The 110413-nt window shown below is 63.2% G+C and overlaps 2 protein-coding genes across 23 annotated transcripts in view; one reads left to right on the top strand and one right to left on the bottom strand.

The window, feature by feature from the left end:
• Positions 1-3695: 3695 nt before the first annotated feature.
• Positions 3696-90033, top strand: Kdm4b (lysine demethylase 4B). Of its 7 annotated transcripts, XM_063229166.1 has the most exons (24): positions 3697-3843; positions 22513-22566; positions 31303-31468; positions 34189-34364; positions 34566-34680; positions 37386-37579; positions 56041-56090; positions 59705-59808; positions 62687-62824; positions 71841-72037; positions 77106-77207; positions 77483-77673; positions 81124-81488; positions 81577-81697; positions 82718-82899; positions 83558-83780; positions 84185-84261; positions 84341-84396; positions 84473-84581; positions 86484-86669; positions 86757-86921; positions 87027-87146; positions 88027-88119; positions 88345-90033. In XM_063229166.1, the coding sequence occupies exons 3-24, from the start codon at positions 31328-31330 to the stop codon at positions 88540-88542; spliced, it is 3303 nt and encodes a 1100-aa protein (XP_063085236.1). In that variant the 5' UTR covers positions 3697-3843; positions 22513-22566; positions 31303-31327; the 3' UTR covers positions 88543-90033. The 7 variants fall into 7 exon arrangements, with proteins under 7 accessions (XP_063085234.1, XP_063085239.1, XP_063085240.1 ...); XM_063229164.1 differs by having other exon boundaries at positions 3696-3843; positions 86484-86921; XM_063229168.1 differs by lacking the exon at positions 77106-77207.
• A 15083-nt stretch (positions 90034-105116) lies between these two features.
• Ptprs (protein tyrosine phosphatase receptor type S) overlaps positions 105117-110413 on the bottom strand; it is a 64359-nt gene continuing 59062 nt past the window's right edge. For all 16 annotated transcript variants that reach the window (XM_063229145.1, XM_063229154.1, XM_063229146.1 and 13 more), the window contains 8 exons: positions 109429-109583; positions 109033-109318; positions 108551-108729; positions 107904-108030; positions 107696-107821; positions 106962-107116; positions 106707-106842; positions 105117-106195 (listed from right to left, as the gene is read on the bottom strand). In XM_063229145.1, coding sequence (XP_063085215.1) covers positions 106127-106195; positions 106707-106842; positions 106962-107116; positions 107696-107821; positions 107904-108030; positions 108551-108729; positions 109033-109318; positions 109429-109583 — 1233 coding nt within the window. In that variant the 3' untranslated portion in view covers positions 105117-106126. The remainder of the gene's footprint in view (positions 106196-106706; positions 106843-106961; positions 107117-107695; positions 107822-107903; positions 108031-108550; positions 108730-109032; positions 109319-109428; positions 109584-110413) is intronic.

Here is a 110413-nt window from a genome sequence, read left to right as displayed (position 1 = left end):
GTGATACCGTTGAGGTTTTATTTGTTTTTGTGTCAGGATTCGAACCCGCGACCTGACTGCGGAGCCGTGCTGTGCCGCCCAGCCAGCACCTCAGCAGCACTGGGGGTTTCCGTTTGTCTCTTGAGACCGTTCCTGGCTGTGTAGTTCAGGCTGGCATTGAACTCACCACGCAGCCCAGGCAGGCCTCAGACTCAAGCCAAGCCTCCTGCCTCAGCCTCCTGAGCGCCTAGTGTTTCCAAGTCGGGCCTTTTACCGCACAGTTGATTGACTTATTGACGGTATTCACAGGATTGTGCGGCCAACGCCACTAATTCAGAAGGTTTTGTTACATCAGAGAGCGACTCTGTCCCCGTGACCCAGCCCCGCCGACCCCCTCTGCACCCCTAGCACCTTACAGGCCCACTTCCTGTGTCCGAATTGTCCTGTCCTGGGTGTTTCCTGTCCGCAGAGCCCAGGCTGTGTGTCCCGGGTCTGAGGGTGCTCCCACAGCGGGCAGCTGCCTCACTGGCTGAGCGAGCTCTGAATGTTCGGGTTCAGTCTCTCGTACTGAAAAATATGGGTGGGTTGAACACATTTTTGTTCTCCCTGCTTGGCTTTTTTTTTAATGATACAAAACTGCCTCTGCTTGGCTGGAAGCAGTGGCCCACGCCTGCCATCCCAGCATTCAGGAGGCTGAGGCAGGAGGATTGCGGCAGCTCCGGGCCAGCCTGCCCTGCAAGGACACTGTCTCAGAAAATAAAAATGACACATCTTTGCTGCTCTCCCTCACCCTTGGTTATAAAATGACGCATGACCACTTTAGAAACTGAAGAAAAAGAGTCCTTTTGCTGTGCGTTTCTTTAAGGGGCTGGTCGTGCACTTCTGTATATTTACTTTGGAACCCGGGAGTGGCTGGTACATGGTATAAGTGCAAAACAGCTCAGTGTTTTGTAGTGAGGCAAACGGGTACACGGAGGTAAGCGGCTAAGGTGCAGAGGTGGGCTGTGTGTGTCTCTGTATAGATGTCTCAAATTTAAGAAGCAAATTTGGGTGGTGCCGTATATTCCCTTTCGTGCCTGGTTTTCATCTGAGTTCATTTCGTCTATAAAGTAGTCCATGTGTTTAGGACCTTGGCAAACAGATGTGGACTTTGGTTTAGTGCATGTGTGGGGCATGCGTGCCTACAAAACAGTGGCGTGAGACGGACGGTTAGGTTTCAGGTTTTAGAAACCTTGTCAGGGTGCAGTAGCTATTAAGGAGGCTGAGGCAGGAGGGTCCCAAGTTCAAAGCCAGCCTGGGTAGTTTATCACGGAGGCCAAGACTGTCTCAAAGAGGGCTGGATCATAGCTCAGTGGTAAAATGCCCCTGAGTTCAATTACTAGTCCTAGAAAAAAACTTTTTTTTCTAAGCATATGAGAATATCTCTCCATTCTAAAGTTCATCTTTTTCAGTCATGCACAATAAACAGCGTCTTTCAGTCCCAGCCCTCCTGTTTCTCTTTTCTTTCTTTCTTTTTTTTCTTGTTAAGGTCATTTTTTTTTTCTTACTGAAGTTTTTCTAAGTTCCCCAGCTGGGCTCAAATTGGGATCCTCCTGCCTCAGCCTCCCAGACTGCTGCGATGACCGGTGGGCACCAATGTATCAGGCCACCCATCTCTAGTTTCCCTGCACCAAGTCATACGGCGAAGGAGCCTTCGCCAAGCAGAGTGCTTCCCGCTGCCACCTTCCTTTGGGGACAGAAAGTTGAAGAGCAGCTGTAACTCGACTGGCCCTGGGACCCTGGAACCCTCGACATCTGTGGTCAGAGCTGGAGGGTCCCCAACACAGTGCCTGGCCCCAGCCTGTGATGACATTTGTACCTTGTGCCTGTCTGCAGAGTTCTTGTGTCCCTCTCAGAATCCTGCTTTGCATATGGCACCTTTTAAACAGTGATTCATTTTTTTCTAACATGTTATTAACATTTTCGACAGAGAAAAGGTGTAAGGATTGTTAGGCAAGCCTCAAATATGCCCAGCATTTAGATTCCGCGATTGTTAATGTTTTCCACATAATTGGATTTAAAAAGTGTCGCCAAGCAAAATAAAGGAAAATTGACTGTTTAGGTCCCCTGCTTAAGAAAAACAAAATTTCAGAGTCTGCAAAGTGCAGACATCTGGAATTCACTGATTTACAGGATAAACGTGGATGTAGACCAAAAAAAGGCTTGTGTGTGGAAAAATCTCTTTTGATAGCATTTATCTCTGGTGGTGCCAGGGATGGAACCCAGGGCCTCTGCACTGAGCTGCATCCCCAACCACCACCCCTACCCCGGTTTTTTTTTTTTTTTTTTGAGCCAGGCTTTTGGGGTCTCACTAAGTTATTCAGGCTAGTCTTGGACTTGGAATCCTCCTGCCTCAGCCTCCTGCGAATCTGATATGACAGGTGTACCCGCTGGGCGGTAGGGCCATTATCCAATCTCTTTTCTAGCTTTCCCCCAGGTTAAGGAGTTCTTGGAGGGCATTTTCTATTTCCTATTTAAAAGATGAAATTTAAATTCCTCGAGGAATACTTGAATAGGGTCCCCCAAGGATTTTGAACGCCCAGAAGGGCTTCACATCCCCCTCTGACTCATCTTCTCTCCTCTCCCCAGGGACCCAATTGTCTCAGTCAGGGGGTTGCTATTTTTGAGGCATTTGCACACAAATGGATTTCTGGAAACCCCAGAGTATGCTGTGTGTGTCTCCTAATGCGTCTTACTGAGTGCAGAATTTCGCAGTATCCCAGCGCACTGCCCTGGTATGGCAGCCCGTGCAGGTGGACGGGTGGCGCAAATGCTGGAGAGAGAAAGCTTCGTTGGCCGCAGCGAAGACTCACTCTCTTATTAGAAAATGCCCAAGACCTGCAGTCGGGACTGGGACTCGAGTTCCCCAATTTGCAAAGTGCCCAGCTGCCTCAGGAAGCAGCACCCAGGACAGTTTTCAAGGGAGAGAGAGCTAAGCCCTAAGGAAACGCCTTATTCTCCGACGCCTTAGTCCCTTTGCAGAGGTCTCCGGATCTGCCTGGAGGGTTCTAGGCGCCTCTTGCTTGATCTTGCATTTCTCCAGTTCTTCATTCTCCTTTGCAAAATGGGCTTGCTTTGGGGTGCGCTGTTTCCTGCTAGCTCAGCATGTTGCAAATTTGGGAAATCCCTCCTCACCCCCAACTCCACGTCCAAATTCCGATCATGGGTCTCGAACTCCTAGTCCCCGAGTCCAGAGCCAGAGGGGTTGATGTTGTGCTGGTTCTCACGTACTCAGCAGCCGCCTGATAACCAGGGCGGGGCCTGGACAGAGCAGACATTGATTGGCACCTATTCTAGCCAGTCGGCGCCTCGGGCCAGTCCCGCACGCTAACACTCGCTTCCCTCAGTGCGATCGTTGGGCGGTCCTGGAGTCACTCCTGTCAATCTGTGGCTCTGACGCTGTCGGGTTGGTCACTACTTTTCTACCTGGCGTGCATTCCCACCAATGAGAGTAGAGCCGGTCAGCGGGCACGTGAGTGAGCCCGGCGTGTCCCCTGACGGATGGCCAATGAGGGCACGAAATCGGGTCTTGTACTCGCCCAATCGGGGTGCGGTGGGCGGGCCGTGCGGTGTTGATGGGCCCGGCTGAGGGGAGGGGCGGAGCTGTCAGCCGCAACCAATAGGTGTGCGGGCGTGGGCTCAGCAGCCAATGGCAGCCGGGGCGGAGCAGGAGCGCCCCCTCATAAGCCCCTCCCCGAGGCGCTCGCGGAGGGCTCGGCAGCCAGCGACCGAGCGGGGTCCGGCCCGAGCTGGGCCTGGGGTGCGACGCCGAGGGTGGGGAGCGCGCGCCGCTGCTCCGGGACCCGGCCGCGCGCGCCGCCTCAGGTGAGCCCACGGGGGAGCCGGCCGGCCCGTCGGCCGCGGGCGGAGGAGCGCGGGCCCCGTCGCCCAAGCCGCCCCCGCGCCGCGGCTCGGGGCTGCGGGCGCGCCCGGGACTCGAGGCCCAGGCCTCGGGCGCGGCCTGCTCGGGGCCCGGGGCCCTGGCGCTTTGTCCCGTCCGGCGACGCGGGCGGTTGGGGGCGTTAACCGGCCAGCCCGGAGTGGGGGTGGCGCCCGCTGGGGGCCGCGGGCCGCGGCGGGGCGGGGGGCCCGGCGGCCGGACAAAGGCGGGGCGCGCCCAGGGCGGGGGCGGGGCGGGCGCCCCTTCGCGGGCCGGGGGCGCACAAAGATGACAGCGTGGGTGGCCGGCCGGGCCTTTCTGCTTTATGATGCAGAACAAGCCTGGTCGCAATTTAAAAAAAAATAATAATAAAAGAATGAAAGAAAAAAAATATTTAAAAAGACCCCCAGAGCCTTGGTAATCCTTGCCTGAGTCTCTGAGCCTCTGAGCGTTGGAGAGGCAGAGGGCACCTCGCCACACACCAGCCACAGCGTGTCACCCCGTGGTGCCCCCGAAATGCCCATCGCTGCCGCCCCCCCCCCCCCCCCGCCGTCAGCCTGCCGTCCGAGCTTCCACACTGCTCCCCCCGCCCGTGTCCCCCGGCACCCCTCAATGCAGCATGCAATTTAGGTGTTTGGTTTTTTTTAATTTTAAAAATTCCTTGCCATGCACGCGCAGCCTGGCGATGCGCCCCCACCTCCGTGTCCCTCCCACTTGCAACCCGGTCGCCATCTCGGAGGCAGCCCCTCGGCCGGCCGCCGCCGTGGAGAGGATGCACATGGTCCGCCGGCCCGGACGTCCCCGTGACGGCCGCGCGGATGCGCTGTGACGTGCGCTGCGGGTGGCAGGGCTGCCCCGGCGCTGGAGGCTGCTCGGTGGGCGCGACGACCTCAGGCGGAGTGAGGGTCCGCGTGTCAGTCGCAGGCCGGGGCAGGCGGGCCTTCGGAGGGCTGTTTCCGCGGAGGAGTGGGGACCGCGTTTCAGTGGGTCCCATCTGTCGGGCTGGGGGAGGAGGCTTTTGTTGTAAGAATCGAGCTGCACCTGGGGAACTGTTTCCCCGAGTTGTGAAACTCGTGGCAAGGTGGCCGCTCAGTGGAGCCCCGCCGTCCTGCGAAAGGTCAGGCCCCTCCATGCTGGTCCTCTGCCAAAGCCATTGATTTTGGCACGTCGCTTTGGATGCCAGCGCTGTCTTAGGGTCTGAGGAGGCTGAGTCGCCAAGGCTGTGGTGTGGTGCCCAGCTCTGTGTCCCAACAGCCAGGTACCCGAGTGTCCCTGAGCTGCAGAGAGGTCCTACAAGCAGCACCTGTCCTGCGAAGGGCTCATTAGATGACTCCTCTGGGCTTTTATGGCAGCCCTGCCAGAGTTAATGACTCCCCTAACTCTCAAATAATAGCAGCCTTGAGGACCGTGGAGAGGACGCGTGGGCAGTCTCTCCTCCCAGCCCACGGAGTGGTGGGCAGCCCCCGCCCCGCCCCGCCCCCCAAGGACAGAGCGGAAACCGCTAGAGTCAACTTTGCGTGCTCTTCCCTCTTCCCGGAGCCAGGGCTTCTGAGGCCCGAGGGATCCTCCTGGTGCCTCCCCGGGTGCAGGGACGCAGGGAGGGTCAGAGCGTCCTGGCAGATGGAGGTCAGGGCCAGGGAGGCCCTGAGCAGCGGAGGCTGGGTTGCACAGACGTGTTCATCGAGCTGTGCACCACGCGCTAGGCGCTGTGCGTGTGTGTATGCGCAGGCACACGTGTATGTTCATGCATGTGCGCGCACGCGTGAGTGTGCAGGTGCTGGGACCTGGAGCCTGTGCAACTTAGGTGATTTTTCAGGCTTTGGGGCGGAGCCTGAAAGTGTGGATCTGTCTCTCACCTACTCTCCTGCTTCCCCGGCCTCTGTGTACCTCGAGATCCTGCCCATCTGGGCTTCGGCTCCTCCTCTGCAGCTCTCTGTGCCCCCCCACATTCTGTGCCCTGCCCCTCCCCCAGCAGGGGCCCTGGGATCCCAGCCCGGGGAGTCCAGCTGTCCTCTGTGCCATCTGACACCTGGCAGGATTCACCTGGCCCGTGGAGGTTGGGTTTCCAGCCCTGGGCAGGTTGGGAGGAGCCTCTGTTCCAGGGCTTGGCTTTTAGTGGGGTGGGGGTAAGGGAGGACCCTGTAGTGTGGTCACGGTTGCAATGGTGGAATAGCTTAGGGAGGGGGCACGGGAGGTAACCCGGTTGGCTGAGGACTCAAGTGTGGGCCTGAGGCTCTTCCTGGGGTCAGGAAATGTGGCTGGCACTCAGGGTTGTGTGACCTTGGACTGGTCCCCTACTCCTGAGCATAGGGGCATCTGGCCCTTGCAGGCACTTGAGCGGGAGGGGTGGACAGAGGCCTGTGCTGGTCACAACGTGACAGATGGCTGCCCGCACACCAGTCATACCCGGCTCCTGGCCCGGTGCCAGAGCCTGGCCACACGGCTGCCCGCAGGGCCCGAAGCCCCGTCCTACCCTGGGGCCTCACTTTGGGCTGAGGATGCTGGGCCGAGAAGGGGCTGAGAGAAGGGGCTGACGGGAGCCTGCTCTGGGCCCTGACACTCTTGATGATGTTAGTCCCTGGGTGTCTGTGCCCCCAGGTCGGGAACCTGAGAGATCTGGGCTCAGGTGCCTGCCAGGCAGGTCTGTCACCTGTCTGCCTTTTCTGCTTCCGTGACCTGAGCTGCACCTTGGGAGCCCTGGGCTTCCACAGATGGCCGTGAGTTTTGTGGGGGCTGAGAGCCCTAAGCTGTGAGCCGATGTCTCCATATCCGCCCTGTGCCCAACCTGGCCTGGTGTGCTCTGTGGGGCATCCTGGGCACCACAGGGTGCTGAGGGCCCCCCAGCCACCTGCTCCAAGCCAGCAGCAACCCCAGTCCTGACAGCCACACAAGTCCCCAGATGTGGCCCAGTGCACCCTGGGAGAAAGGTGGTCCCTCAGAGACCTGGGAGGAGACCCCTAGCTTTGCCACTGTCCCCCTCGCCCGCGCCCTGTGGCAGTGAGCGGCTCCCACAGCTGCTTCTTGTCTGTCCCTCTGCCCTGCCCAGCCCCGAGGGGGTGCTGCCTGCCGCCCACCTGCCACGCTGCTTGGGGTGTCTCCGGGTTGCCCTCGGCCTCTGGGCTCCCACTTGGGCTTCAGTGGCCACCCAGGGGTGACACTTCCACACCCTCCCCACCCGTACCCATCTGCCAACCCGATGGACAGTGCCTCCTTTTAAATCGGCTTCGAGTGGCTGCTGATGGCAGTGTCTGTGGGCCCAGGGGACGCAGGTATGCTGGCTGTGGTAGTCTGAGTCACCCGAATTCAGATGCACTGGTTCGGGTGTGGCCATCTGAACTGAGGCTGGGTGCAGCTCAGTGGAGCCCACCGTCCTGGCACGTGCACCCCACCTGCGCCCCAGTACTGCTTTGGTGAATGGCAGCAGTTTTCGGACCACTGCATTTGAGTTTGTCCATGCTTGGCATGGCTGGTTTTGGGGACCCTTGTGCTGGGGGGTGTCCCAATCACTAGGGGGGCCACTTGCACCCCTGTTCTCCGAAGGGATCTGAAAAGATGGTCTTCCCTGGGAGGTAGGGAGCACGTGAAAAAGCTCTACCTTCATCTCTTGTTTTCCTGCAACCTAAATAGAGTCTGTGAAAAGTTCAGAGAAGCATAGAAGAGCAAAAGCATTCTGGCCAGAGGGAACAGTGTGTGCAAAGGTCCCGAGGCAGGGAAATGTTTGTACCTGAACACATGACAGGCAGGGGAGCCGAAGTAGTAGGGAAGCAAGTAAGGATGCCGCAAGGCAAATCACTTTCCCTACCAGTTCATTTCTGCCCCCGGACCTTTGCACTTGCTGTTCCAACAGCCACGGAGCTTTTCCTTCCCCATCGCAACCCAAGGGGCTCCTTGTCAGCTAGGTCTCTGCTCAGCGAGCCCTTCCCTTCCAGGGAACTGGCTCCCTGCCTGCAGCCACCCTCCCACTCTCCCTCTCCCCCATCCCGCTTTTTCTTTTTTTGCCAGAAATCAGTGTGAATCTCTTTGTATGTTTGTGGTCCCTTTTGGGAGCAGGGGCTTTTCCTGGGCAACACCAGAAAGTAAGTATCTGCATCTCAGGAGGCCTGAGTCTGTCCTGTCACCCCCCCAGGCCATTGTAGCAGGGAAGTCACCGCAGGTGGTGGCCACAGGAATGCCACGGCCGGGTTCCAGGAAAACTTTATGTGCACCTGGAGAGTGCAGTGCAGAAAGACTGAGTTTTTACATCCCAAAATACTTTTCTTCTTCTTTTGATATTTTTTCCTGCCCTCCCATTAAAAGCTGTCCAAGCCATTTCTAGGTCCCAGGGCACGGCAGGACGCTCCTGAGGTTTGCCAGCGCGGGGCCACAGAGCGGCCCATGTGGTTGCAGCGAGCCCTTTGGGTTTTGTTGATCTCTTTGAGGCTGTGTGCCTGTGTGCTCTACACGGCTTTGAGCTTGCTCAGGCCGGGCCGGAAGTCAGGGTCCTCCTGCCTCAGCCTCCCAGTGCTGAGGTCGCAGGCGTGCGCCATGCCACACCTGAAGCTGCCCGGTGGCCGTGTGGGGGCTGCACACAGGGCAGCTCTTGGTACCCAGTTAGTGCTCAGCTAATGTCCAGTTAGCCTTCCTCTCTCCCAGTGCTCAGAGCATTGAGAGGCCGGCGCTAGAATTCTGAAAAACAGGTCGAGGGTCTTTGGGGGGAACATAGCAAAACGTGATGGGCTGAGACACAGGAGGGAAAAAAAACCGCAGGGGCGCGAGGTCACGGCTTGGGTTTGGGGGCCGGACACTCGCTACCCCCTTTCGTTGGAGAGTCCCCAAGCGTCAGAAGAGGCTGGGGCCCCGCCCTGGAGCTGTCCGTGGCCAGCGGAGCTGGTGGGCTCGCAGTTGTTCTGTGCGGGTCCCAGCCTGGCTTCTCCTTTTTGGAGACAGGGTGTCACTCCATGCTGGGCTCAAACTCGAGACCTCCCTGCCTCCTCTCCCCTCCTGAGGGCCGGGGTGACAGGCGTCCTCCCACAAGGGAGCGAGCCAGTGCCGTCCTGCTGGGAGGGAGGTGGCTTTTGCCATTACCAGGCAGGACAGCGGAGGTGGCTTTGACGGGCATGAGCACAGCTTTGGGGGTGGCATGGCCAGCTGCGCTCAGGGGATCGCGGATAGGGAGGTGCGGTGGCGTTTATCTGTGACCCCGGCACTCTCAGAGGCTGAGGCAGGAGGATCCCAGCTCCAGCCCAGCTTGAGCACCGTATCCACAGGGTGCGACTGTCTTGGAATTAAAGGGGCTGGAGATGTGGCTCTGTGAGAGGCTGTGGGTCGCCTCTCCAGTATGGCCCAGAACCACAAACCGAAAGGTCGGCTTACTGGAGGGTCACCCTTACCTTCCTGCCCTGCAGCAAGCCACGCCCACCCAGGAGGCCCCGCCCACCCCACTGCCCCGCCCACCCCGCTGCCCCGCCCCAGGGAGCGGACTTGGGGAAAAGCGATTCTGTCAGCCGAGCTGGCAGTGCCTTCTGGATCCAGGCTGGCTCTGTGCGAGCCCTGAGTTGCAGGGGCCGCCACGCGCATCGGGGCGCCCGAGGACGCACCAGCGGCCCCCTTCTCAGCCCCGCCCCCGCCCCCCAGCCGGTCCAGCGGTCCAGCAGGAGCGCCCCCCCCCCACGTCCCGCGGCTGCTGTCCAGTGCGGTGCTGAGTCCTGCCAATGCATACCTTGGGGTTCCAGCTGCGCGCTTCTCCTGTCCATTACATGCTGCTGCTTGCACCCCAAGAAGAGCAGGGAGCTGGCAAGGCTCGGACACCTTGTAGAGGGGCCAGCAGCCACCTTCACTGCCCCGGCCGCCAGCTGTAATCTGTTTATCTAAGTCGTTAAATTGCCCAGTTGGGGCTTGAATTTGCAATCGTCCTGCCTCAGCCTCCCAGAATGCTGGCATGACAGATTTCTTAATAAACCAGATACCAACGAGTGGCCTCCTTTAGCCGACAAATGGGCCCTGTGCCTGCCCAGTGCAGGTCACCCGGCCCTGGGGAGGGAGGAGACCCTCTGACTATGACGTCGCCACAGACAGTGCCCTGGTCGCCAGGCGCCTGTGCAGAGAGGCCCGTTTGTGCTGCATCCTCTGAGAGCCTTTGCCATGCTCACAGTCATGGGGACGGTGCTCAGACTGCTGTCTTCCTGGCCAGGGGCTGGTGGCAGCTGGGCGATCAGGGCTCACACAGTGTCCTTGGGAAGACGAGGGGATACCAGATCTAGGACAGCGGCCCAGAGTGGTGGTCAGGGAGGCTTCCCTGGGGACTGTGCCTCGCAGTGACACACTGGTGGGCAGAGGGAGGGGGCTGGCCACTTGGATTGGGCCTGGGAGCCCAAGGGCTGCCAGGTATCCTGTGCATGGGTGACTTGAGGGCCACTCTGAGCAGGTACTGAGGGCCTCAGGGGCCTGGAGCCGGCTGGGGGCCGCTGTCCTGCAGAGGGCTTGCTGTGCCACCCGACATGAATTCTCTCCACCAGCCCCTCTTAAAGTGAGCCTACCTTATCTTTTTTTTTTTTCCCCCTGGTCCTGGACATTGAACCCCGGGCCTTTTGCTCAGCCCTTTTTATTCTGAGTCAGTCTTGCTGAATTGCCGAGGCTGAGCTTGAGTTTGTGAGCCTCCTGCCTCAGCCTTCCAGAGTGGCGAGGTTATAGGCATGTACCATGCACCCAGGTTTTAAAATGTGTTTTTGGTAGAGATATAGCTCATGTACCATACAATCCATCTTCGTGGTTTTCAGTGTGTCCTCAGAGTTTTGTGCTGTTTTTGTTTGTTTGTTTGGTACTGGGAACTGAACGCAGGACCTTACTCCTGCCAGGCAGGTGCTGCTGAGCTGTATCCCTGGCCCTGTTGTTTTGTTTTTTGAGAAAGTCTCAATATGTAGCTCAGGCTGGTTCGCTATGTAGTTCAGGTGACCCTCCTGCCTCAGCCTCCCGAATTCTGGAATGACAGGCATGGGCACCATGCCCAGCAGTAGAACTGTTACCTCTGTCAAATTCCAGAATATTCTCATCACTGAAAAAAGCAACACTGTCCCCAGGGCACTCGGTCCCTCCCGTGGCCCTGGCACTATAACCTGCTTCCGGTCTGCCATTCATTTGCCCAGCATAAGGGCTTCACGGGCCACCCACACAGTAGGCTGGTCAGTGCTGCAGTCCTGTTTGCGGCTGAGTAATACTCCATTACGCGAGCCCTCTCCTCCATCCCCCCCCCTTCCCTGGAATTGTCGTGGAGTTCCAGAATGCAGGCCGAGGGCCCAGCTGGCCCCGGAGTGGGCGGAGAGCCGCGTGGAACCCTGTGTGGGGCATCTGGGCTTCGGGTGCAGTGCCCTTGGTCACCTGCAGGGGGCGCTCAAACCCGCGTTGCGCACCAGCCTCTGGGCTCCTGTAACTAGGGCTGTTTCATGGTCCGGCTCCGGCCTGAGGGGGACAGGGCCCCCACGGGCGTGTCCCTCACCCAGCCGTGGCCAGCAGGATTTTGGTGTCCCCACATTTCCTGCTCCCGTGTCCACCAGGAGCAGGGCTGGAACGGCTGCCCTGCCCCTCCCGACACTTGCTGGCTCACCTGCTGGCCTGGACGGGCCGAGGTCCAGGTGTGCACTGCTGCTCCTCCGTGCGCGGGGCTGGGCCCTGCCCCGAGGGTGTGTGGCCGCCCTTGGTGCAGCCGCGGGTCTGAGAGCAGCACCCCATCCAGGGGCCACCTGGCAGTGGGTTGGGGCTCCTTCCTGCTGGAGTCCTGGGGGGACAGTGGGGCGCGTGGGGAGAGGTGACGGCTGGCTCCTCTCGGTGGCTTGTGCCGGCCTGGCAGGCGTCAGCCGGGTGTTCATCCACAGCACTGCAAAAATAAAAATAAACTCGGCGTGTGACGGGGCGCCTGCCCGCCCTACCGCACAGGTGTGGAGCCGCCCGCGGGGAGCAGGGCCAGGCCGCGGAGCTCTGAGCGACCAGGGCGCCCCGAGAGGCCGGGGAGGAGGGGGCCGCGTGCAAAGCCCTGGGGTGGGGCCTGGGGGCGAGTTCCAGATGAGCCGTGGCCAGAGGAGGCTCCTGTCCCCTGGGAGCCAGGGCAGTAGCTCCAAGAAAGGGTTGGACAGCGGGCCCATCTGGAGGTGGACGGACACGGTGCACGGGGGACGACGCCCAAGCTGCTGTCCGCCCCTGGGCTGCAGATGAGGTCACCTCCACCAGACCCAGCTCAGGACCCAGCCTGGGGGACTCAGGGACCCCCAGACTCAGGCCTGGAGCCTCGGGGTGCAGCTTGAGGCAGGCTGGGGTACAGGGTGGGATACGGGGCTTGGGGCTTGGGACGGGCAAGGAGCTCGGCCCGGACTTGACACTAAGTGCTGCATCTTTGACCCTTGTTAATGGTGGTGAGGTGGGGCCAGGGGTCTTCTGGGTGTACAGTGTCTCTGTTGGGTGCTGAGGGGGGAACCCAGGGCCTCACACACCCTAGGCCGGTACACTGCCATGCAGCATCCCTGGCCATTTTTTTTTTTTTTTGTCTTTTTCTTTTTTATCAGTACCGGGGATTGAACTCACGACCACACACTTGCAAGGCAGGCGCTTATGCCGCTGAGCTAAATCCCCAGCCCCGCACCCCTGGCCATTTTTACTGTGTATTTATTTATTTATTGGAGATAGGTCTCACCATGTAGTTCAGGCTGGCCCTGAACTCCGTGTAGCCTCGAACTTGTGGGGATCCTCCTGCCTCAGCCTCCTAGCTCACAGGTTGGTAGGTTGTGTGCCTCCGTGGGGTCTCTTTAAGGTCTACGAAGCTCCTGACCAGCCAAGCTGGCCTCTGTGGCTAGTGCCTCAGGGAGGCTGTGAGGATCTGAGGTGGAGCAGGGGGCAGGCTGGGGCGAGGGGAGAGGGCCCTTGCCAGCCGGCCTGGAGTCACGTCCCTTTGTCACCTGAGCCAGCAGAGTCAGGACCCTGTACACCCGCACTGCCCTCACCTGGCGCCTCTGCTGGCGTCACGGGCAGCAGCCTGGCCCGCAGTTTTGTAGACTTTTAATTTTTCGGGGTCTCGGGCTCCCCTTCAGCTACAGAAGCAGGGCAGAGGAGGAGGGAGGGAGGGACGGGCGGGGAGGAGGGCTGCCACGCACCTGCCACGCCACCTGTGATCAGTGTGGGCTACACATGGGCTGACGGAGATCTCCAGGCTGAGGGGAGCCGAAAGCCCCAGCATTCTGACCCCCGTTTCTCCCGGTGAACTCCTTTGGAGGGGTGTTCTGCCCTGAGCTCCATCCCCAGCCCTGATTCATTTTATCTTGAGGCAGGATCTCACTCAGCCTCCGAATGGTTGAGGCTGGTTGTCAGCTTAGGACCCTCCTGCCTCAGCCTCCCAGAGAGCCGGGAGACTGGCGGTGGCCCTGCCCCAGCCGCGTCTGTTGTCGCCTCACCAGTGCCAGCTGTGCCACTGGCAGGTGCTCGTGAGCCGTGGGTAGCAGTGCCCAGTCCAGTGGCTGCAGTGGCCCCCGGTACCGAACTGAGCTTCTGGGAGCCTCGGGCACAAGAGGCCACACCACCTGGGCTGCACAGTATGTGCTGCTATTCTCACAGTGCCATGCTCCCTGGAGCATGGCCCTGTCCCCTGGTGGCACATAACTCCGTGGAGTCATGCATTGTGTGGCCCTCTGAACCTGGCTTCTTTCACCGAGCCGTGCACTCAAGTTCTGTTCATACCGTAGTGGGCATCAGAGCCTTGTTCCCTTTTCATGGCTGAGTAATATTCCACAGACCAGATTCCTCATGCTGTGTGACCATCCATTCTATTGTTGAACACTTCTTGACTCCTGTAAAGATGCACTTATATGGACATGTGTGTCCATTTGTTATAGGGAGATAGGAGGGAAATGGCTGGATCTAATGGAAACTCCATGTTTTATCTATTTATTTATTGTTTAGTGGCAGGACTTGAACTCATGGCCTTGTGCTTGCCAGGCAGGCGCTGTGCTGCTGTGCTATATAACTCCATGTTTCATATTTTAGGAAGCTACCAGACTTTTCTCAGGTGGCGGTACCAGAGTACAATCCTGATGGGAAAGCCCCCCCAGCCTTTTTTTTGAGACGTGGTCTCACTGTGTTCAGGCTGGCCTTGAACTCACTATGCAGCTTCGGCTGGCCTCAGCCTTGAGGCGATCCTCCTGCCTCAGCCTCCTGAGTGCTGGGGTGACAGGCATTGCCCCCAGGCCGGGCCTCGTACCCGCTGGCTGTGTGCACGCTGGGGGCCCAGCTGCTCTCGTGGGGCTGTCTCGGGCGTGTCAAAGCCTTGTGCCCTCCCTGCCCCGAGCACCGCCGTGCGCGCTGCAGGGTCCTTGTGCTTTCTCGCCTGCGTGTTTTTCTGGGATCCCGGCTCGCGGCAGGGTTATTTTGGATGTGTTGCTGCAGACAAGGTTTTCAGGTTTGCCGCTGGCAGGCTCCCTTCCCCCAGGCTTCTGGCTGTGTGACCTTCTTAGGGCCCTGGCCCTGCCCCAGCCTGTGCGGAGAGCTGTGGGTGTAGAGGCCTGGGCCCGTGTGTGGGGTGACTGAGCCCCAGTCCTCCGCAGTCTCCAGCCCGACCCACCGAAGCACTGGGGGTGAGGCAGGGGGTGTCCCCCCCAATCTGGGCCTGGGTCACAGGGCCCCAGGGAAGGGCGAGCCCCCAGATTACAGGGCAGGGTGTGTGCATGTTACAGATAAACACGAAGCTGATTCTGCTAATGATTATAGCTTTAAGCAGTTAATTACCAGCATCAAAGAGCCCTAAAGCGTACAAAGGCTGGGCTGTCTGTGCCGAGGTTGCCTCTGGCGCCCGGGGGATGCTGGGCTCCCTCCACCCATCCCATGGCAGTCCCCTCTGCACCCCATCTGCTGCTCCCCCCCTCAGCACCTAGGGAGGTGCAGTGGCCGCCAGGCCCTGTTGTCCCCGTGGGGCAGTGGGGTGGCCCGGCCCCTCCCAGGTTCCCTGGCTCCACACCCGGGCTCTGCGCTCTGCTCTGTGATTTTATTTCCTGTCTATTTTTGAGGCAGGGTCTCGCTGTGCAGCTCAGGCTGGGCCTGAACTCAGGACCCTCCTTGCCTCGGCCTCCCCGTCCTGGGATGACAGGTGTGCGCCGCCATCTGTCCTCTCTGTACTTCTGAACTGCCGAGGCTGTTACGGTAAACTTGGGTTACGTTCAATTCGGGTTTGCCAGGAGCAGGGATTCCCTGGGTGAGCTGTCGGGTCGGCAGGTGGGCATGGACGGGAGCTGCCCTGGTCCTGTTACAGACTGGGTTCGCCAGGAGAGGTCAGTGCAGGAGACGGGGTGGCTGGAGGCCCGGAAGAGGACCACACAGCCACATTCCTCCGTGGGGAGGACAGCGGCCCGTCGGTGTCCTGCACAGACACTGTCTCCTTGTGAGGCGGCCCCCTTCCGGGAAAGCCCTCTGCAGGCAGGACCAGCCTGGTTCAGTTTTATCTTTCCAAGTCCCAGACAGGGTCCCCTAAACCACCAAATCCTCCAGGCAGGCTGGCCTCAGATGTGCAGCCCTCCTGCCTCAGCCTCTCCGGCCCCGGGTTGCAGGTGTCACCACTGCGCCCGACTGCCGTTTCGTTCCTGTCCTTCCCTTGGTGGGAAACACATCGCACGGGGCGGGGTGCGCTGGGTGACGGAGCCTCCTCGCCTGCACCAGCTGCTCGGCACCTTTAATCGGTATTACCTGAGCCACCAGCAACCTAATTGCCGACTGTCGTTTTGCCTCCCTTTCTATCCAGTCTGTGATGTTCCCTTTGCACCGTGTTATACTCCCTAAGTGCCCGCACCTGCAGTCCTGCCAGAGGGCCCTGGGTCACGGCCGGCCGGACACATGGACGACCTGGATCCCGCCCTGGATCTTAGTGGTCACTCACAGCCAGGGTCACGAGCCATGACCCGAGACGTGTGTGTCCAGGCGGTCTGAGAGGCAGACGGGAGCCCTGCGGAGTCCTGCAAGGGCCGGGCAGCACCTTCCTGTGCAGGGCTGGGCAGCCCCGGGCCGGGGCTCTGAGGACCCTGAGCTCGGCCTGTAGACGGGAGAGAGAGCCGGGGAGGGAGCCCGGCCTCAGCTGGGACCTGCGGACAGCCGGGCCTCGGGAACATGATCGCTGTCCCCACGCGAGGGGCCTCAGGGCCGCGTCACCTGGTGGCCCTGCTCTGTAAGACGCCCTTGAGTAGTGGGGTTCCCAGGCCACCCCCTGGGGGTGTTCCTCTCAGACAATATCTTTATTCTATTTTATTTTATTCCACTTTATTTCTTCTTTCTTCTTCTTCTTCTTCTTCTTTTTTTTTTTTGTCCTCTTGAGACAGGGTCTCACTCTGCAGTTCAGGCTGGCCTTAAACTCACTGGCAGCCCGGGCCGGCCTCAAACCTCATCTCGACCCTCCTAAAGGAGTCTCAGCCTCCTGGGCATGTGCTACCGTGCCCGGCCTGGCACGTGCCATTTAAAGACCATTAGGCAGGAGGCAAGGTGCTCACTGCGGCCCGCGGGGGTCCGTGTTTCTGGGCCTCCCCGTGGGTGGAGCTGGAGGACAGGTGTGTGCAGCCGGGCACACACACACACACACACACACACACGCACACACGCATGCAACACGTTAGTGTGTCTGCGTACGCCTGTATAAGCATCTCTCTCCCTGTTTATCACGCACTTTTCTCCATGCAGCTGTCTGTCTAGCCGTCTGCTTCTCTGGGTTTCTATCCATCTGTCTACCATGCACCCACCCACCACCACCCCCGTGCCCGCGCACCCCCCTCACCCCCCACCTCTGCACCTACTCCCCTGCCGCCCCCGGTGTCCTGTTCCAGCCCAGCCCCGGGGCCCTCGCTGCCCCCCTTCGAGGCACTCAGAGCCCCCCTTGCCCTCCTGGGAGCAGCCTTCAGGGCCGTCGCTGTCGCAGACACACAGCGTGTCTGGGGTCTCTGGGCTGGGTCTTTCTGTCCTGAAACCAGGTCGGGGTGTTTGTTCCTGTTTGTGTTTTTATTGGGGCACCCCAGCGGCCCTTACTGATTTCCTGTATGGATTCACTACCCATTTGTTGCTGGGTTTAGACTGTGGCATCAGGGTGCGTGGCCAGCAGTGCCCCCAAGCTTGCCTGCCTGCATCCTGCCATCGCCAGGCCTGCCGACCTGTCCTCAGGCCCCCGAGAGCTTCCGGGAGCAGAGAGCCTCTACACCCGGGCTTCTCGGGGCCCGCAGGGCGCCTGTGCCCGTGTCCCGCAGGGTGGTGACCCTCATGGCCAGAGTGCCTGGGCTGTCTCCCTCTGGGCCCTGTGCTCCCCCGCCCCGCCAGCAGGGTGCACTCTTCCAGCCGCAGGCACTCACGGGCCTGAGCAGGTGGGCAGGGGGGGTGGTGCTGCTGGGGGAGTGGGCCGAGCCGAGCGCCAAGGCCATCCTGGGACCCCGCTGCACTGACCTCCCGGGATCTGACCACTCTCTGGGTCTAGAGGGTCGCGCCCTTGGCGAGAGCCTTGCAGGTGATTTGCTGTCAGTCGGGTGCCTTTGGGCTGTGTGAGTCCATTTCCCGTACCCTGCCTTCCCAGTGCAGTCCCGCGAGGGGCCGGGCCTTGCCTCGGCTCTGGCCTTGACTGACCCGTGCTGCTGTGGCTGAGCCCTGGCTGGGTGAGGTGTGGAGAGCCGGGTCCTGGGCTGCAGGCCCTGGGATCACATGGGGCCCTGCCCCGACTGATCGCCCAAAACCTCCTTGCAGAGCCCGCCCGCACGCACGGGAATCCTGGGCCACTGAGGCAGAGGTGTCCTGGCTTCTTCCTGGAGCTTGGCAGCCTCCTGCCCCAGACCCCCAGGTTTGTTAGGGAGCGGGGGAGGTGGGGACCTGCCCCTTCCCACTGCCCCAGGCTCTGCGGTGCCCTGAAGGTGCTGGGTCCCGTTCCGGACGTCCCTCCTCCTCCTGCCGATGCCTGTCCCCCCGAGTCCCTTGCTCCTCCCGGGACCCAGCACCCCTCATGGGCACCTCCTGACTGCCGTGGCCTCGTGGATTTCCCACGGGCTGCAGCGCATGCGCACGTCTTGTGTGTGTCCCCAGGACATGGCTGCTGGGCCCGGCGTGGCCCTGTGGTGGGTGTCCATGCCCTGGGTGGGTGGCCGTGTCCTGGGTGGACGGGCCCTGGGTGGCCGTGTCCTGGGTGGCCGTGTCCTGGGTGGACGGGCCCTGGGTGGCCGTGTCCTGGGTGGCCGTGTCCTGGGTGGACGGGCCCTGGGTGGCCGTGTCCTGGGTGGCCGTGTCCTGGGTGGACAGGCCCTGGGTGGACGGGCCCTGGGTGGACGTGTCGTCAAGGCTGAGATCTGAGTTGTGGATTCTCTCAGAGCCTTTCTCGGGGTCGTGGACACTCGGGTCCTCGCCGTCCCCACACCAGTGCCCTGGCGTCGCCGTCCGTCCAGCCCCTGCCCGCAGCCCCATCTCCGTCCCGCTGCAGGCTCCTCTGTGCGGGTGGGGCTGCCTAGCTGTCCCTGGAGGCAGCCGGGTCACTGTGACCCTGTGACTGTGCGCCCCGCAGCTGCAGGTCTGGAAGCAGATTTCATCCAGGAGGGCAGCGCGTGTGGGAGGGCAGGCGGGCAGAGCGTGTTCTCAGCGTGAAGCCCAGCGCGGCAGGGTGGCTGCGAGGTGTCTGGAGGGCCAGCCTGTCTCTGTCCATGCAGGCCGCTCCTGTCCGTGTGTCCTGCTGTTCCCAGAGACTGGCCCAGCTGTGCCTTGACACCTCCTCCCTGAAGCCCGCGGCCCAGGCCTGCTCCGTGCTTTGCTGTGGGACACAAGTCCCCCCACCCGGCCTCGCAGCGCGTCCCCTGGCAGGGCGATCTCTGCCCACTCCACGTCTTGTGCCGTTTGCTTTGCCCTCCGCTGATGGTGTCAGGGTGGAGCAGCTGGCCACCTCCTGCTGGAGCCAGGACCTGGGCGAGGGCAGGACAGGAGGCAGAGCCATCAGGCAGGCCTGCCCCCCCCTCCGGGCTCCGTCGTCTGCGCGACCCCCCTCTGGTCACTGCTTGTCCTCCATCCAGGACACTCTCCTCTCCCAGCTGACCCCGAGGCCCCCCCGTCGGCGTGTGTGGCCTGGTTTCTGCTCCTTTGTGCCCTCGCTGTGATGTTGGCCTCCTTTCCTGTGCTCCTTGGCCGCTCGCCTGTCAGGACTGGCCGTCAGCCCCGCCTGCGTTTCCCTTGAGCGCCAAGCCGCGAGGCTTCTCCCGGGTCCTGGATTCTGACCCTCGGCCACACGCAGGCCAAGCGCGGCTTCCCCGTCCCTGGCTGTTCCCGTTGTCTCCGCTTCCCTGGTCGCTGAGCCCGCCCAGCCCTTTCTGTCCTGGGCCAAGGCCTCTCCAAGCTGCTCCCCCCAGGCTGGGCTTGGACTTGTGGGCCCTTAGGCTGGCACCTCCTGATGCCGGGTGGCAGGGCTGTGTCACTGCCTCTGGCTCGCTCTGGGGCTTTCTTCCGTGTCCCTCCTGCATGCCCTGCTGTCCCCTGACCCCACTGCCTGGACTCCTGTGTGTGTCCCCGCCCCACCCCTGAGGTGACCAACTGCCCCGGGACCTGGCGTCTGGTGGTGGAGGTGGCACGTAGACCCCTGATCCGGAGTCAGTGACGCTGTAGGCGTCACGCTCCAGGACCTGTCACCAGCACCGTGAGGCCGTGCTGAGGCATGTGGACTTTGGCAGCCTTGGAGATGCTGTGCTCTTGCCCGAAGGGTGACACCGTGTTGGGTCTCAGACCTTCCTGGGCTGTGAGTGGTCTTCCCAATGCACGAGGCACATGGCGTCCCCTGTGGGAGGGACCCTTGCTCCCGAGGGCCAGGGTTTGGGTGGGGTCAGGGAATGGGTGGCTTCTGAAGGTGAGTTCTGGTAGTGACCCTGCAGTGGGGACCTTTCCTGGTGACCCTGTCCTGCAACCAGCCTCCCCAGCCCCAGGGTGGGCCGTGGGCAGCCGCCCCAGGGTCAGTCCTGGCAGCCCCAGGCCAGGAGCACCTCTGCTCCCTCAGGATGGGGTGAGGGCCCGGGCTCCCCTGATGCCACCCATGAGCAGGAGTCCCTGAACCTCTGTGCAGTGGCAGGGCCGGCCCCTTGCCAGTCCCAGGCCACCCGCTGTCCCCGTGCAGAGGGGCAGGGCGAGCGGGTGTGGGCAGGAGCCTGGCATCTGTGGAGGGCGAGGCTGCATCTCTCGGGGCCTGGCTTGTCCCCGGCAGGCCCTGGCGGGGTGACCCTGGCTCCGCGGCTCCTCCGTGGTGCCCCAGATTCCTGGTCAGCGGGCCAGCAGAGCACAGGATGACGCTTTTCCGATCGCTGTACCCCTCTCTGAGCCGTGGTCTCAGATGCTGGGAGACACTGTCCAGCCGCGTCTACACCGCCGCCCACTTCCGGGCGCTGCTCATCTTCCCTGGAGCCTCTGCCGCGACGCGGTGTTGACTCACCAGATCCACACTTCACTCTCACATCCTCCTCTGTCCCAGCCCCATGCTGCGCGCCGGGGACACAGCTGTCACCGCCCCGCAGCGTCCTCTGGGCCGTGACTCTGTCAGGCTCACTGTGCTTGTGGTGACCTGCATGGTTTTGGTTTTCACCTGCTGTATCCCGGGGATGGAACTGGGTGCTTTCACTGAGCTGCATCGCCATCACTTTTTTTTTTTTTTTTTTTTTTGTCTTTTCTCTTTTTATCGGTACCAAGGATCGAACTCACGACTGCCTGCGCAAGGCAGGTGCATATGCCGCTGAGCTAAATCCCCAGCCTCCCCCATCACTTTTTAAAGTTTTATTTATTTAGAGACACAGTTGCCGACCTGGGGTCCTCCTGCCTCAGCCTCTCCAGTGCTGGGATGACAGGTGTGGGCCTGTATGCCCAGCTAACCTTGACAGGTTGATTTTTTTTTTCTGTTTTGCTTTTATTTATTTACTTTATTTTTTGGAGACAGGGTCTTGCTATGTAGCCCAGGCTGGCCTTGAACTCATGACAGTTCTGCCTCAGCCTCCCCAGTGCTGGGATGACAGGGCTATACCACTACACCCAGCTCAAACCTGTTCAGGTCTACCCTGGACCACAGTCCAAGTGGACTGTGGGCTGTCCCCCGATTGGGGTTCACCGAGGTGAGGTATGGGGAGGAGGATAGGGCGGTCGTCATGCCCTGTGCAGGGCAGGTGCTCTCCCTGTGACCAGGGTGGTCCCTGGCTGGAGTGGTGTTGGTCAGGTTTTCCCCCATGAGGTGACGGCATCCCTGCGTTCTGCACATGCACAGCCCCTGCAGAGGGGCTGCCTGGTGCCCTCTCCCAGGCGCTCTCGCCTTGTGCAGGGGGTCATGGTGCCCTCTGGGTGGGGTAGACGGCGTCCATGCCGCTGAGACCTCAGCTCCTGGCTGCTTTTCTCGCAGGCCCCGTGCTGCTGGGGGGAGTGGCCGAGGAGAGGGCACCAGAAGCAGCACAGGCGGATGCTCCCGCAGCCCCTTCCTCCAGCTCAGAGTGGGCAGCGCAGGGGCTCAGCCTCGCTCAGCCTCCCCTTAACCCGCGCAGGGGGACCTGGGAGTCACTGGGCCCCGAGTTACCCAAACTTTATTTTTTGGTGCCGAGGGTGGAATCCAGGCTCTTTATGCTGAGCAACATTTCTAGCCGTTTTACTTTTTATTTTGGATCAGCGTCTCACCGAGCTGCCCAAGCTGGCCTTAAATGTTTGATCTTCCTGCCTCAGCCTCCTTAGTAGCTGGGACTGGTGCAGGGATCTGGTCTGCAGCTCCCTGCAGGGAGGAGGGCGGGGCCGCAGGGAAGGGGCGGGGCCGCGGGGAGGAGGGCGGGACCGCAGGGAAGGGGCGGGGCCGCAGGGAGGAGGGCGGGGCCACAGGTCCTGGGTTGGACGAGTGGGGGTGGGGGGACTCGCTGCTGCTTAATGTTTACCTACCTCAAGGGATTTCAGGGCACCACGGGCTGTGTCTGGTGGTCGCCTGGCCGCAGGGCACGAGGGCTTTGCAGTGCGCAGCCGGAGGGTACAAGGAGCCCTCTGTGGGGCGCTGGGCAGTCACCCCAGCCCGGAACAGGGGACGCAGGCTGTGCTTTTATTCCAGTCTGCCTCCAGCTGGGGTCCTGGTGCCTTTTAAAAGAGGGTGAAATCAAGGGCTGGGCCCTGCGCAGCAATTTTGAAAAACTCGGATTAAGATAGGAAACAGCAGGGGCTGGGGACTTAGCTCGCGGCATAAGCACCTGCCTTGCAAGTGTGTGGTCGTGAGTTCGATCCCCGGAACCGATAAAACAGAAAAAAAAAAAATAAAGATACAAAACAGCAGAAGATACTGCCTGCTCTAAGGCAAGACCCTGCCTCAGAGTTACAAAATAAAGCAATAAAAGACTGGGGCAGGGCGCAGTGAAGGCCTCAGCCTGCGTGCTGATACACCGCGTCATTTCAAACCCGCCACGCATCCGGCCGCAGGGTCAGGCCTCTGCTCCCAGCACCCGGGAGGATGAGGCAGGAGGGTCCGCGTCCGAGGCAATGTAGGGAGACCCTGTCCCGAAAACAAAAGAGCAGAAGGGAAGAGAAGGCTCGCGGGCTGGGCGGTGTCCTCTGTGGGGCTGCCCCTGAGGGCACCGGACCTCGCCAGCATCTAACCATGGCTTTGCCCCTCCTAGGAGCCGCCACCGCGGGAGCAGGGCAGCAGCAGCCTCTGCCACTGGAGCTGCGAGGTGAGTGACGTGCTGGCCCTTCCCGTCCCGTCCCGGATGCCTGTCTCTCCCATGGCAGCCGGGGTCCCTCTGCACCCCGAGACCTCGGGTGGCACCGTGGGTGTTAAGACACACTGACACGCACATGTGTATCATGAGCCTTGGGCTCCTGGGACACCCGTCCTCCAGATTGCAGGGTATTTTTTTTTTAAAGAAAAATGATGTGGCTGGGCATGGGATTACACCTGTCATCCCAGCGCTTGGGAGGCTGAGGCAGGAGAATCGCTGTGAGTTCAAGACCAGCCTGGGTTACAAAGTGAGCACAAGGCCAGCCTGAACTGCACAGAGACCCTGTCTCAAAAAGATAAAATAGAGGGGGCTGGGGATTTAGCTCAGCGGCATAAGCGCCTGCCTTGAAAGCAGGCAGTTGTGAGTTCGATCCCTGGTACCGGTAAAAACGAAAAAAGCCAAAAAAAAAAAAAAAGATAAAATAGAAAAATTGACACATGAAGATTTTCAGCATACCATGTCAGTTTTGTTGACCACTTTTTTTTTTTTTAATTGGTACCAGGGATCGAACACATAACCATGCGCTTTCTTTTTTTGTTGTTTTTTTTTTGGTCTTTTTCCTTTTTATTGGTACTGGGGATCAAACTCACGACCGCCTGCTTGCAAGGCAGGTACTTATGCCACTGAGCTAAATCCCCAGCCCCACCATGTCAGTTTTTAAAGTTATTTTTATTTTTCTCCAGGGCTAGGGATGGAGCTGAGGGCCTTCCCTGAGCTATGTCCCCAGTGCTTTTATTATTTTGTATTTTGAGGCTTTTGTAATTTTGTAATTTTTGCTAAATCACTGAGTTGCCCAGGTGGGGTCAAACCTGGCATCCTCCTGCCTCAGCCTCTAGGACGTGGGGTCCCGGGTGTGCACTACCACACCTGCTGCGGTGTGGTCTTTAAGCTGGGCTAATGTAGGAACAGTGCCTGTGCAGTCATGATGACGATGATTGTGTTGAGCCCCAGGGGCTGAATCCAGGTCCACTGTACCACCGAGCGACATCCCCAGGCTTTTGAGCAAGGGTCTCCCTCAATTGCACAGGTTGGGCTGGGACTTGTGGCCCCGCTCCATGCTGGACGGGGTCCTGTGGTCCTGTCCTCCCAGGGTCCATGGCTGCACAGTGTGGGTGGCATCTGGGGGCCTGAGGAGTCACATGGGCCGGGCACTGTGGCCCCCAGCATAGGCCCCCCCAGCACTGCATGGCATGGTCATGGAGTGGTCACGACTTGGGGCCTTGGTGACCCGGGTGGCTCAGCGTGGCACGGGAGCTCCGAGTCCCCTTGAAGGGGAAAAGAAAAGGGACCAGCTCCAGGCAGTGGCTGCAGCAGCCATTTTTGTCAATAAAGCTTTATTGGCACACGGCCACGCCCTCTCATTTCCATGTGCTCTCTGTGACTTCCCCACCATGGCGGGGCCCTTGTGACCTGGCTCGGCCTGCAGAAGCCTCTGCCCCTGGGCCGCTGGGCCCTGCTGACCGTGCCCCCTGGCAGTTGTCTCCCTGGAGCCTTCAGGGGAGCCGGGCAGTGGGTTCCTGGGGGCTGCGCTGGGGACACAGGAGCCTGACACCTGTGTGTGAGCCCGTGAGCGCCTCCCTCCCCGGCACAGACAGAAGGAAAAGCAGCCAGTGCGGGGCCCACGTGTCCTGCCTGTGTGATTAACTCTAGCGGTCCCTGTCCCTGAGCAATGGGTGTCACTGCCCGGCTTCCCCTTGCCGCTCCCAGCCTGTAATTCGAGGAAAGCGAGCTGGCCAGCGATGTCTGGGATGGACCTGGGAGTGGGGACAGGCAGGGCACTGGCGCCTTGACGGGACTCGGCATCCCGGGGACAGTGTCCTGGGTCAGCGGGGGTGCTGGGTGGGTTCCTGGCATGGGTGGCGCCCGCCCTCCGGAGCGCGTTGCTCAGGGGCTCGGGCCCTGACCCGTACCTGCCGTCATCTCCATCTGCTTCTGGATGGTGCCATCGCCCCAGTGGGAAGCCCCACCCCCGTGTGAGCGGTCACCCGTCCCCTCCCAGCCCCGGCCCCCAAGGCCACCTCCTGTCTCTGGAGTGACCTGTGCTGGGCGCTTCCTGCCCAAGGAGCCCCCACCGTGCGTCTTCTGTCTGTGTCTCACTGAGCACGGTGTCCTCCAGGCCCTTTTGTGCCGTGGCGGGTGTCACGGCTGTGTCCCCTCCTCTGTGCATGGCTGGCCCGCCCATGTTGGCTGCTGTGCCCCTGTCTACCTGGGCCAGGTTGGGGGTTGTGGGTCCCTCCGCCCTCTGTGAGGGGAGGGGACTGGGTGGCCGTGAGTGTTTCCACACAGCCTCCTGTGCACATGCTGTATCTGAGTCCCCGGGGCCGAGTTTAGTCCTTTGCTGCCCCCAGCAGCCTGGGGGTCGCCTCTGAGCTTGGAAAGGCACCTGCACCCTCTTTCAGACCTGCAGCATCACCCCCGGCTGTGAGCCAGGCAGGTCCTTTCAGGTTGCACCCGAGCCAGGGGTGGCTTCTCCTGTCCTGTCCTCTGGCTGCCGCGCACTCACGGGATTGCTCAGCGGTGGCCGTCTCTTCCTCCTGCAGGGAGGCCCGGGCCTCCCTGCTCCCCAGGACCTGCGCTCTGTGGCTGTGCCCACCCGTTGGTCACCGTCAGGCTGCCAGCAGGTGCCCCTGCCTGCAGGCTCCCTGGGCCCTGAGCACAGCAATGCTGGGTAGAGGGACCCAGGGCAGAGACGACTCTGGGGGATTGGACACCGTCTCCTGCGCTCTCCTGACAAGGGCGTCCTTTCGTTTTATTTGGTTTTTTGTTTCTTTTTGAGATGGGCTCACTACAGAGTCTGGGCTGGCCTCGAACTCAGGGTGACCCTTCTACCTGGGACCTCTGCATGCCGGGAAGATAGCTGTGTGCTCCTGTCCCACAGCCTTGTTTTGAGAGAGTCTTGCTGTGTAGCCCAGGCTGGCCTTGACCCCGGCAGTCCTCCTGCCTCAGCCTCCTGGGTTGGGGATTGTGCATCATGCCCAGCTGCCAGTGGCTTCTTCCAGTGGCTTGAGGGCCCTGCAGTGGACCGGGTGTAGGCGAGGCTGGGAGCCTGGGTGCATGGGGGGATCCCTGGGGGACACACTACCCCACAGGCTCACTGCTCTCTAAGCAGAGGAGAGGGGCCTACAGGCCTCCGCCTGAGCCCCGCCTGGCGTCTGAGAGCCGTGCTGTCCCCGTGGTCTTCTGGGCCACGCAGCTCTTACTGGAGTTGGTGAGGGCCTTCAGCCCCCCTTCCCTGGGGGCCCTGAGGCTGCCCGTGGGAGCCCCGGCTTGGCCCAGCAGGTGCGGCTGCTGTAGATCGGGCGGCCCCAGTGCAGTCCCAGTCTCGGCAGTCAGGTGGGGGTGCCGGTGTGGATGGTGTTGGGGGACTGACCCCGCCCGTCAGCTGGCAGCCGCGGGCTCCACCATGGTGGGTGCTGGAGGGATGGGGGCACCGGCAGTTACTTCTCTGCAGCGCCCGCCAGTGTGGCTGTGACAGCCGGACAGGGCTGCCCAGCCAGGCCCATTCCCCGGTGGCACAGATGCTAGGGCGGGTCACCAAGTGGACTGGCGCCCCTGCCTCCCGGGTTCCACCTGTCACTGTGTGGGGACAAGGGGCCATTGTGGGGCTGGCTGGGTCCAAGGTGGCACTGGCGGCCAAGTGTGTCGGGCCTGGGGGTCCCTGGGCAAGCGTCCAGGTCAGACCGCAGGCCCGGGTGCTCAGGGGGGAGCAGGGTGGGCTGCGTCCCCGGCCTTTCCCACTTCTAGGCCGCACCCTGCCGGCTCCATCTGAAGCCAGGCTCCTGGGGCTTCTCTGCCCCCTCTGCAGGGGCTGGGCCTGGGGGCCGGGAAGGGTTACTGGGTGCTCTGTGGGCAGCGCACTGAGACGGAGGCGTGGAGTCTTTGGGCAGCAGGGACTGTGACAAACACAGGTTGTCACTGGCAGCCAGGCCTCCCGGGACAGGGACCTGGGGCAGGTGAGCTGGGAGAGACACCGGGTGCCCGGGGATCCCAGGGATGGGCACGTCGAAGTTGGTGGGCCCCAGGACGGCACCGCCCACTGCTGTGTCATCAGTGTCCTGGGGACACACTGGTGCTTGTGTGGAGGCCTCCCTGTGGGGACTCTGTTGAGCTTTGGGGCACTTGCACCCTCAGAGCCTGGGAGCCTCCGGGGTCCCCGCCCTGGCTGCAGCTCTGATGGGCAGAGGCCAGGCGCTGGCCCGGAGGGCTGTCCCGGCTGTCACTCAGGGCTCACTTGCTGGTGGCTCTTGAGGTCCTGCTGCCCCTTCCTGTCCTGCTCCTGGGGACTTGGCCCAGGCCTCGCTTTAGGGGCACAGAACCCGCAGTCCCGGGTTCTGAGGGCGGGCGTTCTGCGGGAGTGCGGGACAGGACAGTTCCCAGCAATGGCAGGGCCAGTGCAGGGGCCACACTGTCTCCGAATGTCACTGAAGACGCCCAGGAGAGGAGCCACCTTGGGACAGCAGCCTGGAGCCGTCCCTGGTGGGCAGTGACCGGGACCCCGGGAGCGGGTGCCCTCCCAGGCTGGCCTGAGGGGTCACCTCTGCCACGTCCTGGGTGGGGGAGACGCCCCGGTGGGGCAGGGACTGCGGGCCCTGGGTGCTGTTCTCACAGTGTGGGGACCCCTGGGAAAGCCCTGTCCTTTTACAGTTTTCCAAATCAGTCAAGCTCCGAGGTGAGTCACAGGCCCCTCGGTGGTGGTTAGATTGCAGAGATGGCTGTGCTTAGGCCGGAGGGGAGGGGCCCAGAGGGTGCAGTTAGGGTGCGCTTCACCCCTGCCTGCAAAGATAAAACCAAGAGAAGCAGGCAGGAGCAGCAGCCCCGAGTGCCCGCCACTGCCCTGCCGGCGCCCTGGGCTCTGACTGAGTCTCGGCCTCAGGCCACAGCAGGTGCCCGGGTCCTCGCCCTGGACTCCCAGCAGCAGGGACGCCAGTGTCCCGGGAGCCTCTGCCACCCTGGGCCCTCCCCGTGGCCCCGCCTTGCTGGCTCTGGGGGTCCGGCAGGGCGCTGTCAGGTCCACTTGGGGAGGATCCGTGTCTGGTGTGATCATCTCCTGGAAGCCACGTGCCCTGGCTGGTGGCCCTGCGTTGCTGCAGCCTCTGTTCCCGTCCTCCGGGCTCCTGTGACCCTGGCCCCCTCTCTCGGGGATGCTGGGCACCGCAGTGTGCAGTGTGGCTTTGGTCTGTGTCCGCCTTGGGGCTGTGGGGAGGGAGCCCCGGCTGTGCACGCTGGGCATGCACTCTCCACTGCGAGGCACGTGGCTCGGTGTCCACGCTTAGGATGGCGCTTCCCTGAAGGACACCATTCGGCCTCCACAGGGTTTTGTTTTGTTGATTTTTTACAATACTAGGCATTAAACCCAGGGCCTCCGTGCTGAGCACCAGCCCAGACCTTTTTATTTATTTTGAGACAGGGTCCCACTAAGGCCCCAAGTTGCCCAGGCTGAGGTTGAACTTGGGATCCTCCTGCCTCAGCCTCCCAGAGTGCTGGGATGAGTGGCGGCCGCGCCACCACGCCTGTTTGTGTGTGCTGTTCTTGTCCGCCCTCCTGTTCTCCGGCCTGTGCTCGGCTTGTGGTGTGAGGGAGGCCATCTTGCTGTCGGAGCCCCGATGGAAGCCTGGCGGGGAGAACCCGCGTGCCTCCTCCACCCCCACTCCTGGGGGCCCTGTCCTTCCTGTCCCCGGCCTCGGGGTTTCTCTGCAGGGGCTGGAGTGGGCTGAAAGCATAGGGCCCCGGCCTGGGGCCGCTGGGAAGGGCAGGGCAGGAGGTCCTGGCCAGTGTAAGTCCAGCCCCTGCCCGCCTCCCACGGAAGCAGGTTCTGTGTCTTGTGTCACGCAGGCCGGGTCTCCTGGTGCCAGCATCTCCTGGTGACTCCGAGCAGCCCTGCCTGGCCCCTCCCGTGGCCTCGATGACCCTGACGCTTCCCAGTGTTGTCCGAGTCCCCTCTACCAGGCCATGCTGCGCGAGTGCCCTGGACCTGGGGCTTCCTGCCCAACCTCGTCCCCCGCTGCCCAGCTGCCCACCCTGGGCCTCCCACTCGAGACGGTGCCCCTGTCGGGTCCCCTCAGCCTCTGGAAGTGCCCTCGCCCTGGTGCCCAGCCCGGAGGTCCCTGTGCTCCCCAGGGTGGGGTTAGGGTTAGGAATTGGCTTGGGGGGATCCTGGTGCCCGGGCGCAGTCCGGCCTGCTTCCCGCCTTGGAGGTGGAGCGTATAGTGCACATCTATCCAAGGCTGCCGGCGAGACCGTCCCCAGAACCCCAAAGTAAAGCTGGAGGACGCCGCGCCCGCGTCAGAGCACTGGTCCTGGCAGGGGAGTGTCAGTGGGCACCGAAGGAGGTCACATGCCCGCCCAGAAGCACTGCCCACCTCTCCCAGAGGAGCAGCTGTCACATCTGGAGGGTCCATTGGGGCGGGGCCGGGGCGGGCCTTGGTGAGCCGCCAGCTGTGCTGACGCATTTCCGTGTGCCTGGTGCCCTTTCTCTGGGACGAATTGAATTCAGCCGGAGCCATTTGCAGCAGCACTGGCCGTGCTCACAGCGCTGCACCCCGCTGCACCCCATCTGCAGGGCCGGGGCTCCTCCTCCTCCAGGTCCTCGCCAAGACCTGTCACTGTCACCCTTTCTGAGTTTGGCAAATCGTCCAGGCTGATCTTGGACTGGCAATCCTCCTGCCTCAGCCTCCTGAGCTCCTGGGTTGGCAGGTGCGCCCTGCTGCACCCAGCTTCCTGTGGCCCTGCTGTGGGGTCCCCTGACTCGGGGATCCTGGGTGCAGTGTCCACACCTTATGGCCTGTCCGTGTCCACCGTGGAGCAGCACTGTTGAAGATCTTGGCTGGCTCTGTGTTGGGCTGTCTTGCTCCCCATTGCTTCGGGGCCCCCTTTTCTGTGGGGGGCACCCAGGTTCCCGGTGGAGTCTTTACAAAGCTCTCTGTCCCCCATTTTGATGAAGCAGAGGTTGGGTGCAGTCAGATTCCGGTATAAACCCTGTACACGTATGGTTTTCCCCCGGGCGCCCTTTATTTTTTTACGTTGAGGCAGGGAAGTCCCTTCAGATAAACCAGGGCAAAGCCCAGCCGTGCCTGCTGTCCTGGTCTCGGGCGCCAGCCTTCTCCAGGGTGTGGTCGGGTGTGAGGTGTCACCGGGGCAGGTGCCCCGTGTCCTAGGACGGTCAGGCCCCATCTGCCAGGTGCGGTTGCTAGACCGCGTAGCTCGCGGTGGCACTGATGTCCCTGTCGCGAGGCCCCAGCTCCCCAAGATCTCCCAGAAGTGGTGTCAGCGGGGAGGCCCTGTGTTGGGGGGCAGGGCAGGCCCGTGGGGACGGGTTCACCGGCCTGGAGGCTGCAGAGGTGCAGGGGTGGGGGGTCAGGGTGCAGACCTGCGTCCCCGTGAGGGCTGCTGGGAGGGGGCAGCTGAGCCTGCTCCTGGAGGTGCGATCCTGACAGCCCCCCTGGTGCACTGCTGGCCCCAGTGCACGTGTGGCCTGGCACCGCGGCGTCTCTGGCAGCTCGAGGTCTCAGCACACAGAGCCAGGGTCGCAGTGTAACGTGGGTACAGCTGTCCCCACAGGTAGCTGCTCACCGGAGCTGGCCAGCGGGACCCTCAGGGTGGGGCCTTGGCCATCGTCCCCAGTGGCCAAGGGTGCTGTGTGCACAGAGGGCAGGTGGTTAGGGTGGGGTGTCTGCACCTGGGCTTCCTGTGCCGCGTGCATGGGATTCCTGGGTGCATGCTGCCCTCTAGTGCTGCCGCGGGGAGCTGCAGCTGGCGAGGGTGCCCGGGCCAGGCGGGGCCCTGCCTCTCCCTGGTCACCCTGGCTGCAGGGCAGGGTGTGTTGCCGGCTTCTCTGTGTTCCCAGGTCTGTGTGCTCCGGGCTCCTCGCTCCTCAGCCCCTCTGGGCGGTGCTGGGGCCTTCCCACACACATTGGCAGCGTTTCATGGCCAAGGCAGGTCCTTCCCCAGACAGTGGCCCAAACCCTCCTGGGTCGGGCGAGACTGCCAGGGCCAGGAGCCCCCAGCCTGTGCTTCTTGATGAGACCTCCGCCTCGCGCCAGGGGGCCTGGGTGGTCAGAGACAGTGACACAAGCGTGTGCATAGCCGGGGAACCACAGTCTCTGATGGCAGGGACTGTGCCCTTCAGCTGGGCCTCCCCTGTGCCTGCTGTCCGAGGCCCTGCTCTGAGCCTGGGCACTGCTGGGCACTGCCTCCCCACCCCGGGACCTTTGCACGGAAAGGATCCATGCTCCGCACCGAGCTACACTGAGGGCCTGGCAGAGTGGGCTGCCCAGGCCGGGCTCCAGCTTGCAGTCTTCCTGCCTCAGCGTCCCAGAGTGCTGGGATGCGTGTGCACTCAGTGCCCCGCGACCCTCTCATACCAGCCTCTCACTCCAAGGGCCCTGCCAGGGCTGTGGGTGGACTGATTCGAAGCTCACACCAGGCAAGGACGCGTCCCTGATGGTGACAGCTCTGATTTCTGGGGCTGCCTTTGAAGTGAGCGTGCCGCTTCCTGTATTGCCCTGGCTTTCAAAAGTAGGACGCCTCTGCTTTCAATTAGCCGGCGGCGTCCTGCCCGGCGTGCAGCGTGTGGCCGGCTCGCAGTCCCCTCGACTTGCCCTGGCTGCGGGCCGGCGCCCATGTCCACGGCCCTGGTCTTCAGTGCTTGGCGGGGGCAGCACCCGGAGCTCACCCCTCTTCCCTCCGCAGGTGTGGAGTCCAGGCAGCCACAGCCATGGGGTCTGAGGACCACGGGGCCCAGAACCCCAGTTGCAAAATCATGACTTTTCGCCCAACTATGGAAGAATTTAAGGACTTCAATAAGTATGTGGCCTACATCGAATCGCAGGGAGCCCACCGCGCAGGCCTGGCCAAGGTGGGTGTCACCCTGCTCCGCCCGCCCGCAGCTCCCTGGCTCCTGGCTCCCACAGCCTGCACCCGGGCGTCCTCAGGGCCTGCGGGTGGGGGCAGAGCCAGGCCAGCCAGGGCCCCGAGCTGCGTCCCCCAGGGCAGCCCTCCTGGGGAGTCCCGTCCCACCCCCGCAGGCCTGAGGCTCTGTGGGGCTTTTCCGGGACTGTGTGTGCACACACGTGTGTGAGCCTGGGAATGTGGGCAGCCGCGCCTGCGTCCCACAGGCCCCACAGCCTCAAGGCACAAGCTCAGCGGTTTGCTCCCTGTGTGACCCCCCTTCCCCTAGATGCCTGTCCCCCATTTCTGCCCAAGTTGGCAGGTCCCCTCTGCGGCTGTGCATTGGCATTGGGCACAAATGCACCCAGGGTGCCAGTAAAGCTTTACTCCCGGATGCTGCAGTGGCAGGTGTGGGTCACCATTCCTTGCTCCAAGATAACTGTTTAAAGGCGAGGAGAGCACCCACACCTGGGGGCTGCACCCCAGGCCTGGCCCACCGCACCCCTCCCCCACCTGCCAGCCTCTGCCCGTCAGGCCTGCCCTGGGCCAGGGCGTCCCCCTGGCTGCCGTGAGTTGCCACGCCCCTGCCCCGTCCCCTCTCCGGGCCTTTGTCTTCTCTGTCTGTGGCCTTTGTCCCCCGCCACAGCGCTATGGTGACCCCGCACCTACAGCTGCCCGTCCTCCCGAGGCACCTTCCAGTGTCCTGGCCTCCCTGGTCCGATCACCTCCTGGCAGCTGTCTCATTCTGGCCAGGCCACACCTCCTGGCCCAGCTGTGTGGTCCCTGCTGACCCCCACATCCTTGGCCTTGGTGTCCCCTGCGCCCCTGCCCAGCCTTGTGCCCTGCGGAGCCTGCTTCCTGATGGCCGGCTTCTTCGGGGTGTCTTCTCCTTGTCCTCCCCAGGGGCATCCCTGGAGCTGCCTTCCCCTTGGGGTCTCCCTTGGATGTGGGGAGCCAGGCAGGGCGGGGCAGGGTCTCCAGCTGCAGCCCCGGCACTGTGGAGGGACACTGGCCCCCACGTGTGGCAAGCCTCGTCACATGGCAGGCGGGACAGGTGGGCAGCGGGACCATCTGCTCTGGCCCCAGGCACCTCTGCTCCTGCAGGCGCGGCCCTGGCTCCCGGGTGCTGGCCTCTCTAGAGAGCGAGTGTGGTGCCTCTGGCCATGCACATGCCGTGGGACACTGCTGTGTCCTGTGCACGCGCTCCTGCCGTGGACTTGGCGGTGGCACATGTGTCCTGTGGGGTCAGCTGCTTCCGGTGTCCTCCGTGTTGCCGGGACTCTGTCCGGCCGCTGCAGCCTGGCCACGTCCATGCCCCCCCCCCCCCCGTGGCTGTGCACGTGGCCTGTCTGTTTTGGCCTTGTGGATGCCCCACCCCTATCCACGAGCTCTGCAGAGGGGACAGAGTGTGGCGTCAGATCCCGGGCTTCTCTGGGGTGCAGTGTTTGTCCTGCACCCCTGGAACCCTTGTGGCCTCTGTCGGGCGTCAGCTCTAGAGCTGACCAGACACCGAGTGAGTCAGGAGAGGCCTGGTCATTTCCGTGGCTGTGACAGCAGTGCCTGAGCCGAGGGGACAGCGAATGGGCAGGGCCACGCTCTTTCTGCTGGCAGGTCTCCCGGGGCTGCCCAGGCTGCAGTCTTCCTGCCTCAGCCTCCTGGCTGCTGGGAAGCCCGCACCCCCTGTGGCCCTGGCTCCAGGCTTGCAAGAGGGCTAGCGGAGAGGTCCTTGAGAACAGCCGCCCGGGACCCGTGACAGCGCCCACACTATGGGTGCCCAGCTGTGTCCCTGGCCTCCACCTGCTGCAGGTCAGGCTCCGCCCATGTGCAGGCCTGAGTGACCCCGGATGTCGCTGGCAGCCCTGGGAGCCGGGCTCGCTGGGCCAGGCGCCCTGCAGTGGCGGCCGGCTGCTTGGGCGGGTGAAGCCACACTCAGCCCTCTGTCATCAGCTCGGTTGCCAGGGAAACGCAGGCTCTGCTGTGTGGCAGGCGTGGGAGCAGGAAGCGGCTCCAGCTGCGCCCGGAGCTGGCCACGCACTCGGGGTCTCCACCGCCTCCCACCCTCCGTGCCCAGCACAGACTTGGGCCACTGAGCTTGGGCTGGGCCAGGCGTCTGGCCCCGTCTCCCCCGTGCCTGCAGGTGTCCCCGCCCAGGACCAGGCCTGAGCGCCCCCAGGGGTGGCCTGTGGCAGGGTGTGCTTGGGCCTCGAGTGGCCCGGAAGGATTGGGGGTGGCTGTGCCATCCTCCACCTCCCGCCGCGCTCTCCACGTGTCCTGGCGCTGCACCTGGGCTGTCACAGGCCACTGCCATGCCACGCAGCGTCCTGTCCCCCTCCCCGCGGTGCCGGGGCCTGCTGTCCTCAGCTCCGCACCGGGGCCCTGCTCTGCCACTCACTGGCTGGGCGCAGGCAGCGGTGTGCCGCTGTGAGCAGGCCGGTGCCCACGGCCGCCTCTGGTCCAGGTGAAGTCAGCGCCCTCGCTGCGGCCTTGGCCAGGCCTGCCTCCTGCGCCGCTGTCCCCTGCCCCTCCTGTCCTGGTGGGGCCCGGGGGCTCCTGGCAGTGCTCCTGCGGGCCCTGACACGGGCTCCGAGGGACGGGCACCCGGCGGTCCTGTGTCCCTCGCCTGGGTCTGGGCACACAGTGACCCCCCTCCCCGTGCCGGAGCCCCCTCCAACGCCCCCTGTCCTGCAGATCATCCCCCCAAAGGAGTGGAAGCCCCGGCAGACGTACGATGACATCGACGACGTGGTCATCCCGGCCCCCATCCAGCAGGTGGTGACCGGCCAGTCGGGGCTCTTCACGCAGTACAACATCCAGAAGAAGGCGATGACCGTGGGCGAGTACCGGCGGCTGGCCAACAGCGAGAAGTGCGTCCCCGCCCGTCCCCTGCCCCTCGCGGGGTCAGTGGGTGGCCTAAAACAGGGTGCTGGCCCCGTCCCCCGAGTTTCCTCGTTCCCTTCGCTGCCCACCGCTGCTGGGACTCCGGCCCCGGGTGGCCGCCAGGGGCGCCAGCGGCTCGGCCTCCCCAGGCACCTCCTCCGTCCCGAGCCGCGTGGGTCTGTCCCCAGGTACTGCACCCCGCGGCACCAGGACTTCGACGACCTGGAGCGCAAGTACTGGAAGAACCTCACCTTCGTGTCCCCCATCTACGGGGCCGACATCAGCGGCTCCCTGTACGACGACGTGAGTCGGGCCTGGCGGTGGAGGGCGCCCGGTGGGGTCAGAGGCCGAGGGGGCCGGGCCGGCCTCCCAGTGCTGGCCGTGGGGCTCCCGCGCTGCCCCGTCGTCACACCCCGTCCACAGTGGCGAGAGGCCCGCAGGTCCTGTGTGTGTCGTCCCGTCTGTGCCCTCTCCCTGTGCGTCCGTCCATCCCAGGGGGCACGAGCGGCCCCTGCTCGGGTGGTGACAGCGCTGGTGTCCCCGTGCCCTCCCGAGAGGCCCCGTTAGGTCGGGTGCAGGCGGGGCTGTCGGTGTGAGGTCAGGGGCTCTCGGCGGGTCCCCTGCTGGACCTTGGAATGGTTTCTCCCAGTCTCCATCCCGCCGGTCGTCTTGCTATTTTCTTGACGGTGACCCCCTCCCCTATTTTGATTTTTTTCCTGTCTGTTGTTTTGAGATAGTCTTTCCATGTGTTCAGACTGGCCTTGACCTCTGGTCTGGAGCCTGCCGTGACCCTCCTGCCTCAGCCTCTGGGTGCTGCGTTACAGGCTGGGCCGCCGCGCCCGCTGCCATTTGCCCTGATGGAGTCCGACTTTCGCTTGTTTCCTTTCATTGCTGTACTTTCCATGTCACCACTAAGTATCCACCCACAACTCAAAGTCGTGGTGTGGCTGGGCACAGTGTGCAGGCTGGTAATCCAGCTGAGGCGGGAGGGCGGGAGGGCGCTGCAAAATCAAGGCCAGCCTGAACCGTTAAAAAGTAAAAGACCAAACCAATCAAAGCCATGGAGAGCTGCTCCTGCTTCCTTCTGAGCATGTTGCCATCTTGCTTCTGGCTGTAAGCACCGAGTCTGTTTCCTCCTCCTCCTCTCCCCTCCCCTCCCCTCCCTCTCCCTCCCCTCCCCTCTCCCTCTCCCTCTCCCTCCCCTCCCCTCCCCTCCCCTCTCCCTCTCCCTCTCCCTCCCCTCTCCCCTCCCCTCCCTTCCCCTCCCCTCCCTTCCCCTCCCCCCCTCTTCCTGATATTGGGAACTGACCACAGGGCCTTGGCATTGAGCTCCACCCACAGCCTACTTTTGGTTTTTATTTGCAGACAAGGTCTCACTAGATTGCCTGGGCTGGGCTTGAACTTGGAATCCTCTGGCCTCAGCCTCCTGAGTGCCGAGTGCTGGGTGGCAGGTTAACATTTCACGTTGTGTAAGGTGGCGCCCACATCTGCTCTTCTGCGTGGGGACAGCAGTTGTTTGGCACCACTGGTTGAAAAGACTTCGTTCCCCACTGAGAGGCTTTGATGCCAGGTGGGCTCCCACATCACTGTGGGCTTCTTTTCTTCAAAAAAACAGACCTAGGACCGGTGTACAGCTCAGCAGCACAAGCACCTGCCTGGCAAGCATGAGGTCGTGAGTTCGGTCCCTGGTACAAAAAATAAATCAATAAAAATAAATGTAAACCTGGCCCGGTGTTTGGGAGGCTGAGCCAGGAGGATCCCTTCGAGCTCAAGGCCAGCCTAAACTACACAGTGAAATTGTCTCAAAAAAGACAAAAAATAAAAAACGTCACGGCCTGCACAGCCGCGTGGCCCCTCCGTCGGACACCACGGTGCCTTTCTCAGCTCCTGCCGCAGCCGCCCTGGGCCTCCCTCCCAGCCCTGGGCCTGCAGGTGCCTGTCCTGCAGGGGGGCACCAAGCACCTGGGTGGCCGTGCACCGCGCCAGCCCTGAGCAGGACTTCAGGCCGCCCTGCACCGCTAGCTGCCCGGGCTCCTGACCGGCACCCGGGGGCGTCCAGGCGGCTCTGAGGTGGCCTGCCCTGCCTCCTGCTGTCTGGCCAGTTCCCTGCCCCGGGCCCTTTGGCACTCCTGTGTTGTTGGTTAGTTGCTTTTGAGGCAGGGCCTGCGCTGGAGTCTGGGCTGCCCTCGCCTCACCAAGGAGCCCGCTGGCCCTGGGGCTGCCGCAGTCTCCCTGCTCAGCCTGTCCAGTGCCGGGGTGACAGGCATGCGCCCCGGCCTGGCTGCTTTTGTGTCTAGTCCGTGTTCAGGCGGGCCGCGCTCATGACTTCGAGTGAGGGCCCTGGTGTCCAGGTCCTTTATCAGATGTCCTGCTGTGGGCCATCTTCCCAGCCCGGGCCTCGTCACCGCGTCCCTGAGGGCCCTTACTGTTTGCAAATAAAACGTGAAACCCAGAGCCCCGGCCCTGGAGACCTCCAGCCACGGCAGCCTGTGCGGTGTGAAGCACCCTGGGCCCTGTGCCGCCTCCCAGCTCCCCGGCCGGCGTCTGCTGTCCGGGCTCCCTGTGGCTTCTCGTGCTGTGCAGCCCAGAGAGACGCCTTGCCTTCCTCATGTGGTAGATCAGCGCCCTGGGTCAGCCCCAGCTCAGGTGCCCTCTGTGCCCACGACATCCTCTGCCCCTGCTGCGGGCGGAGGGGTGGACCCAGCAGGGTGGTCCTAGCTGTAGCTGGGGGTGGCCTCTTTCTGACGTCCCTTTCTGACCTTGGCTGGGTCCTACTCGCGGGGACTGGTTTCCCCCCTCGTGAGTGGCCCGGGACCCAGCGCAAGCTTTGTGGTGATTGTGGACCCCGAGGACCAGCCCTGGTGGCTTCGTGCTCTGCCGCAGGCAGGCTCGGGCTGGCACACGGGTCCCGGCCCTCGGATGCCCGGTGCAGACCCGGAACTCGGGGTGATGGCCGGACCTCCCGTGCTCGCCCGGGCGGCCGAGCTGACCCGTGGCCCCGCCCGCAGGACGTGTCGCAGTGGAACATCGGCAGCCTGCGGACCATCCTGGACATGGTGGAGCGGGAGTGCGGCACCATCATCGAGGGCGTGAACACGCCCTACCTGTACTTTGGCATGTGGAAGACCACGTTTGCCTGGCACACGGAGGACATGGACCTCTACAGCATCAACTACCTGCACTTCGGGGAGCCCAAGTCCTGGTGAGTGGCGGCCCCACGGGCGGCCTGGCGCATGTCCCTCTGGCCTGGCCAGCGGCCGCGCAGCAGCCTCCCTGGGCAGGACTGTGCCCCTGCACATGCCCACAGTGGCTGTCGCATGCGGGCAGGGCGGGTCACAGCAGAGCTGGTGGGTCAGGCCCCGGGGCTGGGCTGTCCCCCACACGGCGGGGAACCCGCTGCCCTCACAGCCTCTCACCCTCCCAGGGCGTCCGGGGACACCCGGCCCAGTGGGCAGATGACCCCTCGGGCTGTCACTTAGCCAGCTGCAGAGTCCTGCCACGGAGGTGACATTTGCACAGGTCCTGGGAGGTCGATGGGGACATGATGGCTTTGGTTCTTGCTGTCCGGCTGCAGGCCCGGGCTGAGCCAGGACGTTGTTTCTTGGAGTCCTGTTGTTGTTCCCGGTCCCTTCAGCGGGTCTGGTCTGCATTTGGGGGCCCAAAAGCGCCATGTGTGTGGGGGGGTGTCTCCAGGGCGGTGGCCCTGGCCAGTCCTTCGTGGGGAGGCCTGGCTGGGGGGCCTGGAGTCCACAACGGCTCCCGCTGCCCTTCCGCTCCCCTGCTCCCTGGAGGCAGGAGCAGACCTGCCCAGCGCGGGGAGAGTGGCCATGGCAGCCCTGGGGCCCCGAGTGTCGCTGTGGGGCGAGGTGGTGGTCGCGGCTGGGTGCCAGCACCCAGGGCACGGCCCACAGGAGGCCGCGTGCCCGGCCGAGCTTGTGCTGTGGGGCAGACGCCGCGCTGCCTGCTGTGACTGCCCTGCTGCCGAGGGCCACCAGGTGGCGCTCCTGCCCTTCCGCAGCGCTCCCCGCTCACGCTGCTGGCCGAGCCTGGGCTCTCTGCCGAGCCCTGGTCTTGCTTGCATCTTGGGAGAAAAACTAAGTCTTCTCCTTGAAGGACCCAAAATGCAAAGCCGGAGAGAAACGTGCCACCGCCAGCGTGTGTCAGGACCCCTGCGTGACCTTGCCTCCCCTGTGTCGCGTCAGGGACCTGGGGCCAAGTGCGAGTCCTTGGGGACAGTGACCTGATGGGCGTGTGGGCTCTCGGGCAGGGCCCTGGCCACCCACCGCTCTCACCCGCCTGCATGTTGCTGTGCCTGGCGCCGACGCCCAGCCTTCCCCCTACCTGCACCTTCTGTAGTGGTGCAGGAAGAGCGCTGGGGACCCTGAGCACACCCCAGCTGCTGCTGGGAGACCGCGGTGGGCGATGAGCCTGGCCCTGTCCCAGCCCTGCAGGAGGGGGCTTCCCGCGGTGCTGCCTCCAGCCCAGGCTGCCTCCCGCCCCGGTGTCCCCCCAGGCTGTGGGCTGTGGAGAGCAGGCCCTCAGGAACATGGTGACCCACATCTGTTCTGATGTCCTTAGGGCCGTCCTGCACGCCGGTGGCCTGGACGCCTGTCCCCAGCCTGGGGTTTGAAGCCCCCTCCTCTCTCTCCTGAGCCCGGCTGCCAGCTGGGGCTGCCTGGCAGATGGGATGGCACAGCTGTGCCTGTGCCCGCCATGTGCCTGATTAGAGCCTCCTCTAACATTGGCATCGCTTGATTGTGCTGCTTACGAACGTTTTGGTGGCCCGTGCTACATGGGTTTGCAGGGTCGATGAGGCCTTGCTGACTGCTGCTTTGGTGGGGAGACCTGTGTGTCGTGGCAGCGGGACAGCCAGGCGGCCTCCTGCTTGTTTCTGTACCGAGGAGCAGCTCTCACATCTCCCCTGGGGCCCTACCGTTTGGGGTCACCACCCTGCTTCCTCTGGGGCCCTGGCCAGGGCCGTGCTGGTGGCACAAACGCAGGGCAAAGTGTCCGTCCGGTGTGTGGTGCAGCAGGGGTGGACCCCGTGGCCCGGCTGCTCCCAGTCACCTGTCACCGGGCCTCTGAGGCCCAGCCTCATCCAGTGACCAGGCCCCGGCTGGGCCTCTGCCAGCCAGGTGGACTTCATGGCTCTGAGCCCGGCACCTTGGTGGTGGCGGCCCCATGTGGGCCCCGGCAGGACCTGGGCAGCTCCCCCGCCGCTGCCTGGCTGGCCGGGCTCCCGGGGAGAGGACTGAGGCGGCAGCCTCAGCCTGGTGACGTTGGGGATGCAAGTGGCAGCCAGCCCCTCTGTGCCGCCCTGGTCAGCCCATCACGGAGAGGCAGGAGAAGGCGGCGTTTCCCAAGGTGAGGCTGCGGAAAGTGGGGTGTTGTCGATGTCCGCTCCCGGCCGGCAGGAAGGACACACGACAAAGTCTGGTAGTGGACAACCTTTTCTTTTTATTTTCCTTCTCCGTACAGCCTGCCCTGGGATCGCTCCCAGCCGAAGCCTCCTCTGGTCCGCTCCCCGCGGCTCCTTTTGTGCTTCAGTCTGCCCCAAAGCCTCTACCGGTCCGCTCCCCGCGGCTCCTTCCGGGCTTCGCTCCGAAGCCTCTACCGGTCCGCTCTCCGCGGCTCCTTCTGGGCTTCTACTTCCGGGCTTCTACCTGGCTTCTTCTTCCGCCCAGGGGTGGCACCGGTATATATACGGGTACAGTGTCCAATCATGTTAAAGTAAGCAAGGCAAGCTGATTGGCTAACATCATCAGTTGCCAGGCAGACTATATTGTTGAGCGGGTTGTTTACGCGGTAAGCAGGAAACTAACATATTCGATGGGAGGGGTAATCTACCTCAGGCTTTGCTCTTTACCACAGGCCGCACGTCCGCTGCGCAAGGCGAGCTATCACAGACGCGGCTCCCAACATCTCCCCCTATTTTATTTTTTATGAATGTGCGCATCGTAGCCCTTTCTGGACTGGGTGCAGAGGCTTATGCCCTATGCGTAGGCCCACCGTAGGTCCTTGGCTTAGACCCTGGTCGGCCGTCCCATGGTCTGCCAAGGCCCTGAGGCCCTCGTCCTTTTTCTAGGGCCAGGCACAAACTGGACGGAACCTGGATGCACACAAGCTTGCACTCATTTCCTCTCCGTAAAGAAATCCCCTCGGAGAGAAATTTAGACCTGGGCAGCATCTAACAGTCCAGCGGCTTACGTGCAGGATGGGGTAGGGCCTGGCTTAGGTCGAGTCGTGCTGGGGAGGCACGCTCTTACCCGTCATTGACTCACCTACCCTGCTGTGTATTGTCACCTTATGGAGGAGAATGAGGGATGCCCGCCATATCTAGACTCGGTCGTGGGCCAATTGAGCAAGCCATGCATATGCCTGAGGATCTTCTTGTCCATTTCGGGCTACCGCTATTTCTATTCATCTTGTTGGTTGGTCTGTGATGGATCTCCGGTAGGGCAGGTCTGATCTTCAGTCGAGGGCTTTGTCGCCCGTGTCAGTCTCTCCGGTACCCACAGTGGTTCTCGTCCCGATTCCTGTGGGAAAACACAAGCCGCGCCTCGGTTCCAGCTGACCACTGGATCCGGGCCCATCCATTGTCCTGTCAGGACATCTTTCCACTTCACCCACCCTTTATGGTTGGGGGAAGGGTTGCAGTGCTCCACGGCTGGGGAGCAATTATCATTATTTAAATTTAAAAAATTGTGTGTGAATAGTGCCATGGATAATCGTGCCTTTGGGGCCAGGCCTTGGCCTACTCCCCCTTTTTGTTTTTGTAAAATTTCTTTGAGGCTTCTATGAGCCCTCTCAATGATTCCTTGACCTTGGGGATTATATGGGATACCATGTTTTAATTGAACCTCCATCATTTTGCAGAACTCATTGAAGGCTTTGCCTATATAGGCTGGTCCATTATCAGTTTTTAATATTTTTGGTTTGCCCCATGCGGCCCAAGCCGCCAGGCAATGATTGATCACATTAGACACTTTTTCACCTGTTTCTGCTGTTGCGAATATGACGTGAGAACAGGTGTCTGTGGAAACATGAACATATTTAAGAGTCCCAAACTCCTGTATATGTGTGATGTCCATCTGCCAAACATCACCAGGGATCAAACCTCGAGGGTTTACTCCCATCGGTATGGCAGGTTTGTATGTGGCACAGGAGTCACATAGTCGCACGATATCTCGTGCATCTGCTCTGGAAACATGGAAATGGTTTGCTAGTGTCCTGGCATTAACATGAAATTTATCATGGAAGGCACGGGCTCGCTCGATTGGTGTTAGTAAGGTAAAAATCCATAACGGGCGAGTGGCAGTGTCAGCAGCCGCATTCCCCTGTGCCATGGGCCCCGGCAGGGATGTATGTGCTCTTATGTGGGTGGTGAAGACCTTATGGTGTCTGTTCTGAAGCAATGTCTGGATAGACAGGAACAGTCCAGCCACTGTGGAAGTGGATCTAATTAAACTGGCAGTCTCAAGCACTTGCATAGCATTGACCACATACCTAGAATCGGAGACAATGTTAATGGCTTCTGAGAACCGTTCAAGAATCATTTTAACGATCTGCAGTTCTACCACCTGAGGCTGATCTGGTTTAAATTGTATGGTAACCGGGGGCTTGCCTAGGATCACATAGGCGCCTATCCCCGTCTTGGAGCCATCTGTGTATATTGTAGTTGCTAGGACTAATGGCTCAGAGGCAGTAACCTTTGGAAAAATTATAGGGTGCTGAGTGACAAATGACAAGATAGGGTCTTTAGGGTATTGATTGTTTATATCCCCATGGAAAACACATCTCAGAATGGCCCAGGTATCTATGCAGGCAGCCAGGGTCTTGATCTGGCTGGCGGTATAGGGTACTCGGATGGCTTGTGGTCCTGAGCCAAAATGTTGGACAGCTCTATCATGCGCTTCAAGGGCCAATGAAGCGACTGCCTCCGGGTAATGCTCTATGACTTTTGCAGGTGAGACCTTAGGGTGTATCCACAGTAGTGGTCCTTTCTGCCAAATCACCGCTGTAGGCTGTAGACTAGTCTGTAGCAAACAGACATCAAAGGGTCGCCCTGGTTCAATTCTGTGTAAGGTAGCCCCACCTAAGGCTTTTTCCACTCTCTGTAAGGCAGCTCTTGCCTCAGGAGTGAGCCTCCTGTGGGAGGCTATATCTGGGTCTCCCTTCAGAAGGTCGAACAGGGGTTTGAGATCTGAATTTGGTATATGTAAATATGGCCTAATCCAATTAATGTCTCCCAATAGCTTTTGCATGTCATTTAGGGTCCTAACGCCATCCATCCTAATGGTGACCTTCTGTATAAGTCTGGAGGCGACACTGAGGTCCACACCTGCTGACCCAGGGGTGGCCCTTGTTGAAGGCTGCCACCCTGAGCTGTCCTGTCTCTGGGGCGGGGGCCCGCCTGTGAAGGGGGCCCCCTCTGGCCGTTTTTTGGCTCTCTAGCATCTTGTCCACAAATACGGTTGCCCTGAGCATCAAAGACCGACCTACACTCCTCAGCTTTGTGTGATCCCTTTTTGCATCGCCCACAAACATATGGTTCTTCATTCCTAGGGCGAGGCCTAGCATCTGCATTGTTTGGGCAATGACGTTTAATGTGTCCTGGCTCCCCGCAGGCAAAACACCCTTTAGCCTTACATTCCCCTTCTAACCCGCGAGGTCCCCTCTGCTGTACAGCCGCGGCCAGGAGAGCAGCCACTCCCGAGTTGGAGAGCGGCCCCCCTATCTCTCTGCATATCCTAATCCAGGCGTTGAGGTCCTTGTTCTTATGAGGAGCTATCGCTGCCTTGCACTCCTTTGTACATTGCTCAAAAATCAGCTGTCTTACCAGCGGTTGAGCCACTCCCGGATCAGGAAATATCTTATCGGCAGCATCTTGCATTCGGGCCACAAAGTCAACAAATGGCTCTGTGGTACCCTGAATTATTTTTGAAAGACACAAGGAGGCTGTTCCGGCACCACTTACCTGTTTCCAGGCGCGGAGCCCTATGGCATTGATTTGTTCATAGACAGCGCCGGGGAACTGGGTCTGGTCATCAGCGTGCCGACCTTCTCCCATAAGCATTTCCTTGTTCCACCCCCGGTTTCCCCGATTGGCGTTTCTCTCAGCCTGCTCTGCAGAGAACTCTGCGTACCAGGCTCGCCAATCCAGGTAACTGCCCGAGGGCAGACACGCCTTTGCCAGCTGAATCCAGTCCGCGGGGGTGAGGGGCCCAGAAGACAGGTTCTCCAGCATGGCAATGGTGTAAGGCGCAGTCGGCCCAAAGGTTGTAACTGCATTTTTAAGTTCTCTAATCTGCTTTATCTCAAAAGGCTCCCATACATTGCGTCCCTGGCCCATAGCTACTTGTACAGGAAATATCCCGTAGGGGCCACTATCTATCCCAGGTGGATGTACCTCATGAGACAAGCGTCCCCCCTGCCAAAGCCGCCTGTAAAAATACCGACCCGCCGGCGGCGGAGCATAAGACAGCGGCCGTGATTGGGCGGAAAATGGGGGCCCGTGCATCACTTCCTGTTCTGGCGAAAGGGGAGAGAGCTCCCAGGCGGCCGCCTCGTGGCGAGGGATCGCCTCCGGAAACGGCCCCACGGAAGGCTTCGCCTCCCTCTCGCGCCGGGGAGCGCTCAGGAGCTCTCTACTCCTCCGCAGACCAGGTTGAGCAGAGCGCAATTCGCGGCGCAACGCTGGAAAAGAACCCTGCGACTCCTTATCGAGCGACTTAGGCTCCTGACAGCTGGTCTCTTTGGCCTCCTTGCCATTCAACTTTCCCTCGTCCTCGGAGTCAGACGACTCCGAGGCTAGAGCCCCATCCTCCTCCTTAGCATCCTTGTTCCCCTTGACGGGCCCCTCTCGGGAGCTCCCTGACTGGGCCTGCTCAGATACCCTGCGTACTTTTGTAAGCTCTTGAGAGCTTTCTCCACAACCACCCTCGCTCTTAGTGTTGCTACCTAGCATGTTTCCCATCTTTTAATATGTTACTCACCGCGTGAGGCCCAAGGAATCCGCCACTTACGCGTGAGCCTGAGGGGAGTCTAAAAGCCCTGTAGGTGCGCGCCACCCAGAGCCCAGGCTTATCCCCAACTCACCTGTCTCGCAGCTCTGTACTGGAGCGTTGTCCACTTTCACGTCTCGGGGGTGATCAGTCCCCGTGCGGGCCTCCAAATGTTGATGTCGCTCCCGGCCGGCAGGAAGGACACACGACAAAGTCTGGCAGTGGACAACCTTTTCTTTTTATTTTCCTTCTCCGTACAGCCTGCCCTGGGTTCTCCCAGCTGAAGCCTCCTCTGGTCCGCTCCCCGCGGCTCCTTTTGTGCTTCAGTCTGCCCCAAAGCCTCTACCGGTCCGCTCTCCGCGGCTCCTTTTGGGCTTTTACTTCTGGGCTTCTACCTGGCTTCTTCTTCCGCCCAGGGGTGGCACCGGTATATATACGGGTACAGTGTCCAATCATGTTAAAGTAAGCAAGGCAAGCTGATTGGCTAACATCATCAGTTGCCAGGCAGACTATATTGTTGAGCGGGTTGTTTACGCGGTAAGCAGGAAACTAACATATTCGATGGGAGGGGTAATCTACCTCAGGCTTTGCTCTTTACCACAGGCCGCACGTCCGCCGCGCAAGGCGAGCTATCACAGACGCGGCTCCCAACAGGGTGTCACTCTGGGGACCTGGCGGGCCCTGAGAGCCGTGATGGGCAGCCCCAGCCTGTCCCCTAACATGGCCACAGGAGGAAGGGACAGCCTCTGGGCCCTGCCCCAGTCCTCTTACCCCGCTAAGGGCAGCAACCACGGCTCCGAGCTGTCTGGATGCCCGTGAGATACCCAGGCATCGCACGGGCATCCAGCAACCCCCGAGGACCTGGGTTCTGTGCCTGGCATGCCCACAGCTGTGTGCCAGAGGTTTCTGGCCTTGTGGCAGCCCGAGTGCACCTGGGCTGAGGCCCCGGCAGGGGCATGCTTGGTGCAGCTCGGTGCAGGGGCTGGCACTGGCCTGGGCTTGGCGCCACGGCCAGGGGGCCTGGGCACAGGGCATGTATGGAGGGACAGCTGTGTTGTGCCTGGCCCGTCCCCTCCCAGCCCTCCTCCCAAGCCCTTGGCCTGGCTGTTGTCACCGCCGCTCTGTCGTCCCTGATGCCCAGGCCCGGGCCGCCTGCCCGTCAGTATCGGGTGTGACTCTCAGGCCAAAGCCTCCACACGTTCACCGATCAGCCCTGCAGCCAGAGGGCCGCCCGCGCTCCGGTCAGGGCATGGGGCCCGCTGCACAGTGAGGGCTCCTGTGTTGCCGGCAGCAGCCCTCTGGTGATGCCAGGCAATCGCAAAGGATGTGGAGCACACGGGTCTGAGTCACCGCCGCCCCCTTAGGCTGCCACCACCACCTCGCCTCCCTGGGGCGGCCGTAATGGCCCAGCTCTGCCCCCAGGCTGTGCTCGGCTGTCCCAGGACAGGACGGGTCCCTGGAGGAGAGCACCCCGGGTCAGGGCAGCCAGGAAGCCAGTGTCTCAGGGTCCCCAAACCTCCCGTCCCTTCTGCGGCTGTGCTGCGTGTCCCCGGGGCCGCAGGGATGGTCATGGTTGGCATTTGTCAGGGGCAGCAGAATGGGTCTGACATCGTATTGGTGCCAAAAAGCAGAACCGTGTCCATCTGCTGTCCCCGAGCCGCTGTGCTGGTCAGGGCGATGGCGCCCCGGGCGGCAGAGCAGAGGTGGGCGGATTTGGGGCTGGGGGTATCTGGGGACAGAGCTGGGCTGTGGCCGGGCCAGGGGACACCCCGAAGGCCAGAGTGTGCCGAAGGCCTGGTGCCCCCTCCGGGTTTGTTTTCTGGCTGGCGGGCACTGCTCTTGGCATGTTGCTCATCAGCCCTGACGCAGCTTAGCTGCCAGCCTGGAAGACGGCACACAGCGTCCCGCACGTGTCCCTGCTGTGAGACATCTTCCTAGAGGATGCTGCGGCCCAGCAGTGGGCCGAGGTGGGGGTGTTGTTCACGGCAGCCCCGAGGCGGTCAGACGCCCTCTCTCTGCCCGGCCCGGCCAGCGCCGGTCCGGTCTGTCGGGCTGTCTGGGCCTGGACCACTTCCTGCTCTCTGCTTCCTGTGACCTTGGCAGCCTGGCGGCGCCGGCCAGCCCTGGGGAGGAGGACAGCTCCCCTGGTCAGGTCTCCCTGGTCACGTCCTGTCCCACGCATGGCCTCGAGTGGCCCACTGAGGTGTCTGCCTCGGGTCTCTGCCTGACGTCACTGTCCCTCTTCCATGCCAGCTCTTCAGAGTGAAACATGCCGAGTCCTGCCTGTCCGGCTGTGGGACCTTGTGGGGGACAGGTGTGTGGGGAGCGCCCGCCTGCACCTCCACCGCACCTGCTGCTCCCGCCTACCTAGGCCTGCAGCCTGGAGGGGCGGGCAGGGCCTCGCTCAGCCTCGGGACAAGGACGTGCGTCCACCGGGCAGAGGTGGCCTCCCCTGAACAAGTAGGCAAGGAAGGACTCACACACACGGTGTGTGACGCCCAGGCGGAGGCTGCAGCTGGCGGTTCTGGGGGCCATGGAGGAGGTGGTGGGGGTGTGGGGACCCAGGCTGACAGCAGACCTGCCCCTCGAGGTGTTCTGAGGTCACTGGGTGCTGGTGTCCAGGTGGGAAGAGGAGGCTCCAGGGCCCATCCCTTTCAGTCACGAGGCTGCACCTTGCAGCTAGGGATGCTGGGAAATAGGGTTGGGCGTGGGCCCAGTGGGCAGTGGGGGGCAGGCACCCCCTGGTCAGGCTGGGTGGGCTCCAGGTTGTAGGGGGAGGCCTGCAGCCCCGTAAGCAGTGGGGGACTCGGCCACCGTCTGGAGGAGGAGGTGGCATGTCCGGCAGCTGGACTGTCCCCATCCCATTGCCAAGCCCAGGAGCCCCAATTCAGGCAGGGAAACTGAGGTCCTGCTGGGGAAGGGGCTCAGGCCACACTCAGGTCAGGACCAGAGAGTCCCTGGGGGGTGCTGGGCTGGAACAGGGCACTGGGCGCTCAGGACCCTGCCTCCTCTCATGCCCCGGCCCGGAATATTCCATGGAAAGTGGGCACTTCAGCGGGCCACACTGGCTCACGGGGCTGTGGCTCTGCAGGGTTTCTGTTGAGGGGAGGCAGGTGCCAACGCGCCTGTGTCCTGCATCCAGAGGGGCGCCTGCTGGGCGGGGAGCTGGCATCCGGCAGGGGGACAGAGATCCTGCTGCAAGCACCCCAGCTGGGTGGCCTTCCGCCCGCAGGTGCGGGTGTCTGTGCTGCCGTGGGGTGCGTGGGTATGTCAGCCCTCCCCTCCCAGGCTGGACCCTGACCACAGGGCATTTGGCCACTGTGCGCCTGGGAGGCCCAGGCTGGCGGGCAGGGCTGGCTTCCAGGTCAAACGTCTCTTGCACGAGCACAGCCCCCAGGAGGGAGGCTGCTGCCGCCTGGCGCCAGGATCCCTCTCTGTCACCTCCGCGTCCGGGCGGGCACAGAACATGCAGTCTCCCTCCCCAGCAGCAGGGGCTGAGCCCTCGGCCTTCCGCGGCTGCAGCTGTGACAGGACACTAACGGCTCTGCAGCTCCCTGCCGGGCCTGGCCGCTGCACCTTAGCCTGGCGGCCCCTTCCAGTGTGACCTGAGGAGGGCCCGGGCCCTTGCTGGAGCCCTGCGACGCAGGTCTGTGGTCAGACAGGTCGTGTGACCCGCGCCCTCCAGCCAGCACAAGCTGGGGCCACCCCAGGGCCTTGGCAGCCCCAGGTTGGTGAGGCTGCACAGGCGCCATGCGTGGGTGGGCGTGTGACAGAGACGGCTCAGCCCTGAAGTGCTGCCCTCTCCGGGCTGCCCCTGCTGTGTGGCTGTCTGCACTGTGGCCCCACAGAGGACCGGGGACTCCGGGGCTGCGCCTCCACTGCCTCCTGGTCCCATGTGCAGGGCTGGGCACCTGTCACTTGGCTGGTCACCCTCAGCCCCGGGGCTGAGCCTGGCCGGAGCCTCCCCACCCCAGAGCTAAGGCCCCTAACCCCGGCCCCGGGCTCCGTCGGGCGTCCGTATCTGTGTGACTAGGAGTACGTGGGGTGGGGTCCCGGCTCAGGGGCAGAGAAGGCTCCTGGGGAGCTGGTGTCTTCTGGCCTGCAGCGCAGCCATGGGTGTGGGCGAGGCCTGGAGCGCCTGCCCCAAGGCCTGGGGGTGATGGTGAGCCACACCCCTGCCCCCCAGGCGGAGCCCGCTGCCGGGAGGGTGCTCATCCAGCTGCCCTGGGCGTCACCCCTCTGCCCAGGGTGCCCAGCTGTCACGAGAGCAGGAAGGGGCCGTCAAGCATGGTGCGCAGGGGCTCCACAGCTTTGGTCTCCTCGTAGTGAAAGTGACCCCTGAGGGGGACAGGGGGAGCGGGCTGGGGGCACAGCCCTGCAGGCAGCTCCGGGCAGCCTGGCCTCCCTTGCTGCGGGTGCCCGGGCCCCTTGTCTCAGGCTCCCCAGGTCGTCACGTCCTGGCCCCCCACGCCTGGGTGGTCCGTCCCCGTGGTCCGTGGCTCGGTTTGCCCCGCGTCCCTGTGGATGGCCCCAGCTGTGGGTCCCCCTTCCCACGGGCCCGAGTGCCCACTGATCTCTGCGGTTCCCTGAAGATGTTGTTATTTGGAGATCACTGCTAGTGTGAGAGAGCAAATTCCGTCTCCTGTCTTCCAGGACTGATCCTTAGCGATAGAGCCACCCTCGGGAGGAGGCCCTTTCCCGGGAAGGCCCCCAGGCCGCCGGTGCTGCCTCCATCGCGGACGCTGGACCTGCTGAGTGGGAGGCCGCGGCTTCGGGCCGTGAGGACAGGTGCCCTGCGGGTGGGGGCTCTGGGCCTGGCCAGCCCTGCCTGTCCCCCTCCCCTCCCTGCCTTGACGCGGGGCCCCCAGTGTCCACCCTGTGAGGGGGCCACCCTGTGCGCACCATGCCGCCCTGCCACTGCTTCTCCTGGGGCGCCACTGTCACAACACAGGGTCCCTGGGGTCTGCCGCTGGGACATGGGGCCAGCCAGGGCGCCCGCTGTCCCTGGCCCCAGGTCCTCAGCGCCCCGGGAGTGGGACTGCCGCCTCGCCCCGCTTGGCTGAGGAGTTTACACCAAGTGGCCCGGGGGTTTCCAGGTATTTTTACAGGCTTGTGAGCCCGGGGAGTAAATGCAGCGCCCCAGCCTGCTCTCCTGCATTGACTGTTGTATTTAGAACTGTCACGCTGTGTGGCACTGGCAGCCTGTGACCCCAGCCCTCTGGGAGGCTGAGGCAGGAGGAGCTCAACTTTGAGCTCAGTGAGACCATGTCTCAAAAAAAAAAAAAAAAAAAAAAAAAACAGCAAAAGGCCGGTGCGTGGCTCGGTGGGACACCCCGGGTCCCGCCCCAGTGTGGCAGGCAAGAGGCTCTGGCTCTTCTTTCCCCCCAAATCCATTTTATTGAAATGTAAAAAGAAAGAAAAAATTGCAACAAAGTTTCCAAGTGTGTCAATCAGGGTAAGGATGGTGCATACATTGCACATTGTTACCCCCAAATCAATCAGGAGAACACAGGACACCTACATTCTACAGTGTTGCAAACAACACTGGCACAAATTCTTGCATCATACACATATATGTGTTTTCTTTCAGCTTGTCACACTAATGAAACAGTGTGATGTTTGCATACGTGGGTCTGATTTATTTCACTAATGAGTATGTTCTCAAAGTGCACCCGTTCACCTGTAGAAGTGTCCTGTTTATCCTTCTTTATGGCTGAGTAGTACTCCACTGTATAGAAATACATCTTTTTAAAAAAAATTTTTTTTTTTTTGGTGTTTTATGAGGTGAAGTCTCACTATGCAGTTCAGGCTGATCTTGAGCTCACTTTGTAGCCCAGGCTGGTCTCAAACTCGCAATGATCCTCCTGCCTCAGCCTCCTGAGTGCTGGGATGACAGGTGTGAGCCACCACACTCGGCTTACCACATCTTTTTTATCCATCCCTCAGTCGATGGGCATCTAGGTTGTTTCCCAGATCTGGCTATTATAAACTGTGCTGCTGTAAACGTGAGTGCACGTATATGATCGTGGTGTGATGTTTTCAGTTCTTTTGGGAAGACACCCAGAAGGGAACCGCTGGTGGAATGGGACTGCAATCCTAGCTAGTTTCCTGAGGCGTCTCCACTCTGATCCCCACAGGGCTGCCCCAGCCTGCACTCCCAGCAGCACGGCGAAGGCTCCTTCCCCCGCAGCCCCGCCAGCGTTTGCTCCTGGCCGATTTCTTGCTAACAGCCATTCCTTTCGGGGCGAGATGGAATCTCACTGTTTGAATTTGCATCTCTCGAGTGACCGGTGCTGCTGGACATTTTTTCCATTTATTTGCTGTTTGTGTTTCTTCGTCTGAGAAGCGCGTGCTCGTGTCAGATGCCCGTCTTTGGATTGGGTCTCTAAACCTGCGAGGACGGGTATTTCTGAGATCTTTCTGTGTTCCCGACAGTGATCCTGGCCTGAGGCCCAGAGGCGGACATTTCCTCCCCGCTGTGGGCCGTCTCTGCACTCTGCTGCTTCTCTTGCTGTGCAAAAGCTTTCCAGGAGGTGGACCCCGGGGGTGATTCCTGGGACGGTTCCATGCAATCGGGGTTTTGTTCGTAAGGTCTTTGCCTACACCAGCGTCTTCAAGAGTTTTACCTGTCTGGCTTCCAGCGTGCTTATTGTTTCTGTTTTAATATTAAGATCTTTGTTTCTTTTTTTTTGGTACCGGGCACCGAACTCCCCAACCTTGTGCCCACTAGGCAAGCACTTGAGCTCCTGAGCTAAATCCCTGCGTCCCTGAATCCCTGGCCAGTTTGAAGATCTCTGTCCACTCTGACTTGAGCTCAGTACATGGTGAATGGTGCGGGCCCAGTTTTATCTTGGGCACTCGCAGAGCCAGGTTTTCCAGCGCCGTGATTACAGAGGCCACTTCTCCTCCAGTGAGCGTGTTTGACGCCTGGGTCACAGATAAGGCGGCTGAGTGTGTCTACAGTTGTTTCTGCCTCTTCTGGTCTGTTCCATTGGTCTTCGGGTCTGGTTTTTTTGCCAGTGCCACAGCATGTGTGTGTGTGCCCACGTGTGGCCCGAGGGATTGAACCCAGAGCTTTGTGCATGCTCGGCAAGCGCCCTGCACTGAGCTGCGCCCCAGCCTCACCACGCTGTGTTTATCACAGTAGCTTTGTAGTATAATTTGAAGTCGGGGACTGGATGCCCAGAGGGAGCTGACAGGGAGCTCAGCGCTGTCCTGTGTGCGCTCCTGCTCGGCAGCTGGTGCACAGTCGGGCCCGGCCCCGAGCTGCAGGGATGGCAGGCCTGGGCCCTCCCCAAGGCTCGGCTCCGACCCCAGTCCTGATGGGGCCTGTGTCACCCTGCGGATGCCCAGCGGACATGAGGCCCGGCTCCCGGGGCCTGCAGACCCGTGTCCTGGTCCTTGGGGCCTTTCCACGCCTGCGGCTGGGGCGCAGCCCGGCTTGGAGATGGGCCTCCAGGGCCTCTGCAGACGCTGGGCAGCGAGCTGGAACTGCCTTGTCCTGGGCTTTGTGTCTGAGGGCTGCCGCCACCTGCCTGCCACGCAGGCCCCATGGCCTCCTGTGCTGGGGGTGGGTGGCCTCCTGCCAGGGCTGCCGCTGGGCATGGGGGCCCGGCACCCCCCAGGGACACGTGTGGCTCTGCCTCCGCCCTCCTCATTCCTCACACTGCCCCCCGAGCCGCCCTGCCCGCCTTAGCTCCATGGGCACCGCGAAACGAGCTCTGTCCCCTCCAGCAGGCCCAGGCCGCTGCCATTTCCAGCAGGGCTGCACGCACAGGCTGCTCCTCGCACCCGAACTTACAGAGGGGACGAGGCCGTGGTGCTGTCACCACCGCCGCCTGATCACTGCAGCCGGGGCCACAGCTGCGGTCAGCGCGTGGCGTGGGTGGGGCCTGTGGACGTGGTTCCCATCCCGGTGACCGAGACGGTCCCCACAGGGGCCGAGGGGGCACAGGAGGATGGGCAGCTGGGCCTTCAGAGCCCAGACATGACCCCCAGAGCCTCACAGCCTTGGAGCGGGAGGGTGCGGGTCAGCCGTGGCCCCGTCACCGTGGCAGGGCCCCCCGGGGTGACGTCCTCCGTGTCCCCTTCCCAAGCGCTCACCCTGCAGCAGGGCTCAGCGCCTCTGGCTGGCCCGTCTGTCCCTGGGAGGCAGCGCTGCCCTGCCACAGCAGAGCCCAGCTCGGGGCGCAGCAGCCCGGAGGGCCCGGCGGCCACTGGGCAGAGCCTCTTGGAGGCCGTGGGGTGGCGGCGCCGGGAGCCCCGCCCATCGCTGCCCTGCGGTGACTGCCGGCTCCCGAGCAGGGCCCTGCACCCCGCGCTCGGGGCTCCTCTCCCTGACATACTCATTTAATTGTTAACTTGGGAGGCATTTGCTTACTTATTTTCATTGTTCTTGATAATAATTCTAAGCCATTAGAGGAGAAAATTATATTCAGAAGTACTGTTTCACAGTTTATTTGTTTGATGATTTAGAGCAGTAGAAAATAGCAGATTCGCTGGCTTTTATAGTCTGATAATTATTCGCATCCATCAAGCCATTCCAGGGGAATAAACAAAACACCGAGAAATTACACTATTAATAGCATCCTGTGCGGCGGCCAGAAGACACTGGCTCCCTGGGCCAGCGCGGGCAGCGTGTGGCGGCGCCCTGGGGAAGGCCGCTGCTGGGCGCCCGGGCTCCTGACACCGCGGCCCAGGGCCAGGCTCCTGCTGAGTTGCCCAGGCTGGCCTGGGCCGTGCAGTCCTCCTGCCTCAGCCTCCTGAGTGCCGGAACACCGTGTGTGTGCCATTGAACGAGGGGAGCCCGGTCCTTCCTCGTGTCCCTGCTGCCCTCGCAGGCCTGTCCCCTCCTGGACGCAAGTCGGGCCGTGGCCCGGCCAGGATCCTGGCCTCGGCGGATACGGCCCAGCCCCTGCTTTTGTGCCCTGGGCGGGTCTGAGGGTTGTGAGCGGTGCCCTGGTGGGGGGCAGTGATTGGAGGGGTGACATTTCCAGCTCCAGATGCTTCTGAGTACGGGCACAGAGAGCTGGGCCGCCCGCCCGCCCTCCCCAGGCCACCCTGTCATCCCCGACTCGGCATCCCTGCCTCCCAAGGCTTTTCTAACTTGTGTCTTTGTGCTGCTGGGATCGAGCCCAGGCCTGCGCCCTGGCTACCCTGGCCGTGTTCCTTATCTCCTCAGTGAGGTCTTGCTCGGTCCCGGCACTGCCCAGGCCAGGGCTGACCTCGCTCCAGCTCGTGAGTCCCCTGTGCCTCTGGCTTTGTCAATGTTCTGGGCTGCGTTTGCTTTCTCACCACTTGCTGATCCACGCACCTCACGCCCCGGCTCACAGGTCCAGGCCCGCCTGAGTTCCAGGGCCTCCCAGCCGGCACGTGCACCTGACACCGCAGCCTGGTTTTGTTTCCTCCTGGCACCCTCGTGCTGGCAGACGACCAGGCGTCACCCCTCGGGATGCTCTGCTCAGTCCCCAGCTCCCAGCATCCTGCCCGGGGTCACCTGCTGCGGTTGCCAGGGAGACGAGTGCATCCGGCCCTTGGGCTCTGGGGTGCTGGCTCTAGGCAGGCTAAGTGAACGCACTGGCCACGACTCAGGATCTCCACCGCCCTCCCTGGCCCCACAGTGCCTCGTCCCAGGGCTCCCTGCAGCCCTGCCCTCCCCTGTCAGCCTGAGGGCTCGTCTCCTGTGGGCGTGGGGGGCCCACGGGGACCCCTGGGCTGTGCACGAGGATGGGGAACTTTCAGGAGCTTCTAAATATGGACAGCCTGCAGTAGCCACAGGTCATTACCGCTGCTCTGGAGGTGCAGGGAGCTGGGGGACGTGGACAGGGAGGTGCCGCTGCCCGGGCTGGCGGGTTGCGGTTTGACCCTGAGTTGGGGATTGAGCACCCGGGGAGCAGGGCAGACTGTAGAACCAGCTTTGTTTTACAGCCCCAAGAAGTGGCTCGATAATTGCCAGGCAGATGCTCGTGCCACCTCGCGCTTTCCGTGGGCTGGAGCCGTGCTGCTGGCTGTTTGTCACTGCAGCCACAGACCCCAGCGTCGGGGAGGCCCAGTGGGCGCCAGGCACAGGCTGGGCTCCAGGGGCCAGGGCGCCTCCTCTCCGGGCGGCTGGCCTCCCCTCGCAGTATCAGCCCTGCGTCATGACCGGTCACCAGGCCAGCTCCTGCTGCCTCTGTGGCCTCTGCATCCGGGTCTCCCTGCCTGCCCTGGTCACAGCCCGGGAGCTCCAGGGGTTCAGCATGAGGCTCCTGCAGGGGTGGTGCAGTGATGTCCTCCTCCTCCGGGTGGCCACCAGGCATCCCCTGAAGGACCTGGCCCTCGCTCTGCACACTGCAGCTTGGGCAGTGAGGTTCTCGCGTGGCCCGAGCCTTCCGGGGACAGCTGGCACCCTGGGCCCTGTGCTTGGGCACCAGGGCTTGGGCACCACGAGGCCGCTGCTGGGCTGTGCCAGGGGCTTTGGTGGCAGGGCTGCTCACTCCTGGGCACTGCGGGCAGCAGAGTCCAGATGTCCCCAGGGCCACCTGCTTCCCAGCCGAGAGCCCCTCTAATCTCTCCCGGGGCCGTGTCTGCCGGCTGTCCTTCCCGATAGCAGCCGAGCCACGTTGCAGTGTATTAAACTTTTAACATCCACCAGATTCAATTAATCTTATCTTTACAACTCCCAATTACAGGCGGTAATTAAGTGAAAGCTGCATTGTAGACGGGGTATTGCATCCGTCATCCGTCATCCGTGCGGCAGCTGGGAATTAGCTCCGGGTCCGCCTCTTCCTCCCCCTCCTCCTCCTCTTCCTCCCCCTCCTCCTGCTGCTCCTCCTCCTCCCCCTCCTCCTCCCCCTCCTCCCCCCTCTTCCTCCCCCCCCCTCCTCCTCCTCGCTTCCCCTGGCGGGCGAGCCGTACACAGAGGTGCGGGGTTAGGATTAGCTGGGATCATCTGTGTGTAAACGATAACAGGCCTTTAAGCAAGGGGACCTCGGCCTCGTCCAGACAATGGCCCGACGAGGAGGAAGCGGAGGTCCCGGGTGGCCGTGGGCAGGAGCCTGGGCTTGCGCCCAGAACTTCGTCATGGTATTTAGTTTAGATAAGCGGGGACATGACATGTGCTTTATCTCCTGCCCTGCCTGCTTCAGTAGAAAAATCAGAACTCTCTGGCTGGGAATGGCTCCGCTGTGGACGGGCCATCTTTCCAAAGCTGTTTCTCTTCCTGGCTGCCTGTGTCCTGGGCGACAGGGGCCGCTGTGTGGTATCCTCTCCTCAGCTGGGGACCCCGGGACGGGACCATCCTGGGCACTGTGGCCACGATGTCTGTGGCCACCACCTGCTCCGTGTCAGGGGCTCTCACAAATCCTGACAGCCGCTGGCACCCCAGACACGGCCCAGGCCTGGCAGTGGGCACCTCTCCCGTGATGGAGCCCAGTAATTTTCCAAATAGAAAATGTGTCAGATGAAGCTTCAAGTGGGTGACAAAGGAAACTTCTCTTTCCTGAAGCCGCTTTCCCCTGCTGGCTCCCGGGCCCAGATGTGGGTGACTTGGGCCCAAGAGCTGGCTGGGAGCTTTGGGGTCCCCTCAGCGTGTGCTGGGAGCTCCCCGCTCTGAGCCCCCCTCCCCCGGCTTGGTCCTCGTGCCCGGAAGTGCCCTCTCTGACGCCCCCTTCTCTCGCAGGTACGCCATCCCGCCCGAGCACGGCAAGCGCCTGGAGCGGCTGGCCATCGGTAGGTGTCTGGGCTGGCGCGCGGGGCAGGGGGAGGGCCTGGGGCTGCCCGGGACGCGCTGCTGCCCGGCTTCTGTTTCTGTGTGTGTGGTTTGTGCCAGGGTGGAACCCTCCGCACTGAGCTCCGACTCCAGCCCCCTTTAACCTGGAGACGGGCTGACACTTGGGCTCCTGCTGCCTCCTTCTCCCCGAGTGTCGGGATCACAGGCGATGCACCACTGCACCCGGCTTGGGGTTCTGGACGGGGGTGATGGTGTCCTTTGCGGTGGGGTCCGCAGGGTCCCCCGCGTGCTCAGTGCCCTCGTGAGTCTCCACACTGCTGATGCCATGGCAGCGCCTTCTCTCTGGTCCTCTGAGGCCTGGGCCCACAGCACCCGAGCAGGGTGGTCCGGCACAGCCACCTGCCCAGGCGGCCCACATCCTCCCCTGGGGAGCCTCGGGCAGAGGTGTTGGTCAGGTGTCAGGTGGTCAGATACCAGGGGGACCCCTAGCACCTGGCGAGGCCCCAGGGTCATCGCCTGTTACCACAACTGCCATCCCCGCCTTCCTAGAACCTGGTGGTACCCACACGCCCAGGTAGACACCAGGAGTGTTACCCAGGTTGTCGGTTGTGACAGATGCCTGAGGGCACCCAGTGGCAGCAGCATGTGCCACCTGCACTGAGGCACCATCTGCTGTCTGCCGTGCCCATACACAGTGTCCACCGGGGCCGGCCCTCACCGGTGGGTCCCTGCTGGCCTTGGTCTGGGGCAGACGGGTCCCCTGCGCCTCGTGGGAAAGGGCCCTCCTCCGGGCCTGGCCCCGGCTCCTCCCCAGGCCCCACCTTAGGCCCCGTCTTAATGGGCCAGAGGGCAGTGATCTCAGGGCAGCCTGGGTGGCCCGGGACACATGGGCGGTGGCAGTGAGGACCTGGGGGCCCCAGAGGCCCCTTGGCCCCGTGCATGTCCCGATGGCAGCCGACGGGGTGGACTCTGAGGCTGGCGTGGAAGTTGCCCTTGGCGTTGGCATGGGACGCCAGCCCCCCGCTGCCTCCTGTCGCCTCCCTACCTTTGGCCCCCAGCACAGCTGCCACATGCCGTCTTCCCACAGGCTTTGCGCTGGAGGGACAGGGTGGCCCCTCCTGATGAGGGGTTCGGGAGCTCCTCAGCGTCTGGGCCACCCCACAGGGTAGTGGAGGGTGCCCAGGCTTCGACACAGTGCCCAGCTGCCCGTCTTCTGAGCAGTTCTGGTGGGAACTCAGTCCCACTCTATGGACAGGGCCTGTCTTGGGCCCCAGCTATCGGGGACCTGGATCCCCAGTCTCCCCAACGGGTGTACACTGAAGGCTTAAATAATGAGACAGTGGTGTGACTTCGGGGCTCCGGGAGGTCAGAACCCCCTGCAGGGCTGGGGACTCGGGGCTGAGAGGAGGGCTGTCTCTGGGCGGCCGTATTTATTTAGTTTTTCAACAGGGAAGGGTTAGAGTGGAAAATGCAGGAAACCGAGCAGGACCCCGGGAGGGCTTCAAGGACTTTCCCAAGTAACGGACTGTGCTAACGTAGAGAAGGATCCTCGGAGGAGGTCTCCGGGTGACTTCCCCACAGGAGTGAGCGCCTGCAGCTCCGGCCCAGCTTGTGAATCGGGGCGGAGCCAGGCGTCCTCAGCTGTGGCCTTTTCTTGCCCTTTGAGGTGCCTCTTTGTCCTGGGGTCCCCCACGCCCCAGCGTGTGTGAAGTTTCCAGCGTCAGGGGCTCCCGACACCGGGCTACGCTCCCCATAGAAATGTAGAGTTTGGGGAGGTCTGTAGTGAAGATCTCTTCGCTTAGGTATCAGCTCTCAAAATAAAAGATGGAGACAGTTTCTGCATGTACTTCTGTTGTTCTCTTCTTTTCATTTCAGAGGCAGGATCCTGCTGTATAGTCCAGGCAGGACTTCAGTCCACCGTGTAGCCCAGGCTGGCCTGAAACGGCAACCCTCCTGCCTCAGCCTCCTGAGGGCTGGGCTCACAGGGCTGTGCCTCCACACCAGTCTATTGTACTTTTTTTCCAGAAATACAAACTTTAATTTTAAAATACAAGATAGAGAGATGTTTCCCTGATGAGTTTTCTGTTGCCATTACAAGTAATCACATCTAGTGAGTTTAAACAGCATGAACTAACAGTTCTGCAGGTCAGAAGTTTGAGACTCGGTGGTGGTGCTGGGAGGAGCCGGGCTCCCGTTCTGGCTCATCGGGGCGCCTGCAGTCCTCTGCTCGTGGTCCCTTCCTCCATCTGCAGAGCCAGCAGCAGCCTCTCTAGGCCTCCCCCCGCCCCTTGCTGGCCCGGCCGCAGAGTCCCTGAGAACCACCCTGCTGTGGCTGCCGTTAGGTGGCTCAGGTGACGGACAGGGACCCTCATGCAGTGGCTGACTCTGAAGCCGGGACTCTGGGGCGGGCCCTGCCGGCCTCTCCATACCTCCCTCCTCCATTGCCACGCGCTCTGCTGTGCCTGCGTCCTGCTGGCACCCCTCAGCTTTTGTCCTTTGCCTGCACTCCTGAGGTCCCAGCTGTGTGCAGGACCTCCCAGGGTAGGTGGGGCTCAGCCAGCAAGCCGGGCTCCCCGTCCACACGGCGGTCCCCACCAGCCAGGACTTCCCTCCTGGTGCAGCAGCTGCCCAGAATTTCGGGCACCATGACCCTTAACCCAGGCAGCAGCCCCTCCGGCCCCTGCTGCACTTGGGGGGACACTCATGTCACGGGCTCCATGGAGGAGCCCCGGAGCGGGTGTGTGATTAACAGGGGGACTGAATGGCACGCCTGGAATGGGCCAGGCTTGCGGGAGAGCTGCGGGGCCGCGGAGAGAGCCTTAATGTGCAGCCGCATTATTGGTGCTAATCACTGGGAACGTGCGCCTCTGTGAGCGCGGTGATGAGGGCCACTTAAACCACCCATTAGGAGACCGCGCCCCTGGCAGCAGCCGTAACTCTACGGCAGCGCACTCAGTGCCTCTGCGCTCTGTGGTCCCGACTTTCCGGAACCTCCTACATCAGCCCCAGGCGGGCAGGCCCCCGCCCCCTCCATGCCCACCATGTGCCCATCTGTGCAGGTCGTAGCGAGACCCCGCCCGTCATGGGGCAGCCCGGCCTCTGATTCAGGGCTGCCCCTCGAGGGCCACAGAGGACATGCAGCTCCCATCAGCTGGGCGGTCTGCTGTGGACAGAGGTGTCCCCAACAGAATTCACAGCCATCCTTGCCCATGGCTGATGGGTGTTTGGGGCGGTGGGGACCTGTGTGAGAGACAGAGCAGGTACAGCCAGAGCTGCCCCTGCGGGCCCTGCCAGCCCTCCCTGTGACGCGCAGTGCCCAGAGGGAAGGGGCTCGGGGGCAGTGCCAGTCCTGTCCACGGCTCCGGCTCCATGTCTCCGGTGGCACCTGTCAGGCTGCCGCGGTGACTGGCCCCGTGTCCCGTCTCCCCAGCCACCTCCCTGACCTCTGCTGCCCCCCACTCCCTCCCACCCCAGCACACCCCCGGAGCCAGCGATGGGCCTGGGTGCCGATCCTCCTCAGAGTGCTGACTGGGGTCCACTGTGTGCCTGCAGGCCCCCACGGGCACCCCGGCCTCAACCAGCCCCTGACTGACGCTGCCTCTGTCTGTCCTAGGCTTCTTCCCTGGGAGCTCGCAGGGCTGTGACGCCTTCCTGCGCCACAAGATGACGCTCATTTCTCCCATCATCCTGAAGAAGTACGGGATCCCCTTCAGCAGGGTGCGTGCGGCTTAGACCCGGGGTGGGGGGCGCAAGCTTCTGAAAGCACCCCAGCGAGAGGTCAAGGGCTGCCGCAGGGGCTCCCGCTCTGTGCTGTGGGGTCCGCAGTCGGGCAGGGCTGGCCTGCCTCCCCTCCTCCCTCCTCTCTGCAGGCACGCCCACTCCCCGGGGCTCCCCAGGGCCTGTGGCGGGGGCCAGGGTCAGGCACAAAAGCCCAAGCTGAGGTGGCTCCCGTGGATGTGCTGGGGGCCCCTGCAGACCCCCTCCAACCCGAGAGCTGCCCTCCTGCCCCTGCCCCTTGTGGGCCTGTGCCATCCAGCGGGGTCTGCTGCGTGATGTGCTCGGTCTTGCGGTACACTGCTGGCACTTAGAATTTGCAGACCAAGGGGCTCTGGGTCCCCTGGAGGCCAAGGGGCCACCTGCCTGGGAGGCAGCTCTGCTGGGGCACACGGCCTTGTCCTGGGGCAGGACAGGCATGGGCCCTGGAGGAGAAGCCCCCCGAGGACCCAGTTAGGTTTCCTGGGCAGAGCGGTTTGTGGGGCCTAGGAGCCGCCGCTCCCGTGCCCACCTTCCCGTTAGCTGTCGGAAATTGTTTCTGACATTTTAATTGCCCGCCTGAGGCTCAGCCCGCACTGGGTGCCATGTGCTGCTTGTCAGGAGGTGCAGCCAGGGAGGGCAGCTCCCGGCCCTGCTGGGCGGGCAGGCGGGCGGCAGCCAAACCCTGCATACAGATGTGCTGTCCCTCTGCACCAGAGACCGCGTCCCACAGCTCCCGGCTGTGGACACAAGCCCGCTGCTTCCCTGCCCGCTGCAGCGTGGACGGAGCTGCAGCCCCTGCTGTCTCCCGGGCCCTCATCCTGATGGTGTCGGAGCTCACACAGACCTCCTGGCCCAAGCTGGCACTGGGACGCCATGTTCCTCGCTCCCAGCCGGGGACCCAGCATCCATGTCCTGCAAGGCCTGGTGCCTCCCAGCCTTGGGGGGCATCACAGCCCCCAGAGGCTCCAGGCGTGGACCCCTCATCTGAATTCTCAGCGCCCTTGAAAAGAGCAACTCCCCACACCCTGCGCTGCTGGTGAATCCTCGTAATGGTATTTACTTCTCCAAGAACCCCAGATCGATAGCAGAGCTGTTAATAATTACAGTGTGTGTTTCTGCCATCTGCGTGGACTTCCTCCGTCCCCGTGTGCGTGTGGAGAAGCCACTGCAGCCCGGCTCCCCATCCGTCCTCCCCAGCGCCCCCCAGGTCATTGTGGGGCTCGTGTTGGCAGCAGTGACGTGGAAGACAGACGCTGTGGGCTCCAGGCGCCGCCCGGGATGTGGTTCTTCCAGCGGGGACCCCATCTTCCTGTCGTCCAGCCAAGCGCGGCCTCGACGCTGGGTCTCGGGTCCCAGGAGGTGCAGCAGGCAGGACAGGGCCCCCCATGTCTCCCCGAGCCAGCGCTGGTGTCACACGGAGGCTCCCAGCTGCACCCCAGAAGGCTCCAGGCTAGTAGCTTCCAGCACACTGCGCCTGATCCGCAGGCCCGGCCTCCGCCCACCAGCCAGCCTGCAGAAGGCTCGGGAAGCCGCTGGCTGTGAGGGGCCCAGCAGGGCCGTGCAGGGCCCGCTCTGCTCTGCTGGCCGAGAAAATCAGCAGTCAAGACCCCGCTGCCTGGAGAGAAGCCGCCGCGGAGTCTGGGCCGAGGTGGCAGCCACTGCTGGGGTCTGAGGGGCTCCAGTGCCTCCCCGAACCCTCCATCCTGCCACGCACGCCCGACACTCGGAGAAGAATTTAAAAATATAATTGAACTCGCACCGACCTCCTTTGATTGATGCAACTAATTATTTAAGAAGGAAACATCTTGTGTTCTTCGGGCCTGACTTCCCCCAGGCCGTGTCAGTCTTGATTGACTTTTGATGTGGTGGAAGCTTCTAGAAGCCTCGCCCTCAGCTCCCCGCACCCACTCCCGGCCCGCTGGGGCTCCGCCTGGCCCCCGTCCCTGGACCCAGAGGCCTCTGCAGGTCTCTCCTGAGAAAGTGCAGATCAGCTGGCAGCACCTGCAGACCAACCCTGAGAGGACACATGGCCGGCGCCCAGGAGCAGGAGGGCACTCGGGGAGGCTGAGCCAGGAGGGTTGCAAGTTCGACCCCAGCCCTGGCAGCTTCGTCGAAGTTAGTGAGAGCCCACCCCACCTCAAAGAATAAAAAGGTCTGGGGAGCCCGCCACGGGGTTCACACACCTGCCAAGGGGGCCAGACAAGAGCCACGGCTGCCCACCTCGGTCCCCAAGCCTGTGCCTCAGGCCCAGCTGTCTACAGGAGGCAACTCTGCCAGCCCGGGCACAGCAAGGGGGCACAGTCCCCTGTCATCCGTCACAGACCTGACATGAAATGCGTCACTGATGGCCAAGTGCTGCCATCGTGGGGACAGCGTGGTCACCCAGGTGCCCCCTCCCCAGAAGGGACGGGGGGCTCTGACGAGACTGTGACCCTCCTGGCTCTGGGGGCTGTGCTGGCAGCTTGGTCCCCACAGCCTGAGCAGGGTGACCGCGGCCAGGCTGTCCCGCTGTCTGAGCTGGCTCCGGGTGCCACAACTGCCCTTATGGGGCTGCGATTGAGGCCACAAGGCCGCCGCGTGCTGACCTCAGCCTCTGAAATCCCCGTGCCTGCCTTCTCTGGAGCTGGGCACGTGACTCCATGCAGAGCCTCTCAGGCCAGGGGGCACCACTCAGGAGCCTGCACAGGGGTCTGTCATGGCGGCAGGGTGACGCCCCTGCAGGGAGCGCACCCCAGCCTCACTGGGGCCTTCAGTGTGACGAGTGGCCGCGGGACGTGTCCTCCACCACCCACCCGGCCTTGGCTGCTCCCCGGCCCTCACCTCCCGCCTTCCCCCTCAGATCACGCAGGAGGCCGGGGAGTTCATGATCACCTTCCCCTACGGGTACCACGCCGGCTTCAACCACGGCTTCAACTGTGCAGAATCCACCAACTTCGCCACCCTGCGGTGGATTGATTACGGCAAAGTGGCCACACAGGTAGGCACGGGGTACTGCGGGGGTCCTCGGCTCTGTCTGTCGGCTGGCCTGGGCCTGGGACCCCAGGGCTGGGGAGGGCGGAGACGGGGCTCAGCAGCCTCACATTTCCGTGCCTGAAGGCTTCTTGCTGACTGGGGTCCCCAGAGGTTATGCAAAGGTGCAAAGAGTTTGTGTTCCCGGTAATCCGCCGAGCTTTGTCTCTGAGGACTTGGACTGGCAGTGCTTGTGACAGGAAGCCACGTATGCACGGCACCCCTGGGTGCCTCCTGCAGGACCCCTGCCCCTGCTCTGGGGAGCTGTGCGTTCCTCCCCCAGCCTGGGCTCGGCTGCGGGGTGGCCCCGGCTCCCCCGCTGCCCTGCTGTCCCCTCTGAATCCCGGCCACCCTGTCCCTTCTGCCCCACGGTGACCAGGTGTGGCTGCAGGCCTGCTCAGGGGGACACAGGCGGTCCCTGCCAGTTCCTCCAGGCCTCAGGATTGGGGCGACCTGGGTTCCCCCAGTCTGGATCTGGGGGTGGGGTGAGAGAGAGCTTGCGGGCAGGACGCCGATTACCCATCATCCCTTGGGCCTCAGACCTTAGTGCGAGGTGAGAGAGACTGCTGGGGGCCTCAGGTGCACCCCATGTGGTGAGGTGTGAGCCCAGGGACTCCGCAGCCACGACGTTCAGGACCAGGGACAGTGCAGAGCACTGGGACAGCGTGGGGGGCCGGGCGGGCTGCTGACAGTGCTGGGGTGGGGGGAGGTGGGTCAGGCCCAGTGGTGCTCAGATGAGGCTTCTTCAGGAAGCCGGGGCTCTGCATGCAGGGGCGGCGTGCCGTTCCGCTGGGCGGCGCTGGTCCGGGTGAACCTGCCTTTAACATCTCCGTCACTTGCTTCTCTGCCTGCGTTGCTGCAGTGCTGGTGTGGATTCCGTGTCTTTGCAGCCTGGGGCAGAGCCTGGGTCTGGTCTGTACTGGGAAGCCTGCCCCACTGCCCCAGGCGAGACGGGGCTGCAGTGGGAGCACTGGAGCTGGGGGTCCTCCCTGGGAAAACCCTCAGCTGGGCTGGGTGAGGACAGGCTCAGGACCAGTGCTTGCCCGGCTCTGAGCTAAAGGACTGATGGAGCATCTCCGGCCACAGGTGCAGCGGCCGGCTCTGCGGCTGTATGTGTCACCGCAGGCCTGGCCCAGCCTGGCCCGCAGGTGCAGTCATCACCGAGGCTGCGCAGGCTTCGGGGCCTGCCCAGACATGAAAGGCAATTTGGGGTGCAGCCATGTGTGCACAGACAAGTGGCGCTGGGGGAGCTGCAGCCTGGACGGCCTGCAGGCCGACATTGTTAGGTGGTGGGGCGTGAAATTGCTGAGCGCAGTGCGGCGTGCTGGAGGGGCTCCGGCTGCTCTGGGGGGTGGGGCAGCGGGTCCCAACCTGAGCAGGGTCCCTGCTCCCGTGGCTCTCACTGGAGAGCTGGGTGGGTGGGAGGTGGGAGGAGGCTGGCCCGGGCCTGCCCAGAGCTCCTCAGCACCCGTGTAGAGAGCAGGGAAGGGGAGCCCCTGCCACTGCCGCACGCCCCCGTGGCCCAGGCACCTGTCCACCTGCCTCGAAGCCAGCTGCTTGCACACGTGTCAGGGACCCAAGAGGCCACCTGTGCCCCACATGCTAGAGGATGCTCTGGGTCCCTGCCCATCCTGCCCTGAGCTCTGCTGCAGCAGGGGGAGCCGCCCACCGCCTCCATCGGTTCAGGCATCTGGTGCAGGTGCAGACCAGGCCCTCGGGCCGTTCTTGGCCGGCAGTTTTTACCCTATCTGCAGAGCAGGTGTGACATTTAAATCTTCAAAGCCGGGGCCATGGCCGGGAAGTCAGGTCTTGTCCTGCACCATCCATCGGGGAGCTAAGGCCGCTGCGCCCCGCAACAATGGAGCCAGCAGCCCAGAGTCCAAAGAGCTGCTCTCAGAAAGAGCGCCAGGCCCCGCTGCCTCGCTTGCCCGGCCGTGTCCTGGCCACATCCTACTCGCCCCCACGCCATGCTGAGGCCAGGTCGGGCGGCAGATGGCACCACCTCAGATGCCCTCCCTGCCGTGTCCCCACGGTGACGGGACCTGTCCCCGAGGCTGGTGAGGCCTGCATGTCCCTGAGCTGTCCAGGGCCCTGCCCTTGGCCACTGGAGGTTTGGCTAGGTCAGGGCCGAGGCTGCTCTCCTGGGGCGTCCTGGGCCCTGCAGGGTGCTGGGCGGTGTCCAGGGGTGCAGTCCGCCAGCGAGGCCCTTGGCCCAGCGGCCCTTGTGCTTCTCACTGGCTCAGCTGCTGTTCTGGCCCCCTGGGAATCCTGCGGCCGGACTTCCTGTTGGGAGGGGGCAGCACTTATGACCCCCCCACGGCAGCTGCTCTGTGGGCAGCCGTGTCCTCCCCGGCCCATACCCCCGCACCCCGATGCCAAGGGGCCACCCGGCTACGCGGCTGCAGCCCTGCCATGAGGCTGTCCCGGCTTTGAGGGGCGTCAGGCTGACAGCAGGACCCGCCTGCACCCAGTCAGACCCTGCCGTACACCCCATCCAGAGGCTCAGCCCACACTGAGCTCCACCCAAGGCCTTTTTGTGCTTCATGTTAGATGGGATTTCACTGCATCGCAGGCTGCCTCTGCTTAGCTCTGGGCGCCCACCGTGGTGCAGGGCACCCCACCGCCACACCAGCAGCCAAGGGGCTCACCCATCCCTGAGCCCCCCACAGCGGGATGGCACAGAGCCAGAGGGTGGCAAGCGGGGTGCCTGGTCAGGAACCCCAGTAGAGTATGCTTAGTCACCCCTGGAGAAGCCCTGGGGTCTCAATCAGGAAGGTGTCCCAGTGTGGGGGACACAGATCCCAAGACACTTTCTGGAGCCCCCCACTCAGCATAGACCCCCTAGTCCCGGGTCCGACAGGCAGCAGCCAGCACTGGTTTGGGGGAGCAGCAGGAAGCAGGTTGGGGGCGGCCCTTACCCTCAGCCTGTAATGCGGCGCCAGCTTGGCTCTGCCCTGTGAGGACCGTGTGCCGTCTGTCTGTGACAGAGCCGCTGCTCTGGCTGATTAACCCAGCCCGGGAGGTGGCAGAAGGCCGGGCAGGGGCGGGAGGAGGAGGCCAAGCAGAGGACCGGGAGGGCCGACCCCCAGACCTGGGGTGCCAGCTGGCCTGTGGCTGCGCCTCACTGCCCCTCTGATTTATGGCATCGCGAGTTTCGATGCAGATCACCGTTAAGCACGTACTCCTTGGAATTGGCCCACTCCTGTCCCGGGCTGCAGGTGTGTGGCAGGTGGAGGGGTGAGCGGGGGGCTGGCTGGAGCAGCTCCTGGGGCGCCCGTGTCGGGCCCCTCCCCAGCCCCCCAGGGGCTCCCGGGAAGTCAGGCCTGGGCGCCCTACACAGCATAGCCCTGTGCAGGGCAGCACTCTGTGCCTCAGTTCCCCATCAAAAATGGGGGCTTCTGGGATGCCCTCTGGGAGCTGTCGGGAGTGTGGTTGCTGTCCTGGTCGTCCACATGGGCCGTTGGGTGGGGGCACCTGCCTTGGGCTCCTTTGTGAGGCAGGCGTGGCCTGGAGCTCAGCGCCCGCGTGGGGGGCCGTGCCCGTGCATCCCTGCGGGGACCCCGCTGTGGCCAGGCCCGAGCCAGCCTGATGGCTTTGTTTCCTACTGAGCTGGCTCATGAGTGCTCCTGCTGCAGCTCGGATAATTACCTTGGAAATGGGGGGCCGCGCTTCCTTCCCTGACTCACCAGCATGGGGTGTGGGGCGTCTCGTGCCTGCCCCACGCCAGGCAGTGACTACACTGGGGCTCGTGCCCGGCCCTGGCAGCCTCACCACCTCTGCTCAGACTGTCACAATGTGGGCCACCATCCAGTGCGGGCTGGGGATACATACAGACAGGAGGAAGCCTGCCCCATCGGAGAGGAGACGGCCAGGATGCCCGGGGCCGCCCCTTTGTCAGGAGAGGCTGGGCTGGCCGCTGTGGGGGGCCCTGCCCCCTCCTGGGCTTCTGGGCACAGCCTTCTGTTGTGCCGAGCCCCCTCCAGCTCTTAGAAGGACTCCCTAAAGCAGGCCGGCAGGTGTGGCCTCAGGAGCTGGGGCGTCCCGTGGGTGCAGAGAGGACGTTGGTCCCTGTGACCTCGCTGTAGAGGAGGCCTGGGGTGCAGGGCGGCCGAGAGCTCAGCTGCGCCCCAGGTTTGGGCTGACACACGGGGTCCCTGGTGGTGACAGTGCAGAGGCAGTCAGGCCATGCAGGGTGGCACAGGAGGCCACGCCGTGTGGCCCTGCCCCCAGAGAGACGTGTCCCAGCGCCACCCCCAGCACCCCAGCTGCACCTTGGGGGGCTTGTGGGAAGCCACACAGCCACACGCCTGTGGTTCCCGGGCTGCAGGTGCCGGCAGCCCGTCGGCTGGAGGACGGTTCCGCTGCTCCTCGGGGCTCCGCTGGCAAGGTGGCCCGTTCCGTGCTGTTTCCTGCACAGCGGAGGCCGCACATTTCCCAGTGCCGTGGGCTGTTCCCGCGCTGCAGCGTTGGCCCCGATGTTCCGTCCTGGTTCCCCGTCTGTGCCGAGAGAGGGAGAGGGTCCCTGCGGCCCGGTGCTATCTGGGTTGGTGATTTTATTGGACCATATTGAACCGTTTTCTCCTTAGGCCGAGGGCTGGGACTGCGCTTTCCCGCTGTGCCACTTACCTGAGCGAATTCTAATATCTGCGCAGTCTTTTAAGGCGAGGTGGCCCCCGATTAAAGCTCAGAGCAGTTTAAATGGGGGGCCGGGGCCCAGCACCCCGCGGGCCCTGCGGTCTGGTCTCACTCTCTGCCGAGCTCAGCGGTGGCCCTGTGGGGTGGGAAGCGATGCGCGTCCCTGGACAAGCCGGCTCCCAAAAGCAGGCCGGCAGTGTGGCCCCCGACACCCGAGGCGGGTCAGCAGCGGGGGGCACTCGGGCTTGCTCAGGGAGCCCCAGTGCTGGCAGGCTACGGAGCTGTAAGCTGACCTTCGTAGCTCACTCAGACGCGGGGCGTGGAAGGGACCCTACTGCCGGAGGACCAGAGCTGCCAACCTCTGTCCCCTGGGCCCGCTGCCAGGCTGTGCTGCTGGGGTGCAGGTGCTCCCCGCTCCTCCTCGGGGCTCTGCTGGGCAGTGACCCGCAGGCACCAGGCAGAGCGGTGCCGTGCAGATGTGCCTCACACCTGTCATCCCGCACTTCGGGAGGCCGGGCAGGGGGTCACAAGTTCCAAACCAGTTTGCACAACTTAGCAAGACCCTGGCTTAAAAAAGGGTCGGGATATAGCTCAGAGCCAAGGGCTCCATCCCTGACCCAAAGAGCAGGAGACCAGTGGCAGACCAGCACGGAGTGAGAAGACCCAGCTCCTGTTCCTCGGAGAGTGAGGCTTCCTCCACCTAAATCCCACCCGACACCATTCCGGGGGGAGGAGGGTGCTGTGCCCGTACGCTCTCCCGGGTCTCACCTCCACTAGGGCCGACCCACCGGGCTGCGAGAGACCGTGTATGTGTCACTCTCTGCTGTGGTGGCCGGGCTGTGGGTGACGGGTGAGCCAGCTGCAGGGGGCGCGGCTGTCTTAGGGGGCTGTGCCTAGAACAAGGGGCGGCCCCAGCCCCAGGGCCCAGCGCTGTACCCCATACCACGCCCACCCAGTAACAGGGCTCCCGCCTGGGCACAGCATGCCGCAGGCCCTGCAGACCTGGGGGTCCCATGGCGCGGCCCTGGCCCTCCGGGGTGCCCCTCTGACCCAAGCCTCCCGGCCCGAGGGACCAAGGAGCGGACTTCCAAGTGCAGAGCGCACCCCGGGGTGGACGCGAGCCGGGGCTCCATGAGCTGAGAGTGGGAAACCGTTTTGCTCCAGGGTGCTGTCGCCTCAAGTGCAGAACAGGAGCTGAAGCCAGCGCCTTTTGGGGGGTGGGGGCGGGGCATCCAGAACCTTGGGAAGCGACGGCTCTGGGTGCAGCAGTCCCTGCGCGGAGACTGCGGGTCACCCCAGTCCCTGGCGGGGTTTCGCAGGGATTGAGGTCTGCAAGGTGTGCAGGGCCTGTCCTTCCTCCCGGCGGTCTCCTGTGGACCGGAGCACAGGAACTCTGCAGGCTGGGGAGCAGTGTGAGTGCTTTCCTGGCTCGCCTCCAGGGGACCCTGTGAGTGCTGGGGTGGGACTGTGCTCAGCAAAAACCCCATGGCGTGGGCACAGCCACCACCCAGTCCTGAGACCGAGTCGCAGGAGTCACCCTGCGAGGCCTCTGCAGGCCCTGGTGGGTCTGCACACTCTCCGTGGCATCCACAGCTTGGCAGACTGCACGGCTGAGGCCTGAGCCCAGCGTGATGAGGGCGGGGCGGGGTGGAAACGTGGAGCTCGCTTGGTCCCGGGCAGGGAGCTTCACCGTGTCTGCGTGAAACTGGGCGCCTGGTGAGAGCCTGGTCCCTGCCTGGAGCTCCCTGCTGTGTGGCCCCGAAGCTGGCATCCTCTGAGAGCCGGGCACACCTGGACCTGTCACTGTTCTGAGACTCCTGGGGACCTGCCGGCTGGCCCTGCACCTCTCTGGCCTGAATAGGGTGTCAGAAGGGTTCTGGGGGTTTGGGGGTTCATGTGTGCAGTGTGAGCCTTTTTCTCTTAGCGACAAGGCAGAGAGCAGTTTTGTGCTTCTTGTTTTTGAAAGGTCCGAAGGGGAGCTGTGGAGGGCAGGGGCCCGAGAGGTCACTAGCATGTTCCGCCTCGAGTCTGGGCTCCTCGGAGCCAGACACTGTGCCTGGCCTCTCCGGGGCTGTGGAGGCAGTGACAGAGCCCGGCCCTGCTCCTCATCCCCACTCCCCGCACTCTGGGCGCCATCAAGCGAGTCCGCAGATTAATTAACTTGGCACCGGCAGCTGTGGTGGCAGCCGTGTTGGGGGCTCTTTACAGAGCACTTTGTGGGAGACTGCTGCAGCTAGGGGGGCACCGGGAGGGGTGGCAGCATCCCGGGACAGGGGAGCAGCCGGTGGAGCTGAGGGGTGGCAGGCCCCCAGAGGGCACACTCAGAGGACCCCATGCCTGCCCCAAGGCCCAGCTGTCAGCCCTGCTCCTGCCGTCCCCAAAGGGCTCACGGAGCCGGCGGCCCCTGCCTGGCGTGGGTGGCGCAGAGAGGCTGGCCCTGGTCCTCGGGGCCACGGGTCTGGGCGGCTGAGCACTGGGTGCCGTGTGGTCGCCCTCGGGACGGGGGGCACGGGGCCCTGCAGGGCGGGGTGCTCAGCCCGTTCCCTGTTGGGGTCTGGTTTCTCCATCAGACGCTTGATGACTCAGCTGCACCCGCAGAGCTGCTCCATGTCTGTCTTGGTGCTGACGGGGTCCCTGTGGCCTCCGTCACGGAGAGGTGCATCTCAGAGGCTCGGAGACGGCCGGGCGGCCGGGGAACGGGATGGGGCAGGCAGGGGTAGAGAAACGCACAGCCCAGTTCCCTCGCTGCCCTCTCCTCCTGGGTGCCAGCTCAGCAGCGCCCAGAGGTTTTTGCAGTGAGGCTCCTGCCAGCCTGACGCCCCTCGGTGGCCCTGCAGCAAGGGGCAGCCAGGTCCAGTCCTGGTGTCTCCCAGGCGCAGAGCGAGTGGCGTGGTGGCAGTGGTGGCACTGTGGTGGGGTCTTGTGCCTGGCATCGCCTCCCCTGCGCTGTCAGGCTGGGTGCTGGGTCGGGTCTGCAGCTCCTGGTCTAGGGAGTGACTCTGTGCCCCAGCCACAAGGCTGGAACTTCCTCCTGGACCCTCCGTGCCCGAGCTGCCCACACTGCTGTCGAGCCCCCTGGAGACGTTTCTATGGGTGTCCGGGGGCCACCGGCACTGCAGAGTGACTCCAGGACCTGCCACTACAGAGGGCTTGTGCCCGCAGCCCCGGCTCAGCTGGTTGTGTTCGGATGGCAGGATGAGGAGATGGGCCAGCCCGGCCAGCTCGGCCAGCACGGCCGTGAAGCACTCTGCAGATCGTGCGCCCCACAGCCCGGGCGCGCACAGGTGCGCTTTGTAATTAGGCAAGGAGAAACAATCTCGGAACCGCTCAGTACAAATCCCTTAAGCTGCCGTGGCCCGGCCGGGCCAGGAGCCCGAGCAGCAGCGCCATCTGCGCGCTCCTGCCTCTGTGGCCAAGTGCCACCGCTGGCCTCGCCACGCTGGCATCCTAGGAAGCAGGGCTGTTGGCACTGTGTGTGAATGTCTCCTCCCCTCGGCGTGGGCTCTGTGCGGCTGGGAAGTGTCCGTGTCCCCAGAGCAAGCTCAGGGCGGGCAGCCACACTCAGGTCCCGTCTCCCACCTCCCTCTCTGTGGAGCGGGGGCCACCAAGCAGCCCACGTGTCCCCCACAAGACCGGGACTGGGGTGGTGCAGCTGCCAGGCGTGGAGACCCTGCAGCCCCGTCCTCTGTGCTCCCCTTCCTCACATGGTCTGTGCCCCTCGAGAGGCCGGACGGGCACGGGGACCCCCCGAAGTGGAAAGCCCCCGAGCTCTGGCCTGCTGCGGACGAAGCCTGTCCCTCCCTGCCTGAGACCGAGGTCCCCTCCGCCCCTACCCCTGCCTCCGAGCTGCAGGGCCCCAGCTCTGCCAAGGTGGGCAGTGTGACATCAGAGCGTGCTCAGCTGCCTGGCGTCTGTGCCCGGGCCACCCGCAGCGCCCAGTGTGGTGGCCAGGCCCGAGAGAGGAAACGGGGGGAGGTCAGGAGCACGGGGCCATGGCCTCTGCATGTCCTCCTTACCCATGTTTGCCCTTGCTGGGGGGCATCCCTCCCAGGGTGGTGCCTGCTAAGTCCAGCAGGAGCGTGGACTGTGGGTGTCACTGTATGCCCTGTGGGAGCCTCTCGGCCTTGGCTCCTGGGCCTCCGCTTTATGCCACAGTGGCTGGCAGGGGAGGCCAGTGTCGCCCGGGCCAGGCCCTGCACAGGGCACCTGCCCCTTCGGACCTCATTGTGTGCCTGGTCCCGTCCTCCGGGGTGCTTGCTGTCCCTGCACTGTCCAGGTCGGGTCTGTTCCTGCCTTCTCTGCTGGAGCGCCCTGGCAGGGCGGCACCTGAGGCCTGTGTGTCCCCGCAGTGCACCTGCCGTAAGGACATGGTGAAGATCTCCATGGACGTGTTCGTGCGCATCCTGCAGCCCGAGCGCTACGAGCTGTGGAAGCAGGGCAAGGACCTCCCGGTGCTGGACCACACGCGGCCCACGGCCCTCAGCAGCCCCGAGCTCAGCTCCTGGAGCGCCTCGAGAGCCTCGCTCAAGGCCAAGCTTCTGCGCAGGTGGGTGGCTGGGGGCAGCAGGTGCCTGCCCAGCGCGCCGCACAGACCCCTCCCCGAGGCCTGCGATGGGGACCGTCCGGGCCGCCCGTCCTCTCCCCGCTCCCTGCCCTCCGTTTCCTCTGTCTGAGCCGCGGCAGGGATTACCATGGCAGGATTGCTTTAGAAAGGGCTTGCCGGTCAGCACCCTCAAGGCCCTTTTTGCCTCAAAGAAAGAATCAGACACAGAAAGCCAGGAAATGGTGCCAGGAGTTGGGTGGACAGCGAGGGCGTGTTATGATGGAGACCAGCCCTGCGGGACAAGAGAAAAGGCCGATAAAAGCCACCCAGGAGGGGGCGCCACGCTGGGAAACCCAGCCAGGGCTGTCGTGGGGACGCACGTGGCTGGCTTCCCGTGGCGTGTGGCCCGAGTTCAGCGAGTTCAGCTCTGGAGAGGCCACGCGGGGACGGGCCCACCCACGCCTGTTGCCAGCCCGCCGTGTTGCGCCCTGTGGGGGCCTCGGGGCACTTGGTGTGTCCTGCCCTGCTCCGTAGCAGAGCCCCAGGGCCCTGGCCGCACGCTGCGCTCCGGGGCGCCCACAGGATGTGGGGCGCCCGCAGGATGTGGGGCGCTGGCCCTCTGCACTGCCGTCGCTCACTGTGCGGCTGGTGTGTGGCTCGGCTTGGGGCCCCACCCGTAGGGTGTCCTTAGACACCCCGTTCATCTCACTGCGAATCTGGGGACCCCTCCGCTGTGTGCTCAGGGCTCGGGGACCAGGTGCAGGCCGGGACGAAGCCAGTACTGCTCCAAGCAGAGCGAGCAGGACCCGGCAAAGCCCGCAGCTCACAGGCGCTGCATCCACGCTGGGAGCCCCGGCCGCTCGCGGCCATCTGTCCACACCGGGCAGCCCCATTTGCCCCAGGAACATTCCACGGTCGCTGGGGAGGGACGCTGCCGTGCTCCAGGGACTATGGCCCGGACAGTGCGGAGGCCCTGGCCCGTGGAGCTCCTCGAGCAGACCCTGGAAGGCGGCCCCGTTGGGACAGAACCAGGATGCCACTGTGCTCTGCTCTGCTCCGGCCACTAAGGATAGAAGCACCACCGCAGCCTGCATGGTTGTCACACAGGCAGTGGCATCGGCTGGGAGGTTGCCGCCAGCCTGACCGTCCCGTCTTCCCCCGCGCTGGGCGGGGCCTGCGGGGCCCACCGTCTCCCTCCCGCCCCGAGACCTGGCCCAGCCCCACGCACGCCTGTCACCAGGGCCTCGTCCCCGTGTCCCGTCTTCTCTGTGGCCGCACTGCAGGCAGCGCAGCTGGCCTGGTCCTCTTTGTCCGCTGTGCCTTTGATTCTTCCTGAAAAGCCGCCCGCCTGCCCGCCCAGCGAGGCTGTGCTGCTGCTCCAGGCCGACAGCCTGTTTGTGTAAAGGTCCATTGATTGCATGGGGCTAATTGGTCAACAGAGCGGCTGCCAGCCCGGGCGCCGCATTCCATCCGGGCAGGAGGGCTTAGCCAGTGCAGCTGCCAGGTGGCAGTGCCAGGCCCTCGAACAGGAAAGGAGCCTTGCGGCCGGCGTCCCTGTGGCCTCTCAGCCCGCACCCCAGCCCCGGCCCGCCTGTTCCCAGGGCGCTGCAGCCCGGGAGCCAAAATGCCCCAGCGCCGGCAGGAACAACAAGGCCAGTCCAATTTCCAGGCTACAGTTTGCTTTACAGCCGTTAGCGTGTACGACAGGCCGATTCCCTTCCCTTCCTGTGAAGTCGCTCCCGCGGGGAGGCGGCTGTTTGTGCCTTAAAGCCTGTGGCCTGGGGCTCCCGGCTGCCTGCGGGCGGTGACGCTCAGGTGCCTCTGTGCCTCCCCGAGCTGTCCTGCACCCAGGCCATGCCCAGCTCTGGATGGGCCCCGAGCTCCTGAGGTCCGCTGGGGGCTGGCGGTGGGGTGGTCACCGAGGCTGGCCACAGTGCCTCTGGCTGGGTTTTCTCTGTGACTTTGTCCCATGCCCGGCGGGTGCTGAGGGCGGCATCCCGGGCCTTTGCCGGTTCCAGCCAGGAGCTGCCCTGTCCCAGACATGGCCTAGCGTCCTCTGGTGACCAAAGGACAGCATCAGGGTGGCCTCCTGGCCCGCCGTGGGTCCCCCTCAGCTGTGGCAGGACACCAGGCCCCCAGCACACACGCGGCAGGGAGCCAGGGCCGAGGCCGAGCCGCACCGAGCCCAGATTTAGCTTCGTAGCTGCGTCTCACTGGGCGGCTCGGCCGTTCCCCTGCCCCTTGGTCAGGGGATGCTTGTGTTTTCCTCCTGCGGGGCAGGCTGAGCGGCTCGTGCTGCTGGTGCCCTGTGGCCTCCTGTCAGCTCCTGTGAGCCCATGGGACCTCTCTGGGGACCTCCCTGCGGGCCCTGGGAGACAGTGGGGGGCCCAGCCCAGCTGCCCCCCACCCCACCAGCCCGGCCACTTCCTGCCCCCAGCCGGGTGTGGCCCAGGTGGCCCCGGCCCTGCAGCCCTCCTGGCCCTCCTCCCCGCCACCCGAGGGCGCCCTCAGACTAGGTGACGAGTAGCTCCCCACGGCTCCCGCAGCCTCGCCGCTACGACCTCGAGTCCCAGCTTCTCTCCTCCGGGGCACACAGAGGCCTTGTTCTGGGAATGGGGAAACCTAAGAGGGACCGTGGCTGGAGCCCTGGTCGCCTGAGTGCTGCCCGCTGGCGAGGGGGAGCTGCAGGCCACCCCTCGTCTCCTGGAGCCGAGGACCGGGGGAGCCCCGTGTGTCTTGAGTGCATTGGTGTCGTTGTGTAGGCTCCCTCCTGGCGCGGGTGACACCCTGCTCAGCCTGGCAGGTGGCGCACTCACGGGTCCCATTCTCCCCAGAAACTCCTCCGCTCTCATGAGCCCCCTCCCAGGCCCAGGCCCGGGCCCGGGGACAGGATTGGGAGCCGCTGGGTGGCATCAGGGCAGGAGCGGTCCTCGGGCTGGGCAGGAGGGGTCATGCCAGGGCAGGGCGGGTGCTGTGGACTCCAGCGCCCTTGTCAGCCCTGAGCAGCTGGGGGTCAGGGTCCCCGTGCTGTGGCCGTGCACCTGTGTGCGTGACCCCCTGCAGCCAGCTGCTCCCGGGGCCACCACGGAGGATTTCCCTGGGGCAAGAGAACCCACAGCTGGGACCCTGGGGCCTGAGGCCGCTGTGGTGGGGGGCAGTGGGGAACGCAACACCAAGATCAGGGCGCAGCGAGCCCAAGGAGTGGGGCGTGGCTGCATTCACCGCTGAGGCTCTGCCTCCCACCCAGGGGTGCCCCAGCCTTGGGCAGGAACAGTGACAGAGTGTGGGGCCCGAGGGGCTCCTGAACCTCAGACACAAAGAGGAGCCGGGGCTCAGGAGGTGAGCGTGTAGGAGGCTGAGTCTCTAGCAGGGATCTCAGCCAGGAGAGGCCACAGGAGTCCAGGGCTTCTGCTCCCCATTAAAGACCTGGCGCAGTGGGTGAGAGTTCCCAACTGTGGCCCGTCCAGGGGGACTTAGATCTCGAGGTCCTGCAGGAGACCTCAAAGCTTCCAGCTGGGAGGACAAACGGCCTGGTGGTCCTGGATTTGGGGCTCGTCACACTGCGAGCTGCAGCCGGGCGCCAGGGCTTGCACGGCCGGGATGGAGCCGGGGCTCCCAGGTCCCCACTTCCCCAGAGGGCTTCAGGGGACATCCTCCGGCCACTGCAAGTGGAAACCACGAGAGCCTCGGGGCTGAAGAAGCCGCTCCAGGGAACGCACATCAGACCGAGGGAGTCGGATGTCAGCCAGTACCTGCCGCCCTGTGCTGGGGAAGAAAAGCAACAGGGAACTGGGGCCCGTGGCTTGTGGTGGACAGTAGACGGACACCAGGAGAAGGCTGGGGCCAGACGGCCGGACCCTCTGCGTCTGTGCCAGGAAGCGGTGGAGAGACCCGGACGGGCAGTGGAGCAGGTACAGGCAGGTGCCCGCGGGCCGAGGAGAGAGAGCCGGGCGCGGTGGTGCACACCTGTTACCCCAGCACTCAGGAGGCTGAGGCAGGAGGATCGCCTCGAATTTGAGGCCAGCCTGGACTACATGGTGAGACCCTGCCTCAAAGACAGAAATAAAAACCAGAGACGCAAGAGAGGAAGACCCTGCCTCTGGGGAGGCCTGGGCAGAGGAGGTGGCAGCCGGGCACAGCGCCCCCAGCCCCACGGATGCACCAGCCACAGCTGCTCCTTTGTGTGGTGCAGCCGCTTCTCGTAGACACAGCCAGCCCCAAACTCCGGGCCGGGGCGGGCACAGCCAGGTGGGCTGAGCGCCCGGGAGGCCCTGCTCTGCCGCCTGGAAGTGGGGTTAGGGAGGGGAGAGGCGGCTGTGTGGGGCCCGGGACACAGGCAAGTGACTGGGTCGGGACTGGGCGGGTGGAAGCGTCTGTGTGGTCCCCGAGCTGCAGGTGGGGGCCACCTCCCCTCCCTTCCCCATCAGGCCTCCCCGTGCTCCCCGCCACCCCACCTCTCATCGCACGCACCCCATGCTCCCTGCGTGTGTGACGCCCACCCTGCCTTTGCCTGCGCCCCCGGAATGCTGCACCCGCTTTTTGCTGCTGTCATCTCGTGGGCTCCACGCTGCTCCCATCGGGGGGCTCTCCGGGTTGGGGACACAGCCGCGAGCCCAGGCCACAGGGAGCAGTGACCTAGAGACGGATAGGAGGGCCGACACGGGCAGTGCCCCCAGGCCTTGGGGCCAGCGTAAGGGCTGGGCGGGCTACCGCAGGGGAGGAGGACGCTAGGGAGCTGGGCAGCAAGGCCAGGGTCCGCCGGGCCGTGCAGGGAGGCGGGTGCTGCCCTGCCCGTCTGCGCAGTCTGGAGCAGCCTGAAGGCCTCTGGCTGCCACGCTGCCACCTCCCTCTCCTCTGTCCCCTCGTCCCGGGAATGCACGGCTCAGCCAGCCTGGGGGCCTCCCTGGGCCTCCCCACCCCGTCTCGGGGTGCATCCCTGCACCAGGCGGCAGGCTGAGCCAGAGGCCCCGAGGAGCCAGGGCCAGGGGCAGGTGCCCGAGATCAGGCCCCAGAGATGCAGGGCCGGCAGTGCAGAGCGCTAGAGGAAAACGCCCTGAAATTTACCTTCTAGACAAATTAGTCTGAAGGAAGGCAGACCCTGGAGAAAGGCTGAGGAGGAGAGGAAACCCAGTCTAGAGAGGAGGAAAGAGCAGACCAAAAAGCCCGGGCTGGCGTAAGTGCACCTCGTCTCTGTCGCCAGCATTTCACGCGGCTGCCCCCCATCCCCGGCGCCCCGTGTGTCCCCACAGCCCGCCCCCAAGGGCCAGCCTGCCCGTCATTCACATGGCGTCCACGCCTGCCACCACAGCACCGCTTGACACCCACCCGCTCCCCTCTGTCCCCCAGCCCCGCCCGGGCCCCTCGTCTCCGACCCGAGGCTGTGCCTAAATGGGGGGTAGGTGGCCCCCATCCTGCTGGCACCCCGCCTGACACTCCGCCCCACCCCAGGTCCCACCGGAAGCGCTGCCAGCCCAAGAGGCCCAAGCCGGAAGACCTCAGATGTCCAGGTGAGGGGGCAGCCGGGGTGGCCCTCCTGGAGGAGGCCGCGGGCTGCGCCAAGGAGGACACCGCGCCTGACGCCGACCCCGACGAGGAGGATGAGGAGCCGGCGCAGGGCCAGGACGGCGAGGGGGCGGAGGGTGAGTCGGGCGCGGCTGCTTCCCGCTGTGTCCCCCAGCCGCCCCTGTGCCGCGTCCAGGAGTGGGGACAGCCCAGCCAGAGGCGTCCTCCACCTCCAGGACCCAGGAGCGGTGGCAGTGCCAGTGTGGCACCTGGCGGGAGCGGGTGTCTCAGAGACGTCCCCTGCCAGCCACCCGGGGCCCCATGGGCTGCGGCCGTCGCCCTGTGAGGCTCCAGGTCCCCTCAATGCCGGCCGTGGGGTTTCTTCTCCCCGGAGCTGGGCTCCGCTTCTCCATCTGCAGTCCCAGCCCCACCGTGTGCCCAGTGCCGCGCTGGTGGGAGTGATGGGGACAGGGGAGCCACAGCGGGGCCTGGGGACTCAGGTGTCCCACAGGGTAGAGCCAGAGGGGGAGCAGCTGCAGCTCACCACTCCGGGCCCCGAGTCTGCAGCTGGGAGCAGGGGCAGCCTGGCTGGCCCCGCACCGCCGTACGTGGACATGGGCGTCTGTGTAGGACAGAGCCAGTCGGGTCCAGCTGGGGTCCCGTGAGTCACAGAGGGAAGCAGGAGCAGAGTGGGGGTGCTGGCGTCAGGCTGGGGCGCAGAGGCCAGCAGGGCCCTCAGGAAGGCTCCATCTGCAGCCGCCCGGTGGCCATGCGTCGCTGCGCTGCTCAGGCACACGGCCTCTTCCCAGATGCACTCTCTGGGGTTCCCACGTGCAGACGGTCCCCGTGCGGTCACCTGCAGGGCCACCGCGGGTCCACCCGTCCCCAGGCTTGGGGCCACAGCAGTGCCTCCATAGCTGAGGCCAGCACCAAGGTGTGCAGGCGGCGGGCCCTGGCGGGCAGAGCCCTGTGAGCCCTAGCACTGACCTCGGCTGTGTGGCTCCGAGCCACACACGTTCCTCTCTGAGCCTCTCGGAGGCAGAAGCCGACTCCGGCCTCCCTGGGCTGCAGTCCAGGTGCGGCAACAGGGCGGGCAGCGCTGACTTCTGGCTCTCGGCTTGTCCCTGTCACCCTCCTGCACCACTCAGGGCTCCCTGGGCACACGGGGCCCAGCTGGCCGTCAGCCCTTCTAGGGGGCAGCACATTCTCAGGCCCTGGCATCGGGGTGGGGACATCTTTTGGGGCTGCTGCGCTGCCTGGCACCTGCCTGGCTCATGCAACACTCTGCAGAGAGCTTGCTGTCCTGGCTAGAACCTCCACATAGGCATTTGGGGGCAGGGTAGGATCCCTGCAGGGGCCAAGCAGAGGCAGGGATGGCAGACCCTGGGCACTGCAGGGCAGGGGCGGTGCGGAGTCTCTGTCCCCCCGGAGTCATTTGCACCTTGCATCTGAGTGCTCACAAACCCGAGCTTCACAGCGTGAGTCCGGAGGTCCAAGCTGGGGTTGCATTGGGTAGATAGGAGTTCTCAGAGGTGGCAGGGCCTCGAGCCTCCCAGGCAGATGTGTGGGGGCCAGATGTGAGGTGAGTGGTGGCAGCCTGGGATGCCCCCGAGGGACTGGCCAGGGACAGGGACGACAGTGGGCTGAGGTGGGCACATCCAGGCGCTCCCGGTCTCCCCTCACTGCTGTGGCTTCCCCATCTTTTGTGATCTGGCATCACGGGCTGCTGGCTGTGGGCTGACCGAGGACAGGCCCTGGCCTGGTGGCTCTGTTGGTTACAGGGGAAATAATGGCTCTCTGAGAATTCCCAGTTAATTGGCTTTTATTTATGAATCGGCCTGGACCATCAGCACCTGTTAGGGTGTAATGTCCCCCACCCCATCTCGGGCACCCCCTTCTGAGCAGCGGGAGACCCCCTGGGGGCCGCGAACCTGAGGCCCCTCTCCAGGGCCCCTCTGAGCACCCTGCCTCCCCAGGGGGTGCTGGTGGGGCCACCAAGGACGGGGCCTCTGCAGACAGGGTGGCTCTCTGCTGGGGCTGCTGGAGCCCAGTTCTTTCCTGCTGAGGCGGGCACTGCAGTGGCCCCAGCCCACCGGCCTCGCCAGGGCCCTGACCCTGGCGTATCTCGGGGGGAGCGGTGGAGCTCTGAGCAGTTTCTTGGGGGGAGGGTGCCGAGGGTCACGTGTGTGGTTTGTGTCTCCAAATGGAATGAAGCCTCCCGGGGAGATAGACCCTGGAGCTCACAGAGGCATGTGGGCTCAGGGGCCCCGAGGAGCCCAGAGCATGGGCAGGGCCAGGACCGGCCGCTGGGACTCCACCGCAACCTGTGAATGCCCAAGCCCAGCGCCTCTTGCAGCCCCCATGTGGCACCATGGAGGCAGGCGGCCTCTGTGCCAGCTCCCTGGGAGCTCGGGGCGCCACCCCAAAGGGAAGCCAGCTCCAGGCTCCCTGCTGTCGCCTCCCTCTTGGCCTCCGTCTCAGCTTTGGGAGCAGGGTAGCAGAGGCTGCCGTGTGGGGGCCCAGGCTGTGTGCATGGCAGGCTGTACCCCGTGCCTGCCATGGGGTGTGCTGCACCCCGGCTCTGGCTGGGAAGATGGGTGGGCGGGAGTGGCCCTCACCAGGACCAGAGGGACCCTGTGGGCCAGGACTGCTGGCCTGAGCAGGAACCCCAGGCCCCTCACATCCTGGGTGCCTTGGAAAGGTGCCACCCCCGGCAACCTGGGCTGAGCTGGCCCAAGCTCGGGTGGGTGCCGGTGCCGAGCCAGGGAGCTGGGTTCACCCCATCCCGGAACACCCCAGAGAGTCCCACAACGGGCCACTCACTCCTTCCCTGTGTGGGAGCCCAGTGCAGCCCTCGGCCCCCCACCCCCGTGTGACTGCCGCCCTGGGACAGGTGTCCACCCAGCACGGCCGGGGGCCGCCGCCCAGCACACTGCCTGCCTTTTAGGTCTGGGCTTCTCCCTCAGAGGTCCCGCTGTGTCCCCGCCGGCTCCTGGACCCTGCACTTTTGCTGGCTGCCCTGAACTTCAGGGGGGCTGGGGTTTTCTGGTGTGAGGATCAGGGGCGGAGGATCAGTGATAGCCTTTGCTCAGTGTGTTCCCTGCCCATGTCAGGCCCGCCATGCAGCCTGTGGCCTCCGGGGGCGTGACCTCCCGGGGCGTGGCCTGGACTTTGTCCCACAGAGCGAGCAGAGCTTGCCTTGTGCAGGCAGCAGGTGCCCGGTCCCCGCAGCCCTGGCCAGGGCTGGTGAGCTGCAGCTGTGCATGGCGGGTAGGTAGGTCAGGTGAGGGCAAGGGGATCCCTGCCCCCCCGCCCCAGTTCGCGTGCTGAGCGCCACTTGCCCGGGTGCCTGTCCTGCGTGCCCGCTCCGGGTCCCAGGACCTTGCTGGGCCCCCCGGGCTCAAATGCAGAGCTGCACAGCGTAGTGCTTTGGATGCAGGCCCCTAGTGTTTTGGGTTTGGGGCATTGTGGGCTGTGCTGGCCAAGGCTGCGGGTGTGGAATGTGGCACCCTCGCAGCAGGAAAGGCAGGGCAGCCCCCTCCCTGCCGTGGGCCCAGGAATCCTGACCGCAGCCCCTCTCCCTGCAGAGGACAGCAGGGGCAAGCCGCGGCCAGCCAAGCCCAAGGGCGAGCGGAAGAAGAGGAGTCCCGGCCCCTTCTGCCCGCAGCTGCCGCCCCAGCCCCCACCTGCGCCGTTCCCCACCGAGGAGCCCCCGAGGCTGCTGCCCCCCCTGGAGCTCCCGGCTGCCGAGGAGGGTCCCCCGCCTGCACCCCTCAACGTGGTGCCCCCTGAAGTGCCCGGTGAGGAGCAGGAGGCCAAGCCGCGGCCCATCATCCCCATGCTCTACGTGCTGCCCCGGGCGTCTGAGCGCGACCACGGGCTCCCGCAGGCCACCCCCATGGAGCTGGCGGGGCCCGAGGACGAGGCCAAGGCCCGCGGCGGCGAGGTGCAGGTAGGAATGGGGTCCCCAGGCGCTCCCCGACAGTGCGCCACAGTGAGCGGACTGCCTCGGGCTCACGAGGGCGCCGTCTGCGCTCCAGGTCCCGTCCACCTTCTCCAAGCTAAAGATGGAGATCAAGAGGAGCCGGCGCCACCCCCTGGGCCGGCCTCCCGCCAGGTCCCCACTGTCGGTGGTCAAGCAGGAGGCCTCCAGCGACGAGGGTGAGCCACGCAGCCCTTCCCTCGGCCGAGTTCCTACCCGGCCTCCGGCCGGGCCCGGGCCTCAGGACCTCAGGGGCCGGCCCGGGGACTCGGTGCCCGTGGCCCTGCGAAGCTGCCAGGACCTGCCTGCCGCCCGGCCCACAGTACTGCCGGCTCCTCCCTCGGCCGTCGCGGTGCATCTGTCCTGCGCTGTCAGCTGTGGGCAGCAGTGTGCCACCTGTTCTGAACAGAGCTGGGCAGGGCAGAGCTTGTAACTGTGGTCCCGCGGCCCCCTCCTGTCTGCAGGGTGGCCGTGTCAGGCTCATCCAGCCCAGGCCACCATGGGGCAGACCTGAGGACTCAGGAGAAGGGGTTCTGGAGTTCTAGGGGGAGCGTGGCCCTGGGGTCACCTCGTGCAGGACCCTTTCCAGAAAATATCGCCAGGGCCTCTGAGGGCAGGCAGTGCCCCACCCTGCACTGCAGGGCATTCGTGGGCGAGGCCGTGGCTCCCGGCTCCTCGGGGCTGGCCTGGGCCAAGGCGACCAGATTGCTGGGCTGGGTGTCGGGCAGGGCGGTCTCGGTCCCGAAGCACCCTCAGGCTCCCACAGGGCCCTTCCAGGACCCCAGACCCCAGGCTGTTGGGGGGCTATCTGAAGGAGGGGTGACCTCAGGAAGGAGAACTCCGCTTCTTGGCTACAGCACCCCAAGTGTGCAGGACATGTTGAGAGGCAGGGGGAGACTGGGACAGTGTCCATCTGGGAACACTGGACAGGAGGGGTGAGCTGAGCTCCAGCGACTTTAGAGGCTGCGGGCCTGACCCCTGACCCTCCCGGGCTCCCGCTGGGCCCCAGCGTCCCCATCAGGCTCGGGGACCTCGGGGACTTGCAGCCCACACTCGGTGCCCGGTGCCCGGCGCCAGGAGGGCTGTGCTGGCTCAGCCTGGGCCTCGGCAGGTGCACGGTGTGGTCCTCGGGGGACCCACAGCGTGGTGGCCGTGGTGCGGCCTGCAGGGCCGGGCTCACCCCGATGCTGCCCTTGCAGAGGCCTTGCCCTTCCCGGGCACAGGGGAGGACACGCGCGACCCCGAGGCCCTGCGGTCGCTGCTGTCTCTGCAGCGGAAGAACAAGACGGCCGGCTTCCAGGCCGAGCGCAAGTTCAACGCGGCGGCTGCCCTGGCCGAGCCCCACTGCGCCATCTGCAGCCTCTTCTACCCCTACAGCCAGGTGGGCGCTGCTGCCGGGCCGCGGGCGCCCTCTCGGCAGAGCCCCAGCCCTGTCCTGCACCGGCTCCCTCCTTCCTATCGCCGGGGCTGAGAACCAGGCTCTGCTCCCGGGTGCCCTCTGCTCACTCCTCCCCTTTTTAAAACTTTTTGAGGGAAGATCTAAGTTGTCTGGGCTGGGCTCCAACTTGGGGTTCTCCTGCCTCAGTTTCCCCCCCCCCCGGTTGCTGTGGTGATGGGTGTGCACCCGTGTGCGGTCTGCCTGCCCTGCCCCTTCATCCCTTGCACCCTCCCCAGGTCTCTGCACCCCCCGGGCCAGGACCGAGTGTCATGCTTGTCCCCAGCCCTGGGAGTCAGGGTGGGGACGTGTCTGTGTGTCTGTGTGTCTGTGTGGCCGTCCCTAAGGCCCTGCCGCTCTGGAGACAAAGCAGACGCCACTCCCCGACGGCCCTCAGCAGGCTGTGCCCACTGCACACTGGGGAGCGCGGCAGCTGCTGGGGTGGGATCAGGGCCAGGGCACTGCCACCACACGGGGATGCGGGCCTGCCGGGCACCACGGGTGTACGTGGCCCCTGCAGCGTCTGTCCAGGCCTGGGAGGGGCGTGCGGCGCCTGAGCGGGCTGTGGGCCTCTGCCCTCCTGAGGGTCGCCCTGTGCCCACAGTCCCTGCAGGTAGAGAAGGAGAGGCCCTTGGCCTCCGTCCTCGAGGGCCCCTCAGCCCCGCCACCCTCCAAGTGCGGCCAGAGGACGCGACCGCTCATCCCCGAGATGTGCTTCACCTCCAGCGGGGAGAACACCGAGCCGCTGCCCGCCAACTCCTGTGTGGGTGACGATGGCACCAGCCCACTGATCGCCTGTGCCAAGTGCTGCCTGCAGGTCCACGCCAGTGCGTGCGCCAGCGGGGGAGGGGCCCGGGGGGGCGAGGGCGGGGGAGGTTCGGGCCCCAGCACGGCCTCCCCACCACCCTGACCTGGCGCTGGGCTGGGCACAGGCGGGAAGGTTGGCACAGGCTTGAGACAGGACTGAGCGTCAGGACAGAGCGGCGGCCCCGGAGCGCTCCCGCGCCTCACCCAGAGCCTGCAGGAGCTCTGGCTCCCCCCAGGGCCTGGGTTTGACCCTGCTCAGCGGCAGGTGGGCCGCAAGGTGCAGGTGTCTCCCCTGCATTGCAGGGGTGCTCCCACCGCAGCCCCACCCTCCACCCCGCCCCGTCTCCAGCATCCACTCCAGGCCCAGGGTCAGGAGCTGGGCAGCGGCCAGCAGGGCCCAGCCTCAGCGCTCTCTGTCTCGCAGGCTGCTACGGCGTGCGCCCGGAGCTGGTCAAGGAAGGCTGGACGTGTTCCCGGTGCGCAGCGCACGCCTGGACAGCGGTAACCCGGCCTCCGCGCGGGGAGGGTGGGCCTGCCTCGGTTTCCCCGCGTGCTCGGCGCTCACCGCCTCTCCCCGCAGGAGTGCTGCCTGTGCAACCTCCGGGGCGGCGCGCTGCAGACAACCACCGACCGGAGGTGGGTGCGGGCCGGTGCCGGGGCGGGGTGCGGGTGGGGTCGGCCGTGTCCTTAGAGCCCCTCCGCCCGGCCCCAGGTGGATCCACATCATCTGCGCCATCGCGGTCCCCGAGGTGCGGTTCCTGAACGTGATCGAGCGCCACCCGGTGGACATCAGCGGCATCCCCGAGCAGCGGTGGAAGCTGGTAGGTCCCGATTCCTCCCGGGGCACCCGGGCCTGCGGGGCTGGCGCTGGAGCTTCTGGGCGCCCCCGAAGGCGCCAGGTAGAGGCCAGGGGTGCACAGCCACAGGGCCAGCAGCGCGCTGTCCTCCTCGTCCTCCGCCCTGTGTGTTCGCCTGGCGGGAGTCCGGTGCGTGGCCTTCGTTGTGGTGCACGGTGGGCAGGCGGCCCCACTGCGCAGCAGGCCCGGCCTTTCAGTTTTATCCTGAGGCGGGTTTCCCCAGGCCCCGGGGCTGGCTGCCGCTTGGCGCCCTTCTGCCTCGGCCTTGTGGGCGGCTGGCGGACAGGCCCGGGGCGGTGCCCAGAGATCGCCCTCCTCTTGCGGGCCGGCATCTTGGCCCAGGTGGGGCGCTCCTTCTTGCTGTGTTCCTCAGCCGACTGGCTCTTGGGGCATCTCCGCGATGGGCTGTGCTGTAGGGTCCCGGGGGCAGCCTGGTGGGCGAAGGGCTGCCAGCAGCGGGGCCGCGGGGCTCGCGTCCCTGTGTCCGGGCCCCTGCTCCGCCCGTCCTCTCTGAGGGACGCTCCAGGAGCCACCGCACCGTCCCAGCGCAGCTGAGAGTTGCCCTCCCCAGGGGCAGTGTTGTGGCGAGCCTTGCATGCTTCTGTCGCCTGTCTGCGTCTCTCTGGTCCCTCGTCCTCCCTCACGGGGCCAGCGGCCGGTCCCTGCGGGCGGCCCGAGGAGCAGGCGCCATGGCTGGTGTCCGGTGGGTGGGAACTGCCCACTCTGAGCCCACAGCTGCGGGCGCCCTGGGTGGGCTGTGCCCATCGCCGCAGGTGACGCCTGGACTCGGGGCAGAGCCGCAGTCCCCAGATGTGGGGTAAAAGGCCTCATTATTCAGGGGAGGGATGCTGCCGTGTGGGCGCCGGTAAATCCTCCCTCCCAGACGCTCTGTGGATCGGCTGACGTTTCCAGCAAGCAGCCTGTTCGGCCAGAGCACTTGTAAAGATGAATTGAAAATCCCGGTACCGGGCCTGTGTGTCCCTCCTAATGGGGCCGGGTGGGAAGCACGTTTAACTCCTGCTGCCCGGCCTGCTTGTCCAGGGTGGGAGCCCTCCCCAGGCCCTGGGGACGATGGCCCGTCGCATCCCGGCATCCCCGATGTACTCTGGGAAACCGGAGGTCCTGGATGAGGCTGGGGTGGGGTGGAGCCCCCCACGTCTGCTCTGTCCAGCCTTGGGGGGAGCACAGGCCAGAAGGGCTCATGGAATGCTGGGCACAGTGGCCTTTGGGGGTGCCGTGTGTGTGCCCAGCGTGCAGCAGGGACCAGGCCTCCAAGCCGAGGCTGCCAGGCTTCTTGCCGGACCTCAGCGCCGCCCCCTGCCCTGGTCTGGGTGGCCCGGGGACTGATGGTCTCCTAATGAGACCTCATTACTATTGATCCACCGAGCCGCCCACTACGGCCCATCGGGGCTGCTCTGGCCTTTGAGCACGGTTTGCAGAGCGACACGGCTGCTTATTAAATGCTCAAGGCGACTGCAGGCACAGCCTGTGTGGCAGCCACCTCAGCGTGCCTCGGGTTCCCCAGGGGAAGCCCCCTGTCCCATGAGGTGACTCCCCTCCCCTCCCAGTCCTGTGTCCACTCCCGTCTCTGGGCACCTGTCCTGGGCATCCTGCCCTGAGCCCAGCAGCTCTGTGTCCGGCATCGCTCGAGGTCCCCCCACGCTGTGACAGACACACGGCCGCTCTCCTGTGCTGTGCTCCTGGCACGGAGGGCCTGCCGTGTCTGGTCACCCTCAGTGGTGCTGGCGTGTCCACCCCTGCCTCCCTGGGTCCCCTTTCCCGGCCTGTTCTCGGGCTGGGTGGACGGCAGGGCGGCGTGGGGGCTGCGGGGCGGGAGCCGGGTCCACCGAGCGCTGTGCCCCGCAGAAGTGCGTGTACTGCCGCAAGCGGATGAAGCGGGTGTCTGGGGCCTGCGTCCAGTGCTCCTCCGAGCGCTGCTCCACCTCCTTCCACGTGACCTGCGCGCGCGCTGCCGGGGTACTGCTGGAGCCCGACGACTGGCCCTACGCCGTGGCCATCACCTGCCTCAAGCACCGGGCCGGCGGCCACGCCGTGAGTGTCCCCGCCCCGCCCCGCCCCGCCCTGCCCGCCTCCCGTGCCGCGTCGCGTGCCGCTGACCTCCGCTGCCCACCCCTGCAGGCGCAGGCGCTCCGGGCGGTGGCCCTCGGCCAGGTGGTCATCACCAAGAACCGCAACGGCCTCTACTACCGCTGCCGGGTCATCGGCACCACCACGCAGGTCTTCTACGAGGTGAACTTCGATGACGGCTCCTACAGCGACAACCTGTACCCCGAGAGCATCACGGTGCGCGGCCGGCGGCGGGGCGGGTGCCCGGCGGGCCTCTCCCGGGCTGCGGCGCAGGGCCTGGTGTCGCTGGGCGGCCGCTCAGTCCCCGCGCTGTGTCCACAGAGCAGAGACTGCGTGCGGCTGGGGGCCCCGGCCGAGGGCGAGCTCGTGGAGCTGCGGTGGACGGACGGCAACATCTACAAGGCCAGGTTCATCTCCTCCGTGACCAGCCACATCTACCAGGTGAGGCCCGCGTGGCCTGACGTCACTGTCCTGAGCCCTGAACCCGCACCCGCCCCGTCCAGGGCAGCTGTGGTGGGTGCTGCAGCAGCACTGCTGGGTGTCCCTGTCCTGGGCAGGTGGCCACTGCTCCCCACACGCAGGACCGAGCAGGACAGGCAGGGAAGGGGTCTCAGAGGACCCCGCGTGGTGAGCGATCTGCAGTCAGGCCCCGCGAGGCTCAGGGCGCCCTGCGTCCCCAGCCCCGCTGCTGCAGGGGACAGCAGCCGAGACACTGCCAGCCCGCCACACACAGACGGGTGAAGACGTGAGCAGAAACGAGGGCAGAGCCTCGGTGCCATCTGGGCTTCAGGGACAAAAGCCAGACCCGGGGCGTCCACAGGGGTGGGGAACAGCACCCTGGAAGGGAACCCATGGTGCTACCCCGCAGTGTGTCCCCAAGGAGCCAAGGCACCCCGAGGCCCTGGGCCGGCTGTGTCACCAGACACTCCCCCGGCCAGTGGCAGGCGGGGACGCGGCACTGCCCGAGGGAGATGTGCGGTGCGCAGAGGCAGGGCTGCCGGGGTCTCTGCACCCCTCTGCGCGCTGGGGGGATGGGCTGGGGGCTGTGCGGGCCCTGGCTGGGCCGGGCTGGTGGGCCGCTGGGGCCTCCTGCAGTGTCAGGGTGGCCGGGCTGGCTCAGAAGGTGGAGGACACTGCCTGGACACGGCCAGCCTCGGGCACGCAGCCGGCACCCCCAGGGCTCCTTCCCCGCCGAGCCTGGCTGCCCCCGCCCCGCCCTGTGGCCGGCTGCAGACGTCCAGCTTGTCACTGACCTCGCTGAAGAGCTGAGCAGAGGGACCTTGGGGCTCGGAAGTGACCTGGGCACGGTGTCCCCTGGCAGGTGGAGTTCGAGGACGGGTCCCAGCTGACCGTGAAGCGCAGTGACATCTTCACCCTGGAGGAGGAGCTGCCCAAGAGGGTGCGGTCCCGGCTGGTGAGTCCCCGGCTACCGGGCAGCACGGTGTCACCAGCCCCTCCGGCTCTGCCGTCAGGCTGGGAGCAGCGTACGCGGGTCCCTGCCACAGTGTGTGAGGCCTGGAGGGTGGGCGCGGAGGGGCGAGGGTCCCTGGGGGCCAGTGTGGCCTCTGGGCGCGCTGGGCGGGGTCAGCATGCCGAGGGGAGCCTGCCACGCTGACCGCGTGTCCCTCGGTCTCTGCAGTCGCTGAGCACAGGGGCTCCCCAGGAAGCCGCCTTCGCGGGTGAGGAGGTGAAGGCTGCCAAGCGCCCGCGGGTGGGCGCCCCGCTGGCCACCGCCGCCCCTGCCACCCAGGACTCAGGGCACAGCCCAGACTGCCCTGCCTTCGCCGAGAGCCTGCTGCCGGCGCAGGTGCAGGCCCGGCCCGGGGCGCCCTTCTAGGACGCGGCTCCGGCCTCCTCCGCCCCTCGGGGCAGGCGCCATCAGGGTCTCCTGGGCCGAGGCCGCTCGCGCCTCGGGCGCCCCCTGCCGGGGGGCAGGAGCAAGGACAGCGCGGCCTGGACTCAGGGAGCAGGGCCCCAGGCCCGCCGCCCGCACCTCCGATCAGACCCGCGGCCTGTCCCCCTCACGGTGCTACCGCCCTGCCCACCGAGCAGCCTCAGGACGGGCTGTGTGCACAGCCGCCTTTGTGAAGTTCTTTCTATAAATACGACGTATTGTTTAAAAAATCAAGAAACACGGAAACGGCAGCAGAAGCCCCCAAAGTTGTTTTTTCTCTTCTAGATTTGTGGCTTTAAAACCAATGCATTTTTTTCCTGCAGCCCTGAGGTGCCGGGGATGAGGTCCCCAAGTCACTGTCTGTGTTTGTTTAAGAGCCCATCTGCAGCCGGGCGCGGTGGCGCACGCCTGTCATCCCAGCACTCGGGAGGCCAAGGCAGGAGGATCAGTGCAAGTTCGAGGTCAGCCGGGGCCACCAAGTGAGCTCAAGGCCGGCCTGGACCGCACCGGGAGGCCCTGCCTCAGAAAGACAAAAACAAAACCCCACCGGCCGCTGAGCAGGCCAAGGGGAGCCCTGTGCCACCGTGTCCAAGAGACTCGGAAACCTGGGGACCAGAGGGGCAGGGCGCTGGACAGCGGCCACGGCCACCTCGCTGCCACCCAGTTCCCGCTGCTGCCTACCTGTGGGTGCCTGTGCCCGCGCCCTGCACGGTGGTGGTCCCCAGGGCCGCCCTGGCCTGTGCAGACCTTTGCAAATGGACGGCCCCGGTCGCCCCATTTCTGTTCCTGCCGTCTCTCCCTGGCCGAGCGCGTGACGGGTGACTGTGTACGTGGCCGGGCCCCGCGCCCTGTCAGTGTGGCGGCATCAGGTCCCAGGAGGACAGGACACAGGTCGGCTGGCCCCGGAGGCGCCCAGGTCTGTGTGCGCCAGACACAGACGCAGCTCACTGTCCGGAACCCTGTGCTCGCCTGTGTCGTCGTGGTGACCTGGGAGGCCGTGTCGGAGAGAAGGCGGGAGCCCCGGACGGCACCGAGCGCCCCAAGAGCCGGGTGGAGGCCCCGGGGTGGCGCCCGCCCTTGGCCTGCTCGGGGACGGGGGACCAGGGGACGCCGGCCGGCCCGTGTAAGGAGCGCTCGCCTCGTGGCCGGTGGCCGCTGGGAGGAGAGGACTGCAGCCCCGGCGGGTGCCCGCCGAGCTGTCCGTGCATGCAGCCACTGCCCGCATGGAGCCGTCGCTGCCCCGTGTGTCCGGAACGCTATTTATATTGTGAGGGAAGAGGCGGGCAGCGCAGCTTCCCGGAGACCCGCTGTGCCCTGACCGTGTGGACAGGACGGTCCCCGTCCCTGCCTGGGACGGACAGACGGACGCGCTGCATCTTTGCCCAACCTTCCTGCCTCGAGGTCCACGATAAATTAAAGGCTCTGAGCACTGCAGCCTTGCGCAGCCTCGCCCGAAGTGTCTTCATTTCTTCTACCCCTAGAGGGGACGTGGGGGGCAGTGGGGGGCAGAAGGTGGCTCCCAGAGGGCGGGGTGGGCTGGGCTGCTCCGAGGGTGCTGGCTGGACCCAACACTCACTCCTCCTGGCCCAGCTGTGTCCCACCCCATCCTATCCCATCCCGCGTTCTCTTCCTGTTCCGGTTCTGGTTCCGACCCCTGGAGTGCAGCTCAGACCCCAGTACCCAGCCCGTGCCTGCCGTGGCTGGCACTCAGGAGTCACAAGGTGCCAGAGCCGAGGGAAGGTGGAGATCGGCAGTGAGGAGAGCAGGCGCTGCCAGGGCCGCTGCTGCAGTTCCCACAGGGAGACGCAGGAGGTGTGCGAGGAGCCATGCAAAGGCCCTGGGGCAACAAAGCTGGGAGAGGTGCAGGAGCAGGGGAGGAGGGGTGGAGAGGACGACTCCGGCTCTGGCCCAGGCAGAGGGGAGCCGCACAGGGCCGAGGAGAGAGGACCGGACTCTGCTCGCAGCACCCTCTGCCTGCAGTGGGTGTTGAGGCCAGGTGGGAGCGGAAGCCAGGGAGATGGAGGCCGCGGGGCTGGGCCAGGTGTGCTTGGGGGCAGTGCCAGTGCGTGAGCTCTGCTGACAACCGGCTGGGCAGGGACGCGGGGCTCGCCGGCGGCCCTGCGAGCAGACGCAGCCCCAGGTGGCGAAGGGACCCCAGAGCTGTGGTCAGCAGGGCCGGACCCCGAGGAGCTGGTCACGGGCCGTGACCCGTGGGACTCCAGCTGAGGGCTGACCCTCCCGGGCCTCAGTTTCCCCTGCCTGCTCTGTCCTTTGAGCCAAGATTTCCCTTTGCCCCACTTCTGAGTGTAAGAAGCAGACTCAGTTTCTCCGTCTTCTGCAAGGAGTGGGGTGATCGTGTCCCGGCCGTGGGCCACTGGGCCAGGCCGCAGGCTGTGCTGGACACCATGGCGGGAAGAGGCAGCGGCCCAAGATCCGGACTCTGCCCCGAAGGGCTGGCCCTGCGCTCAGCCCGGGGAGAGACTGGGGTGCAGCCACTGCTCAGCAGTGCGGACACAGCTGCTGGCCACCAGGGCCTGGGGCTCCACACCGGCCATTGGCCCTGCGTCTCCTCGGAGCTCAGGCCGGGCTCTGGGGCAGCAGCTGCAGGAAGGGGAGCTCCCCCAAAACACAGCTGCCACGCGGGGCCTGCAGAAGAGAAGGGGCAGAGATGGAGGCGGGCGGGGTGCAGCTCCGAGGGCACCAGGGCCCTCGGCTGTGGGTAAGCGGGGCTGAGTTCAAAGTTCCCGAGGGGGCACCCCACGCCCCACAGTCCGCACGTCCCTGCCTCATTTGATAAAGTTTCCCTGGTGCCCGGCGGCCGAGACCTGCAAAGCTGAGTGCGTCTCACATCTGACCCCTCGCAGGCAGGAAGCAGTGCACGTCCCTGGGCTGGAGGGAGCGGGAGGGGTGGCCTCCGCCATGACAAACTGCCCTGCGTGGGGCAGCCCCCGCCCCTCAGGGCTCCCAGGCCCAGGGAGGCCACCCTGACTCTCCTTCCTGGGGGCCGTGGCCTCCACCCTTGGGCCCACGGAGCTGGGCAGCCGGTCCCTGCAAAGCACCGTCCCCTCACTGACAGCAGGGGAGGGTTGTTTATGGATTAGATTACTTCACACTTCTGCTCTGTTAATGGGAAAAATAAGAATTCTTTGCCACCACCGGGCGGGGAGTGGGGGGACACACACAGCCTGCAGCATGGCCAGTGGCAACGTCTCGGTGCTTGCCGGAGCACCGTCCATCCTGAGCCGCTCTCGGGGTGACAGCGAGAATGTCCCCTCCCTGCTGTGGCTTCTGAGGCTTGGAGGAAGACTTTCCCGCCCTGGCCCTGGCCCTGTTGGCTCTGCAGATGTCACCGGGGCCCCTGCAGCTGGTGTGTGACACCCGCCCTGCCCGCCGAGGTCCCCGCTGGCCCCAGGTGCATCCCATGCCGTGAAGGACCCTCGCTGGGGGCTGAAACCTCCCGCGTCCTGGAGGCTGCGTGCGGGTCCACGGTCTCCTCTGAGACGCGGGGCAAAGGCTTAGCTGTGAGCCCCTATGCAAATAAAAAGACACACAAAGGCCCTGTCCTACCAGGGAGTGACCCGGGCCAGGCTGTGGGCTGGGCAGCCTGCCCCTCGGCGTCACTGGTGGCAGCCTGCGTGGCCTCTCTCGTGGGCTGGCTCTGCTCCCGGCCTGCCCTCCGCCCGCCTGCCGTTCCCAGCTCTGGCCTCCGGGGTCTGCACTGTACCTCTGGCTTCAGTCTCAGATCTTCAAGCGTTGCCCTCTGGGCAGGGACTGTGACCCGCCACACATCTCTGCCTGGTCTCCAGGCCTCCGGCTGCAACCCGGGTGGAAGGCTCCCTGACCCTGCAAGTCCTGCGGTCTGCACTCCCGAAAATTGACCAGCACCCCGGGGATGACACCGAGGTCCAGTGCTGGCTTGAGCAGGGGCCAGACCTCCTCAGACCACGGATGCAGCGGCCTCCAAGACCCTGGATGGCTGAACTCAGGAAATGTGTCTGTAGGTGACCCTGAGAGAGCATTCAGCCACCACACACTCCTCGGGTCCAACTAAAGCGTCCGAGTCTGGCCTTTCCTGGCCAAATTCCTATCAGCATTCCGGTCCTCCGAGCTCCGACCAGATTCACCCATCAGGCTGGGTTTCAGCTTCTGGAGCTTCAGCAGCTGGCATCCCCAAATCATGCCAAAGTCCCCCCACAAACGAGGTCCAAAGGCTCCTGAACCACCGGGTCAGGTTCCGGCACACAGCCATCCCGTCTCTGACACCAAGTCTTACTGGGACGTAATGGCTGACGCCCACCCAAAGGAGGATGCCAGGCACTGGCAGCCCCACCCCCACCACTGCGCCCTCACCCACCCCACAGCGGGCGCCTGCCCCCCACTGACTTCCCAGCCCGGTCCGCCCTTGTGAATGCAGGGCCAGGAGCTGGGGACAGAGTTTCCTGCCCCACAGAGAACACGCCCCGTGGAAGACAGGAATGTCAGGTTTCCCGGGACCAGGGCTTCAGAAGCTGGGCACGGCGGTGCACACCAGTGACCCCAGCGACTTGGGAGGCTGAGGCAGGAGGACCACCGTGAGTTTGAGGCCAGACTGGACTACACGACCCAGTCAAAAGTATTGCTACAGCAGAAACAGCATGAGTGCCCTCCACGCCACCCTCTGGGCCGGGATTCAGCCGCAGCACCTGCGGGCAGTACGGGATCCAGAGTCCGGCTCCTGGCGTGGCTCCCTCGGTTCCCGCAGCCCTGACCATCACCTCGCCGCCTTCCGCAGCAGCTCTGCACCCTCCGTCCTGAGGGTCTCTGGCCTCGCTGTCCCAGCCGCTTGATGTCCTGCAGGGACCCCAAACGTCTCCCTCGCGCGGGCATCTTGACTTGGGAGGAGCCGGAAGTCACGTGGCACCAGATCCAGTGACGTCATGCTTTTCCGCGCTGCCTTTTCATTGGCTGGCGCTGGGCAGCGGCGGTCACGGTTCCGATCACGGCCAATCACGTCGTGACTCTCAGCAAAGAGGATTCCAGAGCTCTGCAGAAAGCAGTCAGGATGGTGAGGTCGCGGGTTCAAAGCCAGGGGAAGGCTTGGGCAGGGCTTCGTGGCTGTGTGTCTTTTACCATAATACATTTGTAATCTTTTTTTTTTTTTTGTCTTTTTGAGTCAGGGTCTCTCTATGCAGTTCAGGCTGGTTTTGAGCAGTGTAGCCCAGGCTGGCCTGGAACTCACAACGACCCTCCTGCCTCAGCCTCCTGAGTGTGGGGTGACAGGTGTTCTCCACTGCACCCAGCTGTCAGTCTCTTAACTCTTACCTTTCCAGGGAAGAGCAAAGGCCACACCTGCCCTGCCTGCTTACGGAAAGGCTGTACTGCCCAGGGCCAGGACTGCACCCTGCCTACCCCAGTCCGCTGTCCACCTTCAGATGTGGGTCCCAGTACCTGCACGTCCCTGCTGAGACTCCCTGGATGCAGCCAGCACTCAGGACTAAATTAATAATTGGTTACTGATCCCTGGGTTCTGTCCCTAGCAACACACACACACACACACACACACACACACTATATGCCCAGCCAAGGTGGCACATGCCTGTAATCCTGGCATTCAAGAGGCTGAGGCATGAGGATCCCTAAAAGCTCAAGGCCAGGTAGGCTACAGAGCGAAACTCTGGCTGAAAAGAAAACATCACACAAAGAGCTGAGCACGCAGCTGCATGTGAGCAGACACACAAACCCAGAAGCTGAGATGATAAATGCACTCCCACATCTTGGGCCAATTTGTTACCCAGCATTAAATAACCCATGCAATACATGAATATTTCCCCTACAAAATGAGGATCATTTGGTGGTAGCTGTTTTTCTGAGCTGCCTCCGTCACTCAGGTTGAGACTGTGGTTGGTTATTTTTCATATCATGAAATATTCATGCTCCAAATTTGAGTGCTGTGGACTATCTTCACAGTTTATAATTGCGGCTAGTTTTCATGCTGTGGCATCCACATGTCTTTGGTTGTGTGGTTTGATAAGGGTGACAGATGTAGTGCCTTGAGGAGCAGAAACAAGACACGAGGTGCAGCCTACCTGCAGAGTAGGCCAGCACCAACCTCCTCACTCACAGGAGGCGGCCCATGTGTTTTCTGTCCCTGTGGGTTAACATGGTCCATCCTACCACTTTGTGTAAATTGAATCGTGCAAAAAGTAGTCCTCGGTGTCTGGCTTTTTTCCTTTGGTACAAAGTCCTTGAGATGTGATGATATCCTCTGTGTGTTCCTACAGCACAATCATTTTTGTGACTGTATAGTATTCCGTCCTGCAGGTCACCCACAGCTTACTGATGCATTCACTGATGGGCATCAGCGGTCTGGGCTCACGGGAAAGGCTTTTGGAAGAGGACCAGGTCACAGGGAGCCACAGCTGACCTGTTAGGAGGTGGGTCACTGTGGGTGTGACCTGGAAGTATCCGTCTCCCAGATGCCCCTAATTCCTGACCACCAGGATGTGAGCAGCTTTCTTCCAGCCAGGCCCTTCCACCTCGAGACTCCTGTGTTCCAGCTTGCTGGACGTGGACTGAAACCCTCGAATGTGAACTCTCCTATCTTCCCCTCTAAACGGTGGGTGTTGGGTATTTTTGTGCCAGTGATGAAAAGATGTCTAAGGCTGATTCTGGCACCAGGAGTGGGGTCACTGCTGTGACGCTGCCCGGCCACGTGGTTCTGAACCTTTGGAACAGGTTTGCGGGAGGAGCTCAGCGCCGTTTGGAGAGGCCGGCTGGAGGACTGGCCTTGGCATGGTGCAGACCGCGTGGGAGGCGAGAATCAGATCTCGGGAGACCATGAAGCTGGCCGGTCATGGCTGAGCTCAGGAGGTTTCTGCTGGGAACAAGGATGCCGTTGGTAGTGGACATGAGAGCGTGGATGTTACACGCTGACCAAAAAAAAATTGTCTAAATTTCACTCCAGTCCTGAGCTTTTGTGAGAGGCTGAGATTGGGGAGATTAAGAGCCGTGGTCAAATTAGCCTGAGGGAGGAAATTTCAAGGCCGCCCAATGTTCAGGCTGTAGCTTGGTATCACTCACTGCTTTTAGTGAGCCAAAAAACCAAGCTGGATAACTCAGAAACTTTTGGTGGAGGCTGGAAAGGAAGTTCCTGTAAAATGCAAAATTTGGCATGGGATGGTTTGGTTCCTGAAAATATTGGCATTGAAAAGAAGCCAGGTACTTTGCCCAGTAGCTAGCTGTGCAGCCTGGCCGGGTGGTGACCAGGAGGTGCTGTCCCTGTCCTCCTCCAGCGTGGTTTCTGTGTCTAAACTGCTGCCTGTGGACTGGGGCTTCTTAGCTAAAGAATTATTTTGGTTTCTGAGCCAAAATAAACCTTTTCTGTGCCAAGCTGTGGGTGTTTGGTATTTTATTCCGGCAACGAGAAGGTGATCGAGGTACATGGGAAACATTTGTGGGCATTTTGTGGTGGTCCATTTCCTGTTGTCCTCTCTGTTAGTCATAAAACTGTTTGTTTATTTTCCCTGGTTCCAGGATGGAACCCAGGGCTCTCACCTTGAGCCACAAGCCGGCCCATTTTATTACTTTATTTTTGGACAACTCGCTAAGTTGCCACATTGTGCAGCTGGGGCACGAACTTGTGGCCCTCCGGCCTCAGGGGTGAAGCCGGCCAGGGCAGATGGCGGCCCGAGCCCGGCCCCGCTGCAGTGCGCACCGTGGACACCCGGCCACCGCTGTTTGAGAACAGGGTGTGTTCGTGACAGCTGCCCGGTGACAAGTATAATAAAGCGTATTAATGAGGCCATTATGACTCCCTAATTAAAAGCTAATAACTACAAGTTAATTGCCTTTAAAAGATGGAGCCAGGCCAGCCTGGGTTTTATCTCTGTTTGCCTTCGCTTGCCTGGATGAGCTGATATTTGGGAACTAATTAATTGAATCAAATCTTACAGAAAACTAATAACTTCCTCGGGCTGTTGGATTAAAAGGTGTTTGCCTCGGGCCCCCGGGGTCCTCGCGGGGCGAGGGGAGCGCAAGGCGGCTTGGATTTGTGGCCGCGGGTGGCCCAGAGCCCACGGGCTTGCCGCAGGGCTGCAGGACGTTTTATTTTCTCTTCTTTTTGAGGCGGGTCTCGCTGTGCAGTTCAGGCTGGGCTTGCGCTCACTTTGAACCCCAGCCTGGTCTCAGCTCACAACGATCCTCCTGCCTCAGCCTCCCGAGCACTGCAGCGATTGACAGGCCTGTCTTAGTTGCTTGTTTAGGCAGGCAGTGGCATTTAACGGGCCTCCTCAGCCTTCCTCGTGCTGGGAAATGGGGGAAGCTCAGGCCTGGCTTTTTTTTTTTTTGTCTTCTTCATTTTTATCGGTACCAGGGATCGAACTCATGACTGCCTGCTTGCAAGGCAGGCGCTTAAGCCGCTGAGCTAAATACCCAGCCCCTCAGGCCTGGCTTTTAAGAGACCCCACAGACTGGGGGGAATCGAGTCAGAAACCCCCACCTCCGTGAAGGCGGGGCATCCTGGAAGTCTGCTCGGGGAAACAGAGGCAGGGTGTGGGGCTGTGTGGGATGAGCAGGAGTCTGAGAGCAACTCCAGCCCACCTGTGCCCCCGCAGCTTCTCCGGGCTCAGGATCCCCCTTGGCTCCCTGCAGCCCTGATGAGGCCAAACAGAACGTGGTCCCCAAAGACCTCCAGCCTGCTCTTCCGAGTGGAGGCACTCGGGAGGCTGAGGCAGGAGGATCGCTGTGAGTTCCAGGGCAGCCTGGGCTATACCGCCAGACCCTTACTCAACCAAACCAAAACAAACCCAGCAGGAGAAGGCAAGCCAATGGCGTCACCACTGCTCCCAAGCCACTGCCCGTCTCTCTCTCCCCGTTTCAGGGTAACAGACTTACAGGAACGTGTGAAACATAAAATCCAGTCCCTGGAGTCCATGTGCCCCGCACGGGGCTCCCCATGGGGACAGGACCTCAGAGGGGCACCCGAAGCAGGACATGGGCTTCGGGCTGCACTGTGCAGCCCTCACAGGTACTTAGGTTTCTTTTCTTTTCCTGGTGTCAGACATTTCCACTGAGCCCAAATCCTAGTCTGTTTTTTTCTTTTTAATTTTAAGATGAGTTCTTGCTAAGTTACCCAGGATGGGCTCAAACTCCTGATCCTCCTGCCTCAGCCTCCCAGAGCTGGGATGACAGGCGTGTACTGCCAGGTCTGCCCCGTTCCTTTTCACGGCCGTGTAGTACTCCACCGGGAGGCAGCTCGTTTCCTGTGCCGCTGCAGCACGCGTGGCTTGCCGTGTTCGCCACCGTGAATAAGCCGTGGTGCCTTTCCTGTGCTTTTGTCACGTGAAGGAACATTTCCATTTCCGGGCCAGGCTCCGGCTTTGCAGCTGTTCCCTTTTCTGCTGCTCTGAGGTAGAGACATGGTATCTCCTTGGCCACAGGAGCACTGAGCTCTGGCCCCAGCGCATTTATTGAGCACCTACTGTGTGCTGGAGGGCAGCAAGGCACTGCCAGCTGACCTCAGACCACACTCAGTGTACTTACGGGCTTGGGGTGAGCCTGGCCTGGAGCTCTCTGCGTCCCCTGGTGGCTGAGCTTGCGGCTGCAGGTGAGGGCTCCTCAGGACATGGTGCACAGAGTGCGGGCGGGGCCCAGGCCATGGCACAGGTTATAGCCCCTGCTCCGGGTCCCCACTGTGTCCTGAGTGGGTGCCTTCATGTGTACAGGTGGTGACTTCAGGGCGGATGTGGGAGCCTTAATAGAGCCCGGTGGTGCAGCTCCCTGAGGAGGCCCCACCAAGCATGTGCAAAGGCCCTGAGGTCGATCACAGCAACAAAAGAAAAGACAGGGGAAGAGGACAAAGCCGGGTGGGTCCTTCACGGCCCATCAGGTGTCTGCATTAAGGCCCTGATCAGAGAGGCTTCATGTGGGTCAGTCTGCAGACACGTGTCTGTCATCCTGGCTTCTAGGGAGGCTGAGGCAGGAGGTTCAGAAGTTTGAGCCCAGCCTGGGCAATGTAGTGAGACCCTGCCTCAAAATGAAAAGGACTAGGGTGTAGCTCAGTGGTCAGCGCTTACTTGGGACATATGGAAAAACCAAATAAACAGCCCAGAACCACAGTGGGAGATGTTTTTAAGGAAATATACAGGAGGCTGAGGCAGGCAGATCACTGCAATTTCATGGCCACCCTGACTGCAGGGTGGGGTAGCAGGTGTTGGGGTGGGCGAATGAGCAGCTCTGGCCATAACGCGTTTGATGTGGCCCCGACTCTCGCATGGGCCCCAAAGACCCTGGTTGGCAGCCACCGTGGAACCCAGGGCCTTTGCTCTTTGCTTTCATGTTGAGACAAATCGCTCAGCTGCCCAGGCTGGACCTGAACTTGCTGTCCGCCTGCCTCAGCCTCCTGAGTGCTGGGATTATGTTAGGGTCCCCCATGCAGGGCGCCTCCCGGTTCAGCATCCTGCCCGCTTAGAGGTGGGTTCAGGGCTCGGTGCAGCCTGGCATCTGGTGTCTGAGTGGGCTCTGTGCCCCATCACTGAGCCCTGGATGAAGGACAGATCTGTCTGTGCTGCCCTGGAAGATTCTGGTGACGAGTGACGTCTGGCTGTCTGACGGAGTCCCACAGTGTGGCTCCTGGGCACGGCTGGGCTTGCGGCCACTGGGGACGCTGGGCTGTGTTCAGCTTCCTGAGTCCCCCGTGTGTGCAAAGGCCCTGAGGTTGCACAGCAAGACCCAGGGTGTGGGCGGCTGGGCCAGGAGCTCACTGGGGACTGCAGAAGGGGTAACAGTTGATTTGGAGGAACCTTTTGGAAGTTACTATCTAATTTCAGAGTATTTCTATAATCCCAAGAGGAAGCCCCACTCTGTGAGTGGTCACCCCCATGCCCTCCCAGCCCCGGCATCCACAAGTCCACTTCCTGTCCTGGTGGCTTCCTGTCCATGCAGCCCAGGCTGTGTGTGCTCTGTGTCTGGCATCTCCCTGAGCCATGCCCTCAAGAGCCCTCCATTCCATGGAGTGTCACGGTCTCCTTTTCCTAGCCAAGTAATATTCCAGATTCTGGCGAGACCACTCTGGTTCCATCCGTCTGTCCCTTGATGGACACCAGGTTGGTCCCCCACCTGGGGGTCCCCCACTGGGCTTCTGGTAATCATGCTGCGTGGACGTTGTTTGGGGCCTGCCGTGCTCTTGTCTGCCATGACACTAGGTCCATCCCAAGGACTCTGGCTGGCTTGGCACAGGACGCAGTGCCCACGTCCTCCTCTGTCTCCTCGCTGCCCTGCCGGGCACCATCTGGCTGCATGTGGGAATCAGGGTGGGACCAGGCCCCGCTGCTGCCGCTGTGTTCCGGGGACCCAGCCTGAGTGAGGCTGGGAGGGGCGGCTGCGGCTCAGACAAAGCCCGGCCTGCGTGGCCGCTGCCTGCAGGAGCCCCGTGTCTGCCTGTGTCTGCCCGATTGAAATGCAGACGGCAGATGAGAATTCCTGCTCCCTGCCCCTTCTTTCTTCTGGAGTTTAATGAATTCAGCAGTCGCAGGCCGCACCGTGAGAAAGTGGCTTTAGAGGTTTTTTTAAAGGTCTATTTTAATCTCCAGGCTCTCGCCTTGGCCTTTATCCCCAGGACGATTCCTGAAGCTTCACGGTCTGGGCCCGAAGCCCGTGTTTCTTCCTTATTCAGGAAGAGAATTTATAAAGCTTATTTCTTTTACAAGACAGATAACCATAAAAATAAACATGAAGGAAACAAAATTATGGTAATGAGACTTTGCTTGCCCGAGCTTGACTTGAGGTTGGGTTAGTTGTCTGTAAAAGAGGACGATCTTCCAGCCAGGCAATTTCATGCTTGGCCTCTATCATTGCTGTATAATATTCCATTTACTTGTAGTCTAGAGGCAGCTATTTTATGATAGGGCGATGTTTCAAAAACTCATTGACAATGTGAGTTGAAGATTCGTTTTTTTTAGTTTGTTAGTTTTTGGGGGGCGGGGAGGGGACAGGGTCTCTGTGTAGTTCAGGCCGGCTTTGAACTCACTGTGTTGCCCAGGCTGGTCCCACACGCACCAAGGACTTACTTCCTGCCTCCCTCAGCCTCCCGAGTGCTGGGATGCAGGGTGCGCCATGCCCAGCTCTCGTGGTCTTTAAATCACCTGCAGGTGACTTAGAAAACAGGCCACAATGTGAACGCTGTGGAGACAGGTGTTGCCTGGCTTTCTTTGGGGCATCGTGCTGAGGAGGAAAGTCCACACGTGTTCAGACGCAAGCTTTTAAGGAATAATTCTGACCTGAGCCAGGCTGTGTGGCGCAGTCCGATCCTCCCAGCACGTGGGAGGCTGAGGCAGGAGGACTGCAAATCTGAGGCCACCTGGACCACACAGGGAGACCCCGTCTCAGGAAACTTTTGATCCACTGTCAACTTGCAAATGCTGACTCCCCCGTTTGTGGCGAGGCTAATTCACCCCAAGTTCCCGGGTGCCCCTATCTTTGAGCAGCATTCACTGGTGATGGAATCCACAGCCTTTGCACTGAGCTGCATTCTCAGCCCTTTTTAATTTTTATTTTGAGACAGGGCGGTCTTAGGAAATCCCTAAGTTGCCCAGGCTGGGTTTAAAGCTGAGATCCTCCTGCCTCAGCTTCCCGGAGTTCTGGGATTAGCCCTCCTCCTCCTGGAATGCCCATTTGTGGACGCTTCCTCCTGAATGCCCCTTGTGGTCAGTTCCCCCTCCATGCCCAGGCCATGCCCAGGTGCCACGCTGCCCTGAGGGGTCCCACCCCACCCCGCGGCCCTCTGGTCTGCGACAGTTTCTGCTCGCGACCTCAGCTCGCTGGCTTCACAGAGCTGCTGTGTTTTGCTGGAACTCGAGCTGTGTCGCTGTCCCCTCCTCTTGGGGAGGAGGCCATGGAGAGGATGTGGGGTCCTTCTCCGCCCCTGGGTCATGGTGGTGGGGCCCAGGTCCTCCCTGGAAAGAGCCTGTGGCCGCCCCTGCCCGTCACTGTAGCCAGAACTCCAGGGGACCTGCTTACAGGAGTTTACTTGGCTCATGATTTTGGAGGGGTCAGTCCTGGGATGCTTTTGGGGAGAGGGTAACCATGGCGACAGCATGCGGCCTCGGGCAGAGGAGAGACTCCTCCCACAATCCCCTGCAAGGCCACGCCCACCCACCAAGACCACGCCCTGATGACCTCACCTCTCCCACTAGGCCCCGCCTCTTAAAGGTCCCACCGCCTCCCGATATTACCAAACCCGAGACCAAGCCTCCAACCCCTAGGCTGTTGGGGAACTCCTGGTACAACTGTCCCAGTCTCATTCACTTTCGTGATTACAAAATAGATCATAAAGGGATATCTGAGCTTGTGAGAATACTGTTCCCACCAATCCCTGTATTATTATCATTATTATTAGTATTTTCTTTGTTCCTTGTTTCCTCCCTTCCTTTTTGAAACACTTCACAGCCAGTTTATGCCAGGAGACACCTGTGCCTACCCTCATGACAGAACGTGGTTCAGCGTGGTGACGTGAACCGCTGTGATCCAAGAATTTGGGAGGCTGAGGCAGGAGGATCCCTCTAAGTTTGAGGCCACCCTGGGTTACATGGCTCCAGGCCCACCTGGACGACACAGGGAGACCCTGTGTCAAAAACAAAAGGAAACAAACAAACAGAAAACCAACCAAATAAACAAAAGATAAAGTGACTCAGCGGGGCGTGGTGGCACATTCCTGTAATCCTGGGAAGCTGAGGCAGAAGGGTCATAAAATTGGAGGCCATTCTGGGTGAGCAGAGTGAGAATCTGTCACCAAATAAAGAAAAAAGGGGGGGGGGCGGTAGCCCAGTGGTGAGTGCTTGCATAGTGTGTTTGAAGGATCACAATAAATGAATAAGTGATAGCTAAGAATTTTAAAAAGGAAGACTAAAAAACCACTGTTCGCCTTCAACAGCACAGCCCATTCACGAGATGCAAACTAAAACAACGCTGAGGCCCCACCTCAGCCAGGAAACCAGCCAGTAACAAATGCTGGCCGGGCTGTGGGAAGAAGGAGCCCTTCTCCGCCGTTGGTGGGGGTGCAGATTGGGGCAACCACTGTGGAAATCAGTGTGGAGACTCCTCAGAAAATCTAGGACTGGAGGTCTATTTGACTCAGCTACTCCCTTTCTGGGTATAAAAAACATCACCCACAGCGATACATGTGCACCCATGTTTATAGCAGCACAGTTTGTAGATCTGGGAAACAACCTAGACGTCCATCCGCTGAGGAGTGCATCTTTTTATACAATGGAGTATTACTCAGCCATAAAGAATGATAAACTGGACATTTTTATGGGTCAATGGATGTGCCTTAAAAATGTACTTATGGGGGCTGGGGATTTAGCTCAGCGGCATAAGCGCCTGCCTTGCAAGCAGGCAGTCGTGAGTTCGATCCCTGGTACCGATAAAAACGAAAAAGACAAAAAAAAAAAAATGTACTTATGCTGGCCCTGTGCTCAACCCTCAGTCCCGGTAGAAACACGAGCAGGATTGGGAGGGTGCCGGCCTTCAGGGGTGCGTGTGGATGAGTGTGGCCTGGGGCCCTGGTAACAAAATGACACAGCGTGACGGTTCCCTGTAGGCTGGGTTAGAGATGGCCCGCTTCTCCCAAGCGACTAATCCGGCGCCCCCTGACGCCATGAGCCGGTCGAACCATCCTTGACTTCCTCCACCTGGGCCTGCTCGGGGTGACACAGCACGCAGGCCCTAACCCGAGCCCCCCACCCCCACGCCCACCCCGCGTTGCACCCTCTGTCCACTTGGGAGCAAAGCTGCGTCTCTTCCCAGCATGCACCTCGCCTCCTGCGTCTGTCTCACCGCACTGGCCAGCGGCTCTGGAACAGGAGGCGACTGTGACGCTGGGCGTCGCTGACCTCGTTTCTTAGTGTGATGCCGTGAATCGGCCATCGGCTGGCTGCGCCTGAGGCCAGTGCTGCGCACACCAGCGGTTTAATAAAGTTTTATTGCAACGCAGCAGTGAGCACCGGCTTGACGATGGCTGCACGGTCGATCAGTCGCCTGCGAAGCCCGAGGGAGTCACACCTGGCCCAGTCCTTCTCCCTCCCTTTATATTTTTGTCTTTGAAGATTATATTCTATTGACTTATTTTATTTATGAGGTCATGTGGCCGTAGATCTGGGGCTTTAACTCGGATCTGCCTTCCTGTGGACTCTGTTATTCCAGGCGCACTGTGTTTCCGTGGCTCTAGCTTTGCAGTATGTTTAGACATGGGGAAGCATCTGGCTTCTGATCTGTTGCTTTTTTTCAATTATTTGGATTATGTGGATTCCCTACAATTCACATAAATTTGAGGGGTGGCTATTTCTGGGGAAAAATAGCCATTGTGTTTTCGTAGGGATCACACTGTACCACAAATGATGTATTGCTACATAGGTATGCATGTGCCTTTTATATCTTTATTCCCAGCTAACAAACATCTTCTGTATGTCTTTAAATGTTTAGTAAGGGCATTAATACTGTAACTTTCTCTCAAGGAATTTGAAGCAAAAAAAAAAAAAAATACTGTAACTTTCTTCCCAAACCTGTTTTCTTCCGTGTATTTATTTATGTATTTTTTTCCTGAGACAGGGTCTCACTATGCAGCTCAGGCTGCCCTTGAGCTCACAGTGACCCTCCTGCCTCAGCCTCCTGGGACTTGGGATTACGTGTGCCCACCTGGGCCCAATCGTGTCTCTGCGCCACACTAACAGTTCCCACAGGACCCCAGTGTTTCCTCTCCTCACGGCGCACCCTTCCCCTGCGGAGCGCCAGGGAGGCCGCCTGTGCCCGTGGCCGCCCCTCACGGCCCCTCCCTTGCGAGCTGGTTTCATTGCCTGCACACCTACGACCCAGCGCAGGACAGGCGGAGGCAGGCGGCCTGCAAGTCTGAGCTCAGCCTGGGCAACGTAGCATCGTAGGGAGGCCCAGCCTCAAAATGAAACCAGGAAGGGCCGGGTGTGAGGCTCAGTGCAAAGGCCCTGGGTTCCCATGCTGGCGCTCCAAAAATGAACAATGAAACAGTTTAGAATTCTGCATTGTGGGCGGGGACCTAGCTCAGTGAGAGTCCCTGCCTGGCAGCATGAGGTCGCTGGATCCCCCAGAAACTGCAATAGCTGTGCAGTCACCTGGCTCTGCTTTTGAGGCAGGGGCTCACCCTATAGCCCAGGCTGGCCTCAAACTCACAGCAATTCTCCCACCTCAGCCTCCTGAGTGCTGGGATGACAGGCGGGCGCCACTGCACTGGTCAAGCCGTTTTGCAGCTTGTACCCGTGGTCAGGGTGAAGGCTCGCTTCTGATGCATCTGCACGGTGCCCCTCCTGCCCCGTCCTCTGGGCAGCGTCCTCCGCCCTGCATGTGCAGACCCGAGGTGCACATGGGAGGCCGCTGCTCACAGCCGGTCCCCTCCCTGTGGACTCAGTTTCCCCGGGGCTCCAGAGTGCTCAGCACCGCTGAGCTCACGGATGCTAAGCGCCCCGCTCTCTGCTCAGGGTCCAGTGCGCACAAACGACTCCCCCAGAGCCAGCTCGGTCATCTCCCTTTAATACAAAGTCGGTTTATCTACATAGAGGTGGAAGCCACCCAGGGGTCCGCTGGGTGAGTGTCACAGCAATGCAGACCCGGCGGGATGGGCAGCCGGACCTGCGCTGGTGCCCACTGGTCCCCGCTATGCGGGGCAAAGGGCACAGTGGGGCCCTTGCATCCGCCCGGTGCCCTCCGGGTGCAGAGGGATGCTCGGGCTGCCATGGGGGGACGGGGCCCTGTCCCTGGAGGGTCTGAGCTAGCTGCTGTCCCCACCCTCAGGACTGTACTTGATATGTCTGAAAATTTAATAGAAAAAAAAAAGTCGGGGCAAAGGAAGAATACAAATAAGACAAGGAGGCCTCATTCTTACGCGGGCGGTGGGCGGGGTAGGCACAGCTTGCGATGCTGGGCAGGGAAACTGGGGAGCCAGCCTGAGTGGGGGTGGCCGCAGGCCTGGGTGCAGGCGTTCTCCGACTGACCAATCGATCACAAAGGTCATTTTCTACCGTGAAAAAATAGACTGTCTTTGAACAGAATATGAAAAGCAAAATTGTTCTTTTTCAAAGTCACTGACTGGCAAGTCTTTTTTTTTGTTTGTTTTTGTTTTTTCTTCTTTAAAAAAAAATGGAAAAAAATACACTATTTAAAAAAAAAAAGAAAAAAAAAAAAAAAGAAATGTCACCGGATACAGTTACACTGAAAGGTTGAAAAGAAAGCTGGGCTGCGCCCTCGCCCCCACGCTGGCCCGGCGCCCCAGGGAAGGAGGCTCCGGCAGGGCAAGGTCCCCGGCCGCACCCCACCCCCTGGGGTCTGGGGATCCCCGACTGCGTGCCGACCCCCCACCCCCACCCCAGTCTTGGTTTGGAATCGCAGGAAACGAGGAATGTTCCAAGTGTGTGACGGCGGAGGGCCGGCTCAGGTGGGGCGTCCGGAGGCCACCCGGCCCCGCAGCCCGGCAGCCCGTCCATCCGCCCGCCCGCCCGCCCGCCGGGCCTCGGCGGGACCTCATGGCTTATGTTGCATAGTGGTCGAAGCTGCCGAGGTACTCGAGCGACGCCTGGTAGCAGAAGTGGTGCTCGTCCTGCGGGCGAGCGGGCGAGGGGCCGTCAGGTCCCCCCCGTGCCCCCGTCAGGTCCCCCCCCGGCCCCCCGTCAGGTCCCCCCCCGGCCCCCCGTCAGGTCCCCCCCTGCCCCCCCGTCAGGTCCCCCCCCCTGCCCCCCCGTCAGGTCCCCCCCCTGCCCCCCCGTCAGGTTCCCCCCCCGGCCCCCCGTCAGGTCCCCCCCTGCCCCCCCGTCAGGTCCCCCCCCCTGCCCCCCCGTCAGGTCCCCCCCCGCCCCCCCGTCAGGTTCCCCCCCCTGCCCCCCCGTCAGGTCCCCCCTCTGTCCCCCGTCAGGTCCCCCCCTGTGCCCCCGGCACCCGCGGGCCCACCCGGGCGGCGCTGGTCTGACTGTGCGGAGCCCGCCGGGAGGCTGAGGCCGGGGGAGGCTGCTCCGGGAGGCCCGGGCTCAATCCCTGGACTACAACCCTCTCCGGCCAGCAGGGGGCAGCGCGGAGGCTGCAGCCGGAGGGGGACGCTGGGGCGGGTGCCCTACCTCCGTCTGCACCATGGCCGGCCGCTGGGTCCGCAGCATCTTCACGGTCTGGAAAATGTCCACCACGCCCTCGTAGCGCATGCGCTCCAGCACGATGCTCAGGGTGATGAACACGCCCGTCCTGCCCACGCCAGCGCTGCGGGAGGCGGAGTCTGAGGCCCGGCCCTGGCCACGCCCCGCCCCGGCCACACCCAGACTACAGCCTCCCAACTCCGCCCCCATCTCCGGCCCCGCCCACTCCGTGGTCCAGGCCACCTGCAGTGCACCGAGATGGGCCCGTCCTGGCCGAACTGCTCCTTGGTCTTGTGCACCTGGCCGATGAAGTCAATGAAGCCCTCGCCCGACTTGGGCACGCCCTGCTCCGGCCAGTCGGTGAACTGGAACTGCCGCACGGTGCGTGACTGGCCGTCCTGGGGGATGGAGGCCGGGCACTGTCACCTGCATGGTCAGCTCGGCCCGAAGACCCATTTACTGTCACCACGGCGACAGCCCCAGCCTTGTGCTTTACCGTCCAGCGACACCTGGTGCGAGGGACCTGCCAGCTCCAATGGCCGCTGCCCCACCCAGGGTCCCACCCAAGGTCCCTGCCTCCTCCTGTCCCTCACCCCACACAAGGGTCCCTGCCTCACGACCTCCGCATGGCATCCCCCACGCTGCCACCCCAAGCTGCAGGGTCTCCCCACCCTGTGGCCTGAGTCCTCCCTAAATCGGCCCCTCGGGCGGTCCCTGCTCCTCCACCCCATGGCACTTTCCTGCCTCAGCCTCCCAGACTGCTGGGATGGCAGGCGGGTGCTTCCACCACACCCAGCCTGTACCCGTGTCACCTTACCCCAAACATGGTGTGCTCCTGTCCCCACCCTCCCCCGTCACTGACCTCCCACAGCACCGCACCTGCAGCCTCCAGGGCCACGCTGGGAGTCATCATCACCACTCACCAGCAAGTGCCGCCCGGGTCCCCAGTGCCACCCCGCCGGTCCTCGGTCACTCACCCGGGCGTCGGTGACCTTGAACTCCCGGAGGATGTACTGTGGCATGTTGTACTCCGCCATAGGATCCACCACAAAGTACTGGTAACGGGCGGAGCGCTCGGCTGGCCAGTACTGGTGACACTTCTCCTGTCAGGGGGCGGGGGCCACAGTCAGCCTCTGCCCCATCCCAGGCCCAGCCCCAGCCTTGCCCCCCATGGCCCCCGCTCACCCGGCCCATCTCTCGAAGCTTAGTTAGCATCACCACGATGGTGGAATTGTTTTCCCATAGCATGCGCCAGAAGTCCTCTGTGGTCTCCGCCAGGGGGCCCTGGGTGGCGATGTAGGCCTTCTGCTGCCTGCAGGGGGAGGTGTGTGAGCCCAAGCCCGGTAGGGAGGTCTGGTGAACTGGGGCCACATCAAGACTCCTCAAAGGCTGCCACTGCACCAGCTATTTCTTCATAGTTCCACTGGGCTCATGAAGAATCCGATAGCCTCAGCAAAAGTTCATATGCCTTGAGGAAGCTACAGGTTGTTCCTGCCGTCTTCCTCCACCTCCCTCCCCTGCCACCGAGCTACTGCCAGTTATGTTCAAGCTCAAACTCAATCTTATCCTGCGGCTTTGCACGGACTGTTCCTTTTGCTTCAATACCCTTCCCTGGGTCAGAGGTTAACAATCCTGAGATACCCCCACTAGGGCCTGTGTCTGGGTACTGCAGAATCACTGCCCACTCCCTAGTTCCACGAGTGGACCCCAAGCCGCCTCGCAGCGGGACGTGACCGGTCCAAAAGAGCCCGTGAGACACAGCTGAAGCTGCCTCCTCGCCTGGGTCCACCAGGGTACGTGGGTGCACGCGCATGCGCAGCTCTCGTTCCCACCTGTAGCCGTCGATGAAACTGGCGTTGATGTAATCCGAGCCCTCCACACCTCGGATGGGCTGCAGACAGACGCGGGTGCTCTCATAGGGCATGATGTTCACCAGGCGGTTCTTGAACTTGTTGCAGGGCAGGTTGGCACTGATGAAGCGGGACGTGTGCGCCTTTGAGTTCGCCAGGCGCTGCAAGGGAGAGGGGCGGGGCGGGGGTCAGCGCGGGCGGGGCCTGAGCCAGAGGGGCGGGGCCAAAACCTTAACGGTGGTTACTGATAGGGTGTGGCCAGAGGCGTGATCACGGTGGGGTGGAGCCTGACCTGGGAGGGCGGGGCCAGCAATCAATACAAGGCCCTGTGGCACAGGGGTAGGGTTGCCGGTCAGGATGGGGCAGAGCCTGAGCCAAAGGGGGCGGGGCAACAGCCAGGAAGGGCGGGGCCCGAGCCAGAAGGGAGGGGCCAGGGGGCGGGGCCAGAGGGGCGGCGGCGCCACCTTGAACTCCAGCTCCATGCCGGTGACGTGCTCGCCGGGCTCCACCTGCGCCAGCTTCTGGATGTAGCTGTAGAGGCTGCGTGCGGGGACCTCGGTGTTGCCGCAGCCCACGGCCTCGAGCAGCGCCTCGTGGATGAAGCTGTACTGGTCCTCGGTCTGCACCATGTAGTTGCGCTGGGAGCGCATGAGTGTCACGTGGCCGTACACGTCCACCGTCTTCTCGGGCTTGATGCGCTCCAGCATGGCGTCGATGACGATGAAGCAGCCTGTGCGGCCCACGCCGGCGCTGCGGGGACAGTGGGTGAGCGGGGCTCAGGAGCTGCGGGCCAGGGGCGGTGTGTGTGCGGGGACGGGGACGGGGGCGGGGACCGGGCCGGGGGGCGACGCCACCCACACCTGCAGTGCACCACGATGGGGCCGGCGTCAGGCGGGTTGCAGGTCTTCACCCGGCGCAGGAAAGCCAGGAAGGGCGTCGGGTACTCGGGGACCCCGTGGTCCGGCCACGCCGTGAACTGGAACTGGCGGACCTCGCGCTTCTCGCTAGAGCCGTTCTGGGGACGCAGGGACGGCGCCGTCGCCACGTGGCCCCCAGCCCAGGGGCGGGGGATGCTCCGTGCGCATTTGGGTCTCCTGCCCAACCCGTCCCCAAACCCACTGGCTCAGCGGGTGGCAGCTGTCCTCTGAGGTGCTGTGGCCTGATCCTGGGAGTCACCTGTGCCGGCCCTCTCAGCCATACTCATCAGCCAACACCGTCCCTCTGCCCAAGTGGGACTCAGGTCCTCCCTCCTCAGCCTTCAGCCCTCCACAGCTCCCACCCCCTGGGCCAGAGCCCATGTCCTTCCTGCCACCTGCCCATCCCTTCTCTGCCCATCATCCCTCTGCTACAGCCACATGGCGTCTTCCTTGATGCGCCTGTACCTTGCCAGGCTCCATCCTGCCCCGGGACCTTTGCACGACTGCCCCCCCTTCTGTGTCCCCTCGCTCAGTCCTTAGCCCTTCGGGGCTGCTCCACACACGCTGCTTCTCTGCTGGTTTTTCTCCTTCCACACGTGGAAGTCACTGTCACCTCACTTATTTGTTGTCTGCCTTGTCCCTGCTGTGTCCTGGTGCCCAGAATGGGCTGTGACAAACAGCACGTCACCCCTGTGCATAAAGGGACTAGGGTTTCCTGCTGCCTCCTGTCCCCCCGCTCAGAGCTCTTGGTGCTTGGGCTGGACAGCTGTGTGATGCTGACAGCTGCCTGGGTGTCGGGGACACACAGGCAGCCCGTCCCCGCGGTGACAGACAGCCTGGATGGGGTGGCGGGTGGTGCAGCCATCAGTGAACTACAGTTCCTGGACACAGCGGGGTCCAGCCTGAGCCTCAGTTTCCCCCTCCAGGG

The sequence above is a fragment of the Cavia porcellus genome, unplaced genomic scaffold (assembly GCF_034190915.1).
Source record: "Cavia porcellus strain 051 isolate PalLab524CR breed Dunkin Hartley unplaced genomic scaffold, mCavPor4.1 scaffold_17, whole genome shotgun sequence".
NCBI lineage: Eukaryota > Metazoa > Chordata > Mammalia > Rodentia > Caviidae > Cavia > Cavia porcellus.
Note: the sequence above shows the minus strand (reverse complement) of the source record. Positions and strands in the feature narration are given on the sequence as shown.

Excerpts from the sequence above, each read along its gene's own strand:
- Kdm4b (XM_063229164.1), top strand. The coding sequence starts at position 31,328 with ATGGGGTCTGAGGACCACGGGGCCCAGAACCCCAGTTGCAAAATCATG. Across the intron at positions 77,208-77,482 it reads ACCAAAAAGCCCGGGCTGGC|GTCCCACCGGAAGCGCTGCC; the intron begins GTAAGTGCACCT and ends GCCCCACCCCAG. Across the intron at positions 87,147-88,026 it reads TGACCAGCCACATCTACCAG|GTGGAGTTCGAGGACGGGTC; the intron begins GTGAGGCCCGCG and ends GTCCCCTGGCAG.